A 144,179-nucleotide genomic window follows, 5' to 3' on the forward strand; every position below is an offset into this window, starting at 1 on the left:
TGTGGGATTTCCCATTTAGATCGTACTTCCAAAAACTGTCTAACTCCTGAGGAGGTCGCCAGCTGGCCTACCCTAAAGAGACCTTCAAGGGCCCAATCACGAAAGTGGGAGGGTGTTAAGCCGGGTAGAAAGTCAGGGTTGGCTAGAAAAGAGGTCAATGGGCCGAAATCGGAAGAGAGGAAGGGCCAGTGGCGCGCTTTTTTCCAGAAGGAGAGGGTCGCAGTGATAGTTGGGTGAGGGGAGGGAGGCTTGGGGAGGGAAGGGAGCCAAGGGAAGATCTCTGGGAATTGTTGCATATAAAGCCCCTCCAGAGCCACCCACTGCTTTGTGTCCTGACTCCTCGTCCAATCCAGAACCCTATTAAGCAAAATTGCCCAATAATAGCCTCTGATATCAGGTAACTGGAAACCACCACCTCGGGTGGAGCGAATCATAGTGGACCGGCTAATTCTAGGCCGCTTCCGAGACCAGATAAATTGTTGTATCAAGAGTTGGATGGACTTGAACCAGGAGTCTGGGATCCGTATGGGGAGAGCCTGTAGTTTGTAGAGTAGCTTAGGGAGAGTATTCATCTTCACAACATTCACCTTCCCCAGCCAAGAGAGTGGTTTGAGGTACCATCTGCTATAATCAGCCCTGAGTGTTCGGAGAAGGGACGCAAAATTCAATGTGAACAAACAGGACAGATCGCTTGGCAGTTGTATTCCCAAGTAGGATAGGTGGGAGGTATTCCAAGTAAAGGGGAAGGATTGTTTAAGTTTAGCCACTGTGTCGAGGGGAATGGAGATATTCATGGCGCAGGATTTGGACATGTTGATCTTAAAGTTGGAAAGTGACCCGAAGTGGGACAGCTCCTGCATGAGATGAGGGAGGGAGGAAACCGGGTGTGTTATTGTAGCTAATAAATCATCAGCAAACAGGGAAAGTTTGTGCTCTGTATCACCAACCTTCAGGCCAGTAATGCGATCATTGGCCCTAATAGCTCTCGCAAAAGCTTCGATACAGACGACAAAGAGTAAAGGGGATAGTGGGCAGCCCTGTCGTGTCCCGTTACTTATGGAAAAGGGGTCGGATAAGGATCCGTTGACTCGGACCCGAGCTGTGGGTGATCTATAAAGTCCCATAATTCTGCCAAGCGCTAGGGGGCCCAATCCGATGTGCCCCAGTACAGACCTCATAAAACCCCAACTGACTCTATCAAAAGCCTTTTTCGGCATCGGTGGATAGCAGCACAGTGGGAGAGCTACCCTGGGATGCTATATGAATTAGGCTCAGTACCTTAGTGGTATTGTCCTTAGACTCGCGGTTCGGGACAAAGCCCACCTGGTCGTTGTGGATTAGAGAAGGCAGGAATACATTCAGTCTGTTTGCCATTAGTTTTGCGAAAAGCTTGACATCGACATTTAGAAGAGATATGGGCCTATAACTGGAGCACATCGAGGGGTCTTTACCGGGTTTAGGTAGAACGGAAATGTGGGCCTCTAAGGACTGGTTTGAGAAATGGGTATCTGCGGAGATAGAATTAAAGGCCTGGAGACAGTGGCGGAACTAGCGAGCGGTGGGCCCAGGTGCGACAAAATGCTTTGGGCCCCCCCACACACACACATCCCATCCAAGTCCACCCCCTCACCCCTGGAGAGGATCTGGTGAGGGGGACCTGCTCAGGGCCAGAGAAATGGATACCTAGCAACAGTGCCGTAACTAGACATTTTAGCACTGTGTAGAGATGTGCAACGGAAATTTTTCGGGTTTTGTGTTTTGGTTTTGGGTTCGGTTCCGTGGCCGTGTTTTGGGTTCGAACGCGTTTTGGCAAAACCTCACCGAATTTTTTTTGTCGGATTCGGGTGTGTTTTGGATTCGGGTGTTTTTTTCAAAAACCCTAAAAAAACAGCTTAAATCATAGAATTTGGGGGTCATTTTGATCCCAAAGTATTATTAACCTCAATAACCATAATTTCCACTCATTTTCAGTCTATTCTGAACACCTCACACCTCACAATATTATTTTTAGTCCTAAAATTTGCACCGAGGTCGCTGGATGACTAAGCTCAGCGACCCAAGTGGCCGACACAAACACCTGGCCCATCTAGGAGTGGCACTGCAGTGTCACGCAGGATGGCCCTTCCAAAAAACACTCCCCAAACAGCACATGACGCAAAGAAAAAAAGAGGCGCAATGAGGTAGCTGTGTGACTAAGCTCAGCGACCCAAGTGGCCGACACAAACACCTGGCCCATCTAGGAGTGGCACTGCAGTGTCACGCAGGATGGCCCTTCCAAAAAACACTCCCCAAACAGCACATGACGCAAAGAAAAATGAAAGAAAAAAGAGGTGCAAGATGGAATTGTCCTTGGGCCCTCCCACCCACCCTTATGTTGTATAAACAGGACATGCACACTTTAACCAACCCATCATTTCAGTGACAGGGTCTGCCACACGACTGTGACTGAAATGACGGGTTGGTTTGGACCCCCACCAAAAAAGAAGCAATTAATCTCTCCTTGCACAAACTGGCTCTACAGAGGCAAGATGTCCACCTCATCATCATCCTCCGATTCATCACCGTGTACATCCCCCTCCTCACAGATTATCAATTCGTCCACACTGGAATCCACCATCACAGCTCCCTGTGTACTTTGTGGAGGCAATTGCTGCTGGTGAATGTCTCCATGGAGGAATTGATTATAATTCATTTTAATGAACATCATCTTCTCCACATTTTCTGGAAGTAACCTCGTACGCCGATTGCTGACAAGGTGAGCGGCGGCACTAAACACTCTTTCGGAGTACACACTTGTGGGAGGGCAACTTAGGTAGAATAAAGCCAGTTTGTGCAAGGGCCTCCAAATTGCCTCTTTTTCCTGCCAGTATACGTACGGACGGTCTGACGTGCCTACTTGGATGCGGTCACTCATATAATCCTCCACCATTCTTTCAATGGGGAGAGAATCATATGCAGTGACAGTAGACGACATGTCCGTAATCGTTGGCAGGTCCTTCAGTCCGGACCAGATGTCAGCATCAGCAGTCGCTCCAGACTGCCCTGCATCACCGCCAGCGGGTGGGCTCGGAATTCTGAGCCTTTTCCTCGCACCCCCAGTTGCGGGAGAATGTGAAGGAGGAGATGTTGACAGGTCGCGTTCCGCTTGACTTGACAATTTTCTCACCAGCAGTTCTTTGAACCCCTGCAGACTTGTGTCTGCCGGAAAGAGAGATCCAAGGTAGGTTTTAAATCTAGGATCGAGCACGGTGGACAAAATGTAGTGCTCTGATTTCAACAGATTGACCACCCGTGAATCCTTGTTAAGCGAATTAAGGGCTCCATCCACAAGTCCCACATGCCTAGCGGAATCGCTCTGTGTTAGCTCCTCCTTCAATGTCTCCAGCTTCTTCTGCAAAAGCCTGATGAGGGGAATGACCTGACTCAGGCTGGCAGTGTCTGAACTGACTTCACGTGTGGCAAGTTCAAAAGGTTGCAGAACCTTGCACAACGTTGAAATCATTCTCCACTGCGCTTGAGACAGGTGCATTCCACCTCCTATATCGTGCTCAGTTGTATAGGCTTGAATGGCCTTTTGCTGCTCCTCCAACCTCTGAAGCATATAGAGGGTTGAATTCCACCTCGTTACCACTTCTTGCTTCAGATGATGGCAGGGCAGGTTCAGGCGTTTTTGGTGTTGCTCCAGTCTTCTGTACGTGGTGCCTGTACGCCGAAAGTGTCCCGCAATTCTTCTGGCCACCGACAGCATCTCTTGCACGCCCCTCTCGTTTTTTAAATAATTCTGCACCACCAAATTCAAGGTATGTGCAAAACATGGGACGTGCTGGAATTTGCCCAGATTTAATGCACACACAATATTGCTGGCGTTGTCCGATGCCACAAATCCACAGAGAGTCCAATTGGGGTAAGCCATTCTGCGATGATCTTCCTCAGTTGCCGTAAGAGGTTTTTAGCTGTGTGCGTATTCTGGAAAGCGGTGATACAAAGCGTAGCCTGCCTAGGAAAGAGTTGGCGTTTGCGAGATGCTGCTACTGGTGCCGCCGCTGCTGTTCTTGCGGCGGGAGTCAATACATCTACCCAGTGGGCTGTCACAGTCATATAGTCCTGAGTCTGCCCTGCTCCACTTGTCCACATGTCCGTGGTTAAGTGGACATTGGGTACAACTGCATTTTTTAGGACACTGGTGAGTCTTTTTCTGAGGTCTGTGTACATTTTCGGTATCGCCTGCCTAGAGAAATGGAACCTAGATGGTATTTGGTACCGGGGACACAGTACCTCAATCAAGTCTATAGTTGGCTCTGCAGTAATGATGGATACCGGAACCACGTTTCTCACCGCCCAGGATGCCAAGGCCTCAGTTATCCGCTTTGCAGCAGGATGACTGCTGTGATATTTCATCTTCCTCGCAAAGGACTGTTGGACAGTCAATTGCTTGGTGGAAGTAGTAAACGTCGTCTTACGACTTCCCCTCTGGGATGACCATCGACTCCCAGCAGCGCCAGCAGCAGTAGGCGTTACACGCAAGGATGCATCGGAGGAATCCCAGGCAGGAGAGGACTCGTCAGAATTGCCAGTGACATGGCCTGCAGGACTATTGGCATTCCTGGGGAAGGAGGAAATTGACACTGAGGGAGTTGGTGGGGTGGTTTGCGTGAGCTTGGTTACAAGAGGAAGGGATTTACTGGTCAGTGGACTGCTTCCGCTGTCGCCCAAAGTTTTTGAACTTGTCACTGACTTATGATGAATGCGCTGCAGGTGACGTATAAGGGAGGATGTTCCGAGGTGGTTAACGTCCTTATCCCTACTTATTACAGCTTGACAAAGGCAACACACGGCTTGACAAATGTTGTCCGCATTTCTGTTGAAATACTTCCACACCGAAGAGCTGATTTTTTTGGTATTTTCACCAGGCATGTCAATGGCCATATTCCTCCCACGGACAACAGGTGTCTCCCCGGGTGCCTGACTTAAACAAACCACCTCACCATCAGAATCCTCCTTGTCAATTTCCTCCCCAGCGCCAGCAACACCCATATCCTCCTCATCCTGGTGTACTTCAACACTGACATCTTCAATCTGACTATCAGGAACTGGACTGCGGGTGCTCCTTCCAGCACTTGCAGGGGGCGTGCACATGATGGAAGGCGCATGCTCTTCACGTCCAGTGTTGGGAAGGTCAGGCATCGCAACCGACACAATTGGACTCTCCTTGTGGATTTGTGATTTCGAAGAACGCACAGTTCTTTGCTGTGCTTTTGCCAGCTTAAGTCTTTTCATTTTTCTAGCGAGAGGCTGAGTGCTTCCATCCTCATGTGAAGCTGAACCACTAGCCATGAACATAGGCCAGGGCCTCAGCCGTTCCTTGCCACTCCGTGTGGTAAATGGCATATTGGCAAGTTTACGCTTCTCCTCCGACGATTTGAATTTAGATTTTTGAGTCCTTTTTTTACTGATCTTTTGTGTTTTGGATTTTACATGCTCTGTACTATGACATTGGGCATCGGCCTTGGCAGACGACGTTGATGGAATTTCATCGTCTCGGCCATGACTAGTGGCAGCAGCTTCAGCACAAGGTGGAAGTGGATCTTGATCTTTCCCTATTTTTGGAACCTCAACATTTTTGTTCTCCATATTTTAATAGGCACAACTAAAAGGCACCTCAGGTAAACAATGGAGATGGATGGATACTAGTATACTTATGGATGACGAGTGACTGACGACACAGAGGTAGCTACAGCCGTGGACTACCGTACTGCGTCTGCTAGTATAGAGATGATAATGATATAAAAAATATATATATATCACTACTGCAGGTATATATATAATATAATGACGGACCTGCTGGACACTGTCAGCAGACTCCTAAACTACTAGTATGAAGAAGATAGAAAAAAAAACCCCACCACAGGTAGGTATACAATTATGGACGAGCACTGACGACACAGAGGTAGCTACAGCCGTGGACTACCGTACTGCGTCTGCTAGTATAGAGATGATAATGATATAAAAAATATATATATATCACTACTGCAGGTATATATAATATAATGACGGACCTGCTGGACACTGTCAGCAGACTCCTAAACTACTAGTATGAAGAAGATAGAAAAAAAAAACCTCACCACAGGTAGGTATACAATTATGGACGAGCACTGACGACACAGAGGTAGCTACAGCCGTGGACTACCGTACTGCGTCTGCTAGTATAGAGATGATAATGATATAAAAAATATATATATATCACTACTGCAGGTATATATAATATAATGACGGACCTGCTGGACACTGTCAGCAGACTCCTAAACTACTAGTATGAAGAAGATAGAAAAAAAAACCCCACCACAGGTAGGTATACAATTATGGACGAGCACTGACGACACAGAGGTAGCTACAGCCGTGGACTACCGTACTGCGTCTGCTAGTATAGAGATGATAATGATATAAAAAATATATATATATCACTACTGCAGGTATACATATAATATAATGACGGACCTGCTGGACACTGTCAGCAGACTCCTAAACTACTAGTATGAAGAAGATAGAAAAAAAAAACCCACCACAGGTAGGTATACAATTATGGACGAGCACTGACGACACAGAGGTAGCTACAGCCGTGGACTACCGTACTGCGTCTGCTAGTATAGAGATGATAATGATATAAAATATATATATATATCACTACTGCAGGTATATATATAATATAATGACGAACCTGCTGGACACTGTCAGCAGACTCCTAAACTACTAGTATGAAGAAGATAGAAAAAAAAAACCCACCACAGGTAGGTATACAATTATGGACGAGCACTGATGACACAGAGGTAGCCACAGCCGTGGACTACCGTACTGCGTCTGCTAATATAGAGATGATAAAGATGATAGAGATGAACAAAAAAAATATAACACTACTGCAGGTAAATATTTATATAATATAATGAATGACGGACCTGCTGGACACTGTCAGCAGAATGCGTTTATAGAATAAAAAAAAAAACACCACAGGAGTGTTTAACTTTTTCAGGCAGACAATATACTGGTGGTCACTGGTCAGTCACACTGGCAGCAAAAGTGTGCACTGTACTCCTGCTATAACTGCACCCCAGTCTCCCCCACAATTCAGCTGTGTGAGCAGTGAGCACTCAGCACAGTCAGATATACATAGATATATCATGCAGCACACTGAGGCTGAGCACAGATATGGTATGGAGGGTTTTTTTCAGGCAGAGAACGGATTTAAAAAAAACTAGCAAAACTCTGCACTGACTGTACTCCTCCTAACTAACAGCTCTCCCCAATCCTCCCCACAATAAGCTAAGCAGCAATCAGATCAACTAACTACTAACAGTAACTATAAATGGAGAGGATGCCAGCCACGTCCTCTCCCTATCAATCTCAATGCACGTGTGAAAATGGCGGCAACGCGCGGCTCCTTATATAGAATCCGAGTCTCGCGATAGAATACGAGCCTCGCGAGAATCCGACAGCGGGATGATGACGTTCGGGCGTGCTCGGGTTAGCCGAGCAAGGCGGGAATATCCGAGTCTGCCTCGGACCCGTGTAAAAAGGCTGAAGTTCGGGAGGGTTCGGATTCCGAGGAACCGAACCCGCTCATCTCTAGCACTGTGTGCAAGAAACGGCATCGGAGCCCTACCCCTGCATGCAAAACAGGGGCAGTGCACGCCGTAGGCGCGCGCAAAAATACATAGTGGCGTGGCTTCGTGGGGAAGGGATGTGGCCACAAAATAATACCAATTCAAAAAAGGGTACACAGTAGTCTCCATTATTCAAATTACGCCGCACAGTAGCACCACTACACCAGGTAGAGACCCTTTTACACCTTACAGCGGACAGATTCCTCTTTTTACACATTACAACAAACAGCGTGCCCTTTTTACACATAACGGCAGACAGCGTGCCCTTTTTACACATAACGGCAGACAGCGTGCACTTTTTACACATAATGGCAGACAGCGTGCCCTTTTTACACATAACGGCAGACCGCGTGCCCTTGTTACACATAGCGGCAGACAGCGTACACTTTTTACACATAATGGCAGACAGCGTGCCCTTGTTACACATTACGGCAGACAGCATTCCCTTTTTACACACAACGGCAGACAGCGTCCCCTTTTTACACATTACGGCAGACAGCGTGCCCTTGTTACACATTACGGCAGACAGCGTCCCCATTTTTACACATTACGGCAGGCAGATTCCCCATTTTTACACATTGCGGCAGGCAGATTACCCCTTTTTACACATAGCGGCAGACAGATTACCCCTTTTTACACATAGCAGCAGGCAGTCCCCCATTTTTACACATTGCGGCAGGCTGATTCCCCCTTTTTACACATTACGTCAGGCAGTCCCCCCTTTTTACACATTGCGGCAGGCTGATTCCCCCTTTTTACACATTATGTCAGGCAGTCCCCCCTTTTTACACATTGCGGCAGGCTGATTCCCCCTTTTTACACATTATGTCAGGCAGTCCCCCATTTTTACACATTGCGGCAGGCTGATTCCCCTTTTTACACATAGCGGCAGGCAGTCCCCCATTTTTCACATAGCGGCAGGCAGGCCCAAGAAAGAAAGAAAGAGAAAGAAAGAAAGAAAGAAAGAAAGAAAGAAAGAAAGAAAGAAAGAAAGAAAGAAAGAAAGAAAGAAAGAAAGAAAGAAAGAAAGAAAAAGAGAAAAAGAAAGAAAGAAGAATTATACTTACCCTCTCCGCCTGCTCAGGCTCCTCGGTGCAGCCGCGTCAGACGATTCCCGGGCAGTAGAGGAGGTGAAGGACGGAGGTGAAGAAGGGAGCCGCAGCAGCGCTTTGTTACTGGTGGAGGCGCTGCTGCTGCTGCCCCTCTGCTTCCCTATAGGCTGTTCTCGGAAGACAGCCTATAGTGAAGCAGAGGGGCAGCAGCGCCTCCACCAGCAACAAAGCGCTGCTGCGGCTCCCTCCTTCACCTCCCTCCTCCTCCTTCCCCCGTCCGTGCCGCTGCTCCGCTCCTCTCCTCTCCTCTACGGGCAGCTGTGCGCTGTGGGCAGCGGTTGCCTGCAGCGCACAGCGGCATGTAATGAGTCAGTTTGACTCATTACATGCTTGGGCCCCTGGACAGAGGCGGGCCCCAGTGCAACGCACTGCTTGCACTGCCGGTAGTTCTGCCTCTGCCTGGAGAAGATAGGAGGAGAGGAGATCTTTAAATTGTTTATAGTAGGTTAGCGTGAAGCCATCCGGCCCTGGACTCTTGCCAGAGGGTGTCGAGGTCAGAGCGTTTTCCAGTTCTTGCTGGGTAAAAGGTAGTTCCATTGCTTCCCTATCTAAAGGTGATAGGACGGGGTAGGACACCTTTTCTAAACATGCCTTCGCCTGTAGAAAGTCGTAAGGGGAGGCGGTGCTATCGGGTCGGTTCTCCAAGTTATATAAAAGGGAGTAATACTGTTTGAAGCATGCAGCAATTTCAGGGGTTTTGAATCGGAGAGCATCCCCAGGGTCCTTTACGTTATTAATATACAAAGAGGAGCGTTGGGCCTTGAGAGCCTGGGCCAGGAGGCGACCAGGTTTACTACCCCACTGGTAGTATTTGGAGTTGCATTTACGGACTGAAAGCTGGATACTATCAGTAAGGGTTTTCTTTAGTTGAGCCCGCGTGTCAAGTAGTTCTAGGTAGTCAGTCTCTGATAGAGACGTTTTGTGCGAGGACTCAAGATGGTGGAGTCGTTGCAATAGTTTGGTGATTAGTGCTGACCTCTGTTTCTTCATAAATGTTCCCAACTGTATAAGTTTACCCCTTATGGTGCATTTATGCGCTTCCCACAGGATAATCTTTGCGACATCGTCGGTATCATTCATGGAGAAGAATTCAGTCAAAGCCTTTTCTATTTCACCCCTGCAATATTGGTCCTGTAGCAATGACTCATTAAGACGCCAGGTCCATTGACCCGGGGTAGTCTGGGGGGTTGAAAGAGTCATATGTACTGGGGCATGGTCAGACCAGGTTATCGAGCCTATGGAGGAGTCCAATAGTAAAGGGAGATGTCTGTGACTCAGAAATAAATAATCGAGACGGGAGTAAGCTTTGTGTGGGGGTGAGTAAAAGGAGTAATCTCTTTCAGAGGGATGAAGAACCCTCCAGGAGTCAGCCAGCTGGAGGACATGGAACAGTCGTCTAACCTGTCGGTATTGACGTTGGGAGGTCCGGGGGGCGTTAGAAGATGAGTCTAAGGATGGATCCATTATCCAATTCAGGTCTCCCCCCAGACAACAACCCCTGAAAGGAGTGATTCCATTTGGGAAAGGGCGGAGCGGAAAAATGGGACCTGGTCCTTATTTGGGGCATAAAGTGCAACAAATGTGTATGGGCACATGCATATTTTACAACGCACTATCAGGAGACGACCCGGGATCGGCTTGTGAACTGATATGTCTGACAGTTGGAGGGTCCTAGAGAATAATATCGCTACACCTTTTGATTTAGAGTCTGGGTTATTATTATAAAAGGCCTGGGGGTAACGGTGGTTAGTCAAGGAGGGGTTCTTAGCTGAGATTTTAAAATGCGACTCCTGGACCAGCGCAACATCTACTCTATCAGCCCAAAGAGACCGTAAAAGGGATGCTCTTTTCTCCGGCACGTTAAGGCCCTTCGCGTTGATCGATGTTACTTTAACTCTACCAGGGGATGTCATAGGTCATGATGGAGGGCGGTGAGCCCAGGGTGGTCAACGAAAGGAAAGAGGAAGGAATAGGAGGGAAAAAGAAAGGGACAGAGCATGGAGAAAAAACAACAATAACAATCAAAAAACCTGCAGTGGGGTAGCCGATCCATCTGAGGATTGGGAACCCAAGAGGCAAAACAGCCAGGAGCGGGTGTGGGGCGGATGAGGGAGCCACCGCCAAAGGCATATTGAAAATGAGAAAAAATAGTGCAGTAATCATTATGCATGCATAGTTTTAACTAATTGTAAACTGTAAACTGTAAACCTCGTTAACATGGAGAAATCTTCGAGTGGTAGGATGCAAGAAATCTCATAGTCAGGAAACAGGAGTTAACAATCAACGGCCCAATACATAGTGGGGGGGGCATAGCCCCAGTGACAGCGAGATATCGGATGAAGGTTCATCAGTGGTGAGAAATGGTGTCACGCTGTAACCTAAAGAGATAAGTTAGGGAGAACAAGGACAAGCAAAAGATCTCAGGTTATCAATCCGGTAGCATTTGAGTCTTTGTCAGAGGGGGATTCGTTGGTGCCCTTCCTCCCGGCCCTCCGCACCTCCCGCCAGGGGGTTCCTGTACTCGGGAGATGGAGAGGTGGCAACGTTGGAGTAGGGAAGTCCCAGTCGTGTAGGTCAAGTTTCGGTATGCCAAGAACTTTACAGAACACAGGGAGGTCTGAGTAGAAGTTGAGGGTGTGGGTTTTCCCCAATGAGGAGACTTGGAGGTTGAAGGGAAAGCCCCAACGGTATTTCAATTGGCGTTTACGGAGTTCGTCCGTTAGGGGCTTGAGGGCCTTCCGTTGTTGGAGGGTGTGCCAGGACAAGTCTTGGTAAATATGAAGCAGTGAGCCGTTGAAATCGACTCCATCGAGTTGGCGTACCTTGCGCATGATGTCATCCTTCTGGGTGAAATAATGCAATCTGCAGATGACATCGCGTGGTCTGTCTGCGGAGAGACCTCTTGGTTTCAGGGCGCGATGGGCCCTGTCAAAGGTGATAGTATCGTTGGGGTCGTTACCTAATATTTCGTTGAAGATTTTCGTGAGAGCGTCAATCAGGCCTGTTTGAGGGACGTCTTCCGGCAATCCCCGCACACGGATGTTGTTTCTCCTCCCTCTGTTGTCCAAATCCGTTAACCGTGTTTGGAGGGAGCGGATCTCTGCCGACTGGGCTTCAATGACATTCGTCAATGACTTCAGAAATGTGTCGGAGGAGGCCTGGTAATCTTCCACGCTCGTCAGCCGGTCAGAGATGTGGGAGATGTCTTGTCTCATGGTGGCCAGTTCACGTCTCACCGTGTCCTGCAGATCCTGTTTAGTGGATAGGTTTTTCATGTAGATTAAGATGTCTTGTAGGTCCCTACCCCCTGGGGGGCAGGCTTGTGGAGCGTCCACGCTTGGAGAGGGTGGATGGGAGGTATGCGGGGAGAGGGGGGGGTTTGTAGCAGAAGGGTTTTCTGTTAAAGCGGACGAGGCGGATTGTAGAAATGATCTCATAGCGGACTGCGACATGTTCCCCCGCGGAGTTGATGTACCGGACTTCTGGGAAGATTTCTTGTTCCTGGGCATCACTCAATCAGCATCGAGGAGTTTAGATTCCTTAAGGTCAAGGTAACAAGGTGAAAGGAGGTTGCATAGCTCACAAGAGGATGCCTTCAGTGGTGTAGCTCCCTATGGGTTGGCATCAGCAAATCATTGCGGCATCAGTGGCAACGGTGGTCCGGCATGGCGCAAAGCTATAACACTTAGCCGCTGGGTTATCTCAGAGGGGTAGAAAGGCATTCCCATAAGATATGATATGATATGAGGGAGGACTGCAGGAAAGCCTGGGCGCCGCGGTCTGGAGCGCAGCGCACTCACAGCCCCTCAGCCCCAGGAAGTATGGCCAGTCCCCGTCCCGTCTCGTCAGTAAGTCGCTGCTGGAGATCAGACACTGGGTGTCGCGGCTGCAGGGGACAGGGTGTCAGCTTCGGGTGCTGCGGGCCGCTAGCAGGTGTTCCGGGCCACTCATCTGGGGCCTCAGGGAGAGCTGCGGCCAGATGGTAGCCGCCCTCCTCGCGGGACCTCGTTACTCGGGATTCCGGGGGCCAGCCTCCCGGGCCGCTGGGTGTGTATGTGTAAGGGGGCTGCTTGACGGTGGCGAGTGCTTCACCTACCCTGCGCAGAGATCCGGAGGCCTCTACAGGTGGATCTGGGTGCCGGCACGGCTCTAGGAGTCCAGGCCTGGCTCCGTTTTCACTTTAGGCCCCGGCTTCAGTCTGGGGAGAGGGCCGCAACCCGCGGGAGCGCTTAGAAGTACTCCCCGATTCCGCTGCACCTCCCCAGGGTATTTAAGCCAGTTGATCAGCAGTGGGGGTGATAAAAGGTGGTGGATGGGTGACCCCAAGTGTCCCGCAAGGGGCCGTTTGCAGAGTGCTGCCCGGGCGCGTTGTTGGTAAAGCAGCGTGGGGAGGGAAGATGGCCGCCAGCGTCTGCCACTCACCGTCAGTGGAGGACCGTAGTGCGGTGTCCGCCGCCTCCAGCCGCCAGGCAAGGTGATGGGCAGCGTGGAGGGACAGGGCGGCAGGCTCCAGCAGCTGCTCCGGCGGGAGCGAGGGGCGACGTCCGGCGCCTGTGTGCAGCTCCAACTCCGGTCCCGGAGCAGCTCCAAAATCGAGGTCCCGGCTTCACATGCGGGGGAGGGCCGCAATCCGCAGAGACAGCCGGAGCCGCCTCCCGACTCCGCAGCACGCTCCCCCCAGGTCAGGAATGCTAGGTGAGAGGCAGGGGTATGAAAGTGTGGGGAACAGGGCACGGATGTGAGATATATCGGGCTATCTGCAAGCTTGCAGGCTGGAGCCCATGTAAAATGCAGCTTCTCCCTCAGCCAGCCAAGCCACGCCCCCTACCAGCATTTTATTGAGGAACTCAAATAGAAAACAGCTGCGTAATTGGTTCCCACCGATTTTGCTTTTGCAATAACTTCATTATTTATTTATTAACTAACAGTTTCCTATATAGCGCAGCAGATTCCATTGCGCTTTACAACTGGAAACAACAGTGATAAAACAAAACTGGGTAATAACAGACAGACATGGAGGTTGGAAGGCCCTGCTCGCTGGTTTACAATCTACATGGAAAATAACCTGCTGAATTGCAAAAATAATCCTTAGCGAGACCCAATTCCCAGAAAGGTCATTTACCTAAACATATGCAGGCTTTCTGGAGGCTGGCTGCATCATACCCAGAACCAATACACCACTGCTCCTGAAGGCTGGCGGTACCAATAATAACTTGGTACACATCAGTGGACTTTGATTTTTTTATTTATTTCTTTTATTGGGTTTTATCAGTAATATAAAAGAAGGGGGTACAGACAGAGCCGACCATAGGCATAGGCAAACTAGGCAATTGCCTAGGGCATTTGATATGCCTAGGGGCATCAGCAGCTTCTGCTGATTAAAATGATATGCGGCATGCCTATATTCTGTGTGTAGCATTTCATATGCAGATACAGCCACAGTCTTACACAGTATATAGGCATGCTGCATATAATTTTAATCAGCAGAAGCTGCTTGTGCATCCTAGCCACATAGCAATGCAAATAAGATGCATTTTCATCAAAAAAAGGTGCCAGATGTTAGCATTGAGGCAAGATTTATAAGGAGTAGGACACATCTGTATCTGTATCCAAGCAGAGGCAGAGGTCACAATGTTAGAGGCAGTGTGAGTGCTGTGTGCGTGTGTGCGTGTGTGCGTGTGTGTGTGTGTGTGTGTGTGTGTGTGTGTGTGTGTGTGTGTGTGGGTTGGTTGTGCAGTAGTGTTCGGAATATGTGTAAGGAGCATCATGTGTGTCATGTAAAAATGCATTAATAATGTGCAACATATGTGTAAGGGGCACTATGTGTGTCATTATGTGTATAAGGGCATTACTAATGTGTAGCATTATGTGTATAAGGTGCTCTACTATGTGGCGTTGCGTATAGAAAGGGCACTACTGTGTCATCTAATGTGAATAAAGAGCAATGTGGTATGGTGTAATGTGAATAAGGAGCAATTCAGTGTGATGTAATGTGAATAAGGGGCTCTACTGTGAGGAGTAACGTTTATAAGGTAAAGTGATACTACTGTGGGATGTAATATGAATTATGGACACTATCGCATGATCAAATGTGAATAAAGTTGCACTACTGTGTGGCATAATTGGAATTGGGGGTACTATTGTGTGGCCATGCCCCTTCCCAGCAAAAACACACCCCTTTTTGGGCTGTGCGGCAAATGTGTGAACTGTTCCTATTTAAAATAAAGGGGGTACAAACACCAAAATGAGGACTGCTATGGGTGAGGGGTGATGGTGCTGGGAAAGAGGTGCAGGGTCAGAGGCGGAACCAGCGGTGGTGCTAGGGGGCACCAGCCAAAATCTTGCCTAGGGCATCATATTGGCTAGGGCCGGCTCTGGGTACAGAAAAGAGGATTAGCGTGGCTCCTTCTGTATCTGGGATGCTACACATTAATAGTGAGTAGGAGTGCTTGTCTGGGACTAGTGGTCTGGCACTGCCTCTGCTTTCCGTGGTCCTTCTGACTCCAGGGGGAGATGTATCAAACCTTCTAAAGAGGACAGGGGTATAAGTTGTCCATAGCAACCAGTATCACACACACACACACACACACACACACACACACACACACACACACACACACACACACACACACCGCTTCGGGCCTCCACATAAAAATAGGCCCATCATCATGGCAGCATGATGATCACTAGCCAGTAGCCACCAGCTGGCCACATGGTCGGACATATTTCATAACTATTAAGTTTACATTTCTATTTTTCTGACAAAATGATGTAATGTTTTATATTTTAACATATGTAGGGAGCCATTGGAGATGATAGAATAGGGGTTGCACACGCCTACACGCCTCTGGCCACACCCACACAGCACTGATCACACCTCCCCCGTATCTCACAATAGGCCCTTGAATATTTTCAGCCACAGGCGCATGTGGCCTTTAATCCGGCCCTGCATCAGTCCCTGCCCCAGTGGAGCTTACACTCTATGGGGCAGATGTATTAACCTGTAGAAGGCATAAGGAAGTGATAAACCAGTGATATGTGCAAGGTGATAAAGGCACCAGCCAATCAGATCCAATATGTAAATTAACAGTTAGGAGCTGATTGGCTGCTGCCTTTATCACCTTGCACATATCACTGGTTTATCACTTCCTTATGCCTTCCCCAGGTTAATACATCTGCCCCTATATTCCCTATCACATGTACACACACATAACACTTACACTCTGTGGTCATGATTCAGGAGCGGGTGTTCTTGCTGCTGCTGTTGCTATCTTTTGTTGTGCGCAGTTTGACTTTGTGCTAATATGCGCAGAAGCTAACATGAGCATAGGGGTGTCCACTACTATTGAATCATTCCCGTCCAACAGCATACAGTATAATTGCCGATACATCGGTACCATGGCTGCAAATCGAGCCATATAGCTGAGTGTGAGTGCCTCTGAAGACGCGCAGGCTGAGCTGCTTTCCTGGGAAGCAGAGAGCTCTCCAGTAGCAAGAAAGATCGCAACCGCTAATTTATGCACGCTCAGAAAACACCATCTGAACAGGCATGACATCACCCGGCCACTCCCCGTTTCCACACCCACACGCTGTCTTTCTGTCACTCACTCCGCAACTAATTTCTCAGTGTGACCGCAATCGCATTACACAGGCTGTTCGTGTGCACTGTGGCTCATGCGCAAGTTCAATAAGAAAGCATCGACCGATGTGGTACAATAGCCGTCTTGCAACAGCACTTGAATGAGCCTCTATATTCCCTACCACATCTACACGTACAACCATACACACTAGGTTTAGTTTTTGTTGGGAGCCAAATGACCTACCAGTATATTTTGGGATTATGGGTGGAAGCCGGAGCAAGCATGGGGAGAACATACAAACTCAACACAGTTAAGGTTATGCTGGGATTTGAACCCAAAACCTCAGTGCTGTGAGGCAGTCATGCTAACTATAACACCAACCATGCTGCCCATCTGCCCCTAACTTCTATTTCATATATCGGATGGCCTGCCGATGTCCAAGGTGTGTAACCTGTGCTGGCCGTATTTACAGCTCACAGAGGATCCTTTAATTCTACATAGGTATTGCAAAAAGGAAAATACCTTGGAGTCAAAGCATTACCGTCGGTGGAATTTATAGCATGTTTCGTTTTTGTGAAGTATTTGGATTGGCACCGGATTTACTGATATCTTCTCATCTTTAAGTACATAATGGTGAATTTTCTCTGGAAGTGATCAAGAAAACAAAAGCTGGGGGCTGTGCACTCAGTGGCTATTCAGGCTTAGCCAGCCTCCACCTCTGTGTATGAAGCCCAGGGCTGTAAAGGTGAACAGCCCAGTCACACATCAGAGCACAGAAGGAACATGAGTCGATACCCAGTGGAAGCTAAAGCTATTGGACTTGTCCAGCATGGGAGGCAAAAGGTAAGATTGTATGCCAGTACAGTTTCCATTACCCCCCCTCTCTTCTCTCCTCATGTTCCTCCTGCCAGCAGGTAAACTAACATTTTAAGCAAAGACACACTTTGCAGTTTCTACAGGGATGATTCTGAGATTGGAGCAAAGCAAATAAGAGCAACTAACTTTGTACCTGGACAAACCATGCTGCAATACAAGAGGGCAGATACATGTATTATTTTTGCATGCAGGGTAAATTCTAGTGATGTGCGCAGGGACAAATGTTGAATTTTGTGTTTTGTTTTTAGATCTGTATCTCCTTCGTGTTTTAGATTTTTATTGGTTTTGCCAAAACCGTCCTTGTGAGTTTTGGTTTTGAATAAAAAAAAAAAAATTAAATCAGAAAAACAGCTTAAATTGCAGAATTTTGCCCTGTTTTTCTTCCTACAGTATTATTAATCTCAAATAACATTTATTTCCACTCATTTCCAGTCAGTTTTGACCACCTCACAATATTGTTTTCATGCAGTGTTGGATGTTGCCGGTTTTGGATTCCATATAAGGGAGCCGCATCTGGCCAATTTCACTCCCTTTCTGCCAGTATGTCTGCAATAAAGTGGAAATATGTTCAATTAATACAAAAATTAGTTGTGTATATCGGTCAAAAACATACATTTATTTACATGATACATACCTCGAGTAAAGCTGGCTGAGGTAACCTGAGGCACTGTGGTACTGTGGACAAAATTGCCTGGAAATGCCTAAAAATGAATGTTATTGGGGTTAATAATACTCTAGGAACAAAAAAAGACCAAGGGCCTAATTCAGACCTGATCATAGATGTGCTAAATTTAGCACATCTACGATCAGCTTCCCTGCATTGCGGGGGACGCCCAGCACAGGGCTAGTCCGCCCCGCATGTCAATCCCTGCCCCGCCGCGCAAGTACAAAAGCATCGCACAGCGGCGATGCTTTTGTACTTGAAGAGTAGCTCCCCACCAGCGCAGCGCCTGTGCGCTGGCAGGGAGCTACTCGTCGCTGGGAGGGTCGCAGCGGCTGCATGTGATGTCACGCAGCCACCGCGGCCCCCCTCCACAACGGTCCAGACACGCCTTTGTTGGCCGGACCGCGCCCCCTAAATGGCTGCCTAACGCCGCTGGCCTGCCCCCTCCCGCACAACGACGCCTCTCCCTGTCAATCAGGCAGAGGCGATCGCAGGGCTAAGACAGCCGTTGGCTGTCTGGCATGCGCACAGAACCGATCAGGTCTGAATTAGCCCCCAAATCATGTCATTTTAGCATTTTTTGTAAATAAAGTAAAAATTAAACCAAAATCAGCAAAAATGGTCTGACATAGATCTTTACTAATAACTAGATCAGGGGCCCAAGGAAGGTAGAGTATGTATGTAGCAGAAGGAAGGACTGATTAGTAATGTAATTTCATTTGTTTGATTTTAAAAATGTAAATTTATCATTGGGGCATTGGTGATGGTCTTTATTGCATAGGGGGTGATTCAGAGCTGATCGTAGACACGATAAGAATCTCTGAAATGTTGGGGGAAGCCCCGCATGTCTAGCTTTACCCCACCTCCACAGAGGTGCGAAAGCATTGCGCGGTGGCAATGCTTTCGCACCCAGCGAGTGGCTCCCTGCCAACGCAGCCTAACTGTGGTTTTGGGTCGCAGCGGCTGCATGTAACGTCATGCAGCTCCCACGGCCCGCCCCAGCAAAGGTCCTCCTGCGTTGTCTGGACCGTGCTCCTCCCCCCAACGGCGTTGAAATGCCATTGGCAAGCCCCTTCCCGCCCCATTACCGTCTCTACCTGTCAATAAGGCCTAAAGATGCATACACACGGTGCAACGGGGTGTCGCGACCGATACTGACTATATTGTACGCGGAGGCATGTAGTCAGTATCGGCCCCGCCTGCACCCTCTATATTTTCTTGCGATGCCGATCCCGCGGGACTGCGCATCAGCATTGCAAGCTTATGCAGACGGTGCAGAATACACTATGTTTCCATATGATATGGACTATATAGTCCATATCACATGGGAAATTGCACCGTGTCTTGTTTCATCATGACTGGTGGCAGCACCTGCAGCACTAGTATGTACTTCCTGCTCTCCTCTCAATTGTTCATCCTCCATATCTATCAACAAACACGAACCAAGTGGGGTACAGCACACACCACAATTTGTACAAAAAAATGTACCACATACAATGCCACAATACGTGTATAAGCAGAGATAATAATCTTACACTACGGTTTACTTCACCTACAGTGTCAAACAATACGTGTATGAGTCAGAAATAGTAATCGAACACTGCAGTTTAATTTCACCAACAGTGTGGCACAATACATGTATGAGTATGAAATAAAATGTATTACTGTGGTACCACTTTCACCCACCATGTCACACAAATACATATATGAGGTAGACATAGTAATAGAACACTGCGGTTTAATTTCACCCAATAGTGTCGCACAATACTTGCATGCGATTACACACTGTAGTCTGACCGACAGTGTCACAGAAAAATAATAGTATAGTGCACTGGGGTTTGCACCAAAATAATTATATATATATATATATATATATATATATAGCTTTTCTTGTAACTTAACTGGCGCAAAGCACCCCTAGATTGGCAGAGAACCCCTTTACACACAAAAAAGTACAGACCACCTACAGTGTCACAATACGTGTATGATTATACACTGTGGTCTGATCGGCAGTGTCACAGACAAATAATAGCATAGTACACTAGGGTTTAGCACCAAAAATATATATATTTTTCTTTTGAATTGTATATTATTTAACTGGTGCAGAGCACCCTCAGATTGGCTGAGGACCCCTTTATGTACAACAAAGCAGGGACCACCTACAGTGTCACTCACAATATGTGTACACTGTGTGTCTGTACACTAATTATACAGAGACGACCCCTGAACACAGCTGCCCCAATCCCTTGATGGAACACAAACCCTGGAGGACACAGGTAACCCTTTAGCAGCCCCAGCCAAAACAGAGCACCCATGGACGGACACCGCAGTGACACATCCATTCACTTCAACCTCCACAGCCGCAGTGAAATGGCGCAGATCACCGGTGACCTTTATAGAATCCAATACCCTTGAGAATCTAACAGTGGGAGGATGACGTTTATCTTCGTTTTGGTATCTGAGTCCGGCAGGAAAACCCGAGCTGGACTTTGATCCCGGCTCAGATTGCTAAGTTCAAGTGGGTCTGGTTCCGGGAGAACTGGACTCTCTTATCTCTAGTAAATTCTGGATGCTTGTCAGGCTCAGTCTAGCAGGTCGCTCACTTCAGCGCTGGGTGAAGTGAGCAGCCCCTGACACACACACCCTCCCCCCTCGCTCAGCACACATCGCGCTGAGTGCTGAGCCGGGGGAGAGATGTGTGCTGAGTGGTCTGTGACAGATTGCTCAGCACACATCTCTAGATGTGTACCCCCTTAAGCCTTGGATGAAGATAAAGTGGATGGAGATAAAGTACCAACCAATCAGCTCCTTACTGTCATGTCTCAGGCTGGGTTTGAAAAATGTCAGTTAGGAGCTGGTTGGCTGTGACTTTATCTCCCTGCAAGGCTTAGTAAATAGACCCCATAATCTAAACTGAATGCTTCTGGTTATAAGTAAAAGCAGCGCTGAGAATCTATCTGGTTGGCTTTGCTGAGACAGAACTGAATGTCACATAATTAATAAGACACATACAGTTACTCCATACGCTAAATGATGACAAACTTATAGAAATTTCTTCTTCTTCTTTTTTTTTTTTTTTTGCCCAGTCTGCTTGTATTGCAATCATTAGAGGTCTGGAATCATACATAGCAATGACATTGCCTAGTAGTGTCGCAGAAATCCAGTGCAGAATCCCGGTTACATTAAATACAATAGAAAATCAATTACAAGGTAGCATCATAACTTTCCTTCAACATTGGAGACTAGTACACGGTTGAGTGACATTATTATGACCACCAGCTAATAGCCAGAGTAACTATTTCGGAGCCCCATACGCAGAAGGGTTCGCTGAACTGTTGTTTTAGAAACACGTCTGGTAGCCCCCAGGTTCATTTTGACAGTGAGCTGCCCCACTGTGGCGTGTCGGTCGTCCCTCATGTCGGAGATAAACCTCCTACTATCAATCTCCTTCAATTGTCTGTTCATTACCCTTTCTTTACCAATTGATTGGGAATCCCAGGAAGGAGACAACACACGTAGTTATGTCCACCAAAATGAGACTAGCTGTACTTTATTTAGCATGACATTATATAGAGAAAAAGGTACTTGCATGAACACTTGATAAACGTCACATTTCAAAAACAATAATGCATCTCTTCTCATAACTCCTCTCAGGCTGACAACATCCTACATGTCCTTCACCAGAAGTCTAAACACACAGCGACTGTCTAATAACACGTTTTCAAGACTTATAACTACAACCTTGCTTCGCACAGAACGTACTAACAGTGAAATGTCAGCATTATTATGATTTACTCAGCAAAGCATACTTCTACTTCATCTACATCATGGTTTCTACTTAACAAAATGGCTGACATGCTTAATATAAATACATCTATCTTCCTCCCTCACGCACCTTCTTAGCCAACATTCACCTCTCACATCACTGGCATGTGGTGCTCTGCAGTTTCCATGTTGGTTATTTGCAAGGGTCCCATTTGTCCAGTCAGGATACACCGTCACCACAGCAGCACGCCAGCAGTTCATAAACTGTGCTGTTTCAGAAAAATACTTCCACCCTTGCTCCAATATGAGGAGATAACTGGACAGTGTGTACGATGGATATCGGGATTGTTTCATCTCTCTGAAAACTATATTGGGGGTGATTCCGAGTTGTTCGCTCGCTAGCTGCTTTTAGCAGCATTGCACACGCTAAGCCGCCGCCCTCTGGGAGTGTATCTTAGCTTAGCAGAATTGCGAACGAAAGATTCGCAGAATAGCGAAAAGAAATTTCTTAGCAGTTTCTGAGTAGCTCCAGACCTACTCACAAATAGCAATCAGTTCAGTCAGTTTCGTTCCTGGTTTGACATCACATACACGCCCTGCGTCCGGCCAGCCACTACCCCGTTTCTCCAGACACTCCCGCGTTATTCCCTGGCACGCCTGCGTTTTTCCGCACACTCCCAGAAAATGGCCAGTTTCCGCCCAGAAACACCCACTTCCTGTCAATCACACTCCGATCACTTCAACGATGAAAAATCTTCGTTCGGGCGTGAGTAAATCTACTAAGTTTTGTGGTAAAATACTAACCGCATGCGCACTGCGAACCATGCTCATGCGCATTTTTGCCTTAATCGCTCCGTTGCGAAAATCGGCAACGAGCGAACAACTCGGAATGACCCCCATTGTGCATAGTTTCTCATATATGTCAGGCTCAGATTTTTGCAACTTAACCTTTATTGTTAATAAATGAAATCATATTATGTTTCCTGTATTTACAGCTGTACATGTTCTGCATTCTGTGGTCTGATCGCAATAATATCCGTATATACAGAACATATGACAATTTTAAGGATCTTTCCGTAAGTAACACAGTATAAACTCACTGATTGCTACTCAGACACCTAGGGGTGATGGGGGGATATTACAGTATTGAAAATACCGTTGAATTTGTGCTGGGAATTTAAATGTTAATTGCTTAATTTGGTTTGCAAAGATACTTTTCCAATATTTTTGTGCAACACCTTATAATTCTATAACAAGATAATATTTGTTACCAGTAATACTTTTATTTAACCAAATGTGCATAGGTGGTGAGGGGCACAAACTTCTAGGTCATACTAAGGCCATACTTACCATGTTTTCAGTTTTCCTGTCCGGAAGAAGCCCGGAAAGAAGCTGTAGTTCACAAGTTCGGGGGCGGAGCCAGGTTCTAGAGTCAATAGGCTCCACCCCTGTATCGGCAAAATGCCAAGATTTGTGGGTCAGTGTGAAGGGGATGGGATTTAATGACGCAATTTGTGTCATTTAGCTCCGCCCCCTCCATACACTCTCGCTAGTCACGGCATTAACTCCCTATCCTGCCCACTTAGCTGGGAAGGTGGATGGGTGGATTGTGGGAGATCCACCCACTCCTCCGGGAGTTGCGGTGGACTACCCGAAAATCAGTTGTCTCCTGCAGCTCCTGGGAGAGTAGGTATGACTAGGACACACAATATACTCTAATCTATTCTTTACAAAACTGCTTAGTATATCACAGACGTAGTTTTCTGACATATCATGGTGGAAAAAGGGGCCCAGGCTGTATCTTGTCATGTGGTCCTTTGGGGTCTTACTTGGGTGCTTGTACATTATAGTGTACAATCATATTGTACATAAAATAAGCTGCAATCAGCATAAGTGTACAGTACATTCTAAAAAGTGCAGCATTGGAAATTGTTTCATAAGTGGGTACCATAGGTGCTGGAACAGGGGGAAGAGGGGGTGGCTCACCCCCCCCCCCCCCCCCCCAAACATTTGAGAAGCACCAATTGGGTTGCAGTACGCCATTTAGGGTTTACCACAGGCAGTGTCAGGACGGAGATAATCCCCTTTCCAAATGCTTCGCCTCCTCCCTCCCCACAGTACTTCTTCACCCGCCTCTAGGGCCCTCCTCCGCCCCGCACCCAACTCCAGCAGTGTGTGACTAGTTACTGTGGGATGGCCCCACCTCTGGGACCAGCTGTGCACCTTTCACACCTCCCACTTCATATGTTCTTCCCCTCTTCCCCCTCACCTACTCCTTCATCTTGTAACCCCCCACCACCACCACCCTCCCCTTCCCTCTATAGACCCAAACTGTAAAGTTTCATTACCCTCCATGCACAGCCTCAGCCATGGTGTGAGCTACGAGTGTATCCTGTCTATAAGCGATCACTTATGCAATCGATATACTTTTGGTTTCAGAAATACGGGGGACCCCTATTTCTTTTGTCCCCCGTATTTTTGAAACCAGGACCGGTCCAAGAGCCCGGTGCTGGTTGTTTGAATGCATGGAACCCCCAATCAAAATTTTCCCTGTATTTTTGCAACCAGGGCCAGCTCAAAGAGCCCGAGGCTAGTTATGCTCTTGGTGGGGACCTGCACGTTTTTGTTTTTTTTCTCTTACGTCCTAGAGGATACTGGGAATACATTTAGTACCATGGGGTATAGATGGGTCCACTAGGAGCCATGGGCACTTTAAGAATTTGATAATTTGATAGTGTGCTGGCTCCTCCCTCTATGCCCCTCCTACCAGACTCAGTTTAGAAAATGTGCCCAGAGGAGACGGTCACGCATATGGAAGCTCCTGAAGAGTTTTCTGCATTTATTTTTCTGTTTTTTATTTTCAGACAGGACTGGTTGGCACCACCCTGCCTGCTTTGTGGGACTTAGGAGGGGAATGCCCAACCTCTTGAAGGGCTAATGGTCCCGTTCCCCGCTGACAGGACACTAGCTCCTGAGGGAACTATTCGCAAGCCCCACCACTGCAAGCGTACATTCCCGCAGCACGCCGCCACCCCTAACAGAGCAAGAAGAATGAAGAGTGGTGAGTACTATGCCGGCATCCCGGTTAGCGGGTCGCCAGCCATTATGGTGGCATGAGGGTACGGAGACGCATGACTTCTAAATAGGGTGGACTGCATCTCCAGACTCAGTACACAGTGCAGACGCACAGCTTCTGAGGGGGCAAACTGAGTCTCCCTTTCACTGTACACAGTACCCACACTGGCAAACACAGACTTAACATGGATCTGGCTTAATTTTAAGCGCTAAATTACCTCAGCCAGAATAAAAAAAAGCAGGAAGCCTGCGTGCCATGGAGAGGGCGGGGCTTCACTATGAGCAGATCCAGCAGCTCACCAGCGCCATTTTCCCTCTGCAGTGGACACAGACGCTGACTGACAGGGACGCGCAGGTCCTCCGGAGTGACTCCAGATTACCTCAGTGGTACCAGGGGGTCATAGCAGGGGGGAGCGATTATTAGTGTACTGAGTCCCCAGTCTGGGTACTCAGTCTGTGACCCGGCTAAGCTTGGCATTAGTGATAAGGGCGCTGTGTGCTGGCTCCATACTATCTCTGTGTCTCCCTGGAAGGGCTCTTTGTGGGTTAATTGTGCTTTTAACTTTTTCCTGTGTGTGTGTGCTATCCCATTTACAATATGTCAGGCAAATAGTGTGTTTCATGTATGGCAGAGTGTTCCTCTTTCCCCAGGGGGCTCACTACCATGTACTCAGTGTAGTGCACCTTCCCAGGCTAGCAGGGCTGAACCAGCATGGCTGGATTCCATTAAAGGAATTATTTCTAATATTTCTACTAATTGTCCCGCAATGAGAAAGAGACACAATACTAAAGACAGTGTGTGGATGAGTTTATGAACAGATACTCAGTCCCCAAAACAGCGTCTCAGACCCCTACCATTTGTCCGCAAAAACGTACTCTGGCCCATATCCTGCAGTCTGACTGTGATGATGAAGGGTTGGACATGGAGGAGTGGAAGGTGAACTCACAAGGGGCGATGCTGCTCTGCCACAGGGAGTAGAGGCTTTTATAGAAGCTATCAGAGACATTCTACAAATTCCTGATAAGGTGACAGAGGAGTGTGAGGAATCTTATTTTAATATAAAAAAGAAATCATCATTCACTTTTCCTGTGTCAAAGGAACTGAATACCCTGTTTGAAGAACCGTGGGTTAATCCTGATAAGAAATTTCAAATCCCTAAGAGGTTACTCTGATCCTTTCCTTTTTCTCCTGAGGATGGGAAAAAAGGGGAACATCCACCGACAGTGGATGCATCAGTATCCAGGCTGTCACGGAAAATAGTGTTGCCTGTCCCTGGTGCAGATCCCTGAAAGACACGGCTGATCGTAGAATTGAGACCACACTCAAATCTTTGTATACAGCTTCTGGGGTGGCCCAGAGACCCACTATAACATGTGCATGGATCACTAAAGCCATTGCTAAATGGTCAGGTAACCTAACTGAGGGGTTATATTCCTTGCCTAGGGGGAGATTATTGTACTCCTGCAACATATACAGGACTCTGCGAACTTTATGGTGGAAGCCAGAAAAGAACTAGGCTTGCTTAATGCATGCACCATGGCTATGGCAGGGTCAGCACACAGGGCCTATGGCTACGCCAGTGGACTGCTGATGCGGACTCCAGGAAAGGCGTGGAAGGCCTACCCTTCACAGGAGAGGCCTTATTTTGAGATGAACTGGATAAATGGATCTCCAAAACTACTGTGGCTAAGTCTACATATCTTCCTTCCGCAGCTCCCCCAGCCAGGAGGGCCTACTCAGCTTCCAATTTGCAGTCCTTTCGGACAGCCAAGTTTAAGGGCAAAACCAGAGGTTCTTCTACAGTCACTAGAGGCGCTAGAGGTAAACCAAGCAAACCAGCAACTGCCGGTTCTCAGGAACAGAGTTCAAGCTCTGCTTCCTCAAAGCCTTCAGCATGACAGTGGAACGCTATGCCTGGAGGACTAGCGGGTGGGAGCCCGGCTAAAATTCTTCAGTCACATCTTGACAAGTTCATGCCAGGATCCCTGGGTCATAAATCTGGTTTCCCAGGGCTACAGACTGGAGTTCCAGGAGCTTCCACTTCACAGCTTCTTCAAATCAGGCTTACCAGTTTCACAGGAGGCAAGTATAACTTTACAGGATGCCATTCAGAAACTGGTGCAGACTCAGGTCATTGTTCCAGTTCCACCTCATTTGCAAAACAAGGGGTATTATTCCAACTTGTTTGTAGTACCGAAACCGGATGGTTCGGTAAGACCAATTTTGAACCTCAAGTCGTTGAACCCATACTTAAGAGTGTTCAGATTCAAGATGGAGTCTCTGAAAGAGGTGATCTCGGGTCTGGAGGAGGGGGAATTCCTAGTGTCTCTGGATATCAAGGATGCGTATCTTCACATTCCGATCTGGCCGCCTCATGAGGCTTATCTAAGGTTTGCACTGCAGGACTGTCACTACCAGTTCCAGGCCCTGCCATTTGGTCTCTCCACTGCGTATTCACCAAGGTGATGGCAGAGATGATGTTTCTCCTCCACAAACAGGGAGTGAACATAATACCATACCTGGACGATCTTCTGATAAAGGCGTCGTCCAGGGAGAGGTTGTTGTACAGCATTGCCCTCTCAACCCAGCTACTATGGGATCACGGGTAGATTCTGAACCTTCCGAAATCTCACCTAGAGTCAACACGGAGGCTTCCATTCCTGAGGATGATACTGGACACAGAGTCTCAGAAGGTGTTTCTTCCTTTGGAAAAAGCATTGGTAATCCAGTCGATGGTTCGGGATGTCCTGAAGCCAACCCAGATATCGGTGCATCTATGCATTCGCCTTCTGGGGAAAATGGTAGCCTCTTATGAGGCACTTCAGTACGGAAGGTTTCACGCAAGACCTTTCCAGCTCGATCTGTTGGACAAATGGTCCGGATCACATCTTTACATGCACCAGAGGATCCGTCTGTCGCCAAGAGCCAGGATTTCTCTCTATGGTGGCTTCAGACTTCTCACCTAATCGAGGGTCGACGGTTTGGGCTTCAGAATTGGATTCTGCTAACCACAGATGCAAGCCTCAGAGATTGAGGAGCAGTCACCCAGGGGGTGCAGTTTCAGGGAAGATGGTCAAGTCAGGAAGTCGTCCTTCCAATCAACATTCTGGAACTTCTGGAATACAATACCCTTCTGCAGGCCTCATATTTCTTCAAGATCAGGCCATTCAGGTCCAGTCAGACTATGTGACGGCGGTAACGTACATAAACCGACAGGGCGGAACGAAAAGCAGAGCCGCAATGTCAGAGGTGACAAGAATTCTCCTCTGGGCAGAAAAACACACTGTGGCATTGTCAGCGGTCTTCATTCCGGGAGTAGACAACTGGGAAGCAGACTTCCTCAGCAGACATGACCTGCACCCGGGGGAGTGGGGCCTTCACCCGGAGGTGTTCAGGTGCTTGACACGTCGGTGGGGATATCCACAAATCGACATGATGGCCTCTTGTCTCAACAAGAAACTCAAGCGATATTGTTCCAGGTCAAGAGACCCACAGGCAGTAACAGTGGACGCTCTAACAACTCCATCGGTCTATCAGATGGTGTACGTGTTTCCTCCACTTCCTCTGATCCCAAGAATTCTCAAAAGAATAAAAAGGGAAAAAGTTCAAGCAATACTCATTACTCCAGACTGGCCAAGAAGGGCCTGTACGCGGACCTTCTGGAGATGCTACTCGAAGATCTGTGGCCTCTACCTCTTTGTGAGGATCTTCTACAACAGGGCCCGTTCGTCTATCAAGACTTACCGCGGCTATGTTTGACGGCATGGAAGTTGAACGGCTAATTCTAGCCTGGAAAAGGATCCCGGACAAGGTCATCCCGACAGGGCCATCTTAACAGCAATGTAGGCCCCTGGGCACAGCAATGCACTGGGCCCCCTACCCATCCTCCAGCGGTAGGGGTGGGGGTGCTATCAGTGGCTGCTTTGATGTCCCGTGGGCAGCAGGGGGTGTTTTATCTTCCACTCAGCATATAGGACCTGGAGCAGTAATTTATGCTAATTACTCCTTTACTGCACAGATGGGGCTAAACTGTAGAATGGGGCATCGGGCTGAATGTTGAAGCCCAGGTACATGACTTCCAGGGTGGTAGGGGGTGTTTAATACGTAGGGGAGGGGTGGATAGTAGAGTCGGCTTAATATTTATCATGTTCTGGTGGGAGGGCAGCTTGCTTGACTGCAGATATCTCATGTTTCTGAAAATATATTTCTGAACTTGGAATGGGATAAAAAACTAGAGAGTCCCACCTGTCAGGAGGTAGTGGGGACTTGGGGATCAGAGTTCAGGAGCCAGAGCAATTCACCAACGAAAATCTAAAACTGCATATTAGGCGTGTGGAGCTGGAGCAGGGACCAGCTGCATGAAGGCTGATATCTCTGGTTCTGGGCATAGTAGAGACAAGCTGCCAGTTTCCACCAAAAGTGGAGAGTCCCAGCTTTTGGATTATACCCTCAGAAAACTCTAAGTCAGACAGAACCCCAGATAGCTGGCTGGTAAGAGCAATTAACAGGCTTGGATGGGGACCATTGCTTTCAAGTCGGATATCTCTGGTTCCCCAGGGCCGATTATCAAAAATCTGGTACCCCTGGAAAGAGGGGACTCTCAGCTATCAGCCTAGGGCCCTTATACTCCTGGGGCCCTTGGGCAAGAGCCCATTGAGCCCATACGAAAAGACGGCCCTGCATCCCGACTATGATCCAAGCCAGAAAGGGGGTAACATCTAAACATTACCACCGTATTTGGAAGAAATACGTCTCTTGGTGTGAGAGCAGAAAATTTTCTGTGGGGGAATTTCATGTGGGACGTTTACTGCTTTTTCTGCAGTCAGGTGTGGAAGTGGACCTACGTCTGGGCTCCATAAAAGTCCAGATTTCGGCCTTATCCATTTTCTTTCATAAACAATTGGCTTCTCTCCCTGAGGTCCAGATGTTTTTGAAAGGTGTTCTGCACATCCAACCTCCCTTTGTGTCTCCCACGGCACCTTGGGATCTCAATTTGGTGCTGCAGTTCCTCCAATCAGACTGGTTTGAACCGTTACAGGAGGTAGACGTAGAATATCTTACGTGGAAGACCGTCACACTGTTGGCCTTGGCTTCAGCAAGATGTGTGTCAGAGCTAGGGGCGTTTTATCACAAGAGCCCCTATTTAATTTTCCATGAAGACAGAGCTGAACTCAGAACTCGTCAGCAATTTCTTCCTAAAGTGGTGTCTGCGTTTCACATCAACCAACCTATTGTGGTTCCGGTTGTTACCGACACCTCTGTTACTTCAAAGTCTTTGGATGTTGTGAGGGCTTTGAAGGTGTATGTGAAGCGCACAGCTCGTCACAGAAAATCCGACTCGCTGTTTGTTCTTTATGATCCCAATAAAATTGGGTGTCCTGCTTCGAAGCAGTCCATTGCACACTGGATCAGGTTCACTATCCAGCATGCTTTTTCCATGGCAGGATTGCCGGTTCCAAGATCTGTACAGCAGGACCGTAACTAGGTGTGTGTGGAGGTGGCACCGCACATAGGCCCTCATTCCGAGTTGTTCGCTCATTAGTGGTTTTCGCAACGGAGCGATTTGTCGCAAACTGCGCATGCGCAATGTTCGCAGTGCGTCTGCGCCAAGTAAATTTGCCAAAAAGTTAGGTATTTTACTCACGGCTTAACGAAGAAATTTCTTCGTTCTGGTGATCGGAGTGTGCTTGACAGGAAGTGGGTGTTTGTGACGTCAAACCAGGAACGAAACTGACTGAACTGATCGCAGTGGCAGAGTAAGTCCCGAGCTACTCAGAAACTGCAAAGAAATTTATTTTCGCAATTATGCGAATCTTTCGTTCGTAATTCTGCAAAGCTAAGATTCACTCCCAGTAGGCGGCGGCTTAGAGTGTGCAAAGCTGCTAAAAGCAGCTAGCGAGCGAACAACTCGGAATGAGGGCCATAGCGCTGCAAAGTAGGAGGCGCTGTTGGCAGCACTTGTCAATTACCTGTTTTAATTACTTTCACCTGTAGCTTCCCCCCTTTTTGAAACCCAGCATCTCCTGACCGTCCCTGTCTCCTACCCCCACCCCTTCTGTCGCTAATAACTATACAGCAGGGGTGTTAAACTTGCGCATGCGGCCCGACGGCATCCTTTTGCGGCCCCTGGCCAGGGGTCCTTATGTGGTCCATTGGCAGGAAATTGAGCCAGAACGCTGACCAGGTTAGAGGTGTGTGTCCAGCTCCGGCCCCCGCTCTGGGATGTAGCCCACCTCGTCTGAGCTCCATAGGATGACCAGGGGCTGGCTCAGCAGCCGCCGTTTCCCCCCCCCCCTTACCCCAGGGGCTGCAGCAGCAGCACCGCGGGCAGGAATGGTCTCCGGACATCAGCAGAGAGCAAGGATGGGAGTGGGCTGGAGCAGGGGCAGCAGAGTGAGGCTGAGGTGGAGGCTCCCCGCACAGGCCCGCAGCACGGCCCCCAGCACACATAGCACAGCCAGCGAGAGCAGCAAGCAGAGGAGTGACACCATCACCTCCCGCCCAGCATCTCACCTGCAGCACGATGCTGCTCTGCTCACCTGCCCGGCCTCTTATATCACCGGGCCCCGCTCCTGGCAACCCAGTGGTGTCACACAGCAGCACACTGTACACACACTCACACACCACACAGATGTAGGAGAAAATACAGTAGTGCCATTACCACAGTAGGGTGCCGGCCTTCTGTTGGGGCAGCCGTTGAGCGGGTGCAGGGTGTCTCTACACTATGAGCTCCTCTGTCTTGCTGACCTGACCATGCTGTCTGTGCTGGCTAGAGCTGGGGGCAGATCGCGCTGCTGGAAGGACAGAGCCGGTGGCCGCTCTCCTCATCTAGATCATAGCCAGATTAAGGGGGGAATGCAGGGCATACTGTACCCGGGTCCCACTTTGTCAGAGGCTCCCCGGCCAATCACACTGATATCACTAGCTTTTCCTCTTAATGTGACAGCCAGAATGAGAGCAGGACAGTATGCAGTGCAGGCAGAGACACAGGAATATCATGTTTCATGAGCTACTGACAGAGCTTTCTGACCAGAGGAGAGATAGAAGGGTGGAGACAGCTGTAAGTGACACAGGGATCCCAGCTTCTCCACCTCCCGCCCTGGGTGTCTTGAGTCCTGTGTAAACTTTTATGCAACTAAACCATTTGGGTCTAGATATAGAGACACACACAGAGAGTCCTCCTGAGTCCTGCACCAGTGTGTAAGTAGTACAGAGGATGCTGCTATTATTGAATATGTTACAATATAGGAACAAGGGTGCAGGTGCACCATACACCATTAAAATTATTACAACCATAATATAATATTCAAGGTTCTTGGCATATATTGGCCAGTATATGAGCCTGCCCACCTACTTCACGGTGACCTCATCAGACAGGTCCCTAACACTATAGGGGTTCACCTCTGGGGCGCAGAGCACCCTCAGACTACCCCTGCCACACCACCCCAGGGCACCACACAGAAAAACGATAGGAGTGAAAGATAAGTGATAAGCAAATGAAAGAGGCTGCTGAATGTTAAAGACGTTTAGCTCACCACTGGATCCTGCAAGTCTCAGTGCGGCCTGCGCTCTGTGGGCTGATCCGATGACTCAAGGTGTGAGCGGCGGTCGCTGTGATCGGAGTCATCGGATCAGCCCACAGAGCGCAGGCCGCGCTGAGACCTGCAAGATCAAGTGGTGAGCTAAATACAGGTGGTGGGGAGGTGGTAGCAAAGCGCCCTGCTCCGTGAGTCTGCCGGGCATACATCCAGCTGTGCATTGCACTCTCAGCACACTGTGCATAAGCATTGACTTACCTTTAACCCAGAAAACCACGCTTGGAGTTACATACAAATAGCACTTGAACTGTGCTTAAATATCCATTATTGGAACTCCAACATTTCTTAATCTACATATATGTGGACGGTATAAATATACTATGTGGTATTAAGGACAGACGTATTGCAGTGGTGATTGTCAGTGTGTTCCATTGTTCTTATATATTGTTGTTATTTTATTACATTTCATCCATTTTATCAACTAGTAATTTATGTGTTTAAATAAATTGTCTAAGACAAATGTAAAATTGATGCTATTTTGTACTTTTCTTTTTTTCTTGTGCCTTGGTGAGTACTGCAGAGTACTCATATGGGAGCTGTTTGAACACAAATTGTTACTATTAAGTGACCAACTAATTATTAATTGATTTTAGTGTGCCTGATTTTTTAACCATTATATTTGTATAATTGTTATCTATACAATACCTCACCCACTGGTGTGATCTCCACCTCCTGTGACAGGATCCTTCTGCTGGTTCTGTTACTGCCCACCAGTGCAATACCTCACCCACTGGTGTAATCTCCACCTCCTGTGACAGGATCCTTCTGCTGGTGCTGTGACTGCCCACCAGTGCAATACCTCACCCACTGGTGTGATCTCCACCTCCTGTGACAGGATCCTTCTGCTGGTGCTGTGACTGCCCACCAGTGCAATACCTCACCCACTGGTGTGATCTCCACCTCCTGTGACAGGATCCTTCTGCTGGTTCTGTTACTGCCCACCAGTGCAATACCTCACCCACTGGTGTAATCTCCACCTCCTGTGACAGGATCCTTCTGCTGGTTCTGTTACTGCCCACCAGTGCAATACCTCACCCACTGGTGTGATCTCCACCTCCTGTGACAGGATACTTCTGCTGGTGCTGTGACTGCCTACCAGTACAATACCTCACCCACTGGTGTGATCTCCACCTCCTGTGACAGGATCCTCCTGCTGGTGCTGTTACTGCCTACCAGTGCAATACCTCACCCACTGGTGTGATCTCCACCTCCTGTGACAGGATACTTCTGCTGGTGCTGTTACTGCCTACCAGTACAATACCTCACCCACTGGTGTGATCTCCACCTCCTGTGACAGGATCCTCCTGCTGGTGCTGTTACTGCCTACCAGTACAATACCTCACCCACTGGTGTGATCTCCTCCTCCTGTGACAGGATCCTTCTGCTGGTGCTGTTACTGCCTACCAGTGCAATACCTCACCTACTGGTGTGATCTCCACCTCCTGTGACAGGATCCTTCTGCTGGTTCTGTTACTGCCCACCAGTGCAATACCTCACCCACTGGTGTGATCTCCACCTCCTGTGACAGGAACCTTCTGCTGGTGCTGTTACTGCCTACCAGTGCAATACCTCACCCACTGGTGTGATCTCCACCTCCTGTGACAGGATCCTTCTGCTGGTGCTGTTACTGCCTACCAGTACAATACCTCACCCACTGGTGTGATCTCCTCCTCCTGTGACAGGATCCTTCTGCTGGTGCTGTGACTGCCCACCAGTGCAATACCTCACCCACTGGTGTAATCTCCACCTCCTGTGACAGGATCCTTCTGCTGGTGCTGTGACTGCCAGTGCCTACCAGTGTAATACCTCACCCACTGGTGTGATCTCCACCTACTGTGACAGGAACCTTCTGCTGGTGCTGTGACTGCCTACCAGTGCAATACCTCACCCACTGGTGTGATCTCCACCTCCTGTGACAGAATCCTCCTGCTGGTGCTGTTACTGCCTACCAGTGCAATACCTCACCCACTGGTGTGATCTCCACCTCCTGTGACAGGATCCTTCTGCTGGTGCTGTGACTGCCTACCAGTGCAATACCTCACCCACTGGTGTAATCTCCACCTCCTGTGACAGGATCCTCCTGTTGGTGCTGTTACTGCCCACCAGTGCAATACCTCACCCACTGGTGTAATCTCCACCTCCTGTGACAGGATCCTTCTGCTGGTTCTGTTACTGCCCACCAGTGCAATACCTCACCCACTGGTGTAATCTCCACCTCCTGTGACAGGATCCTTCTGCTGGTTCTGTTACTGCCCACCAGTGCAATACCTCACCCACTGGTGTAATCTCCACCTCCTGTGACAGGATACTTCTGCTGGTTCTGTTACTGCCCACCAGTGCAATACCTCACCCACTGGTGTAATCTCCACCTCCTGTGACAGGATCCTTCTGCTGGTTCTGTTACTGCCCACCAGTGCAATACCTCACCCACTGGTGTAATCTCCACCTCCTGTGACAGGATCCTTCTGCTGATGCTGTTACTGCCTACCATGCTGCATTAGCCTTGCTTACTACCATTGTGGCTAATGCTAACAATTTGCTAACCCCCAGTTTGTGTTGGGCACCGTTTATAGCTGACTTACTCCAACAGCAGAGCGCAAGGATGGGAGTGAGCTGGCCACTTATCATATATTTCCAGGGCCACTTTAAGTTCTCAATCCGCCCCTGACTGGAATGAAAAAAACGTGAATGATAAATCAAAGTAATGGTGCCCATACACTTATGAGATAATCGATGCTATCCTTCGATTTCGACCACATCTGTGAGAGAAATGGAAGGATTGTATGCACATTTTAGGTATCTTGAGACGCGATGCGCGAGCACGCCGGTCGAATATCGCGTCTCAAGATACTATGTGCTGCACTTAATATTCCTTGCATCGCAGTGCGATCGCATGTGGTTTTAAGCCCACATGAGATATATCGCACTGCGATGTGCGATGGGCACCCGCCGGGAGCGGCCAGAGGCTGCTCCCACTCGGCAGTAACGTGCCCATCACGTGATTGCCATGCGATCTATCGCATGATCGCATGCTAATTACTTTGGCAGTTCAGGTGCGATTTCATCGGGTGCAATGACCCGCGATGTTGTGTCGCGGGGCATCGCACAAGTGTATGGCCAGCATAAATGTACCAGGAGGGTATTGACAAGCCATTAGAAAGTTATCGGAAGATGGAAACCCTTTTTAACATTATCTTATACTGGGAATTTCTTACCCTGTTTCCAAGACAAAGACATTGTCAATTATTAATTGAACTTGTTAATTAAGTGAAAAGGAGACATGATATTTTCCGGGAGATGTATCAAGCCGCGGAGAGAGATAAAGTTGTGTATTTGCCTAAAGCAAATGATGCTTCTCACTACAGGTATATATTCATGTACTGTGCTAGATAAGTGACAGAAGATGATTGGGTGCTTTGGACTTTTCTACTTTATCTCTCTCCAGGCTTGATACATCTCCCCAAGAGTGCTGTATATAAAATATATGTCTTGCTGCTATACAGCAGGTCAGGAGCACCAGCAGGACAGTAGAGTAACAGTCATATTAGTAATAATTTGCGGACCCTGTGAAATTGGGATCCGGACTGAAAGTCGACAGTAACTAGGTCGACAATGTCTAGGTCGACCACTATTGGTCGACAGTAAATAGGTCGACAGGGTGTCTTGGTCGACAGAGTCTTTAGGTCGACATGTTCTAGGTCGACAGGTCAAAAGGTCGACATGAGTTTTTCACAATTTGTTTCTTTTTTTGAACCTTTTCATACTTAACGATCCACGTGGACTACGATTGGAACGGTAATCTGTGCCGAGCGAAGCGGTAGCGGAGCGAAGGCACCATGCCCAAAGCATGGTGAGCGAAGCGAGCCATGCGAGGGGACGCGGTGCACTAATTGGGGTTCCCGGTCACTCTACGAAGAAAACGACACCAAAATAACATTAAAAACTCATGTCGACCTTTTGACCTGTCGACCTAGAACATGTCGACCTAAAGACCCTGTCGACCTAGACACCCTGTCGAGCTAGTTACTGTCGACCAATAGTGGTCGACCTAGACATTGTCGACCTAGTTACTGTCGACTTTCAATACCACACCCGTGAAATTAGCATGCAATAAAGAACGGAGACTCAGTCAATGAATACATAAAACATTTTTTAGTTTATGCTAAAATATAAAAAGTTTATTATGAAGAATATTTAACAAATAATATTTGTGAGACATCTCCGAAAACAGTCAGTTTTGGAGACTGCCCACAAATATTAAACAGGCCCTGAATGTACAGATGTAGCCACCTTTATCTTGAGTGGCCGCGGCGGTTGTCCCGTTCGACCATACGCAGCGTACTGTGGCGTAGCGAGGCGCGCCTAGCCACAGAGAGGCTATCTAATCGCACGGAGACAGACATTTGGCGTTACCTTTACGTGTAATACCTGCGATCAGCCACCAGATGTCGCTTTTTACAATCACCACTGCGCATGCGTGTGGTCTCCCGTAAAATACAATACTGACATACATAATAAGGACTACTTTACTAAGGCGTCTCATTACGCTGCATACAGCAAATACTGTACTCATTACGCTGCATTATTTAATACAGTACTGTACAGTATATACAGTACGACACCGACGCAAATACAGTAGTACAGCATACAGTATATGATCCATCTACAATACTTTATGAATACTGTATGTGAGCGTGCAAGTCCCGCAGACAAAACACAGTACTGTAAAACCAGTAGTGTACACTGTCGCAAATGGATGTGTGTTACAAGTTCACTATTGCCTCTCAAGATTAGGAATTTTCTACAGTGTTATCGTCCTAATCCCGTAGCCATTACAGCATAATCAAAACCAACGGATTTATACATTTGTCTGCGGCGAAGTGGTGAAGTGTTTCGCTTCCTATACTCAGAGTCCAGGGTTCGATTCCTTAAGTACTGTACGAATGCATGTTACTGTAGTTTTTTTCAGACACTTTATTATTTTTTTTATTCACATACTGCAAACCAGGGCATACAGTAGCTGCATGAGCGGTTCTATGCGATCGAGTCCGGTGTACCATAATGTGCAGGTTCTATGCAGGTTAAGGTACTATGCTCCGTACACAGTACACATACAATTCTGTAGCTGGGCAGACTGAATAGAAATGGCTACCACCTATGACTCCTTGCCCCACAGAGGCCCTAGGCTACGGAGCAAGTAATAGTCCAGATTGTACAGACTATGGGGCAATGCTGAATGAGCGTCACAATCCCCTAGCTAAAATACACAGTATGCATATTATGGTACACCGGACTCGATGACATACTGTAGCACACTGGCAAAATGGCCGCCGCCCCTGAACCCTTGTGCAGGTTATGGGGCAATGCTGAAGGAGCGTCACAATCCCCTAGCCAAAATACACAGGGGAGGGATAAGCTACTGTAGGATTGCATACAGTATTACGGTACACCGGACTCAATCGCATAGCACACTGTCAAAACGACCACTACCCATGAACCCCCACCTCCTGAACCCCCACCTCGTGGCAGGCAGCAGTTGGGTATGGAATGAGAAATGGCATAAGCTGTGCAGGCTACGGGGCGATGCTGAAGGAGCGTCACAATCCCCTAGCCAAAATACACAGAGATACTGTAAGCGAGGTCTATGCACATTACAGTACTGTACGTTACACCGGGCTCGGTCGCATAGCAAACTGACAAAACACAAGTTTTACAGTACATACAGTAAAGCAGGCCAAAGCTGCAGGAGAGTTTCTACTGTAAAGGTTCTATGCACCGTACGGTAATGTACACATACCTGTACAATTCTATAGCAGGGCAGACTCAATTGAAATGGCTACCGCCTGTGACTCCTACAGTAGCTCCTAGGAGGCACTCAGCTATGGAGCAAATAACAGCACAGATTTTGCAGGCTACGGGGCAATGCTGAAGGAGCGTCACAATCCCCTAGCTACAATACACAGGGGTGATAGAGATAATCGAGTGGCTGGAGGGGGGTCCCCTTGATTTAAGGGGCCCCCACTCCTCCAGGGTACTCCGGCCAGGTGTGACTAGTTGGGTATTTAATTCCATGGCCGCAGGGACCTGTATAAAAGTCTCCCCCGGCTGTGCATTATCTGTCCAGCTAGTGGAGCCCAGTGCTGATTCAAAAAATATGGGGAACCCCTACGCTTTTTTTGTCCCCCTTATTTTTTGCACCAGGACCAGGCGCAGAGCCCGGTGCTGGTTCTAAAAAGATGGGGGATCCCGTGTCCATTTTTTCCGTATTCCTTCCGGAATTCGACTGCAATTGCATATACAGTACTGTACCCCTTAATGTCACTGCTTACAGTATACAGTATTTAGACATGAGCTTGTGTACAGTATCTGTCATGAGGTGCTTTTTTCACTGACACTATAACTTTTTTCTATTGTGATATACTGTACAGAGGCGGCAAACTAGCCAAACGGGAATAATCAGCTTCTGCAGAATAAAATGAGATGCTACAGTACATGCCTATATTCTGTGAGTGACTGCGGCTCTATGAAATTAAATCAGAAAATTTAAATATGAAATGCATTACTAATGTGTGGCATTACTGTACTGTATGTGTATAAGGTGTACTACAATATTTTCTGGTGTAACATAAGGAAAGGGCACTACTGCATGGTCTAATGCAGTGGTTCTCAAACTTGGTCCTCAGGACCCCACACAGTGCATGTTTTGCAGGTAAACCAGCAAGTGCACAGATGTATTCATTACTAACTGACACATTTTAGAAGGTCCATACAGTAGGTGGAGCTAATTTTTTCACTTGTGATTCTGTGAGACCTGCAAAACCTGCACTGTGTGGGGTCCTGAGGACTGAGTTTGAGAACCTGTGGTCTAATGTAAATAAAGATGAATGTGGTGGGGTGTAATGTGAATAAGGGGCATTACTGTTAGGAGTAATGTGGTACTATGATATGATGTCATGAGAATAAGAGACACCACTGCATGATATAATGTGAATAAAGTTGCAGTACTGTGTTGTGTCATTTCATCTTCGGGTATTATTGTGTTACCATGCCCCTTCCCAGCAAGAACATACTGTACACTGTTTTGGGCTGGCACTAAATGTGCACATTGTTCTTATTTAGATTATAGGGGGTAGGAGCGCCAAAATGGGTGATGGTGCTGGGAAAGGGGTGCAGGGTTAGAGGCGGAACTACGTAGCATCTGTGCAAGAGGGCATCAGCCAAAATCTAGCCTAGGGCATCATGTTGGTCAGGTTTGGCTCTGATAATACTGTATACTGTACTCTTACTGTACTTTGCATTCAATACAGATACTGTTTGCACACAGGTTTTACATGAATCATTGGCAATGCTGCAGGAGTGTCTCATTAGGCAATCTAAAATATACCACGACTATGGGTGGGGATACAGTAGGGAAGTTCTGTCACCATAAGCTGTCTGCTGTGTATAGCATATTTCCATCTGAGATGCATTTGTGTGTTTGTAATAAGAAAAAAACATTTTACTGTACATTTAGTGGATACAGTATTTCTCCCCCATAATGACGTATCATACTGTACAGGTACCCTCATGTACTGTACCGTACCATACTGTAAAATTGAATATTTATTGGAAAAACATCAATATTAATGTAAAAATAAAGTATTACAACATCCGATTCCATGTGATATCCCTGCTGGCCCTCCTATATGCCCTTACTTTCTCCTCGTTGCTGGCGAGAGTTCTGTCCCGCCAGCGAACGAGGAGACGCAGCTCACCCATAGCATAGGGACGGTCACGTACAGGTACTACAGGTACAGCAGCCATGCTTATGCTCAATGAGCGATCCAGACGTCGTGCGTCTCAGACGTCGTGCGTCTCAGGCGTCGTGCGTCTCAGGCGTCGTGCGTTCCAGGCATTCAACGTACAGTACTGTAGTTACTGTACTTTGTGACAGTTTCCCTTAGTTTTACATATGCCCTTTCTTTGACCACAGTATTTTCCACTGTCTTGCCCTACGCCCTTCCCTCCTGGGAGCCTTCACAGGTCTTATGCTATACACAAATACCGAAGATGCACAGTCCGTCAGAATACACTCATTTCATTCACGCTGTTTGGGTGCATTTAGCGTAAAGAATCGCTCCTGCAGATGTACTTTGATTTATGTGAAACCTGTGTGCATCCTTCCATTGACTGTCTTACAATGGAAATAAAATAATACAGTGCATTATTACAGAAAAAAAAAAAAAAAGAAAGAAAGCACATCATGTCTCGAACCCTGGACCCCCAGTGAGGGAGGTGGGAGCCTTCACCCCTAGCCCACGACGCCTCATGAGAGATTTCTAATTTCATGTGTGAAAGTACTGCAAACAGCGCCCGGCCCTCGCCCCATTGCTGTTGGTTTATGCCTTAGAGGACTCGGACGCTCGCATTTGTAAAGCACGGTGTTTTCCTCCGCCTCCTGCTAGCCTGTTGCCCTTCCCCCATGGGAGCCTGCACAGATCATGCAGTAGACAGGGAGGGAATGCAGGTCATGTGCAATACACAAACGCCCACTGTAGTACTATTTTGCTCACTTACAGTACCGTACTGTAGGTTGCATTTAGCGTAAAGAATCGCTCCTGCAGATGTACTTTGATTTATGTGAAACCTGTGTGCATCCTTCCATTGGATGTACTGTATTGGAGAGAAAAAAAAAATGTTAAAGTGAATGTCACGGGAACACATTAAAAATAAGGTTGGCACTTCCTTCCCATTGGTGTTGGTTTACAGTATGCCGTAGTGTACTCGGACGCTCATGTAATTGCATTTCAAAGGCACAGTATTTTCCATCGTCTCCCCCCTACCCCCATCGCCCTTCCCCCCTGGGGGCCTGCACAGGGAAGGAAATTCAGGTCCTGTGCAATGCACAAACGCTGAAGATCTACAGTACTGTTTTGCTTAGTTGGTAGCGCCAGAATACACTCATTTCATTCACGCTGTTTGGGTGCATTTAGCGTAAAGAATCGCTCCTGCAGATGTACTTTGATTTATGTGAAACCTGTGTGCATCCTTCCATTGACTGTCTTACAATGGAAATAAAATAATACAGTGCATTATTACAGAAAAAAAAAAAAGAAAGAAAGCACATCATGTCTCGAACCCTGGACCCCCAGTGAGGGAGGTGGGAGCCTTCACCCCTAGCCCACGACGCCTCATGAGAGATTTCTAATTTCATGTGTGAAAGTACTGCAAACAGCGCCCGGCCCTCGCCCCATTGCTGTTGGTTTATGCCTTAGAGGACTCGGACGCTCGCATTTGTAAAGCACGGTGTTTTCCTCCGCCTCCTGCTAGCCTGTTGCCCTTCCCCCATGGGAGCCTGCACAGATCATGCAGTAGACAGGGAGGGAATGCAGGTCATGTGCAATACACAAACGCCCACTGTAGTACTATTTTGCTCACTTACAGTACCGTACTGTAGGTTGCATTTAGCGTAAAGAATCGCTCCTGCAGATGTACTTTGATTTATGTGAAACCTGTGTGCATCCTTCCATTGGATGTACTGTATTGGAGAGAAAAAAAAAATGTTAAAGTGAATGTCACGGGAACACATTAAAAATAAGGTTGGCACTTCCTTCCCATTGGTGTTGGTTTACAGTATGCCGTAGTGTACTCGGACGCTCATGTAATTGCATTTCAAAGGCACAGTATTTTCCATCGTCTCCCCCCTACCCCCATCGCCCTTCCCCCCTGGGGGCCTGCACAGGGAAGGAAATTCAGGTCCTGTGCAATGCACAAACGCTGAAGATCTACAGTACTGTTTTGCTTAGTTGGTAGCGCCAGAATACACTCATTTCATTCACGCTGTTTGGGTGCATTTAGCGTAAAGAATCGCTCCTGCAGATGTACTTTGATTTATGTGAAACCTGTGTGCATCCTTCCATTGACTGTCTTACAATGGAAATAAAATAATACAGTGCATTATTACTGAAAAAAAAAAAAGAAAGAAAGCACATCATGTCTCGAACCCTGGACCCCCAGTGAGGGAGGTGGGAGCCTTCACCCCTAGCCCACGACGCCTCATGAGAGATTTCTAATTTCATGTGTGAAAGTACTGCAAACAGCGCCCGGCCCTCGCCCCATTGCTGTTGGTTTATGCCTTAGAGGACTCGGACGCTCGCATTTGTAAAGCACGGTGTTTTCCTCCGCCTCCTGCTAGCCTGTTGCCCTTCCCCCATGGGAGCCTGCACAGATCATGCAGTAGACAGGGAGGGAATGCAGGTCATGTGCAATACACAAACGCCCACTGTAGTACTATTTTGCTCACTTACAGTACCGTACTGTAGGTTGCATTTAGCGTAAAGAATCGCTCCTGCAGATGTACTTTGATTTATGTGAAACCTGTGTGCATCCTTCCATTGGATGTACTGTATTGGAGAGAAAAAAAAAAATGTTAAAGTGAATGTCACGGGAACACATTAAAAATAAGGTTGGCACTTCCTTCCCATTGGTGTTGGTTTACAGTATGCCGTAGTGTACTCGGACGCTCATGTAATTGCATTTCAAAGGCACAGTATTTTCCATCGTCTCCCCCCTACCCCCATCGCCCTTCCCCCCTGGGGGCCTGCACAGGGAAGGAAATTCAGGTCCTGTGCAATGCACAAACGCTGAAGATCTACAGTACTGTTTTGCTTAGTTGGTAGCGCCAGAATACACTCATTTCATTCACGCTGTTTGGGTGCATTTAGCGTAAAGAATCGCTCCTGCAGATGTACTTTGATTTATGTGAAACCTGTGTGCATCCTTCCATTGACTGTCTTACAATGGAAATAAAATAATACAGTGCATTATTACAGAAAAAAAAAAAAAAAGAAAGAAAGCACATCATGTCTCGAACCCTGGACCCCCAGTGAGGGAGGTGGGAGCCTTCACCCCTAGCCCACGACGCCTCATGAGAGATTTCTAATTTCATGTGTGAAAGTACTGCAAACAGCGCCCGGCCCTCGCCCCATTGCTGTTGGTTTATGCCTTAGAGGACTCGGACGCTCGCATTTGTAAAGCACGGTGTTTTCCTCCGCCTCCTGCTAGCCTGTTGCCCTTCCCCCATGGGAGCCTGCACAGATCATGCAGTAGACAGGGAGGGAATGCAGGTCATGTGCAATACACAAACGCCCACTGTAGTACTATTTTGCTCACTTACAGTACCGTACTGTAGGTTGCATTTAGCGTAAAGAATCGCTCCTGCAGATGTACTTTGATTTATGTGAAACCTGTGTGCATCCTTCCATTGGATGTACTGTATTGGAGAGAAAAAAAAAATGTTAAAGTGAATGTCACGGGAACACATTAAAAATAAGGTTGGCACTTCCTTCCCATTGGTGTTGGTTTACAGTATGCCGTAGTGTACTCGGACGCTCATGTAATTGCATTTCAAAGGCACAGTATTTTCCATCGTCTCCCCCCTACCCCCATCGCCCTTCCCCCCTGGGGGCCTGCACAGGGAAGGAAATTCAGGTCCTGTGCAATGCACAAACGCTGAAGATCTACAGTACTGTTTTGCTTAGTTGGTAGCGCCAGAATACACTCATTTCATTCACGCTGTTTGGGTGCATTTAGCGTAAAGAATCGCTCCTGCAGATGTACTTTGATTTATGTGAAACCTGTGTGCATCCTTCCATTGACTGTCTTACAATGGAAATAAAATAATACAGTGCATTATTACAGAAAAAAAAAAAAAAAAAAAAAAAGAAAGAAAGCACATCATGTCTCGAACCCTGGACCCCCAGTGAGGGAGGTGGGAGCCTTCACCCCTAGCCCACGACGCCTCATGAGAGATTTCTAATTTCATGTGTGAAAGTACTGCAAACAGCGCCCGGCCCTCGCCCCATTGCTGTTGGTTTATGCCTTAGAGGACTCGGACGCTCGCATTTGTAAAGCACGGTGTTTTCCTCCGCCTCCTGCTAGTCCTCCATTCCCATTATGCATTAGCGAACTCAGACGCTCATATATTTTATATTTTAAAAAGCACGGTGTTTATACATTGTACTGTACATTATTCCTTTTACACAATTACTGTAGTTGCGTCTCCATACACATACAGTACTGTACTCCATACTTTTTCCACCGCTTCCCGTTACGCCTACAGTATTGCCAGAGCTGTAGATCAATCCGCCGCTATACTGTACGATCGAAAGTACTGGATTAGTGGAGCATTAGCCACACAGTGGTGGAGATGTGTAATGCATGATGAGTATCTAGATCGTCTCAACGCGCCTGCCTGTGATTAAACTCAGCTATCGCCTTAGCGTGGCTAAACGCCCGTCTCGGCGGAGAAACAGTCAAGATAAAGTTGGCTACATCTGTATGTATTGGGGACTGCAATAGATATTGAAGATATCTGTTGCATTCCTCCCATTGTGATCACAAAAGCAGCCACCAAAAGTTTCTACGGCAGTTGGTAAACTGCGAAACTCACCAATCTCTGAGCTTGGCCCGGCAGCTAATGCCATTTCTAAATTACATTTCAGCCCGTGGGATACATTATGCAATTAATCCCTGGAGAGGGATCCTTGGGATCCCTCTGCATTACTGTCTGCTCTCACATATGCAGTCTGACAAATGCACATGTAAAGTAGCGCAGCCGGGGTCTACACCCAGAAGTAAAGTGATCACATTAGCGATTATCTTACTTCTTATACATTGCAGGGACGGCATGAGATTGATGATGGCATAAAAGCTACACCTCTGGACTCACGAAGAGTCATCCTTCAGCACTCAGGAGAGGAAAACCCCCTTGGGGGGAAACCTCTGGGGAACCATGGCCTCAGGATCGCCCTTCCCTCTGGGCATTAAGAGGTGTACTAATAGGAGGATCAGTAAGATATCCCAGCGCATGGGATCCCAGTGATCGTAATACTGACGCCGGAATCCCAGGGCAAAAATGACCGACAGGGGTGAGCAGGGGCGTCAGAACATTTATGGGTTGGGGGGGCAAGATAGATCCTCATTTGGCCCCCCCTGGGGGTGGAGCCACCGGGGAGGAGGAGGCCGTACTATGGGGACAAAATGGAGGCAGCACCATGGTGGGGAGGAGGTGGGAAGAGAGAGGGAGACTGCCAGGGAAAGAAAGAAAGAAAGAAAGAAAGAAAGAAAGAAAGAAAGAAAGAAAGAAAGAAAGAAAGAAAGAAAGAAAGAAAGAAAGAAAGAAAGAAAGAAAGAAAGAAAGAAAGAGGGAGAGAGAAAATAAGTATCAGGGAGAGTGAGGGATAGAAATAGACAGTGTCAGGTAGAGAGAGAAACAGTGTCAAGGAGAGAAAGGAGCAAGAGGAGAGAGAATGTTAGGGGGAGAGAGAGAGAGAGAGTGTTAGGGAGAAAGGAGAGTGTTAGGGAGACAGAGAGGAGATATAGTGTTAGGGAGAGAGAGGAGATATAGTGTTAGGGAGAGAGAGAGGAGCAAGAGTGTTAGGGAGAGAGAGAGTGTGTTAGGGGGAGAGAGAGGAGAGAGGGTGTTGGAGAGAGAGAGAGCGGAGAGAGAGTGTTAGGGAGAGAGAGATAGGGAAGAGAGAGTGTTAGGGAGATAGAGAAAGAGAGAAGACAGAGAGTGTTAGTAAGAGAGAGAGAGAGGAGAGTATTAGGGAGAGAGATGAAGTGAGAGAGACACTATTGTACCTGTCCTGATTACACAGCAGCACAGGAGGCGGGCACTCCTCTGCATTAAGCCACGCCCCCAAAACACCTGGGATTCGCTGCAGTTTGACACTGCTCTGCTGGGAGTTAGGGATGGGGGAGCACCGCTGCCTAGTCCCTGTGCTGCATGGAGGTTGTGATGTGCGGTTTTTAAACTGACCGCACATCGCTCCTCCTGTGTACATTGGCCGGCACCTTTCATAATTGGGGGGGTGCAAGCTGCCCACTTGCCCCACCCATTCTAACGCCTCTGTGGGTGAATAAAGAGGGTTTTTTTCCCCTCTCCCTACCCCCTTAACCCTCCCTGTCCACAGCCTTACACTAACCTCCCCCCCTTGTGCCTGACTCTAACCGCAGAGGTGCCTAATCCTAACCTCCATCCCCACTGCCTAAACCTAACCCTTCCTCCCCTGCAGCCTAACCACCCCTGTGGGTGCCTAACCCTAACCCACCCTACCTGTGGCCTAACCCTAACCTCTCCCCACCCGCAGTCTAAATCTAACCCCCCTGGGAGCTATAGGTAATGGGAGGGGTACTATAATTACCTATACCTGCCTATACTTGCCAAAGGTCAACAGCTGTGTAGACTAAGAGGAAAAGATTAAAAAAACATTGTTAGTGGATGAACAAGCAGAGAGACAAACTGCAAACAGTGGTGTGGTTGTGTAGAGAGAAAGATCTCTATGTAATATGTTACTGTAACTATTAAGGACATGGAAAATGCCTAAAATAAGGACAGTTACCCCAAAGGGCCTATTGTTTTTATGCAATACACATATTGGGGGGATAAGTTCTTTCTTATAGTAATAAGTGGGTACCTTCAGAAAAGAAATATAACCAGTAAATAATAAAAGCTATAAATTGCTAACATTTAGGGGTCAGTCCAATTAGGTACGAGTTGCCAGTGTTGCAATGTTTCAGCACTGGCACCGACACCCAAACTCGCACCCTATGTAGGTAGATAAGGGTACGGGCACTTTTGAGAGAGTTTGGGCTATTGTAAAGTGCGTCTGTTGTAAGACAAACTCGCACCTAATGAAATTGACCCCTCAGTTGTTAAATGCGATAATATAGTAAAATATAATGGTGTAATTGTGGGCCTGATTCAGTTGTGGTTGTTAATGCGATCTTTGCTGCAATCTTTTGCCATTCGCAATTGCATCGCAGTCCACCCTGAGTGAGTCTGAGCAGTCGTAGGCTGAGCCAGTCTCCTGGACACAGAGGGCTCTCCAGCAGATACACAGGTTGCAATGGGTAATTTATACATGTGCATGGAAAGGTGGTTGAACGGAACTGACACGCCTGTGTACAGTTAGCCACCCCCATTATCACCCCAAACACCGACTTCCTGTCAGTCACTTTGTGATGGGATCCTCTATGTGAGCTTGATCGCTTCTTGGGGGTCATTCCGAGTTGATCACACGTAGCAACTTTTTGCTGCTCGTGCGATCAACCTGACGCCGCCTATGTGGGAGTGTATTTTAGCATAGCAGGGATGCGATCACTTGTGCAGTCCTGCTATGCTAAAAAAGTTTCAAGCAGTACAAGACCAGCCCTATACCTACTTACCAGTGCGACGGATCCAGCAATGAAGTTCCCGGCTGTGACGTCAGACATCCGCCCTCCAAACGTCTGGACATGCCTGCGTTCGACTTACCACGCCCGGGAAACGGTGAGTAGATGCCCCGATCCTCCTTCCCGCTGTCAATCTTCTTGCGATTGCGCCTGTGATCGCTTTCATCGGTCCTGGCGTCGTTGCCGCTGGGCAACAACGTGCATGCGCAATGCAAGCGCCATGCAGCCGCAGTTCTGACCCATTCGCGCCGCAGCGAAGAACTGCTGCGTGCGAATGGGTCGGAATGAACCCCCTTGTGTGCAGTGCAGCTTACACGCATGCGCAGTGAAAAAGCATTGAGCCACTTGCATGCAACAGCAGCTTTGCATCCGCATCTGGATCATACCTGCCGACATTCTGGCTGCTCTCTGCGGGAGAGAGCAGCCAGGTCGGCTCAGCAAGGGGGCAGGGGAGGACTGTGACGTGGGGAGGAGGTGGACCGGAGGCGGGATGGGGGTGGAGCAGGGGCAGGGCGGGGGCAGAGTTTCGGCGGCACATCCTTTAAGCCACGCCCCCCACTCTGTAATGCCGCGATCCCCGGCATTACACTGCAGGGGGCGTGGCTATGATGACGCGATTCAGCAAGAATCGCGTCATCAACTGCCCGGACCGCCCACTTTACACACTAAGTGGGCGGACGGGCAGGGGGACCCCTGATTCCGGGAGACTTGCCTGCTCTTCCGGGGGGCCGGGAGGGTCACCCGATTTTCGGGAGCCTCCCGGCCATTCCGGGAGAGTAGGCAAGTATGATCTGGATCAGGCCCCATGTCACTTGTTTTACAGCTCTATTTTATATAATTGATACAATATTGTTCCATTTCATGATTTGGTTATTATATGTATTAAGCCCTGCAAAGTGATAAAGTGGAGAGAGATAAAGTAGCAGCCATTCAGCTCCTAACTGCCATGTTACAGGCTGTGTTTGGAAAAATGACACATAGTAACTTATTGGTTGAGTTATTCTTTTCTCCACTTTATCACTCTTCCAGGATTAGTATATCTGCCCCCAGTTCATTGATAAAAAGGTCATTCATTCCACTATCTCCACAGGAGCGGCTTATCCAGTTTTGGGGAAACGAACAGAGAAAAATAGGCTCCCCACTACTACTGTGGGCATTATATGTATAAGTGGCACTACTACTGTGCACATCATGTGTATAAGGGGCATTACTACTGTTGACATTACGCAGTTATGCATATAAGGGGCACTACTGTGGGCATAATATGTATAAGCAGCACTACTGCTGCGGGCATTGTTTGTAAGGGACATTGCTACCGTGGGCATTATGTGTATAATGGGCACTACTGTATAGTGTAACATGACTAGGGGGGCGCTACTGTGTGGCGTAATGTGAAAAAGGACACTACTATGTGGCGTACTATGAATCAGGGGCACTACATGTGGTGTAATGTGAATTAGATTGTGCTATTGTGTGGCGTAATTTGAATTGGGAGTACTATTGTGTGGCCACGCCCCTTCTTTGTGAGACCACACCCATTTTTGGGCAGCTCGCTGTCACTTTAGAGGGTATGGGAGGGCTCAAATTTATAGTTTGCAGGGGGGCGCTGAACACCCTAGCACCACCCCTGCCCCCACACCGTCTGTTTGTCCTATACTGAGCTGCCCCCTTCTGCATGTTTTGTATTGTCCACTCTAGGGAGGCCAATCCCAGGCCATTTTTCAGTTGGCTTTCTTCCTGTATGTGTGTGTCCGCCCACACCTGATAACGCTCAACGCTGATCCCGCAATCCCCGGGATTGGACCTTCCAATCCCGTGATTAAATCCCGGCCTATTTTTGGCCTAAATCCGGGATCCCGCCGATCCTGGGATTGGCCACACTAGTCCAATCTCCCCCACCATAGTCTCTGTTATGTACTGTGCTCTCAATACCCCCCACCACACTCACAATTGCACAAGTATGGTAACTTACCTCCTGCATGTTGTCCTCCAGTCCTTGCTGCCTCTGCGACCCCTCCCGTCGTCTTCAACTGACACTTTGCAGATCTCTTTGCCGGTCACCCGACACTCTGCAAATCTCTTTGCCAGAACTTTGCCAGACGATGAGAAAACACAAAAGACTATTTTTAAGCATAGTACTAGTTTAAGTTAGTGATGTGCACCGGACATTTTTCGGGTTTTGTGTTTTGGTTTTGGAATCGGTTCCGTGGCCGTGTTTTGGATTCGGACGCGTTTTGGCAAAACCTCCCTGAAATTTTTTTGCCGGATTCGGGTGTGTTTTGAATTCGGATGTTTTTTTACAAAAAAAACTCAAAAACAGCTTAAATCATAGAATTTGGGGGTCATTTTGATCCCATAGTATTATTAACCTCAATAACCATAATTTCCACTCATTTTCAGTCTATTCTGAACACCTCACACCTCACAATATTATTTTTAGTCCTAAAATTTGCACCGAGGTCGCTGGATGACTAAGCTAAGCGACCCAAGTGGCCGACACAAACACCTGGCCCATCTAGGAGTGGCACTGCAGTGTCAGACAGGATAGCACTTCAAAAAAATAGTCCCCAAACAGCACATGATGCAAAGAAAAAAAGAGGTGACCCAAGGTCGCTGGATGGCTAAGCTAAGCGACACAAGTGGCCGACACAAACACCTGGCCCATCTAGGAGTGGCACTGCAGTGTCAGGCAGGATGGCACTTCAAAAACATAGTCCCCAAACAGCACATGATGCAAAGAAAAATGAAAGAAAAAAGAGGTGCAAGATGGAATTGTCCTTGGGCCCTCCCACCCACCCTTTTGTTGTATAAACACAGAGCCGGCCATAGGTATAGGCAAACTAGGCAATTGCCTAGGGCATTTGATATGCCTAGGGGCATCAGCAGCTTCTGCTGATTAAAATGATATGCGGCATGCCTATATTCTGTGTGTAGCATTTCATATGCAGAAACAGCCACAGTCTCACACAGTATATAGGCATGCTGCATATCATTTTAATCAGCAGAAGCTGCTTGTGCATCCTAGCCACATAGCAATGCAAATAAGATGCATTTTCATTAAAAAAATGTGCCCGACGTTAGCATTGAGGCAAGATTTATGAGGACACATCTGTATCCAAGCAGAGGCAGAGGTCACAGTGTTAGTGGCAGTGTGAGTGCTGTGTGCATGTGAGTGGGTTGGTTGTGCAGTAGTGTTCAGAATATGTGTAAGGAGCATTATGTGTGTCATGTAAAAATGCATTAATAATGTGCAACATATGTGTAAGGGGCACTATGTGTGTCATTATGTGTATAAGGGTATTAATAATGTGCGGCATATGTGTAATAGGGTAGTACTGTGTGTGTGTCATTATGTGTATAGGTGCACTAATAATGTGCAGCAAATGTGTAGGGGGCACTATGTGTGTCATTATGTGTATAAGGGAATTAATAAGGTGCGGCATATGTGTAAGGGACATTATGTGTAAAAGGGCATTAATAAAGGTTGTCAATGTGTAAGGCGCATTATGTTTATAAGGACATTAATAATGTCTCATATGTGTAAGGGGCATTACTGTGTGGAATTGTGTATAAATGCATTACTAATGTGTGGCATTATGTGTATAAGGTGCTCTACTATGTGGCGTTGCATATAGAAAGGGCACTACTGTGTCGTCTAATGTGAATAAAGAGCAATAGGGTGTGGTGTAATGTGAATAAGGAGCAATTCAGTGTGATGTAATGTGAATAAGGGGCTCTACTGTGAGGAGTAACGTTTATAAGGTAAAGTGATACTACTGTGGGATGTAATATGAATTATGGACACTGTCGCATGATCAAATGTGAATAAAGTTGCAGTACTGTGTGGCGTAATTGGAATTGGGGTTACTATTGTGTGGCCATGCCCCTTCTCATCAAGAACACACCCCTTTTTGGGCTGCTATGGGTGAGGGGTGATGGTGCTGGGAAAGAGGTGCAAGGTCAGAGGCAGAACCAGCGGCGGTGCTAGGGGGCACCAGCCAAAATCTTGCCTAGGGCATCATATTGGTTAGGGCCGGCTCTGTATAAACAGGACATGCACACTTTAACAAACCCATCATTTCAGCCACAGGGTCTGCCACACGACTGTGACTGAAATGACTGGTTGGTTTGGGCCCCCAACAAAAAAGAAGCAATCTCTCCTTGCACAAACTGGCTCTACAGAGGCAAGATGTCCACCTCCTCCTCATCGTCCGATTCCTCACCCCGTTCACTGTGTACATCCCCCTCCTCACAGATTATTAATTCGTCCCCACTGGAATCCACCATCTCAGGTCCCTGTGTACTTTCTGGAGGCAATTGCTGGTGAATGTCTCCACGGAGGAATTGATTATAATTCATTTTGATGAACATCATCTTCTCCACATTTTCTGGAAATAACCTCGTACGCCGATTGCTGACAAGGTGAGCGGCTGCACTAAACACTCTTTCGGAGTACACACTGGAGGGGGGGCAACTTAGGTAAAATAAAGGCAGTTTCTGCAAGGGCCTCCAAATTGCCTCTTTTTCCTGCCAGTATACGTACGGACTGTCTGACGTGCCTACTTGGATGCGGTCACTCATATAATCCTCCACCATTCTTTCAATGGTGACAGAATCATATGCAGTGACAGTAGACAACATGTCAGTAATCGTTGGCAGGTCCTTCAGTCCGGACCAGATGTCAGCACTCGCTCCAGACTGCCCTGCATCACCGCCAGCGGGTGGGCTCAGAATTCTTAGCCTTTTCCTCGCACCCCCAGTTGCGGGAGGATGTGAAGGAGGAGCTGTTGACGGGTCACGTTCCGCTTGACTTGACAATTTTCTCACCAGCAGGTCTTTGAACCTCTGCAGACTTGTGTCTGCCGGAAAGAGAGATACAACGTAGGTTTTAAATCTAGGATCGAGCACGGTGGCCAAAATGTAGTGCTCTGATTTCAACAGATTGACCACCCGTGAATCCTGGTTAAGCGAATTAAGGGCTCCATCCACAAGTCCCACATGCCTAGCGAAATCACTCTGTTTTAGCTCCTCCTTCAATATCTCCAGCTTCTTCTGCAAAAGCCTGATGAGGGGAATGACCTGACTCAGGCTGGCAGTGTCTGAACTGACTTCACGTGTGGCAAGTTCAAATGGTTGCAGAACCTTGCACAACGTTGAAATCATTCTCCACTGCGCTTGAGTCAGGTGCATTCCCCCTCCTTTGCCTATATCGTAGGCAGATGTATAGGCTTGAATAGCCTTTTGCTGCTCCTCCATCCTTGAAGCATATAGAGGGTTGAATTCCACCTCGTTACCACCTCTTGCTTCAGATGATGGCAGGGCAGGTTCAGGACTGTTTGCTGGTGCTCCAGTCTTCGGCACGCGGTGGCTGAATGCCGAAAGTGGCCCGCAATTCTTCGGGCCACCGACAGCATCTCTTGCACGCCCCTGTCATTTTTAAAATAATTCTGCACCACCAAATTTAATGTATGTGCAAAACATGGGACGTGCTGGAATTTGCCCAGATGTAATGCACGCACAATATTGGTGGCGTTGTCCGATGTCACAAATCCCCAGGAGAGTCCAATTGGGGTAAGCCATTCTGCGATGATGTTCCTCAGTTTCCGTAAGAGGTTGTCAGCTGTGTGCCTCTTCTGGAAAGCGGTGATACAAAGCGTAGCCTGCCTAGGAACTAGTTGGCATTTGCGAGATGCTGCTACTGGTGCCGCCGCTGCTGTTCTTGCTGCGGGAGGCAATACATCTACCCAGTGGGCTGTCACAGTCATATAGTCCTGAGTCTGCCCTGCTCCACTTGTCCACATGTCCGTGGTTAAGTGGACATTGGGTACAACTGCATTTTTTAGGACACTGGTGACTCTTTTTCTGACGTCTGGGTACATTTTCGGTATCGCCTGCCTAGAGAAATGGAACCTAGATGGTATTTGGTACTGGGGACACAGTACCTCAATCAAGTCTCTAGTTGCCTGTGAATTAACGGTGGATACCGGAAACACGTTTCTCACCGCCCAGGCTGCCAAGGCCTGAGTTATCCGCTTTGCGGCAGGATGACTGCTGTGATATTTCATCTTCCTCGCAAAGGACTGTTGGACAGTCAATTGCTTACTGGAAGTAGTACAAGTGGTCTTCCGACTTCCCCTCTGGGATGACGATCGACTCCCAGCAGCAACAACAAGGATGCATCGGAGGAATCCCAGGCAGGAGAGGACTCGTCAGACTTGAGAGTGACATGGCCTGCAGGACTATTGGCTTTCCTGTCTAAGGAGGAAATTGACACTGAGGGAGTTGGTGGTGTGGTTTGCAGGAGCTTGGTTACAAGAGGAAGGGATTTAGTTGTCAGTGGACTGCTTCCGCTGTCACCTAAAGTTTTTGAACTTGTCAATGACTTCTGATGAATGCGCTCCAGGTGACGTATAAGGGAGGATGTTCCGAGGTGGTTAACGTCCTTACCCCTACTTATTACAGCTTGACAAAGGCGACACACGGCTTGACACCTGTTGTCCGCATTTGTGTTAAAATAATTCCACACCGAAGAGGTGATTTTTTTTTGTAATTTGACCAGGCATGTCAATGGCCATATTCGTCCCACGGACAACAGGTGTCTCCCCGGGTGCCTGACTTAAACAAACCACCTCACCATCAGAATCCTCCTTGTCAATTTCCTCCTCAGCGCCAGCAACACCCATATCCTCATCCTGGTGTACTTCAACAGTGACATCTTCAATTTGACTATCAGGAACTGGACTGCGGGTGCTCCTTCCAGCACTTGCAGGGGGCGTGCAAATGGTTGAAGGCGCCACCTCTTCCCGTCCAGTGTTGGGAAGGTCAGGCATCGCAGCCGACACAATTGGACTCTCCTTGGGGATTTGTGATTTAGAAGAACGCACAGTTCTTTGCTGTGCTTTTGCCAGCGTAAGTCTTTTCATTTTTCTAGCGAGAGGATGAGTGCTTCCACCCTCTTGTGAAGCAGAACCACTAGCCATGAACATAGGCCAGGGCCTCAGTCGTTCCTTGCCACTCCGTGTCGTAAATGGCATATTGGCAAGTTTACGCTTCTCCTCAGATGCTTTTAATTTTGATTCTTGGGTCATTTTACTGAACTTTAGTTTTTTGGATTTTACATGCTCTCTACTATGACATTGGGCATCGGCCTTGGCAGACAACGTTGATGGCATTTCATCGTCTCGGCCATGACTAGTGGCAGCAGCTTCAGCACGAGGTGGAAGTGGATCTTGATCTTTCCCTATTTTACCCTCCGCATTTTTGTTCTCCATTTTTTAATGTGTGGAATTATATGCCAGTATCAATAGCAATGGCCTACTACTATATATACTGCGCACAACTGAAATGCACCACAGGTATGGATGGATAGTATACTTGACGACACAGAGGTAGGTAGCGCAGTGGCCTTCTGTACCGTACTGCTATATATTATATACTGGTGGTCAGCAAACTGTGCAAAACTGAAATGCACCACAGGTATGGATGGATATAGTATACTTGACGACACAGAGGTAGGTAGAGCAGTGGCCTTCTGTACCGTACTGCTATATATTATATACTGGTGGTCAGCAAACTGTGCAAAACTGAAATGCACCACAGGTATGGCTGGATAGTATAATTGACGACACAGAGGTAGGTAGAGCAGTGGCCTACTGTACCGTACTGCTATATATTATATACTGGTGGTCTGCAAACTGTGCAAAACTGAAATGCACCACAGGTATGGATGGATATAGTATACTTGACGACACAGAGGTAGGTAGAGCAGTGGCCTTCTGTACCGTACTGCTATATATTATATACTGGTGGTCAGCAAAATTATGCACTGTACTCCTACTATATACTACAATGCAGCACAGATATGGAGCGTTTTTCAGGCAGAGAACGTATAATACTGGTGGTCACTGGTCACTGGTCAGCAAAACTCTGCACTGTACTCCTCCTATATAATACTGCTGGTCCCCAGTCCCCACAGTAAAGCAGTGTGAGCACAGATATATGCAGCACACTGAGCACAGATATGGAGCGTTTTTCAGGCAGAGAACGTATAATACTGGTGGTCACTGGTCAGCAAAACTCTGCACTGTACTCCTCCTATATAATACTGCTGGTCCCCAGTCCCCACAATAAAGCAGTGTGAGCACAGATATATGCAGCACACTGAGCACAGATATGGAGCGTTTTTCAGGCAGAGAACGTATAATACTGGTGGTCACTGGTCACTGGTCAGCAAAACTCTGCACTGTACTCCTCCTATATAATACTGCTGGTCCCCAGTCCCCACAGTAAAGCAGTGTGAGCACAGATATATGCAGCACACTGAGCACAGATATGGAGCGTTTTTCAGGCAGAGAACGTATAATACTGGTGGTCACTGGTCAGCAAAACTCTGCACTGTACTCCTCCTATATAATACTGCTGGTCCCCACAATAAAGCAATGCGAGCACAGATATATGCAGCACACTGAGCACAGATATGGAGCGTTTTTCAGGCAGAGAACGTATAATACTGGTGGTCACTGGTCAGCAAAACTCTGCACTGTACTCCTCCTATATAATACTGGTGGTCCCCAGTCCCCACAATAAAGCTGTGGGAGCACAGATATATGCAGCACACTGAGCACAGATATGGAGCGTTTTTCAGGCAGAGAACGTATAATACTGGTGGTCACTGGTCAGCAAAACTCTGCACTGTACTCCTCCTATATAATACTGCTGATCCCCAGTCCCCACAATAAAGCAGTGTGAGCACAGATATATGCAGCACACTGAGCACAGATATGGAGCGTTTTTCAGGCAGAGAACGTATAATACTGGTGGTCACTGGTCAGCAAAACTCTGCACTGTACTCCTCCTATATAATACTGCTGGTCCCCAGTCCCCACAATAAAGCAGTGTGAGCACAGATATATGCAGCACACTGAGCACAGATATGGAGCGTTTTTCAGGCAGAGAACGTATAATACTGGTGGTCACTGGTCAGCAAAACTCTGCACTGTACTCCTATATAATACTGCTGGTCCCCAGTCCCCACAATAAAGCAGTGTGAGCACAGATATATGCAGCACACTGAGCACAGATATGGAGCGTTTTTCAGGCAGAGAACGTATAATACTGGTGGTCACTGGTCAGCAAAACTCTGCACTGTACTCCTCATATATAATACTGCTGATCCCCAGTCCCCACAATAAAGCAGTGTGAGCACAGATATATGCAGCACACTGAGCACAGATATGGAGCGTTTTTCAGGCAGAGTACGTATAATACTGGTGGCACTGGTCAGCAAAACTCTGCACTGTACTCCTCCTATATAATACTGCTGGTCCCCAGTCCCCACAATAGCAGTGAGCAAAGATATTTGCAGCCCCCTAAACAAAACTGAGAGGACGCCAGCCACGTCCTCTCACTATCATTTCCAATGCACGAGTGAAAAATGGCGGTGACGCGCAACTCCTTATATAGAATCCGAATCTCGCGAGAATCCGACCGCGGGATGATGACGTTCGGGCGCGCTCAGGTTAACCGAGCAAGGCGGGAGGATCCAAGTCTGCCTCGGACCCGTGTAAAAAGGGTGAAGTTCGGGGGGGGGGGGGGGGGGTTCGGATTCCGAGAAACCGAACCCGCTCATCACTAGTTTAAGTACAATAAAATGTCCATGAGTCAACAGCTTTTCCAATTTTCCTTAAACCAAACGTATTTTCAAATTTATCGATTTGCCATTTATCTATTTTATTTACTTTTTCATCCCAAAGCAAGATCCTGCCTCATAGAGACTTATCTGCATCCCCTGTATGTGTGCTTATCCTCCATACTGCCCTCTTTATTTCTGTAACGCTACATTTTCATTCCTAAATATGTCATTCCTTCCTGAGCTTCTCCTAATTATGTCCTTGTACCTGTATTCCCTATTCTGTCTATCTTGTCTTGCCTTTCAGCTGACTATACTGCACTCTGGCTTCCTTACCCTCCTCCATCATACCCTGCTATGTAGGACTCACCTCCTCCTACCTGTCTTCCTGCATGGTGACTGGAAAATTCAGCAACTCTAGATAGAATGTTACAGGACCAAGCATTGTGATGTCACAGGCTAGTGATGTCACAGGCTAGGTGTGTGATGTCACAGTGACAGCAGCAAAGCTACTGAGTTACAGCTATCTTACATGTACATTTTATACATCAATTATAACTGGATTTACATGAATTTCTAGTTAAAAAAAATTAGACTAGTATAGAAAATGAAGTATAAGGCAATGTTGTACAGAGTGATGCAATATATAGGTAAAGGGAAAATATAAGTGAAAGGAATTTCTAGACTAAATCACCACTTATATTTATAAGGAAATAAAGCTCTTTATCTAACAGGCTGAATTAATCATTCTCCATTGCGGTGCAGCCCCGTTTTTTTGTGACTGTCCCACCCACGGGCCACAGTGTCCCGCTTGGGGGGGGGGGGGGCAGTTGGGAGGCTACTATCAATTGCTCCTCTGCTGTAGAGCTGTGTGCTCTGCCCACAGCGTATAGGCACTGGCCCTATTTTAGGTATGGATGGGGGGGTGGCGTACCAATTATCTTTCTGGCTCAGGGCACCAATATGTCTAGTTACGGCTCTGCTGTACAGGCCCACTCTACTAGGTCAGTGGGTTCTTCTTGGGCGGCTGCCCGGGGTGTCTCGGCTTTACAGCTCTGCCGAGCAGCTTCTTGGTCAGGTTCGAACACGTTTGCTAAGTTCTACAAGTTCGATACTTTAGCCTCTGAGGACCTTCAGTTTGGTCAATCAGTTCTGCAGGAACCTCAGCACTCTCCCACCCGGTTTGGGAGCCTTGGTACTTCCCCATGGTACTAAATGGATTCCCAGTATCCTCTAGGACGTAATAGAAAATAGGATTTTAATTACCTACCGGTAAATCCTTTTCTCATAGTCCATTGTAGAGGATACTGGGTGCCCGCCCGGTGCTTCGTATTTCCTGCACTGTTACTTGGTTAAGTATTGTTGTTTGGTTCAGCTGTTGCTGTTCCTGGTTTCAAGTTTGGTTAGCTTGGCTTTCCTCTTGTTTCATGTGTGCTGGTTCAGAATCTCACCACTATCCTTTTATAACCTTCTCTCAAAGTATGTCTGTCTCCTCGGGCACAGTTTCCTAGATCGAGTCTGGTGGGAGGGGCATAGAGGGAGGAGCCAGCACACACTATCAAATTCTTAAAGTGCCCATGGCTCCTACTGGACCCATCTATACCCCATGGTACTAAATAGATTCCCAGTATCCTCTACGGACTATGAGAAAAGGATTTACCGGTAGGTAATTAAAATCCACATTTTTTTTAACTATTTAAACACTTTTAAAGGCAGAGGCATACACAGATATCACTGATCTGTGCATGCTTAACCAAAAATAGCCAACGTAAACCTGGTCTATTATTCTGGTGATTTTTGGTAAGTTTTTCTGTTTAAGTGTCAAAATCGCATCCTATTACATTTGCAATTTTCAGTGTTTTCAATGGGAAAACATCTGGATGCGATTTTGACACTTGCAATTTTTGGAACAAGTAAAAAGATGTGATTTTGTCCAAAATGTGCGAATTTGCGGTAAAAATCACGTTTTCCGAAATCACACCCTATTACACCTAGCCTTTGGTCTGCACTGACAATACGAGTAAAATCTAGATTTAATACATATATTTAACTGATAGGTTCATAGCTCTGTTCCTTTTCCTTTGGTTATTGCATGCTCACATTGAGCTAGGAGATTGACAGCCTCCTTTATCCTGCTACTCATTAATTCTGGTAACGGCAGTAAAAGGTCCTTAGTCTGTCACACCTGGCCAGGGAACTGGGCCGGGACCACTCCAGCTAAAGGGTTGTTGCCAAAGTCCTCTATATGGTGTGGCCCAGTCCCTTCCAGCAGAGGTGACATCAGAAATTATAGGGCCCAGGATTGATAAAATAGGCAACCCCCCGCACCACCTGTATTACAGTAACAGCTGTATCTGCGCCACCTGTATTATAGTAACAGCTGTATCTGCGCCACCGCCGCCTCCTGTATTATAGTAGCAGCTGTATCTGCGCCACCTGTATTATAGTAATAGCTGTATCTGCGCCACCGCCGCCTCCTGTATTATAGTAACAGCTGTATCTGCGCCACCTGTATTATAGTAACAGCTGTATCTGCGCCACCACCGCCTCCTGTATTATAGTAACAGCTGTATCTGCGCCACCTGTATTATAGTAACAGTTGTATCTGTGCCACCGCCGCCTCCTGTATTATAGTAGCAGCTGTATCTGCGCCACCTGTATAATAGTAACAGCTGTATCTGCGCCACCGCCGCCTCCTGTATTATAGTAGCAGCTGTATCTGCGCCACCTGTATTATAGTAATAGCTGTATCTGTGCCACTGCCGCCTCCTATATTATAGTAACAGCTGTATCTGCGCCACCTGTATTATAGTAACAGCTGTATCTGTGCCACCGCCGCCTCCTGTATTATAGTAGCAGCTGTATCTGCGCCACCTGTATTATAGTAGCAGCTGTATCTGCGCCACCTGTATTATAGTAACAACTGAGTCTGCGCCAGCAGTGTGACAAGTGTCATCGAGGTATGAGGTAATATACTTGAGAGTACAGCATAGCCTCATGCCTCAGTAATGATGATAGTTCTTGATGAATTGACAGGCTGAATATTGGTGACTGTTCGTTGCTCATAAACTAAGGGTGCATACACACGGTGAGATTCGGACTTATCTGATTCTCACCGTGCGACAGGGGGCCGGGTCGGCACTTAGCCAGTATCGCAAGCACATAATGAGTGTGCTTGCGATGCTGGCTATGTGCGATTTTGGCTAAGTGTCAATCCTGACTATCTCTTCTATAGAGATAGTCAGGATTGACTTGCCTGCACAGCCTATTTTTTCGGCCGATGCCGACCGCGCGGGGCCGCGCATCGGCATCGGATCGGGATCGCAAGGTGACTGTCACCTTGCGATCTGCACTATCTTTTCTTCCGATTCTGACTATATAGTCAGAATCGGAAGAAAAAATCGACCCGTGTGTACACACCTTTAGACAGGCTTAGGGTCTACATTAATTACCCGTATAGTGATTTGTAGACTATGGGCCTAATTCAGAGTTGATCGCAGCAGCAAATTTGTTAGCAGTTGGGCAAAACCATGTGCACTGCAGGTGGGGCAGATGTAACATGTGCAGAGAGAGTTAGATTTGGGTGGGGTGTGTTCAAACTGAAATCTAAATTGCAGTGTAAAAATAAAGCAGCCAGTATTTACCCTGCACAGAAACAATATAACCCACCCAAATCTAATTCTCTAAGATACAGATACAAGGTCCCTTTTCCAAAGATCTCGGCGTTCATACATGAGAGGATTAATGTTTCCGCATGAGTCTTCTTGTAGTATAAGAGACAATTGTCTGGCCACAGATCCCCTTTTCATGGACAGCGACGAGGGTGTAATGTATCCCCCTAGTAATAATTATGGGGTGAGGACCTCTGTAATGCAGTCTCTGTTCTTCTTTGTTCATTTAGAAGCTGCTTACAAAAATTTTTCCACTGGAGGCCGGGCTGGTGAATAAATCTGACAGAGTTCTTCCCATTCTTAAAGGTAAGTGATGGATTTTCTCTGAAAACACAAAATACAGGTTGTACTATAGTGTGCGTGACGGCGTCACAGCCAGATGCATCTGAAAAATGCAGTCATGTCAGTGTAGCATATAATCCTTTAGCTTCTGATGCCCACACTTCATAATCCCACGTTATGCTTCTCATCACATAAACATAATAACAAGGACTGGAAATCTGCACCTAATGGTACGGGACAGTACGGATGGTGTAATGGTTAGCATTACTGCCTCACAGCACTGAGGTCATGGGTTCGATTCCCACCATGGCCCAACTGTGTGGAGTTTGTATATTCTCCCTGTACTTGCGTGGGTTTCCTCCCACAATCCAAAAATATACTGGTAGGTTAATTGGATCCCAACAAAAATTAACCCTAGCGTGAATGTGTGTGCGTGTACATGTGGTAAGGAAAATAGATTGTAAGCTCCACTGGGGCAGGGACTGATGTGAATAGCCAAATATTCTCTGGAAAGTGCTGCAGAATATGTGTGCGCTATATAAATAACTGGTAATAAATAATGGGAAATGTCTGACAAATACTGGCTGTTATGAATGTAAAATAGAAAATTGCTTAACGCAAAAACAAATAATGGGGGGAATTCAATTGTTATTTTCACTGGCAGATGGCACCCAACGGAGCTATTCAATTGTTCTGTTCGGACCAACGGAGCTATTTAATTGTAGCTCTGTTTTGGGCACGATCAGCTGCCGCCGCCAGCATCTCAGCTTGCACCCTCTGTGGCGGTGAGCTGAAATGCATGAAAAGTTACCCTTTTGAGCGCTCAAAACGGGACTTTTTGTGCCATACCCATTCACTTGGCTGGGTTTAAGCCGCTTTATGTGGTTAAACCCGACCTCTCTCGGCGTGAGCAGCACACAAAAAAAACCAACAACAATTGAATTGCACCCCCGCGATCTCCCGTCACTTTAGCCAGGAGATCGGGCATGAAAAATAATTTAATTCCCCCCACAATGTATATAGAGAAAGTGTTGGGCGCAATAAGTGGCATACTTTTCACGGATAAAACATGGAAAATTTATGGAAACCTTGATATTTAGCCAAAGTGATGTACAGTAAAGATTATTTATGAAAGAGCAAAACATGCATCTGCCCAGAGCTTTTCTGCATGTCCACACGCGTTTCACTATCCGTAACTCATAGATGGACACCTACATTTCACTTCTCCAAATGGCCAGTAGAAAATGGCTCTGCGCCCACATTTGCCAGTCCAAACATAAATGTGCGAGATGAATGGAAGCACACTAATGGGCAAAACCATGCTGCACTGCAGGTGGGGTAGATGTGACATGTGCAGAGAGATTTTTGTAATTCACATCAGTCCCAGTGGGGTCCTAAGTTACAGCAGACAGTGATTAGAAGAATGATGCAGCAGTAACAATGGCCATCAGTGGGTTCACCATCAATGGAATTATTGTTGGTGGTTAACATCGATGGTATAAAACCCCATCGACAGGAAAACCATTAATGGTTTAACCCACTGATGGCCATCCCTGTACTATTACTCACCATGCTGCTGGCCAATCAGAGGTGGGGTTGGTTCTTCACAGGTTGTGTCAGGGGCACAGCTAGGTTCTATCTCCCGCCACAGAAGTAGGAAAAAGCATTGGGGGGATATGTTCTATAGTTGGGTGAGAACCATTGGATCTCTGCCATCAATTGCAAAACTACCTAATAGTCAGAGGCGGAACTACCGCCAGTGTAACCAGTGCGTTGCACTGGGGCCCGCCTCTGTCCAGGGGCATAAAGCATGTAATGAGTCAAAACTGACTCATTACATGCCGCTGTGTGCTGCAGGCAACCGCTGCCCGCAGCACACAGCCGCCCGGAGAGGAGCGCACTGCAGCGGCCACGGGGGAAAAAGAGAAGGAGGGAGGTGGAGGAGGGAGCCGCAGCAGTGCTTTGTTACTGGTGGAGGCGCTGCTGCTGCTGCCCCTCTGCTTCACTATAGGCTGTCTTCCGAGAACAGCCTATAGTGAAGCAGAGGGGCAGCAGCAGCAGCGCCTCCACCAATAACACAGCGCTGCTGCGGCTCCCTCCTCCACCTCCCTCCTCCTCCTTCTCTCCTGCCCGGGAATCGTCAGAAGCTGCACTAAGGAGCCTGAGCCAGCGGAGAGGGTAAGTATAATTCTTCTTTCTTTCTTTCTTTCTTTCTTTCTTTCTTGGGACTGTCTGCCGTAATGTGTAAAAATGGGGTATCTGCCTGCCGCAATGTGTAAATATGGGGTATCTGCCTGCCGCAATGTGTAAAAATGGGGAATCTGTCTGCCGCAATGTGTAAAAATGGGGAATCTGTCTGCCGCAATGTGTAAAAAGGGGAAATCTGCCTGATGTAATGTGTAAAAAGGGGGTATCTGCCTGCCGCAATGTGTAAAAAGGGGAAATCTGCCTGATGTAATGTGTAAAAAGGGGGAATCTTTGCCGTAATGTGTAAAAAGGGGGAATCTTTGCCGCAATGTGTAAAAAGGGGGAATCTGCCGGACGTGATGTGTAAAAAGGGGGAATCTGCCTGCCGTAATGTGTAAAAAGGGGGACGCTGTCTGCCGTAATGTGTAACAAGGGCACGCTGTCTGCCGTAATGTGTAAAAAGGGGACGCTGTCTGCCGCTATGTTTAACAAGGGCATGCTGTCTGCCGTTATGTGTAAAAAGGGCACGCTGTCTGCCGCTATGTGTAACAAGGGCACCCTGTCTGCTGTTATGTGTAAAAAGGGCACGCTGTCTGCCGTTGTGTAAAAAGTGCACGCTGTCTGTCGTAATGTGTAAAAAGGGGGACGCAGTCTGCCGTAATGTGTAAAAAGGGGACGCTGTCTGCCGTAATGTGTAAAAAGAGGAATCTGTCCGCCGTAAGGTGTAAAAGGGTCTCTACCTGGTGTAGTGGTGCTACTGTGCGGCATAATTTGAATAATGGAGACTACTGTGCACCGTTTTATCAATTGGTATTATTTTGTGGCCACACCCCTTCCCCACGAAGCCACGCCACTATGTATTTTTGCACGCGCCTACGGCGCGCACTGCCCCTGTTTTGCATGCAGGGGTGGGGCTCCCATGCCGTTTCTTGCACACAGTGCTAAAATGACTAGTTACGGCACTGTTGCTAGGTATCCATTTCTCTGGCCCTGAGCAGGTCCCCCTCACCAGATCTTCTCCAGGGGTGAGGGGGTGGACTTGGATGGGATGGAAGGGGGTGGGGGGCAAAGCATTTTGTCGCACCTGTGCCCACTGCTCGCTAGTTCCGTCACTGCTAATAGTGGTGGAAATCCCTCAATGGGTTTTAACCATTGATGGACGATGGCCAACCCCCTACATAGCAGACATTCACACAGTACTAGTCAGTGGTGTCACATAGTTATGTAGTTCTCCATATGCAATAGACTATGCACATCATATAACGTTGCTCTGCATTCACAATAGCGATTTCCTGGTCTCCTGCAACTATGTCACTTCCCTTGGTACTCATAATGCTGCATCTGTACTGGCGGTTGTTGGACAAGCGGGTAGCATGCAACAATTTTCTGTACACACTCCACTTCCTATGCTGTGCAACTAGGGACACATAAATCCAATTAGAAAGGAATTTGTCTCTTACAGATTTGAGAGGGGCCTGATCTATGTTTGGGCTGGGGACCAGAATTAACCAGTTGGTGCCCACTGCTGTGTGGTAATGAATGGATAACTGTTATACTGGCTGTATTGAACCTGGGTCTTCTCAGTGCCACCTCTACAAGGGGTTTGCAGAAGTAGTCTTGTATGTGAATATGTTAATTCGTCCTATTTACTGCAATGGGGGGAAAGGGACCTCTACTGACCATTCCTTGCTGTCTCTCTGGGGTTCTGGATCTGCAAGCCGGCCACAGTCTGGAATGTGTGTCTGCTATATCTAGCCACATGCTGACTAGGAGCAGGCCCAGCGCTACCCGCTCAGCGAAGAGATGCAGTGCAGGGAGGCGCTAGGACGGAGAGGCGCTCCCCCTGCTCTGCATTCCTTCCCTGCTGCGCCGTCCTGTCCCCCCTGCTGCTGCTGTGCACTGGCAGCGGCGCTTGTAGCATTAGAATCTTCCTCCCTCCGCTCCCCACCCCTCACCTGTGTGACAGGACAGCGCTGTGTATGGGACAAAGGGGGCGGGGCTACACGGGACGGAAGGGGCGGGGCTAAACGTGGTCGAAGGGGCGGAGCTACACGGACCAGGCTGCTATAGTGTACAGACTCAGAGGGAGACTGGCTTAGGTAAGTGAAGGGTGAGAGGGAAGTGTGTGTGTGTGTGTGTGTGTGTGTGTGTGTGTGTGTGGTATGTCTGTGTGCGTTTATGTGTGCTTTAAGGACGCTACTACTACAGGGGGGGCATTACATGTAACGTCGCTACTAATGGGGGGGCCATTACGTGTAACAACGCTACTAATGGGGGGGCCATTACGTGTAACAACGCTACTAATGGGGGGGCCATTACGTGTAACAAAGCTACTAATGGGGGGGCCATTACGTGTAACAACGCTACTAATGGGGGGGCCATTACGTGTAACAACGCTACTAATGGGGGGCCATTACGTGTAACAAAGCTACTAATGGGGGGGCCATTACGTGTAACAACGCTACTAATGGGGGGGCCATTACGTGTAACAAAGCTACTAATGGGGGGGCCATTACGTGTAACAACGCTACTAATGGGGGGGCCATTACGTGTAACAACGCTACTAATGGGGGGGCCATTACGTGTAACAAAGCTACTAATGGGGGGGCCATTACGTGTAACAACGCTACTAATGGGGGGGCCATTACGTGTAACAACGCTACTAATGGGGGGCCATTACGTGTAACAAAGCTACTAATGGGGGGGCCATTACGTGTAACAACGCTACTAATGGGGGGGCCATTACGTGTAACAAAGCTACTAATGGGGGGGCCATTACGTGTAACAACGCTACTAATGGGGGGGCCATTACGTGTAACAACGCTACTAATGGGGGGGCCATTACGTGTAACAACGCTACTAATGGGGGGGGCATTACGTGTAACAATGCTACTACGAGGGGGGGTCATTACGTATAAGGACGATACTACTACTTGGGGGGGGGCATTATGTATAGGATGCTACTATTACTTGGGGGGCATTACATATAACAATAATACTACTACTTGGGGGGCCTTACGTATAAGGACGCTACTACTACTGGGGGTGCACTATGTATAAGGATGCTACTACTACTGGGGGGGCATCATGCATAGGGATGCTACTACTACTGGGGTGCATTACATATAAGGACGCTACTACTACGGGTGAGGCATTACGTATAAGATGAATAAGATTGTGCTACATTGTGGCGTAATTTTGAATGGGGGTACTATTGTGTGGCTATGCCCCTTATTTGTGAGACCACACCCCTTTTCCCGGTGCGCGCCAAAGGAATATGGGAGGGCGCAAATTTATAGTTTGCAGGGGGGCGCCGAACACCCTAGCACCGGCCCTGACTAGGAGTCCATAGTGTCAAAAGGTTACAAAGTTTTCATGTATTTCAATAGTTTGTTCACCTTTTATATACACTATTAGCGCCATTGTATCTTTTACTTTATCTGCACATTTTATTGGGGATGTGAAGGTAACACCCTTCCCCACTCCCTGCTCTCTATTTACTGTAGGTTTATTTTATTATTTATTTATACCTTTATTTGAACTTTTGGTCTTTAACTATATGTACGGAGTGTCAGCTTTACCAATAGGAAATCTTCTGCTGCAATAAAAATGTAACAGGGCTGGTGTTATGCAATGTGTGACTTTACACCGCGCGTCCCCGGAGGTCAGCCAGAGACCAAACTGTCAGGATTTTATCGACTTTACTCTTCTTTACACCTTAGTAATATATGTATTAACCTTACACTCACCTAGCTTGTGTGCTGATCTCACATTGCTGGGGTATGGGTCATTGGCTCGACTCAACTTAGGTCGACAGTCATTGGGTCGACCATGATAGGTCAACATGAGTTAGGTCGACAGGGTAACTAGGTCGACACGGTCGTTAGGTCGACTTGTACTAGGTCGACAGGTGAAAATGTTGACATGAGTTTTTGGATTTTCTTTGGTGTCGTTTTCTTCGTAAAGTGATGGGGAACCCCAATTAGAGCACCGTGTCCCCTCGCATGGCTCACTTTGCTTGCCATGCTTCGGGCAAGGTACCTCAATCCGCTACCGCTTCGCTCGGCACAGGTTACCGTTCCAATCATAGTCCACATGGATCGTCAAGTATGGAAAAATCCCAAAAAGTAAAAAAAATGTTTAAAAAACTCATGTTGACCTTTTGATCTGTCGACCTAGTACACGTCGACCTAATGACCATGTCGACCTAGTTACCCTGTCGACCTAACCCAATGATTGCCGACCTAAGTTGGGTCGACATAACGACCGTATCCCCATTGCTGCTTCTCAAGTTTCTACAGCGATCTGAAATGATGAATAAAATCTAAATTATTTATAATATTAAAACAAAGCCCTGTTAAAAGACTATTTTTATGACACAAAGGGGCTCTCCCTAACGTGGGCAGCTTGCACAATGGGAATAGTAACCTGTGGTGATCGCAGCAGTAGGGAAGCAAGCCACCTTGACCAAATCGTGGCAAACCTTTAGATCCTATTGACTGTCTATCTAGACATTGTAGATCTTTTATACAACACCCTATAGAAAGAGACTGTCCACATTATTGCAAACCAAGGCAGGCCCACACGGAGTTGCATATGTGCCTAGCCACTAGCGGGTGGCTGGGGCTTGGTGCACATACACATGGATGATGATGATGACAACGACGACGGAGCCAGCTCTAGCTAGAGGCTTCTGATTGGTTGCTTGCTTGTTCACCTCTTTGTTATGCACACCAGTGCCAGCAGGAAAGTACTGGTGTCAGAACTGTTATGCACTCCAGTGTCTGCAGGAATGTACTGGTGTTTGAACTGTTATGCAAAACAGATGGACTCACAGACAAACTGGGGGATATGACATAACGTACACAGAAGGTGATAGGGTAACAAAATACACACAAAGTGAACAGAGAAGCCCAGAGGCTAAGGAACTGGGTATCTCCCTTGTATTAGAACTGCTAAGATGGAAAAAGCAAGATGTTGTGTTTTAATACGTAGAGAACCCGAAATGCTGTTGCTAAGGGCAACAGCAAAACCCTAAAGGGTTACCAACGGGTGTGGCAGTAAACTCCTTGGTCAGAGATGGAATGATAGACACAAGGAGAATCTCCACAATCCTAATTCTCACTTGCAGTGCACAGGTTTTAGCTTACTGCCACTAAACTGACCCCTGACACCTAGCACAGTGAGACAGGATTAGACAGGCAAGTCTTAGAATACAGCCGCAAACTTGCTAAGTTCACAGAGTAGTAACAGAACCCCAGCAAGCTAAACGACTGACTCCAGTCTTACTGCTAGGTCTGGATTGGCAGAGTGTAATACCAAATTCCCAGGCCTATTTGCAGTAAGCAACAAACAAATACAAAGCTACACAGTACTGGCTAACTTTCATGAACTGACTAACCAACAAAGATTCAGCAGCATCTGCTTACCCTGAAAAGAGGCCTTATAAAGCAGGTGCTGTCCACGCCCCACTCAGACCTCACAGACTGTGAGCACAAAAACCAGCACCGGATCCCCTGCCGTGCACAGAGCCTATAACCACTGCACAGCAAAAGACCCGAACCGGAGTATCAGCTGCGCTCAGGTTACTCCACTAGCACTTGTCTCCCGGTTGCCATGACGACGTGGCAGCACAGGGCAGGAGACCCTAACAGTACCCCCCCTCTGACGAGGGGTCAAAGAACCCCTACCACCGGGTTTATCGGGGAACTGCGAGAAGAAAGAGCGTATCAGTCTGGGGGCATGAAGATCACAACTGCGCACCCACGACCGCTCCTCCGGGCCATACCCCTTCCAGTGCACCAAAAATGACAGCCGACCCCGAACCACCTTGGAGTCAAGAATCCTTTCAACAACAAACTCCCTCTGGCCACGTATCAGAAGAGGGGAAGGTCTTCCACTGGAAGAAGGATTACTAATCGCCCGTTTTAAAAGGGAACAATGAAATGTTTTATTGATACCCAAAGAACGGGGCAGATCTAACTGAAATGCCACCGGATTGATAACCCTGGTGATCTTATAAGGGCCGATGAACCGGGGCCCTAACTTATGAGATGGCTGTCTCAACTTCAAATTCTTGGTAGACAACCAGACGAAGTCTCCTAATTTGAAGCTGCAGGGTCTTTTCCGCTTATCAAAAACCCTTTTGGTCACTAATGACACAGACACAAGGGCTTTCTTCACTTTCCGCCAAATACCTCTAAGGACCGAAACCACAGAGGAACCACCAGGCGTGGAGTCCAGGGGGTCAAAAGAATTGGCCTTAGGATGATGCCCATACACACAAAGGAAGGGAGAGATCCCTGTAGCAGAGTGAGCCGCGTTGTTATAGGCAAACTCCGCCATGGACAGATGAGCAACCCAGTCAGTCTGACACTTGGAGACATAACACCTGAGGAACTGCTCCAAGGACTGGTTCACCCTTTCAGTCTGCCCATTAGACTGCGGATGGTAGCCTGACGACAAGCTGACAGAAATCTGGAGATCGGAACAAAATGCCCTCCAGAATTTGGCCACAAACTGGGATCCGCGGTCAGAGACCACATCAAGTGGCAACCCGTGGAGACGCACAACATGCAGCATAAATAATTCAGACAGGCGTCTGGCTGATGGCAGCCCAACCAGTGGAACGAAGTGCGCCATCTTCGAAAACCTGTCAACGACAACCCAGATGGCTGTCATCCCCGAGGATTTGGGCAAGTCCACCACAAAATCCATTGAAATGTGGGTCCATGGCTTAGATGGGATAGAGAGTGGATGTAATGGGCCAACAGGAACCCCTCTAGGAGTCTTATTTCGGGCACAGATGTCACATGCCCGAACCCACTGATCCACATCCTTAGCCACCGAGGGCCACCACACCGCCCTAGATAGCAACTCCCGAGTTCTGGCAATACCCGGGTGACCTGCCGACTTCTTGGCATGGAATTCCAGGAACACTCGCTGTCTTAACCTAGGAGGCACAAACAAAAGACCTACCGGAAGGTCTGGAGGAGCCTGCTCCTGTGCTCTAAGGGCTAATGATAAGAGGTCCTGGGTAATGCCCACTTTAATACATGATGGGGAAACAATGGGCAACGGCTCCTCGGTGGTCTCCTGGATTGGAGCAAAACTCCGCGAGAGCGCATCAGCCTTGATGTTTTTTGACCCAGGGCGATATGTTATCAAAAAATTAAAGCGAGCAAAAAACAAAGCCCATCGTGCCTGCCTGGCATTGAGACGCTTCGCTGACTCTAAATATGCCAGATTCTTATGGTCAGTGAGAATTGAGACCACAAACTTAGCCCCCTCAAGCCAGTGTCTCCACTCCTCGAGTGCATCCTTAATAGCCAACAATTCCCGGTTACCCACGTCATAATTCATCTCGGCAGGCGAAAATTTACGGGAAAAGTAAGCACAGGGATGAAGGCGATTATCAGACACTCCCATCTGAGAAAGCACTGCCCCAATACCCATCTCAGAGGCATCCACCTCCACCACAAAAGGACGCTCTGGATCTGGGTGTCGCAGCACCTTGGCCGAAACAAATGCCCTTTTGAGACGGGCAAAAGCCGCTTTAGCCTCACAAGACCAGTGAGCAACATCCGCCCCTTTCTTAGTGAGTGCCACCAAGGGCGCCACTATAGACGAAAATCCAGCGATAAATCGTCTATAAAAATTAGCAAAGCCCAGGAAACGCTGAAGCGCCTTCAAACTAGTGGGCTGCACCCAATCCAGGACTGCCTGTACCTTGGAACCCTCCATTTGGAAACCTTCTGGGGAGATAATATATCCTAGAAATGCGATTTGCTGAACTTCAAATTCGCACTTCTCCAGCTTCGCCCCAAGCCGGTGGTCTCTGAGTTTCTGGAGGACTAAGCGTACATGCTTCCGATGTTCCTCCAGGGAATGGGAGAAGATTAGGATGTCATCTAAGTATACAACTAAGAATCTATCCAAATATTCCCTGAGCACATCATTCATGAAATCCTGGAAGACTGCCGGGGCATTACAGAGCCCAAAAGGCATCACCAAATATTCATAATGCCCTGAGTGGGTATTAAAGGCAGTCTTCCATTCATCCCCCTCTCTTATTCGGATTAGATTGTACGCACCGCGTAGGTCAATCTTAGAAAAAATGGTGGCAGTACGAAGCTGGTCAAACAAGACCGAAATGAGAGGCAGTGGGTATGAGTTTTTAATCGTGATACGGTTCAATTCCCTGAAGTCGATGCAGGGTCGCAACGAACCGTCCTTTTTACCCACGAAGAAGAACCCCGACCCAACTGGAGACTGTGAAGGTCTGATAAATCCCTTAGCCAAGTTCTCCTGAATGTACTCTGCCATAGCCTGAGTCTCAGGACGTGACAGGGAGTACAACCTGCTCTTGGGAAGCTTAGCATTTGGCAACAAATCAATGGCACAGTCATAGGGGCGATGGGGAGGTAGTACCTCTGCAACTTTTTTGGAGAACACGTCCGCAAAATCTGCATAACACCCTGGCAATCCTGGCAAACTTAGCTGCGAGAGCCTGACTGGAAGGCTCAAGCAACTCCTGAAACAATCAGTACCCCAACTAAGAATCTCCCCAGAGACCCAGTCAAATTGAGGATTGTGGGCCCTTAACCAGGGTAACCCCAACACCAATGGGGCAAAAGTACAGACAGTCACATAAAAGGACAATTTTTCAGAGTGTGTGGCTCCAATAAACAAAGAAATCTGGCTAGTGCAAGAGGTAATTTTACCTTGGGATAATGGTTCCCCGTTTAACCCACAAATCTCAATTTCCGATGCCAAGGGTACTAAGGGAACAGAGTGTTTCAGGGCGAATTGGCGGTCCATAAAAACCCCGTCGGCCCCACTGTCCACAAAGGCCTCAGTCTTGACAGTTTGACCGAGGATCTTCAAGGTCACCGGAATGATAAAAGTCTTCTTGGGAAATTCTGACTTCTGGCCTGACAGGATATTTCCCATCACCCTCAGGCCTTGAAGTTTTCCGGCTTTTCTGGGCATGATACTACCACATGACCTTTATTCCCACAGTACAAACACAACCCCTGCTGTCTCCTCCGCGTCTTCTCACGCGAGGAGAGGCGGGTAGCCCCAATCTGCATAGGCTCCTCAGAAAATTCCTCAGAGTCTGAGGTTCCCTTGGGAAGGAAGGAAATCTCAGTCTCCCTTTCAAGCCTACGTTCTCTCAGCCGTCTATCCACCCGGATGGATAACTGCATGAGCTGATCCAAGCTATCAGGCAAGGGATATTGTACCAGTTGGTCCTTTATCTGGTTAGAAAGACCTCTTCGGTACTGGTGTCTCAGGGCTGGGTCATTCCACTGGGTATCATGGGCCAACCTCCGAAACTCCGTACAGTAAACCTCAACTGGCCTTCGCCCTTGCTTAAGGATCGAAATCTGAGCCTCGGCTGAGGCCGTCTTGTCAGGGTCATCATACAACATGCCCAGTGCCGTAAAAAAAGCATCAACACTTTTAAGCGACGGACAGTCAGGCTGCAACCCATATGCCCAGACCTGTGGGTCTCCTTGTAGCAAGGAAATCACTATGCCCACCCGCTGAATCTCCGACCCAGAAGACTGAGGCCTAAGCCGGAAGTATAGCTTGCAGCTCTCCTTGAAACAAAAGAACTGCGAGCGATCTCCAGAAAAACGATCCGGGAGATTTACTTTCGGCTCCTTAACCCCTGCAGGTGCTGCTGCTGCGGGAGCTCCGCCAGCAGCCTGGGAGGTGTGCATTTTAATGGACAAATCATTAAATTGTCGAGTCAGGACCTGCACCTTATCGACCACCTGTTGCAACGTATTTTGAGGGGTATGCTCCATATTCCCACAAAATTTCAACAGGAGTATTAGGCTGCTGAATATGTTATGCACACCAGTGCCAGCAGGAAAGTACTGGTGTCAGAACTGTTATGCACTCCAGTGTCTGCAGGAATGTACTGGTGTTTGAACTGTTATGCAAAACAGATGGACTCACAGACAAACTGGGGGATATGACATAACGTACACAGAAGGTGATAGGGTAACAAAATACACACAAAGTGAACAGAGAAGCCCAGAGGCTAAGGAACTGGGTATCTCCCTTGTATTAGAACTGCTAAGATGGAAAAAGCAAGATGTTGTGTTTTAATACGTAGAGAACCCGAAATGCTGTTGCTAAGGGCAACAGCAAAACCCTAAAGGGTTACCAACGGGTGTGGCAGTAAACTCCTTGGTCAGAGATGGAATGATAGACACAAGGAGAATCTCCACAATCCTAATTCTCACTTGCAGTGCACAGGTTTTAGCTTACTGCCACTAAACTGACCCCTGACACCTAGCACAGTGAGACAGGATTAGACAGGCAAGTCTTAGAATACAGCCGCAAACTTGCTAAGTTCACAGAGTAGTAACAGAACCCCAGCAAGCTAAACGACTGACTCCAGTCTTACTGCTAGGTCTGGATTGGCAGAGTGTAATACCAAATTCCCAGGCCTATTTGCAGTAAGCAACAAACAAATACAAAGCTACACAGTACTGGCTAACTTTCATGAACTGACTAACCAACAAAGATTCAGCAGCATCTGCTTACCCTGAAAAGAGGCCTTATAAAGCAGGTGCTGTCCACGCCCCACTCAGACCTCACAGACTGTGAGCACAAAAACCAGCACCGGATCCCCTGCCGTGCACAGAGCCTATAACCACTGCACAGCAAAAGACCCGAACCGGAGTATCAGCTGCGCTCAGGTTACTCCACTAGCACTTGTCTCCCGGTTGCCATGACGACGTGGCAGCACAGGGCAGGAGACCCTAACACTCTTAAGCTGATTCACCTCTTTCTTCATTGCTCGTGCCTATATTATATAATAGTGTCCATATTTTAGGATGTACTTTTTGCATCCATATTTGTATAACAAATGTCCAAGAACGTTTCTTGCTTATGACCTGGTTGGGTGTAAGGATACCAGGGAGTAAGTGCTGATGCATCATGCATATGGGCGGAAATACCCTATTATTATACATGCTCCTTTTTATTGGCTGGATATGTGTCCAATCAGCATCAGCCCCAGACGGCAGTTTAAGATCGGTATGAATACCGCCAAATGACTCAAGAGGAAACATCATACCTTCAAGTGGAGAAGTTGCCCAACCAATCAACTTCTTCTAACTGTCATGTTATAGAATGCGCTAGATAAATGATAGCTAGAACCTGATTGGTTGCTATGGGCAATTTCTCAATTTTATCTCTCGAAGGTTTGGTACATCTCCCCCTCACAGAGTAAACCTGCCTAACTAACAGAATAGATAAAACAAGCAACTAGTTTAATTTCTCTAATTATAAATTGAATACAATGAATAATAAGTTGGTAAAATAAACTGTTAACTGTTAATATTTAACTTAATACTATTCAGTGTCTTTGGGTTTCACAAGCAGGATACGTTATTGGGTATATTTGCAGAGAAAATTGTTAATTTAAAACTTAAATATAAACTCTGCCTATAATTAGAATATACAGTATATGCTCTTTCACGTACATAGCACTTATACCGTATATCAAAATATATCTGAGGAACCAATGCATCCTTATCCAGCTGATAGCAGAAGGAAACCCACACAACCGCCTTTGTTTTGTTTTTTTAAGATGTCCTGGTGCTGTTCCGGACCAGATTTTCTGCACGTTTCCTGGAAAGGCTTCGTCTTTTAGAGGTTTACTCCCAGGAGCTCCTTCAGACAGACTCCAAGATTTCCAAGTGTGAGGACGTGATCCAGTTTTTCTCTCCAAACAACCAGGATCTGACGCCCTCTTTCCCTGAAGACAGGTCTGTGTAACAGTATACTACACCTTGTAAGACATTATATTCAGAGCCGTAATTAGACATTTTGGTGCCCTGGGCCAGAAAAAGCATTGCCCCACCCCCAAATTTCTCTAAACGTCCTAGTGGATGCTGGGGACTCCGTCAGGACCATGGGGATTAGCGGCTCCGCAGGAGACAGGGCACAAAAATAAAGCTTTAGGATCAGGTGGTGTGCACTGGCTCCTCCCCCTATGACCCTCCTCCAAGCCTCAGTTAGGTTTTTGTGCCCGTCCGAGCAGGGTGCAATCTAGGTGGCTCTCTTAAGGAGCTGCTTAGAAAAAGTTTTAGGTTTTTTATTTTCAGTGAGTCCTGCTGGCAACAGGCTCACTGCATCGAGGGACTTAGGGGAGAGAAGTTCAACTCACCTGCGTGCAGGATGGATTGGCTTCTTAGGCTACTGGACACCATTAGCTCCAGAGGGAGTCGGAACACAGGTCTCACCCTGGGGTTCGTCCCGGAGCCGCGCCGCCGACCCCCCTTGCAGATGCTGAAGATTGAAGGTCCAGAAACCGGCGGCAGAAGACTTTTCAGTCTTCATGAAGGTAGCGCACAGCACTGCAGCTGTGCGCCATTGTTGTCACACACTTCACACCATTAGGTCACGGAGGGTGCAGGGCGCTGCTGGGGGCGCCCTGGGCAGCAATGTATAATACTTTTTATGGCTAAAAAATACATCACATATAGCCCTTGAGGCTATATGGATGTATTTAACCCCTGCCAGATATCTCAAACTCCGGGAGAAAAGCCCGCCGGAATAGGGGGCGGGGCTTATTCTCCTCAGCACACAGCGCCATTTTCCTGCTCAGCTCCGCTGTGAGGAAGGCTCCCAGGACTCTCCCCTGCACTGCACTACAGAAACAGGGTAAAACAGAGAGGGGGGGCACTTTTTTTGGCGATATTTTATATATTTAAGCTGCTATAAGGATACAACACTTATATAAGGTTGTTCCCATATATATTATAGCGCTTGGGTGTGTGCTGGCAAACTCTCCCTCTGTCTCCCCAAAGGGCTAGTGGGGTCCTGTCTTCAATAGAGCATTCCCTGTGTGTCTGCTGTGTGTCGGTACGTGTGTGTCGACATGTATGAGGACGATGTTGGTGTGGAGGCAGAGCAATTGCCGATAATGGTGATGTCACCCCCCAGGGAGTCGACACCGGAATGGATGGCTTTGTTTATGGAATTACGTGATAATGTCAGCACATTACAAAAATCAGTTGACGACATGAGACGGCCGGAAAACCAGTTGGTACCTGCCCAGGCGTCTCAGACACCGTCAGGGGCTGTAAAACGCCCTTTACCTCAGTCGGTCGACACAGACCCAGACACGGACACTGAATCTAGTGTCGACGGTGAAGAAACAAACGTATTTTCAAGTAGGGCCACACGTTATATGATCACGGCAATGAAGGAGGCTTTGCATATCTCTGATACTGCAAGTACCACAAAAAGGGGTATTATGTGGGGGGTGAAAAAACTACCTGTAGTTTTTCCTGAATCAGAGGAATTGAATGATGTATGTGATGAAGCGTGGGTTAACCCAGATAGAAAAGTGCTAATTTCAAAAAAGTTATTGGCATTATACCCTTTCCCGCCAGAGGTTAGGGCGCGCTGGGAAACACCCCCTAAGGTGGATAAGGCGCTCACACGCTTATCAAAACAAGTGGCGTTACCGTCTCCTGATACGGCCGCCCTCAAGGATCCAGCTGATAGGAGGCTGGAAACTACCCTAAAAAGTATATACACACATACTGGTGTTATACTGCGACCAGCCATCGCCTCAGCCTGGATGTGCAGTGCTGGGGTGATCTGGTCGGATTCCCTGACTGAAAATATTGATACCCTGGATAGGGACAGTATTTTACAGACTTTAGAGCAATGAAAGGATGCTTTTCTTTATATGCGAGATGCTCAGAGGGATATTTGCACTCTGGCATCGAGAGTAAGTGCGATGTCCATATCTGCCAGAAGAAGTTTATGGACACGACAGTGGTCAGGTGATGCGGATTCCAAACGGCATATGGAAGTATTGCCGTATAAAGGGGAGGAATTATTTGGCGTCGGTCTATCGGATCTGGTGGCCACGGCAACGGCCGGGAAATCCACCTTTTTACCTCAGACCCCCTCCCAACAGAAAAAGACACCGTCTTTTCAGCCGCAGTCCTTTCGGTCCTATAAGAACAAGCGGGCAAAAGGACAGTCATATCTGCCCCGAGGCAGAGGAAAGGGTAAGAGAGGGCAGCAAGCAGCTCCTTCCCAGGAACAGAAGCCCTCCGCGGGTTCTGCAAAGCCCTCAGCATGACGCTGGGGCTTTACAAGCGGACTCAGAAACGGTGGGGGGTCGACTCAAGAATTTCAGCGCGCAGTGGGCTTGCTCACAGGTGGACCCCTGGATCCTGCAGATAATATCTCAGGGTTACAGGTTGGAATTCGAGAAGTCTCCCCCTCGCCGGTTCCTAAAGTCTGCTCTGCCAACGTCTCCCTCAGACAGGGCGACGGTATTGGAAGCCATTCACAAGCTGTATTCTCAGCAGGTGATAGTCAAGGTACCCCTCCTACAACAGGGAAAGGGGTATTATTCCACACTATTTGTGGTACCGAAGCCGGACGGCTCGGTAAGACCTATTCTAAATCTGAAATCTTTGAACCTGTACATACAAAAATTCAAGTTCAAGATGGAGTCACTCAGAGCAGTGATAGCGAATCTGGAAGAAGGGAACTTTATGGTGTCCCTGGACATCAAGGATGCTTACCTGCATGTCCCAATTTGCCCTTCACATCAAGGGTACCTCAGGTTCGTGGTGCAAAACTGTCATTATCAGTTTCAGACGCTGCCGTTTGGATTGTCCACGGCACCTCAGGTCTTTACCAAGGTAATGGCCGAAATGATGTTTCTTCTACGAAGAAAAGGCGTATTAATTATCCCTTACTTGGACGATCTCCTGATAAGGGCAAGGTCCAGAGAACAGCTGGAGGACGGAGTAGCACTAACCCAAGTAGTGCTGCAACAACACGGGTGGATTCTGAATTTCCCAAAATCTCAGTTAACCCCGACAACACGTCTGCTGTTCCTGGGAATGATTCTGGACACGGTTCAGAAAAAGGTGTTTCTTCCGGAGGAGAAAGCCAGGGAGTTATCCGAACTTGTCAGGTACCTCCTAAAACCAGGAAAAGTGTCTGTGCATCAATGCACAAGAGTCCTGGGAAAGATGGTGGCTTCTTACGAAGCAATCCCATTCGGCAGATTCCACGCACGAACTTTTCAGTGGGATCTGCTGGACAAATGGTCCGGATCGCATCTGCAGATGCATCAGCGGATAACCTTATCGCCACGGACAAGGGTGTCTCTTCTGTGGTGGTTACAGAGTGCTCATATGTTACAAGGCCGCAGATTCGGCATACAGGACTGGGTCCTGGTGACCACGGATGCCAGTCTGAGAGGCTGGGGAGCGGTCACACAGGGAAGAAACTTCCAGGGAGTATGGTCAAGCCTGGAGATGTCTCTTCACATAAATATACTGGAGCTAAGAGCGATTTACAATGCTCTAAGCCTGGCAAAACCCCTGCTTCAGGGTCGGCCGGTGTTGATCCAGTCGGACAACATCACGGCAGTCGCCCACGTAAACAGACAGGGCGGCACAAGAAGCAGGAGAGCAATGGCAGAAGCTGCAAGGATTCTTCGCTGGGCGGAAGATCATGTGATAGCACTAAAAACAATGTTTTTACACCTATAGGAAAATGCGCATATGAGCAGCAGAAGGATAGAAATCTGAGAAGGGTGTTACCTTCACCCACATAAACACTCTAGACTGTCACAAAAAATTTTTTACTCAGATATCCCTTCCTCTGCGCTCCCTATTAATGAGTAATATAGATAAGAGAACTCTACTTATCTTAAAGCATAGAGATTTCTTCGTATCCCGCTATCTCCCGGGTATATTGTGCACCTCAATTGCAAACACATGTATTTCCAGTGACGTTACATGCAAAAAAAAATTAAAACACAATCTAGTGTAATACGTTCATAGCACATTAATTTAAAATTCCGCAACAGAGATTTTCACTTCATGCATAACAAATCTCAGTCCCACGGATAGATAAAAAGTCTCTCTTTTAATGTTTAAAACAGCAATCCAACATTTGTAATCTTCATCATAAGAAGAATATATTCATTTCACAATCCAAACTTATGAGGGTGGCCTCCTACCAGATTTCGGGATTTGAAAGTGCACGTAAGAAGCTGCATAGATGTTCTTTGCCCCCGGCTAAACAGGAGATTGGTGGCAAACCTGACCAGACGAGGAGAGGACGAAGTACCCACGATTGAAGCCGGCTTCCTTGGGGACAAAGAACATCTATGCAGCTTCTTACGTGCACTTTCAAATCCCGAAATCTGGTAGGAGGCCACCCTCATAAGTTTGGATTGTGAAATGAATATATTCTTCTTATGATGAAGATTACAAATGTTGGATTGCTGTTTTAAACATTAAAAGAGAGACTTTTTATCTATCCGTGGGACTGAGATTTGTTATGCATGAAGTGAAAATCTCTGTTGCGGAATTTTAAATTAATGTGCTATGAACGTATTACACTAGATTGTGTTTTAATTTTTTTTTTTGCATGTAACGTCACTGGAAATACATGTGTTTGCAATTGAGGTGCACAATATACCCGGGAGATAGCGGGATACGAAGAAATCTCTATGCTTTAAGATAAGTAGAGTTCTCTTATCTATATTACTCATTAATAGGGAGCGCAGAGGAAGGGATATCGGAGTAAAAAATTTTTTCATGTGATAGCACTGTCAGCAGTGTTCATTCCGGGAGTGGACAACTGGGAAGCAGACTTCCTCAGCAGACACGATCTACACCCGGGAGAGTGGGGACTTCATCCAGAAGTCTTCCACATGATTGTGAACCGTTGGGAAAAACCAAAGGTGGATATGATGGCGTCTCGCCTCAACAAAAAACTGGACAGGTATTGCGCCAGGTCAAGAGACCCTCAGGCAATAGCTGTGGACGCTCTGGTAACACCGTGGGTGTTCCAGTCAGTGTATGTGTTTCCTCCTCTGCCTCTCATACCCAAAGTACTGAGAATTATACGGCAAAGGGGAGTAAGAACGATACTCGTGGCTCCGGATTGGCCAAGAAGAACTTGGTACCCGGAACTTCAGGAGATGCTCACGGAAAATCCGTGGCCTCTACCTCTAAGACGGGACCTGATTCAGCAGGGACCGTGTCTATTCCAAGACTTACCGCGGCTGCGTTTGACGGCGTGGCGGTTGAACGCCGAATTCTAAGGGAAAAAGGCATTCCGGAAGAGGTCATCCCTACACTGGTTAAAGCCAGGAAGGAGGTGACTGCACAACATTATCACCGCATTTGGAGAAAATATGTTGCGTGGTGCGAGGCCAGGAAGGCCCCCACGGAGGAATTTCAATTGGGTCGATTCCTACATTTCCTGCAAACAGGATTGTCTATGGGCCTCAAGTTGGGGTCCATTAAGGTTCAAATTTCGGCCCTGTCGATTTTCTTCCAGAAAGAATTGGCTTCAGTTCCTGAAGTCCAGACTTTTGTAAAAGGAGTACTACATATACAGCCCCCGATTGTGCCCCCAGTGGCTCCGTGGGACCTTAATGTAGTTTTGGATTTTCTCAAATCCCATTGGTTTGAGCCACTCAAATCGGCGGATTTGAAATATCTTACATGGAAAGTAACCATGCTACTGGCCCTGGCTTCAGCCAGGAGAGTGTCAGAATTGGCGGCTTTATCGTATAAAAGCCCATATCTGATTTTCCATTCGGACAGGGCAGAACTGCGGACGCGTCCTCATTTTCTGCCTAAGGTGGTGTCAGCGTTTCACCTGAACCAGCCGATTGTGGTGCCTGCGGCTACTAGCGATTTGGAGGATTCCAAGTTGCTGGACGTTGTCAGGGCATTGAAAATATATATTTCAAGGACGGCTGGAGTCAGAAAATCTGACTCGCTGTTTATACTGTATGCACCCAACAAGCTGGGTGCTCCTGCTTCTAAGCAGACGATTGCTCGTTGGATTTGTAGCACAATTCAACTTGCACATTCTGTGGCAGGCCTGCCACAGCCTAAATCTGTCAAGGCCCATTCCACAAGGAAGGTGGGCTCATCCTGGGCGGCTGCCCGAAGGGTCTCGGCATTACAACTCTGCTGAGCAGCTACGTGGTCGGGGGAGAACACGTTTGTAAAATTCTACAAATTTGATACCCTGGCTAAAGAGGACCTGGAGTTCTCTCATTCGGTGCTGCAGAGTCAGCCGCACTCTCCCGCCCGTTTGGGAGCTTTGGTATAATCCCCATGGTCCCCAGCATCCACTAGGACGTTTAGAGAAAATAAGATTTTACTTACCGATAAATCTATTTCTCGTAGTCCGTAGTGGATGCTAGGCGCCCATCCCAAGTGCGGATTGTCTGCAATACTTGTACATAGTTATTGTTACAAAAAAATCGGGTTGTTCTTGTTGTGAGCCGTCTGTTCAGAGGCTCCTACGTTGTCATACTGTTAACTGGGTTCAGATCACAAGTTGTACGGTGTGATTGGTGTGGCTGGTATGAGTCTTACCCGGGATTCAAAATCCTTCCTTATTGTGTACGCTCGTCCGGGCACAGTATCCTAACTGAGGCTTGGAGGAGGGTCATAGGGGGAGGAGCCAGTGCACACCACCTGATCCTAAAGCTTTATTTTTGTGCCCTGTCTCCTGCGGAGCCGCTAATCCCCATGGTCCTGACGGAGTCCCCAGCATCCACTACGGACTACGAGAAATAGATTTATCGGTAAGTAAAATCTTATTTTTTCAAACATGATATACATATACATACAGTTATAGATCACCTACACTTACAGAACAGTCCCAAGAAATGTGATTTGGACACCAATACTCTTATACCATGATTTACAGTATGCACTTAATTTGAGAGCTCTTTGTCATTTAGTTACATTATCCTTTATCGTAAATCAGACATTCCTTAGCAGTCATACCCAAGACCTTCAGTCACGTCTTCCCTTATTTAAAGCCTAAATTTCAAAATAGTCATATTGTCAGGATTCAAACCCATGATTTTCCATGTTGCAGTCAGACACCTTACTCATAGAGCTATTTGCTCCTGTATGGGAAGTATGAGACAACATTGTTGAAATGTGTGCCTTAAATAAAGGGGAAGATGGGGGTGGCCAGGTGATGCCGGGGATTAAAGAGGAGGATGTTGCAAGTGAGACTGAGTAATACAGAAAATTGGCAGGTCCTGGGGAACAGTACCCCCTGCCTTGTGGTGCCCTGTGCAGCGGCACAGGTTGCACCACCCTAGTTACGGCCCTGCATTACATACAGAGGAACAACTGAATCAATATATTAGCCCAGTGGATTCCAAACTTTTTTGAATCACGGCGCCCTAGAATATCAGAATTTTTTTCGCGGCACCCCTAGGCCAAAAAATTTTTATTGAGAAATTTAGAAAGAGATATTACATTAAGTAGATTGCGTTTATATGTCATCCTTAGGGTCAGTTGTGTGGTGAGGGACAAGATTTGCTTCTGTTTGGCCACATATTTTATGACTGGCAGCCACCAGCACTGGTTTTGCCTATTATATTGACCATGAATAATTTGAATTGGTCCAGGACCACCAACCCAGGGCACCCCTGCAAGTGTCCCGAGGCACCCCAGGGAGCCACGGCACACAGTTTGGGAACCTCTGTATTAGCCTATTGCAGTGGTTACCAAACTGGGTGCTGTGGCACCCTGGGGTGCCTTGGGGCATTTGTAGGGGTACCCTGGGTTGATGGTAAGAAACAATTCAAATTATTTATGGTCAATGTAATAGGCAAAACCAGTGCTTGTGACTTCCAATCATAAAATATGTGGACAAGCAGAAGTGAATACTGTCTCTCATTACATATATATTTACATATGCGATTAGCATTGCGAAGGACAGCTCTCCCGATAAGAGCTGTCCTTCGCGATCCCTGAAGGCTCCCCTCTGCGGTGCTGACCTGGCGGCCGGGGCTTTGTACATTAGCAAAATGCGGTAAACGGGGGTTTACCGCATTTTCCACTTAGCACATTCCGCCCAATTTACTTAATTTAATATTATTCTCTGAATTTCTCAATAAGAAACTTTTGGCCTAGGGGTGCCGTGAAAAAAATTCTGATGTTCTAGGGCGCCAGCCAATGAAGGGAGCAGTGGCGTATCTATAATGGGAGCTTAACATTTGTATGTCCCCCCCTCAAAAAAAAAACAACCAACCAGTTTCCTGCAAATTATTATTATTATTATTATTATTATCCTTTATTTATATAGCGCCACAAGGGTTCCGCAGCGCCCAATTACAGAGTACATAAACAAATAATCAAACAGGAAAACAGCAACTTACAGTTGACGACAATATAGGACAAGTACAGGGTAAATAAACATAGCTACATCAGCAGATGACACTGGAATAAGTATCAGGTGGCAGAAGACTGCTGGATTTGGTGCAGCTGAAGATTATTAAAGTAAGAAAAGGGTAAGCACATGAGGGAAGAGGGCCCTGCTCGTGAGAGCTTACATTCTAAAGGGGAGGGGTAGACAGACAGGAGTGAGACAGATGGGGTACATAGAGAGCGTGGAACAGAGGTTTAGGATGAGATTTGGCTGGGTTTGGTGAAGAAGTGGGTCTTGAGAGCCCGTTTGAAGTTTTGTAGAGAGGTGGAGAGTCTGAGGGGGAGAGTTAGGGAATTCCAAAGAAGTGGTGCAGCACGTGAAAAATCTTGGAGGTAGGAGTGGGAGGAAGTAATCCGTAGGCAGGATAGTCGGCGAGCATTAGCAGAGCGAAGAGGACGGGTGGGAGTGTAAAGCGAGATAAGATCAGAGATGTAGATGGGAGAGGAGTGGGTGAGGGCTTTGTAAGTAAGTGTGAGAAGCTTAAAATGGATTCTGAAAGGGAAGGGGAGCCAGTGAAGGTCTAGTAAGAGAGGAGAGGTGGACGTAGTGCGTTTGGTGAGGAAAATGAGCCGGGCAGCAGCATTGAGGATAGATTGGAGTGGAGAGAGGTATTTGTCAGGAATGCCAGTCAGGAGGAGATTACAGTAGTCCAGTCTGGAGATGACCAGTGAGTGGATAAGAGTCTTAGTAGTATCCTGGGTCAGAAAGGGTCTGATCCTGAAAATATTTTTTAGATGAAAACGGCAGGTTTGTGAGAGGTGCTGAATGTGTGGTTTGAAGGAGAAGGAGAAGTCAAGGATTACTCCAAGACAGCGCACTTGGGGGGTAGAGGAGATAGTAGTGTCATCAATAGATAATGAGATTGTAGGAGGTGAGGTTTTGCGGGAGGGAGGGAAGATGATCAGCTCGGTCTTAGACATGTTAAGTTTAAGAAAGTGCTGGGACATCCAGGAAGAGACAGCAGAGAGACAGTTGGAGATACGAGTGAGGAGAGTAGGGGAGAGGTCTGGAGAGGAAAGATAGATTGGAGCGTCATCAGCATAGAGATGATATTGGAAACCAAAAGAACTAATGAGCTTACCTAGTGAGGACGTATAGAGAGAGAAGAGAAGAGGACCAAGGATAGAACCTTGGGGTACCCCTACAGTTAGTGGAAGTGAGGGGGAGGTGGAGTCATGAGAGGAGACAGAGAATGAACGGTCAGAAAGGTAGGACGACAACCAAGAGAGGGCAGTGTCACGCAGACCAATGGAGTGAAGGATTTGCAGTAGGAGAGGATGGTCCACAGTGTCAAAAGCAGCAGAGAGATCAAGTAGAATAAGTAGAGAGTAGTGTCCCTTAGATTTAGCAGCATGGAGGTCATTGCATACTTTTGTAAGGGCAGTTTCAGTGGAGTGGAGAGGACGGAAGCCAGATTGGAATGGGTCAAGCAGTGAGTGTGAGGAAAGAAAGGAAGTAAGGCGGTTGTAGACAATACGCTCAAGGAGTTTGGAGGCAAAAGGGAGGAGAGAGATGGATCGGTGGTTGGAGAGAGTGTTTGGATCAAGGGTAGGTTTTTTAAGAATAGGAGAGATGAGTGCGTGCTTGAATGCAGAGTGGACAGTGCCTGATGAGAGGGAGAGATTGAGAAGGTGGGAAAGATGGGAACAAGCAAAAGAAGAGAGGTAGCGGAGGAGGCGGGAGGGGATAGGGTCAAGTGGGGAGATGGTGAGGGGACAGGAACGAATGAGGGCCATGACTTCCTCTCCAGATGCATGGGAGAAAGATGACAGAGTTGGTGCGAGGGATGGGGAGGGTTGGTAAGGGATGGGAGAAGGCTGGTTACTGATGGTCTGGTGTGATGTGATGTCCTGACGTATGGAGTCAATTTTGGATGTGAAGTAAGTGGCAAAGTCAAGAGCAGAGAGTGAGGAAGGGAGACGAGGTGGAGGTGGGCAGAGGAGTGAGTTGAGAGTGGCAAAGAGGCGCCGGGGGTTGGAAGACTGGGAGGAGATGAGGTTCTTGAAGTATGACTGTTTAGCAAGAGAAAGGGCAGCACTGAAGGATGAGAGCATAAGTTTGAAATGGAGGAAGTCTGCCTTAGAGCGTGATTTCCTCCAGTGTCGCTCAGCAGTACGTGAGCATTTTTGCAGATATCTAGTGCATTTGGTGTGCCAGGGTTGAGGTGTTAATTTGCGAGGGTGAATAGGGGTTGGTGGAGCAACAGAGTCAAGAGCAGAAGTAAGGGAAGCATTGTATGTGGAAGTGGCTTGTTCAGGGCATGAGAGAGAGAGAATAGGAGAGAGAAGTGAGTCAAACAGGGAGGAAAGGAATGTGGTGTCAATAGCTTCAATGTTACGCTTAGTGATGGTAGCCTTAGGAGGTAGAGATGGGGAAGTCGAGAGAGATAGGTTAAAGGAGAGCAGGTGGTGGTCAGAGAGGGGAAATGGGGAGTTGGAAAAATCAGAAATATCACAGCGGTGAGTGAAGACCAGATCCAGTGAGCTCCCATTCACATGGGAGGGTGAGGAGGTCCACCGGGAGAGACCAAGTGAAGAGGTGAGGTTAAGGAGTTTAGAGGCAGGGGATTGTGTGGGGATGTCAATAGGGATGTTGAAATCGCCTAGGATAATGGTGGGAATGTCAGAAGAGAGGAAGTGAGGAAGCCAGGTAGCAAAGTTGGCGATGAATTTGGAAGCAGTGCCAGGGGGACGGTAAATGACAGCTACTCTAAGATGGACTGCTTGGAAGAGGCGTATGGCGTGGACCTCAAATGTAGAGAATATAAGGGATGGTTCTGGTGGTATGAGTTGGTAGGAGTAACTAGAAGGTAAAAGGACCCCAACACCACCCCCATGGCGACCCCCAGGTCGGGGGGGGGGGGGTGAATGTGAGGCCCCCAGAAGAGAGAGCAGCAGCAGAAGTAGTGTCAGAGGGCGTAATCCAAGTTTCAGTAATGGCTAGTAGGTGTAGGGAGTTGGAAATGAAAAGGTCATGAGTGGGGACCAGTTTGTTACAAACAGATCTGGCATTCCAGAGGGCACAGGATAGGGGGTATGAGTTTGTGGGAGAGATGTGAATGAGATTTTCAGGGTTGCTGTAGCGATGAGGAGGGCAGGGATGATGAGAGAGTAGTGATGATACGGGTGCCTGAGCTAGGAGGGGAAACTGCAGGAGGTGGGCAGGGAGGGAGGTCAGTGTGATGTGGATGGGGGTGTGGGGAGGTGACAGGGAAGGGAGAGAGGGAGCAGGGCTGAGTTGTGTGGTAGCAGGACCATGGGGCAGAGGTGAATGAAAGTGGGGTAACAGGAAAGGTGGGGGAAGGAAACAGAGGGATGGAGGGGAGACAGAGGAGGGGAGAGAGGAGGAGGTGTAGCAGACTAGGGGGGAAGGATAAAGATACATTATTAGGTAGACACTGAGTGATGTGGGGAGTATAAGAAAGCCTTGACATAGTGTTAAGTAGGTAAATAGGTTGAGGGAAAGTGGAAGTAGGAGAGGAGACTGTAAGGGAATCCGAGCAGAAGAATTGCAGAAATGCAGGTGAGAAAAGCAGTGTAGGCTCAAGGGGTGTAGATTTAGTATGAAATGAGTCAAAAGCGTAGATAAAGTGGGTGCAGAAATGTATTTGGACTGTAAGAAATGAAAGGATTGTGAGAGGTTTAAGAAGCAATGGTAATTATGTTAGATTTTTTTAAGTATTTGCAGGTAAAATTGCATTGGTGCAGCTGTGCTTAAAAAACAAAATTACAATAATACAGATGCAAGCATTTGTAGGTGAAATGGACGGTTTTTGAAATGTCCAAGTAAGGTTGTTCCGTGCTAATTAATCAGATGCAACAATCAGGAGGTGAGTGATCTGAGGAGTAAGTGACTCACATTTGTTATTAGTTCTTCAGTTTTTTTTGTTTTGTTTGATTGGTGTGCTTCTGTTTTCCTTCTTTTTCACTTCGATTGAACGCTGATTGAACGCTGCTGTTATATGTCAATTTTATCACGCTTTGATAAAAATGCACGCTTAGATCAGTAAATGCACAGCCAAACGGCTTTGCACAGCCTACACCATAGGACTTAAGTAGAAGACTATTACAAGTGAAACCAATTATTGAAATCTGTAACCACACCCCACCCCCTCAAATGCCAGGCAATAAATTACCTTAAAAACAACAACCAGGCATTCCACAAAGATTAAACTGGGTCTATATCATTCAAAACTTAAAAAAGTACTTCAAAATCACATACTATGCAATAATGTTTCAATTTGCATTACCCAGCAGAGTTAGCTTTGCATATATAGATATAGTGCAGCAGAATATGTTGGTAGTTGTAGTCAATTGTAATTACCCAGCAGAGTTAGCTTTGCATATATAGATATAGTGCAGCAGAATATGTGAACACACAAATGTGTGTTGATAACTCTGCCTCCCTAGCATTAAAGTGGCTGTTTATAAATTTCCTCTGCAAGGCTATACAACTGTGGGCTCGTAATGCTTAAATGCTTTTTTTTTTTTGTATGGTCCCTACCTATATTAATAGGATTTAAAAAAAAAAAAAGATCATGTAGTTATAATATACACCTCACTGCATACTTGCCTGCCCTCCTGGAACAGCCAGGAGACTCCTGGCCATCTGGGAAAGTGGTCAAGTCTCCCGATGCTGGGATGCAACTGCCCGCATAGGGAGGTAAAAATGGGCGGGGCGATGATGCAATTCGTACTGAATTGTGTCATCATAGTCTCATCCCCACTTTACAATGTCAGTAATGTGGCCATTGTATAGTGGGGGAAGGGCCACGGAGACGCATTTGTCTCCCCATGTCCCCAGACTGACCCTTATGTCGGTACCCCTGTCATCATTGCACTAAGTGTCATTTACGTGCTGAAATCTGTGAGTGATTTGCTTGTGCAATTGTGCAAAAAAAAAATTGCTGTGTACTTTATAGGTTCATACGTTAATGCCCACTGCATGTTGAATGGTGCAATATCAACTGATGGTGACATACTATTATTTAAAAATAACTAACGTCACATGTTGGAAATTCTGTGCGTGTTGCAAAATGTGCAAAAGATCATTACGGAATCTGAAACCAGTCAATCCGCAAGTCCGCACCTATAAGGGCTCCCTGATCTAGAAAGTGAGTCCAGCCTATATTTACTGATGTGTCTTACAGCATAGTTGTACTATGTAGACAGATCAGTGTAACGCCACATTCCGAATCGGCAGCTTTCACACCTGCGTCCTCTCTACAATGCATATCCTCTTCTCCTCTGGTGTCAGAATTACAAATGTTTACAATGCATACCATAGATGTTATCCGTCAGCTTATATAGTTACTGTTCTGTCGCCAGACTCAATGGAAAAAACAAAACAAAGCAGGTTTGTGAAACTGGGAAGAGACACAGAACAGCACAGACCTGGTCGCACGCAGGCTTTTTTTGCACTGCTGCGACCAGGTAATGCACTGCACGACCAGGTTTTTTGCACTGCTGCGACCAGGTAATGCACTGCACGACCAGGTTTTTTTGCACTGCTGCGACCAGGTAATCGCCGCCTACAGGGGAGGGGGTAAACGCTGTGCAGGGGTGCGACTGGCTGTGCAGAGAGCTGCACAAACAAAAGTTTGTGCAATTCCTGCGCAGCCCAGGACTTACTCACCCACTGCGACGATCCGGACTGTTGCTGACGTCAGAAATCCGCCTCCCGAACGGCTGGGCACGCCTGCGTTTTCCCAGACACTCCCTGGAAACGGTGAGTTGCCGCCCACGTACGCCTTCTTCCTGTCAATCTTCTTGTGATCGCCGCTGCGATCGCTTTCTTCGCGCAATCCGTTGCTGTCCGGCGACCCTTGTCGCCAATTTAATGATGAGATGGCTTTAAACTTTCTAAGCCATATATAAAGTAAGATCTGCGAATATATTTAATGGATTGTTACTGTGATAATTCAGTATCTAGCAAGCAAATGCCCATCCCTCCGTGGGTTCAAATGCAATCACCAATTTGGGTCGCTAAACTGGTGCAATGACGGTCAATAAAATTATCTAATAATGAGAAATGCATGTGGCTAAACAGGCACAACAACACACATCCCATACATAAAAGCTACACTCACTGCCCTTTTCCACACGTTACCTACTACCATACCACACTGGGTATGCCCAACTCCGTTTTGATCTTGGAGGCAATACAGTGTTGGGCCTGGTTAGTACTTTAGTGGGAGACCACTTAGGAATACCAGGTGTTGTAGGTCTACAGTGGCATTTAATTGTTGATTGCATTTGAACCCACGGAGGGATGGGCATTTGCTTGCTAGATACTGAATTATCACAGTAACAATCCATCAAATCTATTCGCAGATCTTACTTTATATATGGCTTAGAAAGTTTAAAGCCATCTCATCATTAAATTGGGTATCTTGTGTTTTTTTATTTATTATTATTTTTTCTTAGTAATTTTAATTAGTGTACCTAGCCTTTTATTACATATAAACTATTAAAAGTTATGTATTAATTACTTCATTATCACATTTTCATCCACACAGACATCATATCTGCAAGTAACTCTCCGGGAATGAGTGCTCCCAACCAAGGTCATTTTTTCTTCTCTTTTTAATTTCAAATATGGTTGGACCTTTGGGAGCACCGCTGACAATCACCATTTTTTCTGCCCATAGATATTTATTCTGATGGTAGAAGGTGATTTATCTTAGACTATCGTCTAATTTGTCAGTTTTCCTCGGAGCGAATATTTCATTTATTGTTTTCTTCATAATCTCTCTTTTTGATCCTGTGCGGCATTCCCAAACCCAAACCCCCCCCCCCTTTTCTGACCCTTGTCGCCAGCCAGCGACGCGCCTGTGCATTGCGGATCACACGCATGCGCTGTTCAGACCTGATCGCACGGCTGCAAAAAAATGCCGCGTACGACTGGGTCTGAATGACCCCCCATATCGTTCACAGAGGCTTAAGGGCGGGTGTAAATACACGCTGATTAGGAAGAGGATAGTTGCCGGCACCAGCCAGGCACTTATTTAATAACAGTTATTTATATAGTGCACGCATATTCCGCAGCGCTTTACAGAGGATATTTGACCATTCAGTCCCTGCCCCAGTGGAGCTTACAATCTATATTTCTTACCACATACATACACACACACACACTTTGGGATTAATTAACCTACCAGTATATTTTTGGATTATAAAAGGAAGTTGGAGCACCCATAATGTTTGCTTGAATTTAGTTCTCTGCTCTCAGGAATAGTGGGTGACTTTGATGAACTACCCTCTCACGTTTGCAGCCTGGTGATATTGCCACCAGAAAATGACCAAGGGCAGAAGAAGATGACCTGCCCTCCGAAGGTATCCCAGCCCACAACACAGCCCATCATATCTGAGACGTACCTTTGCATCGACACCTTTGAAACCAAAGACACCAAGAACAGGCCATTCAAGGTCAAGAAGAACGAAAGCCTTGATGTCCTCATCAAAGATTCGACTGGTAGGCGCGATATTTGCATACTAACATGGAGATAAAATGCATGAATTAATGCACATCAACGTATGTGTCTGTTGCTTTCTTGTAGGCTGGTGGCTGGTGGAGAATGAAGAGAAATGTTTGGCATGGTTTCCGGCTCCATACCTGATAAAGTCAGAGCCTTTAAATAGTGACGCGAGGAGGACGTCATGCAGCCGTGGTGAGACTCGCGGCACTCAGCACTATAGCAGCTGCAGTGGGCCCACCTAGTGAACGTGCAACACACAATATAAGCACACGAGGTGCACATCAATGCCACCTGCAAACTGGGCCGTCAAATTGTGATCACCCTTAAATCATAGGAAACACCAAGGTTGCTGCACAGACACCTGTGGAAGTTTTTAGACATGTCCTCAGTTTGGTTCTTCTCTCAGTGGGCTGTGGAGTACACAGTAGAACCATCATCCCACAATGACATTTAACCATACAGCACCCTCTTACACAAAAAACGTGTAGATACTGAAGCATAATTGTTTGCCCAGACCCACTAGACTACAGAGCAAGTCATGCTACTACTTTGCAAAAGTCTTGATTGTATTTACAAAGGCCCCAGTCAGATCTTATTAATACTAGCCAGGTACATGGAATATTGGTAGATAGTTATAACTGGATGCCACCGGATTCAAGGTCTATGGCAGGTATTCCCAACCTCGGTCCTCAAGGCACACTAACTATGCAGGTTTAAAAGTTAGCCAGGCTTCAGCACAGATGGTTAAATGAAAATAACAGGTACTATTTAAGTTACCTGTGCTCAAACATGGATATCACCAAAACCCAGGGAGCAGGAGAGCGACTCCATCACCTCCCGCCCAGCATCTCACCTGCGGTGCGGCTCTGCTCATCTGCCCAGCCCCGCTCATGGCAACCCAGTGGTGTCCCTGGCAACTTCGGCGTTGATACATGACCCTGATTACTGATAGCAGGTGGCAGGTGAATGGGTGAGGGGGAAGGTAAATGGGTGATGGTGGCAGAGGCACTATTCTGGGGGCATTACTTGTATCTGGCATTATAGATTATAGGAGGGGCAAAAAATATTAAATATTCCGAAATAAAGAATAATCCATTATCCAAAATGCTTCTGGTCCCAAGCATTTTGGATAAGGGATAGTCAACCTGATATACATACTGCATTCATGGACTTGACTTGAGAGCTCTTTGTTGTTCAGTCACACTGTCCTTTATACCATTTTGGAATGCTGATGTGCCCGGGATCCGAACCCATTGCATATGGCATTGCAGTTTTACACTATTTATTCAGCTATCTGCCCTTGCATAGAAAGCTAGAGAATTCCAAGATGGAGAGTTGTAAATATTTGAAGCTTACCTTGTACTTTATGTAGGGGGGATCAGCGTTACAGCTGGGCAGATCTATGTAGTGTGTGGCTGCAAGGGATTGGATGTGCGGCCAGTGTCGGACTGGGGCATGAAGGGCTCACCGGGGGGATGCAGTGATAGGGGCCCATACTTAAGGGTGTGGCCAGCCTACAAAGGGGGTGTGGCCAGCCTCCACAGAGGCTTAAAATATACAATAGTCTAGTGCAGTGTAATGCAACATATCTACCATGTATAATACAAGTGCACAGTCTGGAACTTGATCCCTAGAGGAAGGAGTGGGCACTCAGGCATTGGGGCCTACCGGTGGTTTCCCTGGTACCCCTGTGGGCCAGTCCGACCCTGTGTGTGGTTGCACTGTACATAGATCTGCTCAATAATGGTGCTTGTTTTTTTTTTAACGGGGAACAGGTAGCGTCATATAGTTAGAAATCTTATAGTTTTTAAGTGGGATCAAGTGGCTCTGTGGGTGGGGTGCTTGGCTGGAATACAGCAGGTTGTGGGTTGGAGTCCCGGGTGTGACAGTATATTGGAATGTATTATTTAATGAGGGGTATTGTGGCTGAATGGCAGCGAGCTCTTGGGTTAAGTGCATGAATGCGGTATAAAGAGGATTTGTGTCCAAATCCATTTTCTTGCAGTGTTCTATAAATGTGTGTGTATATATATATATATATATATATATATATATACCATAGTGTACTGCCCGGCACTCCTGGTCCTGTATGTTCAATGGCCTGGGTGCCCTCCGTCCTGGTATGGTTATAGCGAACAAATACAGCGTCACTCCAGGGCTTGTACAGTGCAAAATAACAAAGTGTATTAAGCAAATCACAATTCCAACGTTTCGGGGCCTGCAGCCCCTTTGTCAAGGTGTGAATATTTGTATGTGAAAAAACCATTACCTTTAAAGCTGGTGGCCACCACGTGCAAGGAGGAGCTTTCCCCGCGCTGTCCGTCGCTCCTGGAGCCGGGGGTTTCCAGCGCTGTGCGTATAACGCGGCACCCGCGCCGTATGACCACTTCCGGTCTCCCGTTGCCATGGCATCACGATTGGTCCCCGGCCTGGTCGCCCTGGCAACCTAGCCGCTTTCCAATGAACTTGCGCGCCGGGGTCTGCAAAGAAACATAGTGACCAAGTGTACCGCGGGAGATGGCATCTGGTAATCTGGTCTTGAAAAAGGCTCTGTCTTGAGCCGAAACATTGACCATGACCTTGTGAGTATGTGCTGTTGGCATTAAAGGCTCGCTTTGTACATTTTGAAGAAGTCTGGTGAGTGCATCCTTATTTTTGAAGAGATATATATATATATATATATATATATACGCAGTGCGGTGCCTGCTCATGCGCAGAACATTAAACATCGGAGATTTATGTAAATCTTAGAATCAGACTCTATATATATATTTAACCAATATCTCCCCCTATTATCTAATAACACTGTTCTGTAACATTTCTTTTATCTTTGGCCTAATCTAAGCCGGACAGGGCCACGTCAGTTCAGGAGTTTATCCCCAATAACAGCCCCGTTTTCACCCGAAAACGGGGCTATTTCACCCGTTAACACACAGGTTTCACTAAACCTGTGTGTTTACGGGTGTAAAAGCACGTTTTACCGGCCAAGCTAATCAAATAGCCCGACCGCAACACCCGAAGAAACATCAGGGAATTTTACTCCCGATATCTCTTTGGGGCAAATTGAATATCCCAGTTAGTATCAGAGAGAGTGAGGAAGAGAAAGGGACAGTTTCAGGTAGAGAGAGAAACAGTGTCAAGGAGAGAGATGAGCAAGAGGAGAGAGAATGTTAGGGAGAGAGAAGCTAGAGTGTTAGAGAGGAGTGAGAGTGTTAGGGAGAGAGAGAGTGTTAGGGAGAGAGAGAGAAAGAGAGAGAAGCAAGAGTGTTAGGGAGAGAGAGAGAGAGAGAGAGAGAGAGGAGAGAGTATGTTAGAGAGAGGGGAGAGAGTGTTAGGGAGAGAGAGAGAGAGAGAGAGAGAGGGGGGTTAGTGTTAGGGATAGAGAGAGGAGCGAGAGTGTTCGGGAGAGAGAGAGAAAGGGGAGAGGGAGTGTTAGGGAGAGAGATGAGAGAGAGTGTTAGGGAGAGAGGAGAGAGAGTGTTAGAGAGAGAGACAGAGAGAGAGTGTGTTATGGAGAAAGAGTGGAACAGGGAGAGAGATGGAGTGAGAGAGACACTATTGTACCTGTCTTGATTACACAGCAGCACAGGAGGCGGGCACTCCTCTGTATTAAGCCACGCCCCTAAAACACCCAGGATTTGCGGCAGTTTGACACTGCTTTGCTGGGAGTTAGGGGTGGGGGAGCGCGGCTGCCTAATCCTTGTGCTGCATGGAGGTTATGATGTGCGTTTTTTAAACTGACTGCACATCGCTCCTCCTCCACCGGCGCCTCTCATGTTTGGCGGGGGCAAGCTGTCCCCTTGCCCCACCCATTCTGATGCCTCTAGGGGTGAGTAATGGAAGGGGTACTACACTTACCTATACCTGCCTATACTTGCCAAAGGTCAACTGCTGTGTAGACTAAGAGGAAAAGATTTAAAAAAAACATTGTTAGTGGATGAACAAGCAGAGAGACAAACTGCAAACAGTGGTGTGGTTGTGTAGAGAGAAAGATCTCCATGTAATATGTTACTCTAACTATTAAGGTCATGAAAAATGCCTAAATTAAGGACAGTAATCCCAAAGGGCCTATTGTTTTTATACAATACACACATTGGGGGGGGGGGGATAAGTTCTTTCTTATAGTAATAAGTGGGTACCTTCAGAAAAGAAATTTGACCAGTAAATAATAAAAGCTATAAATTGCTTACATTTAGGGGTCAATCCAATTAGGTATGAGTTGCAATTGCTGCGACGTTTCAACACTGGCAACGGCACCCAAACTCGCACCCTTTGTGGGTAGATAGGGCTGCGGGCACTTTTGAGAGAGTTTGGGCTATCGTAAAGTGCGTCTGTTGTAAGACAAACTCGCACCCTATGTGGCCAGATAGGGCTACGGGCACTTTTGAGAGAGTTTGGGCTATTGGAAAGTGCGTCTGTTGTAAGACAAACTCGCACCTAATGAAATTGACCCCTCAGTTGTTAAATGCGATAATATAGTAAAATATAATGGTGTAATTGTGGGCCTGATTCAGTTGTGGTTGTTACAGCGATCGTTTCTGCAATCTTTTGCCGTTCGCAATTGCATCGCAGTCCACCCTGAGTGAGTCTGAGCAGTTGTAGGCTGAGCCAGTCTCCTAGAAACACAGGTCACAATGGGTAATTTATGCACGCGCACGGAAAGGTGTTTGAACAGAACTGACACGCCTGTGTACAGATAGCAACCCCCCGTTACCACCCCAAACACTGACTTCCTGTCAGTCACTTTGCGATGGGATCCTCTATGTGAGCTTGATCGCATCTTGGGGGTCATTCCGACCCGTTCACACGCATCGGTTCTTCGCTGCGGTGCGAGCTGGTCAGAAAAACGCGCATGCGCGGCGGGGCCTGGGCAACGACGCCTCCAACGACAAATGTGATCGCAGCAGCGATCGCAAGAAGATGGACAGGCAGAAGGCGTTCCGGGGCGGATACTCACCATTTCCAGCTGTTTCGGGGAGTGGTAAGAGAAATGCAGGCGTGTCCAGGAGGACAGAGGGCGGATGTCGGACGTCACAGCCGGGACCTTCATCGCTGGATCCGTCGCACTGGGTAAGCAGCTGCAGGGCTGGTCTTGTTTTGAGTGAAGCTTTTTTAGCATAGCAGGGCTGCACAAGCGAACGCAGCCCTGCTATGCTAAAATACACTCCCCCATAGGCGGAGATCAGTTGATCGCACCAGCAGTAAAAGTTGCTACGTGCGATCAACTCGGAATGACCCACCCTTGTGCGCAGTGCAGCTTACACACATGCGCAGTGAAAAAGCATTGAGCTACTTGCGTGCAACAGCAGCTTTGGGTTCGCATCTGAATAGGGGCAACCTATGTGGGAAGGAAAAGGACTCTAGGAAAAAGGGTCATGGGGGCCATTCCGAGTTGATCGCTCGCTGCAGATTTTTGCAGCGCATCGATCAGGAAAAAGGAATGGCAAAACTGTGCATTCTGCGCAATGTGCACGCGCGTCGTACGGGTACAAAGAGGATCGTTGCTGTGCACTGGATCTAAGAGATTAACAGAAAGAAGGCGTTTATGGGTGTCAATAGCCCGACCGCAACACCCGAAGAAACATCAGGGAATTTTACTCCCGATGTCTCTTTGGGGCAAATTGAATATCCCAGTAAGTATCAGAGAGAGTGAGGAAGAGAAAGGGACAGTTTCAGGTAGAGAGAGAAACAGTGTCAAGGAGAGAGATGAGCAAGAGGAGAGAGAATGTTAGGGAGAGAGAAGCTAGAGTGTTAGAGAGGAGCGAGAGTGTTAGGGAGAGAGAGAGTGTTAGGGAGAGAGAGAGAAAGAGAGAGAAGCAAGAGTGTTAGAGAGAGAGAGAGAGAGAGAGAGAGGGGAGAGAGAGTATGTTAGAGAGAGGGGAGAGAGTGTTAGGGAGAGAGAGAGAGAGAGAGAGAGAGGGGGGGGTCGTGTTAGGGATAGAGAGAGCAGCGAGAGTGTTCGGGAGAGAGAGAGAGAAAGGGGAGAGGCAGTGTTAGGGAGAGAGAGGAGAGAGAGGAGAGAGAGTGTTAGGGAGAGAGGAGAGAGAGTGTTAGAGAGAGAGACAGAGAGAGAGTGTGTTATGGAGAAAGAGTGGAACAGGGAGAGAGATGGAGTGAGAGAGACACTATTGTACCTGTCTTGATTACACAGCAGCACAGGAGACGGGCACTCCTCTGTATTAAGCCACGCCCCTAAAACACCCAGGATTTGCGGCAGTTTGACACTGCTCTGCTGGGAGTTAGGGGTGGGGAAGCGCGGCTGCCTAATCCTTGTGCTGCATGGAGGTTATGATGTGCGTTTTTTAAACTGACTGCACATCGCTCCTCCTCCACCGGCGCCTCTCATGTTTGGCGGTGGCAAGCTGTCCCCTTGCCCCACCCATTCTGATGCCTCTAGGGGTGAGTAATGGAAGGGGTACTATACTTACCTATACCTGCCTATACTTGCCAAAGGTCAACTGCTGTGTAGACTAAGAGGAAAAGATTTAAAAAAAACATTGTTAGTGGATGAACAAGCAGAGAGACAAACTGCAAACAGTGGTGTGGTTGTGTAGAGAGAAAATCTCTATGTAATATGTTACTCTAACTATTAAGGTCATGAAAAATGCCTAAATTAAGGACAGTAATCCCAAAGGGCCTATTGTTTTTATACAATATACACATTGGGGGGGGGGGGGGGGGGATAAGTTCTTTCTTATAGTAATAAGTGGGTACCTTCAGAAAAGAAATTTGACCAGTAAATAATAAAAGCTATAAATTGCTTACATTTAGGGGTCAATCCAATTAGGTATGAGTTGCAATTGCTGCGACGTTTCAACACTGGCAACGGCACCCAAACTCGCACCCTTTGTGGGTAGATAGGGCTGCGGGCACTTTTGAGAGAGTTTGGGCTATCGTAAAGTGCGTCTGTTGTAAGACAAACTCGCACCCTATGTGGCCAGATAGGGCTACGGGCACTTTTGAGAGAGTTTGGGCTATTGGAAAGTGCGTCTGTTGTAAGACAAACTCGCACCTAATGAAATTGACCCCTCAGTTGTTAAATGCGATAATATAGTAAAATATAATGGTGTAATTGTGGGCCTGATTCAGTTGTGGTTGTTACAGCGATCGTTTCTGCAATCTTTTGCCGTTCGCAATTGCATCGCAGTCCACCCTGAGTGAGTCTGAGCAGTTGTAGGCTGAGCCAGTCTCCTAGAAACACAGGTCACAATGGGTAATTTATGCACGCGCACGGAAAGGTGTTTGAACAGAACTGACACGCCTGTGTACAGATAGCAATAGCAACCCCCCGTTACCACCCCAAACACTGACTTCCTGTCAGTCACTTTGCGATGGGATCCTCTATGTGAGCTTGATCGCATCTTGGGGGTCATTCCGACCCGTTCACACGCATCGGTTCTTCGCTGCGGTGCGAGCTGGTCAGAAAAACGCGCATGCGCGGCGGGGCCTGGGCAACGACGCCTCCAACGACAAATGTGATCGCAGCAGCGATCGCAAGAAGATGGACAGGCAGAAGGCGTTCCGGGGCGGATACTCACCATTTCCAGCTGTTTCGGGGAGTGGTAAGAGAAATGCAGGCGTGTCCAGGAGGACAGAGGGCGGATGTCGGACGTCACAGCCGGGACCTTCATCGCTGGATCCGTCGCACTGGGTAAGCAGCTGCAGGGCTGGTCTTGTTTTGAGTGAAGCTTTTTTAGCATAGCAGGGCTGCACAAGCGAACGCAGCCCTGCTATGCTAAAATACACTCCCCCATAGGCGGAGATCAGTTGATCGCACCAGCAGTAAAAGTTGCTACGTGCGATCAACTCGGAATGACCCACCCTTGTGCGCAGTGCAGCTTACACACATGCGCAGTGAAAAAGCATTTAGCTACTTGCGTGCAACAGCAGCTTTGGGTTCGCATCTGAATAGGGGCAACCTATGTGGGAAGGAAAAGGACTCTAGGAAAAAGGGTCATGGGGGCCATTCCGAGTTGATCGCTCGCTGCAGATTTTTGCAGCGCATCGATCAGGAAAAAGGAATGGCAAAACTGTGCATTCTGCGCAATGTGCACGCGCGTCGTACGGGTACAAAGAGGATCGTTGCTGTGCACTGGATCTAAGAGATTAACAGAAAGAAGGCGTTTATGGGTGTCAATAGCCCGACCGCAACACCCGAAGAAACATCAGGGAATTTTACTCCCGATGTCTCTTTGGGGCAAATTGAATATCCCAGTAAGTATCAGAGAGAGTGAGGAAGAGAAAGGGACAGTTTCAGGTAGAGAGAGAAACAGTGTCAAGGAGAGAGATGAGCAAGAGGAGAGAGAATGTTAGGGAGAGAGAAGCTAGAGTGTTAGAGAGGAGCGAGAGTGTTAGGGAGAGAGAGAGTGTTAGGGAGAGAGAGAGAGAAAGAGAGAGAAGCAAGAGTGTTAGAGAGAGAGAGAGAGAGAGAGGAGAGAGAGTATGTTAGAGAGAGGGGAGAGAGTGTTAGGGAGAGAGAGAGAGAGAGAGAGAGGGGGGGGTCGTGTTAGGGATAGAGAGAGCAGCGAGAGTGTTCGGGAGAGAGAGAGAAAGGGGAGAGGCAGTGTTAGGGAGAGAGAGGAGAGAGAGTGTTAGGGAGAGAGGAGAGAGAGTGTTAGAGAGAGAGACAGAGAGAGAGTGTGTTATGGAGAAAGAGTGGAACAGGGAGAGAGATGGAGTGAGAGAGACACTATTGTACCTGTCTTGATTACACAGCAGCACAGGAGACGGGCACTCCTCTGTATTAAGCCACGCCCCTAAAACACCCAGGATTTGCGGCAGTTTGACACTGCTCTGCTGGGAGTTAGGGGTGGGGAAGCGCGGCTGCCTAATCCTTGTGCTGCATGGAGGTTATGATGTGCGTTTTTTAAACTGACTGCACATCGCTCCTCCTCCACCGGCGCCTCTCATGTTTGGCGGGGGCAAGCTGTCCCCTTGCCCCACCCATTCTGATGCCTCTAGGGGTGAGTAATGGAAGGGGTACTATACTTACCTATACCTGCCTATACTTGCCAAAGGTCAACTGCTGTGTAGACTAAGAGGAAAAGATTTAAAAAAAACATTGTTAGTGGATGAACAAGCAGAGAGACAAACTGCAAACAGTGGTGTGGTTGTGTAGAGAGAAAATCTCTATGTAATATGTTACTCTAACTATTAAGGTCATGAAAAATGCCTAAATTAAGGACAGTAATCCCAAAGGGCCTATTGTTTTTATACAATATACACATTGGGGGGGGGGGGGATAAGTTCTTTCTTATAGTAATAAGTGGGTACCTTCAGAAAAGAAATTTGACCAGTAAATAATAAAAGCTATAAATTGCTTACATTTAGGGGTCAATCCAATTAGGTATGAGTTGCAATTGCTGCGACGTTTCAACACTGGCAACGGCACCCAAACTCGCACCCTTTGTGGGTAGATAGGGCTGCGGGCACTTTTGAGAGAGTTTGGGCTATCGTAAAGTGCGTCTGTTGTAAGACAAACTCGCACCCTATGTGGCCAGATAGGGCTACGGGCACTTTTGAGAGAGTTTGGGCTATTGGAAAGTGCGTCTGTTGTAAGACAAACTCGCACCTAATGAAATTGACCCCTCAGTTGTTAAATGCGATAATATAGTAAAATATAATGGTGTAATTGTGGGCCTGATTCAGTTGTGGTTGTTACAGCGATCGTTTCTGCAATCTTTTGCCGTTCGCAATTGCATCGCAGTCCACCCTGAGTGAGTCTGAGCAGTTGTAGGCTGAGCCAGTCTCCTAGAAACACAGGTCACAATGGGTAATTTATGCACGCGCACGGAAAGGTGTTTGAACAGAACTGACACGCCTGTGTACAGATAGCAACCCCCCGTTACCACCCCAAACACTGACTTCCTGTCAGTCACTTTGCGATGGGATCCTCTATGTGAGCTTGATCGCATCTTGGGGGTCATTCCGACCCGTTCACACGCATCGGTTCTTCGCTGCGGTGCGAGCTGGTCAGAAAAACGCGCATGCGCGGCGGGGCCTGGGCAACGACGCCTCCAACGACAAATGTGATCGCAGCAGCGATCGCAAGAAGATGGACAGGCAGAAGGCGTTCCGGGGCGGATACTCACCATTTCCAGCTGTTTCGGGGAGTGGTAAGAGAAATGCAGGCGTGTCCAGGAGGACAGAGGGCGGATGTCGGACGTCACAGCCGGGACCTTCATCGCTGGATCCGTCGCACTGGGTAAGCAGCTGCAGGGCTGGTCTTGTTTTGAGTGAAGCTTTTTTAGCATAGCAGGGCTGCACAAGCGAACGCAGCCCTGCTATGCTAAAATACACTCCCCCATAGGCGGAGATCAGTTGATCGCACCAGCAGTAAAAGTTGCTACGTGCGATCAACTCGGAATGACCCACCCTTGTGCGCAGTGCAGCTTACACACATGCGCAGTGAAAAAGCATTGAGCTACTTGCGTGCAACAGCAGCTTTGGGTTCGCATCTGAATAGGGGCAACCTATGTGGGAAGGAAAAGGACTCTAGGAAAAAGGGTCATGGGGGCCATTCCGAGTTGATCGCTCGCTGCAGATTTTTGCAGCGCATCGATCAGGAAAAAGGAATGGCAAAACTGTGCATTCTGCGCAATGTGCACGCGCGTCGTACGGGTACAAAGAGGATCGTTGCTGTGCACTGGATCTAAGAGATTAACAGAAAGAAGGCGTTTATGGGTGTCAATAGCCCGACCGCAACACCCGAAGAAACATCAGGGAATTTTACTCCCGATGTCTCTTTGGGGCAAATTGAATATCCCAGTAAGTATCAGAGAGAGTGAGGAAGAGAAAGGGACAGTTTCAGGTAGAGAGAGAAACAGTGTCAAGGAGAGAGATGAGCAAGAGGAGAGAGAATGTTAGGGAGAGAGAAGCTAGAGTGTTAGAGAGGAGCGAGAGTGTTAGGGAGAGAGAGAGTGTTAGGGAGAGAGAGAGAGAAAGAGAGAGAAGCAAGAGTGTTAGAGAGAGAGAGAGAGAGAGAGAGAGAGAGAGAGAGAGAGAGAGAGAGGAGAGAGAGTATGTTAGAGAGAGGGGAGAGAGTGTTAGGGAGAGAGAGAGAGAGAGAGAGAGGGGGGGGGGTCGTGTTAGGGATAGAGAGAGCAGCGAGAGTGTTCGGGAGAGAGAGAGAGAGAGAAAGGGGAGAGGCAGTGTTAGGGAGAGAGAGGAGAGAGAGGAGAGAGAGTGTTAGGGAGAGAGGAGAGAGAGTGTTAGAGAGAGAGACAGAGAGAGAGTGTGTTATGGAGAAAGAGTGGAACAGGGAGAGAGATGGAGTGAGAGAGACACTATTGTACCTGTCTTGATTACACAGCAGCACAGGAGACGGGCACTCCTCTGTATTAAGCCACGCCCCTAAAACACCCAGGATTTGCGGCAGTTTGACACTGCTCTGCTGGGAGTTAGGGGTGGGGAAGCGCGGCTGCCTAATCCTTGTGCTGCATGGAGGTTATGATGTGCGTTTTTTAAACTGACTGCACATCGCTCCTCCTCCACCGGCGCCTCTCATGTTTGGCGGTGGCAAGCTGTCCCCTTGCCCCACCCATTCTGATGCCTCTAGGGGTGAGTAATGGAAGGGGTACTATACTTACCTATACCTGCCTATACTTGCCAAAGGTCAACTGCTGTGTAGACTAAGAGGAAAAGATTTAAAAAAAACATTGTTAGTGGATGAACAAGCAGAGAGACAAACTGCAAACAGTGGTGTGGTTGTGTAGAGAGAAAATCTCTATGTAATATGTTACTCTAACTATTAAGGTCATGAAAAATGCCTAAATTAAGGACAGTAATCCCAAAGGGCCTATTGTTTTTATACAATATACACATTGGGGGGGGGGGGGGGATAAGTTCTTTCTTATAGTAATAAGTGGGTACCTTCAGAAAAGAAATTTGACCAGTAAATAATAAAAGCTATAAATTGCTTACATTTAGGGGTCAATCCAATTAGGTATGAGTTGCAATTGCTGCAACGTTTCAACACTGGCAACGGCACCCAAACTCGCACCCTTTGTGGGTAGATAGGGCTGCGGGCACTTTTGAGAGAGTTTGGGCTATCGTAAAGTGCGTCTGTTGTAAGATAAACTCGCACCCTATGTGGCCAGATAGGGCTACGGGCACTTTTGAGAGAGTTTGGGCTATTGGAAAGTGCGTCTGTTGTAAGACAAACTCGCACCTAATGAAATTGACCCCTCAGTTGTTAAATGCGATAATATAGTAAAATATAATGGTGTAATTGTGGGCCTGATTCAGTTGTGGTTGTTACAGCGATCGTTTCTGCAATCTTTTGCCGTTCGCAATTGCATCGCAGTCCACCCTGAGTGAGTCTGAGCAGTTGTAGGCTGAGCCAGTCTCCTAGAAACACAGGTCACAATGGGTAATTTATGCACGCGCACGGAAAGGTGTTTGAACAGAACTGACACGCCTGTGTACAGATAGCAACCCCCCGTTACCACCCCAAACACTGACTTCCTGTCAGTCACTTTGCGATGGGATCCTCTATGTGAGCTTGATCGCATCTTGGGGGTCATTCCGACCCGTTCACACGCATCGGTTCTTCGCTGCGGTGCGAGCTGGTCAGAAAAATGCGCATGCGCGGCGGGGCCTGGGCAACGACGCCTCCAACGACAAATGTGATCGCAGCAGCGATCGCAAGAAGATGGACAGGCAGAAGGCGTTCCGGGGCGGATACTCACCATTTCCAGCTGTTTCGGGGAGTGGTAAGAGAAATGCAGGCGTGTCCAGGAGGACAGAGGGCGGATGTCGGACGTCACAGCCGGGACCTTCATCGCTGGATCCGTCGCACTGGGTAAGCAGCTGCAGGGCTGGTCTTGTTTTGAGTGAAGCTTTTTTAGCATAGCAGGGCTGCACAAGCGAACGCAGCCCTGCTATGCTAAAATACACTCCCCCATAGGCGGAGATCAGTTGATCGCACCAGCAGTAAAAGTTGCTACGTGCGATCAACTCGGAATGACCCACCCTTGTGCGCAGTGCAGCTTACACACATGCGCAGTGAAAAAGCATTGAGCTACTTGCGTGCAACAGCAGCTTTGGGTTCGCATCTGAATAGGGGCAACCTATGTGGGAAGGAAAAGGACTCTAGGAAAAAGGGTCATGGGGGCCATTCCGAGTTGATCGCTCGCTGCAGATTTTTGCAGCGCATCGATCAGGAAAAAGGAATGGCAAAACTGTGCATTCTGCGCAATGTGCACGCGCGTCGTACGGGTACAAAGAGGATCGTTGCTGTGCACTGGATCTAAGAGATTAACAGAAAGAAGGCGTTTATGGGTGTCAATAGCCCGACCGCAACACCCGAAGAAACATCAGGGAATTTTACTCCCGATGTCTCTTTGGGGCAAATTGAATATCCCAGTAAGTATCAGAGAGAGTGAGGAAGAGAGAGGGACAGTTTCAGGTAGAGAGAGAGAAACAGTGTCAAGGAGAGAGATGAGCAAGAGGAGAGAGAATGTTAGGGAGAGAGAAGCTAGAGTGTTAGAGAGGAGCGAGAGTGTTAGGGAGAGAGAGAGTGTTAGGGAGAGAGAGAGAGAAAGAGAGAGAAGCAAGAGTGTTAGAGAGAGAGAGAGAGAGAGAGAGAGAGAGAGGAGAGAGAGTATGTTAGAGAGAGGGGAGAGAGTGTTAGGGAGAGAGAGAGAGAGAGAGAGAGAGAGAGAGAGAGAGAGGGGGGGGGGTCGTGTTAGGGATAGAGAGAGCAGCGAGAGTGTTCGGGAGAGAGAGAGAGAAAGGGGAGAGGCAGTGTTAGGGAGAGAGAGGAGAGAGAGGAGAGAGAGTGTTAGGGAGAGAGGAGAGAGAGTGTTAGAGAGAGAGACAGAGAGAGAGTGTGTTATGGAGAAAGAGTGGAACAGGGAGAGAGATGGAGTGAGAGAGACACTATTGTACCTGTCTTGATTACACAGCAGCACAGGAGACGGGCACTCCTCTGTATTAAGCCACGCCCCTAAAACACCCAGGATTTGCGGCAGTTTGACACTGCTCTGCTGGGAGTTAGGGGTGGGGAAGCGCGGCTGCCTAATCCTTGTGCTGCATGGAGGTTATGATGTGCGTTTTTTAAACTGACTGCACATCGCTCCTCCTCCACCGGCGCCTCTCATGTTTGGCGGGGGCAAGCTGTCCCCTTGCCCCACCCATTCTGATGCCTCTAGGGGTGAGTAATGGAAGGGGTACTATACTTACCTATACCTGCCTATACTTGCCAAAGGTCAACTGCTGTGTAGACTAAGAGGAAAAGATTTAAAAAAAACATTGTTAGTGGATGAACAAGCAGAGAGACAAACTGCAAACAGTGGTGTGGTTGTGTAGAGAGAAAATCTCTATGTAATATGTTACTCTAACTATTAAGGTCATGAAAAATGCCTAAATTAAGGACAGTAATCCCAAAGGGCCTATTGTTTTTATACAATATACACATTGGGGGGGGGGGGATAAGTTCTTTCTTATAGTAATAAGTGGGTACCTTCAGAAAAGAAATTTGACCAGTAAATAATAAAAGCTATAAATTGCTTACATTTAGGGGTCAATCCAATTAGGTATGAGTTGCAATTGCTGCGACGTTTCAACACTGGCAACGGCACCCAAACTCGCACCCTTTGTGGGTAGATAGGGCTGCGGGCACTTTTGAGAGAGTTTGGGCTATCGTAAAGTGCGTCTGTTGTAAGACAAACTCGCACCCTATGTGGCCAGATAGGGCTACGGGCACTTTTGAGAGAGTTTGGGCTATTGGAAAGTGCGTCTGTTGTAAGACAAACTCGCACCTAATGAAATTGACCCCTCAGTTGTTAAATGCGATAATATAGTAAAATATAATGGTGTAATTGTGGGCCTGATTCAGTTGTGGTTGTTACAGCGATCGTTTCTGCAATCTTTTGCCGTTCGCAATTGCATCGCAGTCCACCCTGAGTGAGTCTGAGCAGTTGTAGGCTGAGCCAGTCTCCTAGAAACACAGGTCACAATGGGTAATTTATGCACGCGCACGGAAAGGTGTTTGAACAGAACTGACACGCCTGTGTACAGATAGCAACCCCCCGTTACCACCCCAAACACTGACTTCCTGTCAGTCACTTTGCGATGGGATCCTCTATGTGAGCTTGATCGCATCTTGGGGGTCATTCCGACCCGTTCACACGCAGCGGTTCTTCGCTGCGGTGCGAGCTGGTCAGAAAAACGCGCATGCGTGGCGGGGCCTGGGCAACGACGCCTCCAACGACAAATGTGATCGCAGCAGCGATCGCAAGAAGATGGACAGGCAGAAGGCGTTCCGGGGCGGATACTCACCATTTCCAGCTGTTTTCGGGGAGTGGTAAGAGAAATGCAGTCGTGTCCAGGAGGACAGAGGGCGGATGTCGGACGTCACAGCCGGGACCTTCATCGCTGGATCCGTCGCACTGGGTAAGCAGCTGCAGGGCTGGTCTTGTTTTGAGTGAAGCTTTTTTAGCATAGCAGGGCTGCACAAGCGAACGCAGCCCTGCTATGCTAAAATACACTCCCCCATAGGCGAAGATCAGTTGATTGCACCAGCAGTAAAAGCTGCTACGTGCGATCAACTCGGAATGACCCACCCTTGTGCGCAGTGCAGCTTACACACATGCGCAGTGAAAAAGCATTGAGCTACTTGCGTGCAACAGCAGCTTTGGGTTCGCATCTGAATAGGGGCAACCTATGTGGGAAGGAAAAGGACTCTAGGAAAAAGGGTCATGGGGGCCATTCCAAGTTGATCGCTCGCTGCAGATTTTCACAGCGCATCGATCAGGTAAAAGAAATGGCAAAACTGCGCATTCTGCGCAATGTGCACGCGCGTCGTACGGGTACAAAGAGGATCGTTGCTGTGCAATGGATCTAAGAGATTAACAGAAAGAAGGCGTTTATGGGTGTCAACTGACCATTTTCTGGGAGTGGTAGGGAAAACGCAGGCATGTCCGGGCATTTGCAGGGCGGGTGTCTGACGTAATTTCCAGCACCAAAAAGACTGAAGTGATCGCAAGCGCTGAGTAAGTCCAGAGCTACTCAGAAACTGCGCAAAATGTTTTTGCTGAGCTCAGCTGCACAGGCGTTCGCACTCTTGCAAAGCGAAAATACACTCCCCCGTGGGCAGCGACTATGCGTTTGCACGGCTGCTGAAAGTAGCTAGCGAGCGATCAACTCGGAATGACCCCCATGTCACCTTTATTATATGCAAAGATAGGGAAACAGTCATTCCATTTCATCATTTGGTTATTCTATGGGGGAGATGTATTAAGCTGTTCAGAGTGGTAAAGTGGAGAGAGATAAAGTAGCAGACAATCAGCTCCTAACTGCCATGTTACAGGCTGTGTTTGAAAAATGACAGATAGTAACTGATTGGTTGTTAGTTATTCTTTCTCCACTTTATCACTCTTCAAGGCTTAATATACCTGCCCCCAGTTCATTGATAAGAAGGTAAGCCATTCCACTATCTCCATAGTAGTGGCTTATCTAGTTTTGACATTAGGCTTCCCACTACTACTGTGGGCATTATGTGTCTAAGTGGCACTACTGCCGCGGGCATTATTTGTAAGGGGCATTACTACTGTGGGCATTATGTGTATAATGGGCACTACTGTATAGCGCAACATGACTAAGGGGTGCTACTGTGTGACGTAATGTGAAAAAGGGACACTACTATGTTGTGTACTATGAATCAGGGGCACTATGTGTGGTGTAATGTGAATAAGATTGTTCTATTGTGTGGTGTAATTTGAACTGAAAGTACTATTGTGTGGCCATTACCCTTCTTTGTGAGACCACACCCCTTTTAGCAGGCAGCTCGCTATCACTTTACAAAGTATGGGAGGGCTCAAATTTAAAGTTTGCGGGGGGGCGCCGATCACCCTAGCACCGCCCCTGCCCCCACACCATCTGTATGTCCTATACTGAGCTACCCCCTTCTGCATGTTTTGGATTGTCCTCTCTCCCCCACCATAGTCTCTGTTTTGTACTGTGCTCTCAATACCCCCCACCACACAGTCAATTACACAAGTATGGTAACTTACCTCCTGCATGTTATCCTCCAGTCCTTGCTGCCTCTGCGACCCCTCCCGTCATCTTCAACTGACACTTTGCAGATCTCTTTGCCAGTCACCCAACACACTGCAAATCTCTTTGCCAGAACTTTGCCAGATGATGATCTAAACAACCAGAATTTCTTGGTCAGACATACTATGTGTATAATTGTACTGCTACATTTTGTTGTGCACTTTCAATTTTATTCATTTGCAATTTATCTATTTTATTGACTTTTTTCATTTAAACCCAAGATCCTGTCTCATAGAGACCCAAGTTATCTGCTCCAGATTATATCTTCGCTAGTGTTAGGACCATGTTAGTATCATACAATACCCACAGTGTGCAGGTTACAGTCATAATGTTAGAGCTACTGTAACTATCCTTTATATTACAAATGACATTATGTGTATAAGTGGCACTACTACTGTAGACATTCTGTGTATAAGGGGCACTACTGCTGTTCGCATTATGTTTAAGGGGCACTACTACTGCGGGCATTATGTGTATAATGGGTACTACTACTGTGGGCATTATGTGTAAGGTACACTACTACTGTGGGCATTATGTGTAAAGGGCACTACTACTGTGAGCATTATGTGTATAAGGGGCACTACTGTGGACATTATGTATAAGGGGCACTACCATGGGCATTGTGTTTAAAGCATTATGTATAAAGGGCACTACTGTCTGCCATTAGGTGTACAAGGGCCACTGTTACTGTGGACATTATGTGTATATGGGGCACCATGACTATGGGCATTATGTATATAAGGGGCACTACTAATGTGTGCATTATTTGTATGGGGCATTACTACTGTGGGCATTATGTGTGTAATGGGCACTACTGTGAAGCATAATATGACTAGGGGGCGCTACTGTGTGATGTAATATGAATAAGGGACACTATGTGGCATACTATGAATCAGGGGCACTATGCAGTGTAATGTGACTAAGATTGTGCTTTTGTGTGTCGTAATTTAAACTTGGAGTACTATTTTGTGGCCACGCCCCTTCTTTGTGAGACCACACCCCTTTTTCAGGCAGCTCGCTGTCATTTTACAAAGTATGGGAGGGCTCAAATGTATAGTTTGCAAGGGGGCGTCAATCACCCTAGCACTGCTCCTGCCCGTCTCACACCATCTGTGTGTCCTATACTGAGCTGCCCCCTTGTTTTGTATTGTCCGCTCTACCCCACTATACTGTAGTCTCTATTTTGTACTGTGCTCTTAATTCCCCCCACCACACACACAATTACACAAGTATGGTAACTTACCTCCTGCATGTTGTCCTCCAGTCCTTGCTGCCTCTGCCCCTCCCATCGTCTACAACTGACACTTTGCAGATCTCTTTACCGGTCACCCGACACTCTGCAAATCTCTTTGCCAGAACTTTGCCAGATGATGAAAAAACAGAAAAGACTATTTTTAAGCATAGTACTAGTTTAAGTACAATAAAATATCCATGAGTCAACAGCTTTTCCAATTTTCCTTAAACCAAACGTACTTTCAAATTTATCAATTTGCCATTTATCTGTTTTATTTACTTTTTCATCCCAAAGCAAGATCCTGCCTCATAGAGACTTATCTGCATCCTCTGTATGTGTGCTTATCCTCCATACTGCCCTCTTTATTTCTGTAACGCTACATTTTCATTCCTAAATATGTCATTCCTTCCTGAGCTTCTCCTAATTATGTGTCCCTGTACCTGTATTCCCTGTTCTGTCTATCTTGTATTGCCTTTCAGCTGACTATACTGCACTCTGTCTTCCTTACCCTCCTCCATCATACCCTGCTATGTAGGACTCACCTCCTCCTACCTGTCTTCCTGCATGGTGACTGGAAAATTCAGCAACTGTAGATAGAATGTTACAGGATCAAGCATTGTGATGTCAAAGGCTAGTGATGTCACAGGCTAGGTGTGTGATGTCACAGTAACAGCAGCAAAGCTACCAAGTTACAGCTATCTTACATATACATTTTAAACATCAATTATAACTGGATTTACATGAATTTCTAGTTTAAAAAAATGAGACTAGTATAGAAAATGAAGTATAAGGCAATGTTGTACAGAGTGCCTCAATATACAGGTAAAGAGAAAATATAAGTAAAAATAAATCCTAGACTAAATCACCACTTATATTTTACAAGGATATAAAGCTCTTTATCCAAAAGGCTGAATTAATCGTGTGTGTGTGTGTGTGTGTGTGTGTGTGTGTGTGTGTGTGTGTGTGTGTGTGTGTGTGTGTGTGTGTGTGTGTGTGTGTGTGTGTGTGTGTGTGTGTGTGTGTGTGTGTGTGTGTGTGTGTGTGTGTGTGTGTGTGTGTATATATATATATATATATATATATAGACAGGGAGGCTTCTCAATTGCTGCTCTGCTGTACAGCTGGCATAGGCACTGGCCCTAATTTATATATGGATGGGGGTTTTTTAAAGTGTGGATGAAGGGGGGGGGGGGGCAGGGGCGCACCAATTATCTTTCTGGCACAGGGCACCAAAGTTTCTAGTTACTGCTCTGCTATAACCTAGAGATGTGTGGTTCGGTTCTGTGGAAAGTCAGATCCAAGACACTTGAGGGTGGTTTTGTCAAAAATAGGAGACGATGATAAATTATAACCAAAACCAAAACCTGGGGTCCACACACGTCTCTACTTTTAAACAAAATGTAACTTTATTTCCAATAGACTTTATTCACAAAACATAGATTCCCTTCGAAAATGCCTTTCCAACAGGAATGAGAGTAGAGCTCAACATGAAGCTTCCTCTTAGGCAGGCCAGGTTTTGGAGTCACACTTCCCCATACCTCCTAACATGACTCTCTCCAGCAGGGACAAAATGTTCTATTCCTGGACGTCACTGTTACTTTAACATTGGCATCAACTGTGTTGAAACACCTTTGTTATCAATCATCCTGCTCAAAACAGGTGACAGCAATCCAAAATTAAGAGGAAAGTCCAGGAACAGAGCATTTTGTCCCTCCTGGAGAGGGGTCATGTTGGGAGGTATATGCTAGATCACAGGTTCTCAAACTCGGTCCTCAGGACCCCACACGGTGCATGTTTTGCAGGTCTCCTCACAGAATCACAAGTAAAATAATTAGCTCCACCTGTGGACCTTTTAAAATGTGTCTGTGAGTAATTAATACACCTGTGCATTTACTGGGTTACCTGCAAAACATGCACTGTGTGGGGTCCTGAGGACCGAGTTTGAGAACCCCTGTGCTAGATAGACAGTGTCTAGTTAGACAGTCAATAGATAGACACCATATGTTAGACAGACATTAGGTTGACAGGGTCCAAAGCTCGACACGGTCAAAAGGTCGAAATGAAAAAAGGTAGACAGTACATGAATAAGGTCAACATAAAAAAGGTAGACACAGGTTTTTTTTATTTTACATGTTTTTGGACTTTTTCATATCTTCTCTGTCCATGTTGGCATAGAGTTGGTTATAAACCTTGGTGTCTAACTTTTTTGTGTCGAACATTTTCATGTCGACCTTTTGACCCTATTGACCTTTCTCTAACGTCCTAGTGGATGCTGGGGACTCCGTAAGGACCATGGGGAATAGACGGGCTCCGCAGGTGACAGGGCACTTTAAGAAAGAATTTGGATACTGGTGTGCTCTGTCTCCTCCCTCTATGTCCCTCCTCCAGACCTCAGTTTGAATCTGTGCCCGGACGAGCTGGGTGCTACTTAGTGGGCTCTCCTGAGCTTACTATAAGAAAGTATTTTGTTAGGTTTTTTTATTTTCAGAGAGATCTGCTGGCAACAGACTCTCTGCAGCGTGGGACTGAGGGGAGAGAAGCAGCCCTACTCACTGAAGATAGGTCCTGCTTCTTAGGCTACTGGACACCATTAGCTCCAGAGGGATCGTACACAGGATCTCACCCTTTGTCATCCGATCCCGGAGCCACGCCGCCGTCCCCCTCGCAGAGCCAGAAGACAGAAGCAAGAAGACTTCAAAAGCGGCGGCAGAAGACTCCAGTCTTCAATCTGAGGTAGCGCACAGCACTGCAGCTGTGCGCCATTGCTCCCACATTAAACCCACACACTCCGGTCACTGTAGGGTGCAGGGCGCAGGGGGGGGGCGCCCTGGGCAGCAATTAGGAACCTCTTGGCAAAAGCAGCATATATACAGTTGGGCACTGTATATATGCATGAGCCCCCGCCATTTTTTATACACAAACACGGGACAGAAGCCCGCCACTGAGGGGGCGGGGCTTCTCCCTCAGCACTCACCAGCGCCATTTTCTCTCCACAGCTCCGCTGAGAGGAAGCTCCCTAGGCTCTCCCCTGCAGAAACACGGTAGAAGAGGGTAAAAAGAGAGGGGGGGGGGGGCACATAAATTAGGCGCAAAAAGCTTTATATACAGCAGCTACTGGGTTAACACTAAGTTACTGTGTGATTCCTGGGACATATAGCGCTGGGGTGTGTGCTGGCATACTCTCTCTCTGTCTCTCCAAAGGGCCTTGTGGGGGAACTGTCTTCAAAAAAGAGCATCCCCTGTGTGTGTGGTGTGTCGGTACGCTTGTGTCGACATGTTTGACGAGGAAGGCTATGTGGAAGCAGAGCAGGAGCAAATGAATGTGGGGTCGCCGCCGACGGCGCCGACACCTGAGTGGATGGATATGTGGAAGGTTTTAAATGATAATGTTAATTCCTTGCATAAAAGGTTGGATAAAGTTGAAACCTTAGGACAGTCGGGGTCTCAGCCCATGCCTGATCCTATGTCGCAGAGGCCGTCAGGGTCTCAGAAGCGCCCACTATCCCAAATTTGTTGACACAGATACCGACATGGATTCTGACTCCAGTGACTATTGCAATGATGCAAAGTTACAGCCTAAATTGGCAAAAGCCATCCGTTATATGATTATAGCAATGAAGGATGTGTTGCACATCACAGAGGAAACCCCAGTCCCTGACAAGAGGGTTCATATGTATGGGGAAAAAAGGCAGGAGGTGACCTTTCCCCCTTCACATGAGCTAAATGAGTTATGTGAAAAGGCTTGGGAATCTCCAGATAAAAAACTGCAGATTTCCAAACGGATGCTTATGGCGTATCCTTTCCCGCCAACGGACAGGTTACGCTGGGAATCCTCCCCTAGGGTGGACAAAGCTCTAACACGCTTATCCAAGAGGGTAGCCCTGCTGTCACAGGATACGGCCACCCTAAAAGATGCTGCGGATAGAAAGCAAGAGGGTACCCTGAAGTCCATTTACACACATTCAGGTACCTTACTAAGGCCGGCAATTGCGTCGGCCTGGGTATGTAGTGCTGTAGCAGCTTGGACGGATTCCTTATCTGAGGATCTGGATACCTTAGACAAGGATACTATATTAATGACCCTGGGGCATATAAAAGACGCTGTCCTGTATATGAGAGATGCTCAAAGAGACATTAGCCTACTGGGCTCTAGAATAAATGCAATGTCAATTTCTGCCAGAAGGGTCCTGTGGACTCGGCAATGGACAGGCGATGCCGACTCAAAGAGGCACATGGAGGTTTTACCTTACATACGTTCCCTCACAACCTAAGAAAGCACCGTATTACCAAATGCAGTCCTTTCGTTCACAAAGAGGCAAGAAAGTCCGAGGTGCGTCCTTTCTTGCCAGAGGCAAGGGTAGAGGAAAGAAGCTGCACAACACAGCTAGTTCCCAGGAACAGAAGTCCTCCCCGGCTTCCACTAAATCCACCGCATGACGCTGGGGCTCCACAGGCGGAGCTAGGCCCGGTGGGGGCGCGTCTCCGAAATTTCAGCCACAAGTGGGTTCACTCCCAGGTGGATCCCTGGGCAATAGAGATTGTGTCTCAGGGATACAAGCTGGAATTCGAGGAGATGCCCCCTCACCGATACCTCAAATCGGCCCTGCCAGCTTCCCCCTTGGAGAGGGAAATAGTGTTAGCTGTAATTCACAAATTGTATCTTCAGCAGGTGGTGGTCAAGGTTCCCCTCCTTCAACATGGAAAGGGTTATAATTCGGCCATGTTTGTGGTACCGAAACCGGACGGTTCGGTCAGACCCATATTGAATTTAAAATCCCTGAACATATACCTGAAAAGGTTCAAGTTCAAGATGGAATCGCTCAGAGCAGTCATCGCAAGCCTGGAAGGGGGGGATTTTATGGTGTCTCTGGACATAAAGGATGCATACCTTCATGTCCCCATTTATCCACCTCATCAGGCGTACCTCAGATTTGTGGTACAGAATTGTCATTACCAATTCCAGACGTTGCTGTTTGGTCTCTCCACGGCACCAAGAATATTTACCAAGGTAATGGTGGAAATGATGGTGCTCCTGCGAAAGCAGGGGGTCACAATTATCCCATACTTGGATGATCTCCTCATAAAGGCGAGGTCCAGAGAGCAGTTGCTGATCAGCGTAGCACACTCTTGGGAGGTGTTACAACAGCACAGCTGGATTCTAAATATTCCAAAGTCGCAGCTGATTCCTACGACGCGTCTGCCCTTCCTGGGCATGATTCTGGACACAGACCAGAAGAAGGTTTTTATCCCGACGGAGAAGGCGCAGGAACTCATGACACTGGTCAGAGACCTCTTAAAACCAAAACAGGTGTCGGTGCATCACTGCACGCGAGTCCTGGGAAAGATGGTGGCATCGTACGAGGCCATTCCCTTCGGCAGGTTCCATGCGAGGACCTTTCAATGGGATCTGTTGGACAAGTGGTCCGGATCACATCTACATATGCATCGGATGATCACCCTATCCCCCAGGGCCAGGGTGTCTCTTCTGTGGTGGCTGCAGAGTGCTCACCTTCTCGAGGGCCGTAGATTCGGCATTCAGGACTGGGTCCTGGTGAACACGGATGCAAGCCTCCGAGGGTGGGGGGCAGTCACACAGGGAAGAAATTTCCAAGGTCTTTGGTCAAGTCAGGAGACTTGCCTTCACATCAATATCCTGGAACTAAGGGCCATATACAACGCCCTAAGTCAAGCGGAGACCCTGCTTCGCGACCATTCGGTACTGATTCAGTCAGACAACATCACCGCAGTGGCTCATGTAAACCGCCAAGGCGGTACAAGGAGCAGGGTGGCGATGGCGGAAGCCACCAGAATTCTTCGCTGGGCGGAGAATCACGTAAGAGCACTGTCAGCAGTGTTCATTCCGGGAGTGGACAACTGGGAAGCAGACTTCCTCAGCAGGCACGACCTCCACCCGGGAGAGTGGGGACTTCATCAAGAAGTCTTTGCGCAGATTGCAAGTCGGTGGGAACTGCCACAGGTGGACATGATGGCATCCCGCCTCAACAAAAAGCTACAGAGGTATTGCGCCAGGTCAAGAGACCCTCAGGCGATAGCTGTAGACGCACTAGTGACACCGTGGGTGTTCCAGTCGGTTTATGTATTTCCTCCTCTTCCTCTCATACCCAAGGTGCTGAGAATCATAAGAAAAAGAGGAGTGAGAACAAGAACTCATTGTTCTGGATTGGCCAAGAAGGACTTGGTATCCAGAGTTGCAAGAAATGCTCACAGAGGACCCGTGGCCTCTGCCTCTAAGACAGGACCTGTTGCAACAGGGACCCTGTCTGTTCCAAGACTTACCGCGGCTGCGTTTGACGGCATGGCGGTTGAACGCCGGATCCTAGCAGAAAAAGGCATTCCGGATGAGGTTATTCCTACGCTGATAAAGGCTAGGAAAGATGTGACGGCTAAACATTATCACCGTATATGGTGAAAATATGTTGCTTGGTGTGAGGCCAGGAATGCCCCTACGGAGGAATTCCAGCTGGGCCGTTTCCTTCACTTCCTACAGTCGGGAGTGACTTTGGGCCTAAAATTGGGTTCCATTAAGGTCCAGATTTCGGCCCTATCCATTTTCTTTCAAAAAGAACTGGCTTCTCTTCCTGAAGTCCAGACGTTTGTAAAGGGAGTGCTGCATATTCAGCCTCCTTTTGTGCCTCCAGTGGCACCCTTGGGATCTTAACGTGGTGTTGAGTTTCCTGAAGTCACACTGGTTTGAGCCTCTCAAAACCGTGGAGTTAAAATTTCTCACCTGGAAGGTGGTCATGCTGTTAGCCTTGGCTTCAGCTAGGCGTGTGTCAGAATTAGCGGCTTTGTCACATAAAAGCTCCTATCTGGTTTTCCATATGGACAGGGCAGAATTGCGGACCCGTCCACAATTTCTGCCAAAAGTGGTGTCATCTTTTCATATGAACCAACCTATTGTGGTGCCTGTGGCTACTCGTGACTTGGAGGATTCCGAGTTACTAGATGTGGTCAGGGCTTTGAAGGTTTATGTAGCCAGAACGGCTAGAGTCAGGAAGACTGCGTCGTTGTTTATCCTGTATGCACCCAACAAGCTGGGTGCTCCTGCTTCAAAGCAAACTATTGCTCGCTGGATCTGTAACACGATTCAGCAGGCTCATTCTACGGCTGGATTGCCGTTTCCAAAATCAGTAAAAGCCCACTCCACCAGGAAGGTGGGATCTTCTTGGGCGGCTGCCCGAGGGGTCTCGGCATTACAGCTTTGCCGAGCGGCTACTTGGTCAGGTTCAAACACTTTTGCAAAGTTCTACAAGTTTGAAACCCTGGCTGAGGAGGACCTTGTGTTTGCTCATTCGGTGCTGCAGAGTCATCCGCACTCTCCCGCCCGTTTGGGAGCTTTGGTATAATCCCCATGGTCCTTACGGAGTCCCCAGCATCCACTAGGACGTTAGAGAAAATAAGATTTTACTTACCGGTAAATCTATTTCTCGTAGTCCGTAGTGGATGCTGGTCGCCCGTCCCTAGTGCTTCTTCTGCAATACTTTGGTTGCATCAGGGTTGATCTGATGCTTCGTTGTTGTTCATACTGTTAACTGGGTAAGTTTATCACAAGTTATACGGTGTGATTGGTGTGACTGGTATGAGTCTTGCCCTGGATTCCAAAATCCTTTCCTTGTACTGTCAGCTCTTCCGGGCACAGTTTCTCTAACTGAGGTCTGGAGGAGGGACATAGAGGGAGGAGCCAGAGCACACCAGTTTCCAAATTCTTTTTTAAAGTGCCCTGTCTCCTGCGGAGCCCGTCTATTCCCCATGGTCCTTACGGAGTCCCCAGCATCCACTACAGACTACGAGAAATAGATTTACCGGTTAGTAAAATCTTATTTTTGTACGGTCTACCTTTTTCATGTCGACCTTATGACCCCGTCGACCTTATGTCTGTCTAACATGTGGTGTCTATCTATTGACTGTCCAAATAGACACTATCTTTCATCCAACACTCGTATATGCTATATGAAGGACCATGTTGAACAGGTCAATTTTTGGGGGCTCCAGCCCCCAGGACCAGTGGCCTCTTTTCTCTTTTGTCACTATAATAACGCAGTATGTAATGTATAATTTCTCTAGGTACATTTTACTATGCGGAGAAGGCTTTCGAGGCCCAGAACTCAGATGAGATCTCTCTTTCAGTTGGGGTTGTTGTGGAAGTGATTGAGGAGTCTGACATTGGGTGGTGGCTTATCTGGTAAGTGCTCCTCCGTGATCTCATAACCTCTGATCCCTATCCATTTATGGGGGAAGTGTGTTTTATCCCTAGGAGTTCCAGGTTATTATTATTTATTTAATACTTATTAACCAATATTTATATAGCGCCAGCATATTCCAGTGCGCTTTACAAGTAGGAACAAAACAGTAATAAAACTAAACTGGGTTAATAACTAGGCTTGTCATAATATCCCTTTCATCAGGTTCTGTGGCTGGCTCAAAAATGGATGTCACCTGATTTTAATCAACCACAGAATCTGTATAAATCATAGGTGTCCCGAATTAAAGGGATATTATGGCAAGCCTAGTAATAACAGACAGACAAAAGATAAGAGGGCCCTGCTTGAAAGCTTACAATATATACAGTAGGACATATCATTATTACTTAATGGGCCTGATTCAGAGATTTACGGAAACTCAATATTTACATGAATCAACGTTAAGTTCCAAATTATTTTTATGGCTAATTGTATCTGTCCACTTGTAGATCTGAGTTCTATGATAAGTGAGCTGCTGACAAAGTGATATTTTTTGTCCCCTCTAGTTACAACGGAAGATTTGGCTACGTTCCGGCAATGTTCCTCAAGCCGTACAAAAATCCTCACCAGAACTTGCAGGTTACCTTCAACCAGGATAGATTTGGCTCCAGTTCGAATCTGTTCAAGGCTGTAAGCAATCTAGATATCAGTAATGGTCTCGCCCTGGACCAAAATGGGACCAGGGAGGCCGACAACCGTAGGGCCCGACTCCGCAGAATGAAGTCTAGATCTTTGACTGGTCTTGAAGACTTATCTGATTTATCTGCTCAGAATTTCAGCAAGTCCAGAAGAGAAGACAAGGTTTATGTGGAGAGGAGCAAGGAAGACACTGGGGATTTGAGACCTCCTTCAGCAGCAGAAAAGCCTGTGGGCCTGCACACACAGTACGTACTGCATGATTGCCACGGCTTGTGTACAGAAGATGGGATAGGGAGCCGAGCTGATCTCATGGATGGAAAAAAGAGGGCAGATTCCGGATTCGATTCAATACATTCATCGCCACGAATTTCAGTTTCTTCAGATAATGGCGGCTCTTCGCCACCCCCTGTGCCCCAGAGGCCTTCGCTGCAGGAGATACACTCTCGATGCACCACCATAACCAGGAAGGCTGTGATACAGCAAAATGTCTAAACCTTTGCTAAGGAATGAAACCAGGAACCCTACTTTCCATCTCTCACAGCTTTAGAACAGTCCCCCTCCTTCCATCTATGGAGATAAATGGTGTAATAGAACTGTTTTGCCTTAGTTTGGATCTAATAGGAAGGGTAGAGGCCTCAAATAAGTTCAAGTGACAACCACTTTCCCGGCTCAAATTTGTAGTATTTGTAGGATGAGCCATATATTTAGGTGTGTTCCGCCTTAATCCTGTGTAACAATATGGGGTAATTAGCTGGGTAGAGGGTTGTTTTGGTGCAGTGTTTAGGAGCTAAGTCATACTCCACGCACAACGTAAATAAATGAAACAGTGCTTTACTGTCAGCATAAATTCAGGAACAAAAATAATAAACAACTAGCCCATACAGGGCAACTAACTCACTTCTTGACCCCTCTCTATAGATGAGCATCTAATCTGCAAACCTAACACAAAGTCTCTCACAAAAGTCTCACACTCCGCTTCCTGCAGAGTAAGACAGGTATAGTTAGCCTAGCCTGGCCTGGCTTGACTGCCACATTTGCTCATACGTATTCAGTCCCGGCTTCCTTGCAGGTGATATAGGCTCCGGCCTACTCACAATCAGGCTCACTGTCTGCTAATGTACTGTACATCATCTTCAGTTGAGTTTGAATGGGTAGGACATGTGCAGACTCTCCTGTAAGCTGTCCTACTTAGTAAATACTGTATGTATTCATAATTAAAAAATAAATGAAATGTAATAGCTCATGTCTTATTTTAGTATTATTATAAACTTCCAAATCGTCAAAATGAGTGCTTATAATCAAACAATTAAAATAATAACATTGGATTGCAGGGATAGCCAATGCTGTTGTGCCCTGGGACCCCCTAGCTGAACCACACAGACATCACTAGCTCTCCCTCTTGTGCAGCAGTAGAACCAGGCTGCCAGAATGTGAGTAGGCAGAGACACAGGAGTATCAGGTTTCATGAGATATGGATGGAGCTTCCCAGAGGGATAGGAAGGGGGAGCTGTAAGTGACCCAGGAATCCCAGTTTCTCCTCTTTCCCATCTGGGTGTCAGGGTCCTGTATAACCTGTTATCTAATGTGAGCATTCTAGTCTAGAAACAGACACACAGTCCTCCTGTGTCCAGTGCCAGTGTGTAAGTAGTATAGAGGCTGCTGCTATTGCCTTTTTGCAAGTTAAAGTATAGATTTTATTTTTGTATGTGTATTTTAAGGTTATTTAAGATGTCTTTGTTCCACTACAAGAAAATGCTATGAAATACAGTGCCCATGCATTATTAAACTATTAGTTTAATCTAATATACACCATTGGTCTATATTTAATATACACAATCCATACCTCCCTCCATGACCCATTCCAGGAGGGACAAAATGCTCTCTACCTGGACTTCCTTCTTAATTTCTAATTGCAATCATCTCTGTTAAAATACTTTTCTTATCAGTTATATAGTTCAACACAGGTGGCGTTAATCATATATTAAGAAGGAAGTCTAGATAAAGAAAATATTGCCCCTCCTGGAATGGGTCATGTTGGTAGGTATGCACAATCTAATATACTCCACGCTTTTCCTGGGCTCCCCCAATTCTTGATCTGGCCCTGACTAGGGCCACACTGACCCATAAATTCATCCCTTGACACTTACTCTCTTCAGGGGCACTGAGATGGTAAGGGGTGGGTACTAATTATCTGGGACCCGGGATTGTTAGATGGGCCTAGCCCAGGTCATCTGCTATGTGGGACATGGTCCCCTTGTGTGGCTGCCTGTGCACCCTGTGCGGTTGCCTGTGCACCCTGTACAGTTGTGAGGAGGAGGGGACATTAGGGCGAGGGGCAGTGGCGGATTTAAATGGGGGCGGAAAGGGCGATCACCCCCCCTACACCTGCCCCGCAGATTTGAGAAGCCAGACGCCAGGTAGGGACGGCCGGGTGCACTCCTGTACATTACTTCCGCCTGTCACAGTTGAGACGATGGTGATCACCTGCAGCAGCACTGACTGACAGTAGTGTCAGACTCAGACTGTCAATGCGAGACCATCACTGCCTGCAGCCGCTGAGAGACTGAGAGCAAGGTGCCGCTGCGCAGAGGCAGTGCACTGCCTCGGTGCAGCGGCGCATTGCTCTCAGCACAGGATGTGCCAATGCTGTTCGCCCCATTGTTCTCCCTCTGGACGCGGCAGTAGGCTGAACGGCAATACTGAATGCACTATTGAAGATTTGCTGGCCGCGACTACTGGGTATGACCGACGCGGCGCGAAATACCGCAAGACTTCCGCAACAGTATTTCAGCTTCAGAGACTGCTGAGGTGATCTCCATTGTGGTGTACTAAATGCTGTCTCGAATTTCCTCAGGGCACAATTGTGAATAGTTTTTTTGCCACTGACAGCTGTCTTTTGTGATCTTTAACAGGACACTCTTGTGTTTTGTTTTGCTTTGTTTTGTTTTGTTTTCTTGAAGGTAACATACATTTCCCTATACCAATTGTTTTTATTACATTTTAATGAAAAATTAAAGATTTATTTGACATTTTTTTCATGTGTTTTTCTAAATATATGGGCAATGTTGTGTCTTATATATATATATATACACACACACATACATACACAAGTTCTATTAATTTATTCTGATATATATTTTTACGTCTACACATGTGTGTGTGTGTGTGTGTGTGTGTGTGTGTGTGTGTGTGTGTGTGTGTGTGTATCTATCTATACATCTATCTGTATGTATATATATATATATATATATATATATATACAGCACCATGGTCGGCCCTCCTGAGCTTACTCAATAGATGCCTGGGTGCCCTCCCGGATGTATCTACACCACAACATACTTTCCATAGTGAAGGCGGCACTCACAGGTCTTGCAATGAAATTAACTACTACCCACAGGTCTGATCTGATCAGACCTGTGGGTAGTAGTTAATTTCCTTGCAAGACCTGTGAGTGCCGCCTTCACTATGGAGAGTATATATATATATATATATATATATATATATAGCGGTGAATGAGGGCGGCAATCCGAGGCTATCTTACCAAAGCAATTGATGCTTTATTGTGCTCTCAGTGTTTCGGGGCATGCCCTCATTCACCGCTATTGCTATTATTGGAGGGACCCCCCACAGGAAGGCACACAATCAAGTACCTAATTTGTCCATGAGATGACTGCAGCAGTGTGGGTGTGCCGGATTATTTGGAGATATATACATATATATATTTAAATATAAAAGTATACATAGTATATATGGATACATGGGGACTGCGTGGCAGTGATACTGTATATGGTGAATTGGTACTTACTGTAGCTTAGTGACCACAAATAAATGACACATGGGATATTTATTGTAATTGCTTATTCTGGGCATTTATAGCGTGTATAGGTAGCCTGTGGTAAAATACGTATATATAGTTTTTTATATATATATTTTTTTTTTATTCTTCAATATTGAAAACATGAGGGGCATAACTAAGTGGGAGGAGCTTTGATTAGAGAGGAGGAGTCATAATTATTAAAAAAAAAAAACCCCTAAAGGTAAAGTCTAGATCCGCCCCTGGTGGGGGGAGGAGAGTGCACTCAAGAGTCTCTCCCCATAGGTGCCAGCTGCTGTGGGAAGGGCCCTCTCTCCTGCAGATCTCATTCATCCTCCACATTCACTTCCACCACCCCAGCAGCATCCAGACAGGGAATTGGAGGACCGCAGCAAATGCCCTCAGGGCTCTCTGTTTATTCCTGCTCTGGGGTACATAAAGCAGATCTTGGAGCAATTGAGGAGGTCAGTGTGCCCCCTTCAGGGCTGGAGCCCGGAGGCGACTGCCTTCCATTGTTTCCTGTAGTTACGCCCCTGTGTTCATTCACAGGCTCAACAGATGTCAATTTTAGAAACCTCACCCAGCTGCCAAGTCGGCTCCTTCAGGAGTATTATCTCTTTCAAGGGTGAAAGGGCTGAAATACTACATTCAGAGGGTGTGTCACCTTTATTTGTATAATACTATTTATCCTGTGAACCTCTCTCCTTAGGTACACACCAGATGGTGCATTCTTTGTAGGGGGAATCACATTTTTATTAAAATTCAAATTAAAATTATGTTTTAAATCTAGTAATCTATACATTGAACAAAACTTTTTTCTTTCTAATGAATGCGCCAGAAAAGGGTCTCTTCTTTCTTGGTTTTTTTATGGACTTACCAGTAGGATTCTACTGAAACCCATGGTGCACCGCCAACACTCTAAAATTTGACAATACAATCAGCATAAAATACTGGAACGTTGGTTACAATTATCTTTCTGAAAATCATCTCCAGTGCTGAAGCACACCCATATTACTATGAATGAGATTTGATGGCTGCCACAAGGTGATTATACAACTGTTACCTGGGAGATATATTTATACTTTTTACCAGAATCCGAAATCAGTTAATTCAAGCACATAATTCCGGTGTTCTATGCTTAACACTATATTGAGCCAATGGTAATTCAGTCTGAAGGTTAGTTGTAAATACAGTCTCCATTAGTAAATTAGGATATTCCTGCGCGATCCTCTCAGACCATGCTCGTTTCCTACAAGATCACCCACCATATCATGCTAGGCAGTACCCCATTGGCTGCTGGAATTCAGGGCTACTGAGGAGTATATGCAGCTAATGGGTGAAATGCGTCTCCTTCTGATGTCATCATACCCCCTAGGGAGAGAAGAACCATCTGACAAAACAACCTGTGCACCAAGTTACACATATACGGCAACATATACAGTAATGCAATGACAATCTCGGATGCCCGCTGCCAACGGAATGCTAATGCAACTATACGCCCGTGTTCAGAGTTCTACCCATCTATGCGATGGCACCGCCCCATTTTTACACCCGCACCGCTATCATCAGCATCTACAGCTCCCCCGTGCTATGTGCAGGAGATATGTCTGAGTTTGGCGTTTGCCATAGGTACGCACCATTCAGAATAGGACGAAACTCTGGCTACACGCCCACAGAACGTTTCTCTTCCATGCGATTGCTTGTTGAAGTCAAGTTGACACCCAGTAACGCCCAGAGAAAAGTCCAAGATGCATATGGGTCAATATCGCTTGTAAATACTGAGATTCAACATGTGTATTTCATACAGGGTCGCCAAGAGCCGAACAGGGCCCAGGTCCTGGGGGCGTGGCCACATCAGAAAGGCATGGCCTTGCCACGTCTAACAACAACAAAAAATACCAATGTGCTGCATGCTCCAAAGCAGCATTGAAAGGGAACATTTGTTCCCCTCAGCAGCTGACCCGGGCCCCCACCGGACCCCTCCAACAAGCCTGGGCAATCAGTAACGCACGCACCCTCTCGGCGGGTGTGGTATAACTTGCCGGTGGCTGGGTTCCCGTTGCCCAGCATACCGGCGCTGGGATCCCGACCGTCGGAATGCCGGCAGCGAGGCGATCGCAAATGAGCCCCTTGTGGGCTTGCTGCGCTCGCCACGCTGCGGGCAGGGGGATCGTGGACCCCCAAGAGGAAGAATAGGTGTCGGTATGCCAGGTTGTCAGGATTCCGGCATCAGTATACTGTGCGCCGGGATCCCAACAGCCGGCATACTGAATACCACCCCTCTCGGTGGCCCTGATTTCATATGCCTGGACTCATATGGCCATACTTGCCTACCTGACCCTCTCCATGAGGGAGAAAATGCTCTGTTCCTGGACTTTCCTGGTAATGTATGATTGCCATCACCTGTGGTGAAACACCTTTCTTATCAATTAACTAGCTCACCACAGGTGATGGCAATCATACATTACCAGGAAAGTCCAGGAACAGAGCATTTTCTCCCTCATGGAAATGGTCAGGTAGGCAAGTATGCATATGGCCCATGTGACAACCTGACCCTGAGAGATACAATCATTATTTTCCTTAGCAGCCACACATGGTAATAGGGTCTGACCCTGACCCATACAGGAAGGCATTTGCCAAAATACCAAATATCTATAATTATTATTTTTCTGTCACCAGCTGGAAGTGACAAACACCAGGGAAGATACCTACCCTTCCCATAATCTTGACCAGTATCTGTTGGAAACCACCTAGAAGCTTTAAGTTTAATTTATCTGTTTGTCAGTGTTAGGACATTATGTAACATTTCATTAATTTAATTTAATTTTTTTCTTAATTCAATGTAAAAGGTAATTATTCCAAAACATTACTTGTGAGACACACAGTAACAGTGCTGGTTAGGGGAATTATACATGCAGAGTCTGCAAAGCTTTCCTGTTAGGTAATTATTGTGTGGCAGTTATTACTGCGATTGCTGGTTACCACGGTCCTTAAAAATGTGCCCATTTGGGGATTTATCAAGCAGTGATTTATTTGCCATGTATTTGGGCGGCCCCCTTCCTCTTCCTCTAGGGATTGTGATGTTAGTGTATTAGAATGCTTAATATTTGTAGATACTCCCTTACTAATCTGTGTAAGCCTGAATCTTCAGTGATGGTCCCTAGGACCAGGGGGATGCTGGGAAGTGGGTGGTCCAGTGTGCAGTGTGCCTGGAGTTGGTGATGGAATAAACAGCACAGCAGTGAACTCACATGTCTCTGTGTCCTTATGACTGGATTTACAAACATATGAACAAAGCATGGTGTCAGAAGAAATTTAACTTGGACTGCTAGTGCTCTCAGAGTGTGAAAGAATCCTGCAGCAGTCTGTGGCTGTGATACTCAGTGTCTGCAAAGCCTGCCGTGTGCTCCTATCTTCAAACCGTGAGTAACCATGGATAAACTAGCTCCTCCAACCGGCATGCTGATGTCTGGTAACTTGTTTGAAAAAAAGATTTAAGCAAAGGTTTAATATATATCTTGCTGCATGTGGAGCTGATACAGAGGCTGACAAAACGAAGGCATCCATTTTCCTCCATGTGATAGGAGAGGATGTGCTGGACATTTATAATAGTTTTCAGTCTGCTGAGGGGCAGAATATGGTGCTATCTTCTATAATGCAAAAGTTTGAAGATTACTTTGTGCCAAGGAAAAATGTGACATATGAAAGATATAAGTTTTTCACATGTGATCAGAAGTGTGTAGATGGATTTGATCAGTATGTTACAGAGCTGCAATCACTCAGTAAAACCTGTGAGTTTGGTGATTTAAAGGATTCACTGATTAGAGATCGTATAGTCTGTGGAATACCTGATAATGGACTCAGAGAGAGACTGCTAAGAGAGCAAGACCTAACACTAGACAAGGCAGTGACTATGTGTAGATCTGCAGAAATAACTAGATTTCAAGCCAAAACGTTACACCAGAAAGTTGTCGCAGATTTGTTTGATTGTAATGGGAAAACGTACATTGTCGTGACTGATTATTACTCTAACTACCCTGAGGTGAAGACACTACATACAACTACTAGTAAAGCCGTAATCAATTGCATGAAGTCAATCTTTGCAAGGCATGGTGTTCCTATGGAAGTGTTCACTGACAATGGTCCTCAGTTTTCCAGTGCTGAATTTAGACAATTTGCTGATGAGTGGGAATTTGTCCATACTACGTCAAGTCCCCACTATCCACGCTCAAATGGGTTGGTGGAAAGTTCAGTAAAAACTGTAAAGAGTCTCATGAAAAAAGCTAAAGAAGGTAAAGAAGATTTCTACAAAAGTATTTTAATCTACCGCAGTACACCTTTACAGAATGGACTTTCTCCTGCACAAATGCTGATGGGAAGGAGGATTAGAGCAAATCTCCCGATACATGATGAACTGCTTAATACACATAACTCAGCGTTGGTCAGACTGAGTAAGGAACATCAACAGGTGAAACAGAAACTGTTCCATGACAGGCGAGCAAAAAGCTTATCTGATCTAAAATTGGGTGACCAAGTCCGTCTCAGAGATCACGAGAAAGGTATTTGGGTGCAAAAAGGTATTGTGCAAGCACAAGTAGCACCAAGATCTTATACTATACGTACAGAGCATGGAACAGAAGTAAGAAGAAATCGAGTGGATTTAAGATCTCAACCTAACCATAATGAAGACAACATGACTGAAGAATACCCTTCATCTGACATGTATGATGATCCTGATAATGGTGAACAAACCACGATTCTAGAAAGGTCCAACATGGTCGATGAAACGCAGACTGTGTATGAAAGACCCAAATGGGAAATACGCAGACCTGACTCATTGAAACGTGTTAGATGATGTTCTTAATATGATGTTGTTAATTGTTGCATTGAAGCGTACAGGGCTTATCTTTAAAGAAAAGAGGATGTGATGTTAGTGTATTAGAATGCTTAATATTTGTAAACACTCCCTTACTAATATGTGTAAGCCTGAATATTCAGTGATGGTCCCTGGGACCAGGGGGATGCTGGGAAGTGGGTGGTCCAGTGTGCAGTGTGCCTGGAGTTGGTGATGGAATAAACAGCACAGCAGTGAACTCACATGTCTCTGTGTCCTGATGACTGGATTTACAAACATATGAACAAAACAGGGATCAGGTTCCAGACTGTGTACTTATATACATATACATATTTTGCCTTATACTGCACAGGACTATGGTCTATTTTCTACAGTACATTGCTGTTACTAATCTGGTACAATGTCATGTATGCACTAGCAGTATTTACTATATGTATTTATGAAGGGGCCCAGACCATGCACTCTCTAATAGTTGGGCAAACTAATGGCTGGCCACACCCCTTCTGGATACTGGCCACACCCCTAAACATGCACCCGTACTACTGCATTCGCCTGGTGGGCCCCTCATGCCCCAGCCTGACACTGGCTTCATACGTGCACGCAGGGGGGGTTCCGAGTACCTGGAAACCCCCCCTGCCCGACAATCCATCAGCGCAGCGGACTATTTTTTTTAATTTTATTTTTTTATTGAGTAGAGTGCAGGCAGTTCTGACCGTGGCATGGCAGAGCTGCCATGACAATCCGCTTACTGAATGTAAGGGTAGCTGCAGCGCGCAGCTCCTCTCATTCATTTCCACTTCCCCTGGAGCTGGGCAGGCCGGGTGAGAGGCAGCGACTGTCTCCCTTGACTCTGGTGACGGTGAGTGTCTGGCCATGTGTAGGGGAGTGCCGGCGGTAGCGGGAGAGGGGGGGCAGCAGGCATCTATAATATATGAAGCTGGCTTGCTCAGCACTTTCTGATGCCCTGGCAGCTTGCGGGGGATGGGGGATGGAATGGGGGGGGGGGGGGGGGGGAGATGTCTATAATAAATGATGGTGGCAGTGTTTTATTTTCATGTGAATGTGTATATAAGCGTGTTATGTGTACTGTATATGTGTGTTTTTATGCTGTGTGTGTATGCATCCTATATGTGGGTTTATGCTGTGTGTATGTATGCTGTGTGTGTAGGGTGTGTATGCATCCTATATGTGTGCATGTTCTGTGTGTTTGTAAGCATGCTGGGTGTAGGTATGTTATGTTCATGTGTCACACACACACATACAAGGTAAAAAAAAAAAAAAAAAACACGGGTGTATATATGTATGTGGATGTGTGTGTAAAAATAAAAATAAAAATAAAAATATATATATATACTAGCTGGAGTACCCGGCGTTGCCCCGGATTTTAAGAATGTTTGTTTACAAAAATGAATGTAAATATTAAACACGCAGTATAAATAACATATTATAAAAAAGCATGGAAAATGTTATACACATCAATACACTGAAAACCCAATGTGCTGCTGGGGGACCGTGCTACTTCCACTATATAACTCTCATGTCACAGCCCCTGTCCCATGCAGCCCTGTCATCCTGACATATCATGCATGTCCTGATATACTCTGTGCTGCTAGGGGTGCTAGGGGGCGTGTTACCCCCACAGTGTTTGTTCCCAAAGTTTAAGTCATATGTGTAGCAAGTTTGGTGTAAATTGCTGCAAGCATTCCAGAGTTATGCTGTCTGCTAAAAAAAAAAAAACACTCTATGCTGCTGCCTCAACCCTAGAGGTGCTAGTGGTGTGTTACCCCCACAGTGCTTGTTCCCAGAGTGTAAGTAATATGTGTAGCAAGTTTGGTGTAAATTGCTCCAGGCATTCCAGAGTTATGCTGTCTGCTGAAAACCTCTGTGCTGCTGCCTCAACCCTAGGGATGTCTTACCCTCGCAGTGTTTGTTCCCAGCTTGTAGGTCATATGTGTAGAAAGTTTGTTGTAAATTGGTCTATGCCAGTGGTTTCCAAACTTATTGGAATCACGGCGCCCTAGAGTATCAGAATTTTTTTCACGGCACCCCTAGGCCAAAAATTTCTTATTGAGAAATTTAGAAAGAAATATTAAATTAAGTAAATTGTGTTTATATGTCATCCTTAGGCTCAATTGTGTGGTGAGGGACAAGATTTGCTTCTGTTTGTCCCCATATTTTATGACTGACAGCTACTGGCACTAGTTTTGCCTATTATATTGACCATAAATAATTTGAATTGGTCCTGGAACACCAACCCAGGGCACCCCTGCAAGTGTCCCGACGCACCCCAGAGAGCCACGGCACACAGTTTGGGAACCACTGGTGAAGTTATGCTGTCTCCTGAAATTCTCTGTGCTGCTGTCCCACCCCTAGAGGTGGTAGGGGTGTATAACCCCCACCGAGTTTGTTCCCAGATTGTAAGTAGTGATGTGCACCGGAAATTTTTCGGGTTTTGTGTTTTGGTTTTGGATTCGGTTCCGCGGCCGTGTTTTGGATTCGGACGCGTTTTGGTTAAACCTCCCTGAAATTTTTTTCTCAGATTCGGGTGTGTTTTAGATTCAGGTGTTTTTTTACAAACACCCCTCAAAAACAGCTTAAATCATAGAATTTGGGGGTCATTTTGATCCCATAGTATTATTAACCTCAATAACCATAATTTCCACTCATTTCCAGTCTATTCTAAACACCTCACAATATTATTTTTAGTCCTAAAATTTGCACCGAGGTCGCTGGATGACTAAGCTAAGCGACCCAAGTGGCGACACAAACACCTGGCCCATCTAGGAGTGGCACTGCAGTGTCAGACAGGATGGCAGATTTAAAAAATAAATAGTCTCCAAACAGCACATGATGCAAAGAAAAAAAGAGGTACACCAAGGTCGCTGGATGGCTAAGCTAAGCGACCCAAGTGGCCGACACAAACACCTGGCCCATCTAGGAGTGGCACTGCAGTGTCAGACAGGATGGCACTTAAAAAAATAGTCCCCAAACAGCACATGATGCAAAGATAAATTAAAGAAAAAAGAGGTGCAAGATGGAATTGTCCTTGGCCCCTTCCACCCACCCTTATGTTGTATAAACAGGACATGCACACTTTAACAAACCCATCATTTCAGCGACAGGGTCTGCCACACGACTGTGACTGAAATGACTGGTTGGTTTGGGCCCCCACCAAAAAAGAAACAATCAATCTCTCCTTGCACAAACTGGCTCTACAGAGGCAAGATGTCCACCTCCTCCTCATCGTCCGATTCCTCACCCCTTTCACTGTGTACATCCCCCTCCTCACAGAGTATTAATTCGTCCCCACTGGAATCCACCATCTCAGGTCCCTGTGTACTTTCTGGAGGCAATTGCTGGTGAATGTCTCCACGGAGGAATTGATTATAATTCATTTTGATGAACATCATCTTCTCCACATTTTCTGGAAGTAACCTCGTACGCCGATTGCTGACAAGGTGAGCGGCTGCACTAAACACTCTTTCGGAGTACACACTGGAGGGGGGGCTACTTAGGTAAAATAAAGCCAGTTTGTGCAAGGGCCTCCAAATTGCCTCTTTTTCCTGCTAGTATATGTACGGACTGTCTGACGTGCCTACTTGGATGCGGTCACTCATATAATCCTCCACCATTCTTTCAATGGTGACAGAATCATATGCAGTGACAGTAGACGACATGTCAGTAATCGTTGGCAGGTCCTTCAGTCCGGACCAGATGTCAGCACTCGCTCCAGACTGCCCTGCATCACTGCCAGCGGGTGGGCTCGGAATTCTTAGCCTTTTCCTCGCAGCCCCAGTTGCGGGAAAATGTGAAGGAGGAGCTGTTGACGGGTCACGTTCCGCTTGACTTGACAAGTGTCTCACCAGCAGGTCTTTGCACCTCTGCAGACTTGTGTCTGCCGGAAAGAGAGATACAACGTAGGCTTTAAACCTAGGATCGAGCACGGTGGCCAAAATGTAGTGCTCTGATTTCAGCAGATTGACCACCCGTGAATCCTGGTAAAGCGAATGAAGGGTTCCATCCACAAGTCCCACATACCTAGCGGAATCGCTCCGTTTTAGCTCCTCCTTCAATCTCTCCAGCTTCTTCTCCAAAAGCCTGATGAGGGGAATGACCTGACTCAGGCTGGCAGTGTCTGAACTGACTTCACGTGTGCAAGTTCAAAGGGTTGCAGAACCTTGCACAACGTTGAAATCATTCTCCACTGCGCATGAGTCAGGTGCATTCCCCCTCCTTTGCCTATATCGTAGGCAGATGTATAGACTTGAATGGCCTTTTGCTGCTCCTCCATCCTCTGAAGCATATAGAGGGTTGAATTCCACCTTGTTACCACCTCTTGCTTCAGATGATGGCGGTGCAGGTTCAGGAGTGTTTGCTGATGCTCCAGTCTTCGGCACGCGGTGGTTGAATGCCGAAAGTGGCCCGCAATTCTTCGGGCCCCCGACAGCATCTCTTACATGCCCATTTCGTTTTTTAAATAATTCTGCACCACCAAATTCAATGTATGTGCAAAACATGGGATGTGCTGGAATTTGCCCACATGTAATGCACGCACATTATTGGTGGCGTTGTCCGATGTCACAAATCCCCAGGAGAGTCCAATTGGGGTAAGCCATTCTGCGATGATGTTCCTCAGTTTCCGTAAGAGGTTGTCAGCTGTGTGCCTCTTATGGAAAGCAGTGATACAAAGCGTAGCCTGCCTAGGAACGGCGTTTGCGAGATGCTGCTACTGGTGCCGCCGCCGCTGTTCTTGTTGCGGGAGGCAATACATCTACCCAGTGGGCTGTCACAGTCATATAGTCCTGAGTCTGCCCTGCTCCACTTGTCCACATGTCCGTGGTTAAGTGGACATTGGGTACAACTGCATTTTTTAGGACACTGGTGACTCTTTTTCTGAGGTCTGTGTACATTCTCGGTATCGCCTGCCTAGAGAAGTGGAACCTAGATGGTATTTGGTACCGGGGACACACTAACTCAATAAATTCTCTAATTCCCTGTGAATTAACGGTGGATACCGGACACACATTTAACACCACCCAGGCTGCCAAGGCCTGAGTTATCTGCTTTGCAGCAGGATGACTGCTGTGATATTTCATCTTCATCGCAAAGGACTGTTGGACAGTCAATTGTTTACTGGAAGTAGTACAAGTGGTCTTCCGACTTCCCCTCTGGGATGACGATCGACTCCCAACAGCAACAACAGCAGCGCCAGCAGCAGTAGGCGTTACACTCAAGCATGCATCGGAGGAAGCCCAGGCAGGAGAGGACTTGTCAGACTTGCCAGTGACATGGCCTGCAGGACTATTGGCTTTCCTGTCTAAGGAGGAAATTGACACTGAGGGAGTTGGTGGTGTGGTTTGCAGGAGCTTGGTTACAAGAGGAAGGGATTTAGTTGTCAGTGGACTGCTTCCGCTGTCACTCAAAGTTTTTAAACTTGTCAATGACTTCTGATGAATGCGCTCCAGGTGACGTATAAGGGAGGATGTTCCTAGGTGGTTAACGTCCTTACCCCTACTTATTACAGCTTGACAAAGGCAACACACAGCTCAGCTTGACACCTGCTGTCCGCATTCTGTTAAAATAATTCCACACCGTAGAGGTGATTTTTTTTTAGTAATTTGACCAGGCATGTCAATGGCCATATTCGTCCCACGGACAACAGGTGTCTCCCCGGGTGCCTGACTTAAACAAACCACCTCACCATCAGAATCCTCCTTGTCAATTTCCTCCTCAGCGCCAGCAACACCCATATCCTCATCCTGGTGTACTTCAACAGTGACATCTTCAATTTGACCATCAGGAACTGGACTGCGGGTGCTCCTTCCAGCACTTGCAGGGGACGTGCAAATGGTGGAAGGCGACACCTCTTCCCGTCCAGTGTTGGGAAGGTCAGGCATCGCAACCGACACAATTGGACTCTCCTTGGGGATTTGTGATTTAGAAGAACGTACAGTTCTTTGCTGTGCTTTTGCCAGCTTAAGTCTTTTCATTTTTCTAGCGGAAGGATGAGTGCTTCCATCCTCAGTTGACGCTGAACCACTAGCCATGAACATAGGACAGGGCCTCAGCCGTTCCTTGCCACTCTGTGTCGTAAATGGCATATTGGCAAGTTTACACTTCTCCTCAGACGCTTTTAATTTTGATTTTTGGGTCATTTTACTGAACTTTTGTTTTTTTAATTTTACATGCTCTCTACTATGACATTGGGAATCGGCCTTGGCAGACAACGTTGATGGCATTTCATCGTCTCGGCCATGACTAGTGGCAGCAGCTTCAGCATGAGATGGAAGTGGATCTTGATCTTTCCCTATTTTACCCTCCACATTTTTGTTCTCCATTTTTTAATGTGTGGAATTATATGCCAGTAATATATATCAATAGCAATGGCCTACTGTACCGTACTGCTATATATATATTGGTGGTCAGCAAAATTCTGCACTGTCCTCCTACTATATACTGCGCACAACTAAAATGCAGCACAGGTATGGATGGATAGTATACTTGACGACACAGAGGTAGAGCAGTGGACTACTGTACCGTACTGCTATATATATACTGGTGGTCAGCAAAATTCTGCACTGTCCTGCTACTATATACTAACTGCGCACAACTAAAATGCAGCACAGGTATGGATGGATAGTATACTTGACGACACAGAGGTAGAGCAATGGACTACTGTACCGTACTGCTATATATATATATATATATATATATATATATATATATTAGAGATGAGCGCCTGAAATTTTTCGGGTTTTGTGTTTTGGATTTGGGTTCGGTTCCGCGGCCGTGTTTTGGGTTCGAACGCGTTTTGGCAAAACCTCACCGAATTTTTTTTGTCGGATTCGGGTGTGTTTTGGATTCGGGTGTTTTTTTCAAAAAACACTAAAAAACAGCTTAAATCATAGAATTTGGGGGTCATTTTGATCCCAAAGTATTATTAACCTCAAAAACCATAATTTACACTCATTTTCAGTCTATTCTGAATACCTCACACCTCACAATATTATTTTTAGTCCTAAAATTTGCACCGAGGTCGCTGTGTGAGTAAGATAAGCGACCCTAGTGGCCGACACAAACACCGGGCCCATCTAGGAGTGGCACTGCAGTGTCACGCAGGATGTCCCTTCCAAAAAACCCTCCCCAAACAGCACATGACGCAAAGAAAAAAAGAGGCGCAATGAGGTAGCTGTGTGAGTAAGATTAGCGACCCTAGTGGCCGACACAAACACCGGGCCCATCTAGGAGTGGCACTGCAGTGTCACGCAGGATGTCCCTTCCAAAAAACCCTCCCCAAACAGCACATGACGCAAAGAAAAAAAGAGGCGCAATGAGGTAGCTGACTGTGTGAGTAAGATTAGCGACCCTAGTGGCCGACACAAACACCGGGCCCATCTAGGAGTGGCACTGCAGTGTCACGCAGGATGTCCCTTCCAAAAAACCCTCCCCAATCAGCACATGATGCAAAGAAAAAGAAAAGAAAAAAGAGGTGCAAGATGGAATTGTCCTTGGGCCCTCCCACCCACCCTTATGTTGTATAAACAAAACAGGACATGCACACTTTAACCAACCCATCATTTCAGTGACAGGGTCTGCCACACGACTGTGACTGATATGACGGGTTGGTTTGGACCCCCCCCAAAAAAAGAAGCAATTAATCTCTCCTTGCACAAACTGGCTCTACAGAGGCAAGATGTCCACCTCATCTTCACCCTCCGATATATCACCGTGTACATCCCCCTCCTCACAGATTATCAATTCGTCCCCACTGGAATCCACCATCTCAGCTCCCTGTGTACTTTGTGGAGGCAATTGCTGCTGGTCAATGTCTCCGCGGAGGAATTGATTATAATTCATTTTAATGAACATCATCTTCTCCACATTTTCTGGATGTAACCTCGTACGCCGATTGCTGACAAGGTGAGCGGCGGCACTAAACACTCTTTCGGAGTACACACTTGTGGGAGGGCAACTTAGGTAGAATAAAGCCAGTTTGTGCAAGGGCCTCCAAATTGCCTCTTTTTCCTGCCAGTATAAGTACGGACTGTGTGACGTGCCTACTTGGATGCGGTCACTCATATAATCCTCCACCATTCTATCAATGTTGAGAGAATCATATGCAGTGACAGTAGACGACATGTCCGTAATCGTTGTCAGGTCCTTCAGTCCGGACCAGATGTCAGCATCAGCAGTCGCTCCAGACTGCCCTGCATCACCGCCAGCGGGTGGGCTCGGAATTCTGAGCCTTTTCCTCGCACCCCCAGTTGCGGGAGAATGTGAAGGAGGAGATGTTGACAGGTCGCGTTCCGCTTGACTTGACAATTTTGTCACCAGCAGGTCTTTCAACCCCAGCAGACCTGTGTCTGCCGGAAAGAGAGATCCAAGGTAGGCTTTAAATCTAGGATCGAGCACGGTGGCCAAAATGTAGTGCTCTGATTTCAACAGATTGACCACCCGTGAATCCTTGTTAAGCGAATTAAGGGCTGCATCCACAAGTCCCACATGCCTAGCGGAATCGCTCCCTTTTAGCTCCTTCTTCAATGCCTCCAGCTTCTTCTGCAAAAGCCTGATGAGGGGAATGACCTGACTCAGGCTGGCAGTGTCTGAACTGACTTCACGTGTGGCAAGTTCAAAGGGCATCAGAACCTTGCACAACGTTGAAATCATTCTCCACTGCACTTGAGACAGGTGCATTCCACCTACTATATCGTGCTCAATTGTATAGGCTTGAATGGCCTTTTGCTGCTCCTCCAACCTCTGAAGCATATAGAGGGTTGAATTCCACCTCGTTACCACTTCTTGCTTCAGATGATGGCAGGGCAGGTTCAGTAGTTTTTGGTGGTGCTCCAGTCTTCTGTACGTGGTGCCTGTACGCCGAAAGTGTCCCGCAATTTTTCTGGCCACCGACAGCATCTCTTGCACGCCCCTGTCGTTTTTTTAAAAATTCTGCACCACCAAATTCAAGGTATGTGCAAAACATGGGACGTGCTGGAATTTGCCCATATTTAATGCACACACAATATTGCTGGCGTTGTCCGATGCCACAAATCCACAGGAGAGTCCAATTGGGGTAAGCCATTCCGCGATGATCTTCCTCAGTTGCCGTAAGAGGTTTTCAGCTGTGTGCGTATTCTGGAAAGCGGTGATACAAAGCGTAGCCTGCCTAGGAAAGAGTTGGCGTTTGCGAGATGCTGCTACTGGTGCCGCCGCTGCTGTTCTTGCGGCGGGAGTCCATACATCTACCCAGTGGGCTGTCACAGTCATATAGTCCTGACCCTGCCCTGCTCCACTTGTCCACATGTCCGTGGTTAAGTGGACATTGGGTACAGCTGCATTTTTTAGGACACTGGTGACTCTTTTTCTGAGGTCTGTGTACATTTTCGGTATCGCCTGCCTAGAGAAATGGAACCTAGATGGTATTTGGTACCGGGGACACAGTACCTCCAACAAGTCTCTAGTTGGCTCTGCAGTAATGATGGATACCGGAACCACGTTTCTCACCACCCAGGATGCCAAGGCCTCAGTTATCCGCTTTGCAGTAGGATGACTGCTGTGATATTTCATCTTCCTCGCAAAGGACTGTTGAACAGTCAATTGCTTACTGGAAGTAGTACAAGTGGGCTTACGACTTCCCCTCTGGGATGACCATCGACTCCCAGCGGCAACAACAGCAGCGCCAGCAGCAGTAGGCGTTACACGCAAGGATGCATCGGAGGAATCCCAGGCAGGAGAGGACTCGTCAGAATTGCCAGTGACATGGCCTGCAGGACTATTGGCATTCCTGGGGAAGGAGGAAATTGACACTGAGGGAGTTGGTGGGGTGGTTTGCGTGAGCTTGGTTACAAGAGGAAGGGATTTACTGGTCAGTGGACTGCTTCCGCTGTCACCCAAAGTTTTTGAACTTGTCACTGACTTATTATGAATGCGCTGCAGGTGACGTATAAGGGAGGATGTTCCGAGGTGGTTAACGTCCTTACCCCTACTTATTACAGCTTGACAAAGGGAACACACGGCTTGACACCTGTTGTCCGCATTTCTGGTGAAATACCTCCACACCGAAGAGCTGATTTTTTTGGTATTTTCACCTGGCATGTCAACGGCCATATTCCTCCCACGGACAACAGGTGTCTCCCCGGGTGCCTGACTTAAACAAACCACCTCACCATCAGAATCCTCCTGGTCAATTTCCTCCCCAGCGCCAGCAACACCCATATCCTCCTCATCCTGGTGTACTTCAACACTGACATCTTCAATCTGACTATCAGGAACTGGACTGCGGGTGCTCCTTCCAGCACTTGCAGGGGGCGTGCAAATGGTGGAAGGCGCATGCTCTTCACGTCCAGTGTTGGGAAGGTCAGGCATCGCAACCGACACAATTGGACTCTCCTTGTGGATTTGGGATTTCGAAGAATGCACAGTTCTTTGCTGTGCTGCTTTTGCCAGCTTGAGTCTTTTCATTTTTCTAGCGAGAGGCTGAGTGCTTCCATCCTCATGTGAAGCTGAACCACTAGCCATGAACATAGGCCAGGGCCTCCGCCGTTCCTTGCCACTCCGTGTGGTAAATGGCATATTGGCAAGTTTACGCTTCTCCTCCGACAATTTTATTTTAGGTTTTGGAGTCCTTTTTTTACTGATATTTGGTGTTTTGGTTTTGACATGCTCTGTACTATGACATTGGGCATCGGCCTTGGCAGACGACGTTGCTGGCATTTCATCCTCTCGGCCATGACTAGTGGCAGCAGCTTCAGCACGAGGTGGAAGTGGATCTTGATCTTTCCCTAATTTTGGAACCTCAACATTTTTGTTCTCCATATTTTAATAGGCACAACTAAAAGGCACCTCAGGTAAACAATGGAGATGGATGGATTGGATACTAGTATACAATTATGGACGGGCTGCCGAGTGCCGACACAGAGGTAGCCACAGCCGTGAACTACCGCACTGTACTGTGTCTGCTGCTAATATATAGACTGGTTGATAAAGAGATAGTATACTCGTAACTAGTATGTATGTATAAAGAAAGAAAAAAAAACCACGGTTAGGTGGTATATACAATTATGGATGGGCTGCCGAGTGCCGACACAGAGGTAGCCACAGCCGTGAACTACCGCACTGTACTGTGTCTGCTGCTAATATATAGACTGGTTGATAAAGAGATAGTATACTCGTAACTAGTATGTATGTATAAAGAAAGAAAAAAAAACCACGGTTAGGTGGTATATACAATTATGGACGGGCTGCCGAGTGCCGACACAGAGGTAGCCACAGCCGTGAACTACCGCACTGTACTGTGTCTGCTGCTAATATATAGACTGGTTGATAAAGAGATAGTATACTCGTAACTAGTATGTATGTATAAAGAAAGAAAAAAAAACCACGGTTAGGTGGTATATACAATTATGGACGGGCTGCCGAGTGCCGACACAGAGGTAGCCACAGCCGTGAACTACCGCACTGTACTGTGTCTGCTGCTAATATATAGACTGGTTGATAAAGAGATAGTATACTCGTAACTAGTATGTATGTATAAAGAAAGAAAAAAAAACCACGGTTAGGTGGTATATACAATTATGGACGGGCTGCCGAGTGCCGACACAGAGGTAGCCACAGCCGTGAACTACCGCACTGTACTGTGTCTGCTGCTAATATATAGACTGGTTGATAAAGAGATAGTATACTCGTAACTAGTATGTATGTATAAAGAAAGAAAAAAAAACCACGGTTAGGTGGTATATACAATTATGGACGGGCTGCCGAGTGCCGACACAGAGGTAGCCACAGCCGTGAACTACCGCACTGTACTGTGTCTGCTGCTAATATATAGACTGGTTGATAAAGAGATAGTATACTCGTAACTAGTATGTATGTATAAAGAAAGAAAAAAAAACCACGGTTAGGTGGTATATACAATTATGGACGGGCTGCCGAGTGCCGACACAGAGGTAGCCACAGCCGTGAACTACCGCACTGTACTGTGTCTGCTGCTAATATAGACTGGTTGATAAAGAGATAGTATACTACTAATATTATATATACTGGTGGTCAGGTCACTGGTCACTAGTCACACTGGCAGTGGCACTCCTGCAGCAAAAGTGTGCACTGTTTAATTTTAATATAATATTATGTACTCCTGGCTCCTGCTATAACCTATAACTGGCACTGCAGTAGTGCTCCCCAGTCTCCCCCACAATTATAAGCTGTGTGAGCTGAGCAGTCAGACAGATATATAATATATATAGATGATGCAGCACACTGGCCTGAGCCTGAGCAGTGCACACAGATATGGTATGTGACTGACTGAGTCACTGTGTGTATCGCTTTTTTCAGGCAGAGAACGGATATATTAAATAAACTGCACTGTGTGTCTGGTGGTCACTCACTATATAATATATTATGTACTCCTGGCTCCTGCTATAACCTATAACTGGCACTGCAGTAGTGCTCCCCAGTCTCCCCCACAATTATAAGCTGTGTGAGCTGAGCAGTCAGACAGATATATATAATATTATATATAGATAATAGATGATGCAGCACACTGGCCTGAGCCTGAGCAGTGCACACAGATATGGTATGTGACTGAGTCACTGTGTGCTGTGTATCGCTTTTTTCAGGCAGAGAACGGATTATAAATAAAACTGGTGGTCACTATCAGCAAAACTCTGCACTGTACTGAGTACTCCTAATGCTCCCCAAAATTAGTAAATCAAGTGTCTCTCTAATCTATTCTAAACGGAGAGGACGCCAGCCACGTCCTCTCCCTATCAATCTCAATGCACGTGTGAAAATGGCGGCGACGCGCGGCTCCTTATATAGAATCCGAGTCTCGCGATAGAATCCGAGCCTCGCGAGAATCCGACAGCGTCATGATGACGTTCGGGCGCGCTCGGGTTAACCGAGCAAGGCGGGAAGATCCGAGTCGCTCGGACCCGTGAAAAAAAACATGAAGTTCTGGCGGGTTCGGATTCAGAGAAACCGAACCCGCTCATCTCTAATATATATATATATATATATATATATATATACACACTGGTGGTCACAGCAAAATTCTGCACTGTCCTCCTACTATATACTACAATGCAGCACAGATATGGAGCGTTTTTCAGGCAGAGAACGTAGATATTTTCAGCACACTGAGCGCAGATATTTGCAAGCACGCTGAGCACAGATATTTGCAGCACACTGAACACAGAAACTGAGAGAACGCAGCCACGTCCTCTCGCTATCATCTCCAAAGCACGAGTGAAAATGGCAGCGACGCGCGGCTCCTTATATAGAATACGAATCTCGCGAGAATCCGACAGCGGGATGATGACGTTCGGGCGCACTCGGGTTAACCGAGAAAGGCGGGAAGATCCGAGTCTGCCTCGGAAACGTGTAAAATTGGTGAAGTTCGGGGGGGTTCGGATCCCGAGGAACCAAACCCGCTCATCACTAATTGTAAGTCAGATTTGTACCAAGTTTGGTGTAAATTGCTGCAGGCCTTCTACAGTAATGCTGTCTGCTGATGTACTCTGTGCTGCTGTCCCACCCCTAGGGGTGCTAGGGGTGTCTGACCCCCACATTGTTTGTTTCCCAATTGTAAGTCATATGTGTACCCAGTTTGTTGTAAATTGGTCTAGCCATTCGGGAGTTATGCTGTCTCCTTAAATACTCTGTGCCGCTGTCCCACCCCTAGGGTTGGTAGGAGTGTTTTCGAGATTGTAAGTCAAATGTGTACCAAGTTTGTTGTAAATTGCTCCAGGTCTACCACAGTTATGCTGTCTGCTGACATACTCTGTGCTGCTGTCCCACCCCTAAGGGTGCTAGTGGTGTTTGACCCCCACATTGTTTTTTTCCCTAGTGTATGTCATATGTGTACCCAGTTTATTGTAAATTGGTCTAGCCATTTGGGATTTATGCTGTATCCTGAAATACTCTGTGCCGCTGTGCCACCCCTAGGTGTGCTAGGGTTGTCTAACCCCCACAGAGTTTGTTCCCAGATTGTGAGATGTGTACCAAGTTTGGTATAAATTGCTACAGGCCTTACATTGTTTTTCTGTATCCTGAAATACTCTGTGCTACTGTCCCACCCCTAGGGGTGATAGGAGTGTTTAACCCCCACAGAGTTTGTTCCAAGATTTTATGTCAGATGTGTACCAAGTTTGGTGTAAATTGCTCCAGGCCTTCCACAGTTTTGCTGGCTGCTGACATACTCTGTGCTGCTGTCCCACCCCTAGGAGTGCTTGGGGTGTCTGACCCCCATAGTGTTTGTTTCCAGAGTGTAAGTCATATGTGTACCAAGTTTGTTGTAAATTGCTACAGGCATTCCAGAGTTATGCTGTCTGCTGAAATACTCAGTGCTGCTGCCTCAACCCTAAGGGTGCTGGGGTGTCTTCCTCCCACAGTGTTTGTTGGCAGATTGGAAGGCAGATGTGTACCAATTTTTGAGTACATGGGTCCAGCAATTCCAGAGTTATGCTGTCTCCTGATATACTCTGTGCTGCTGTCTGCCCCCCTAGGGGTGCTAGGGATTTCAAATTGTTTTAGTTGCGTCCACCATGTTTTAATACGCTTGTATGTGAAATTTCACGATCTTCGCTTGTAAACTGTGGATTTGTATAGAAAAACAGACAGAAGGACAGAATGACAGATTTTCATTTTTATATAGTAGATATACTTATATACACACACACACACACACACACACACACAGAACCCCCAACTGAAAATCCTGCGTTTGCCCCTGGGCTTGATGAAAAGTCCGGAGAGACCTGGAACTTTGCTATTGCCTAATAAACGCATTGTGTTTAAGCAACTACGCTGCAGTGCTGATACTTCTATTATTCAACCATTCATATGTCATTCCTCTGTGGACTGCCGCCCTTGAACAGGTATTGCAGTGTGAGCCGTGAGAACAAATCACACCACTTAGTAAATTTACCCCAAGGCCTCTCTCTCTGCCAAACAATTTAAGTAACATGGCTGTGGCAAGTCAGATGCTATCTGTGTATGCTTCATGTGCTTTTTGCTTAGAATTGTAGAGGAGTCCCAAGCTGGAATGCCTCTGTCCTCACAGCTTGGACTCCCCTTCTCTTTAGCCCTCACTTCATTGCCACTCAGTGCCCCCCTTAGCACTAGGTGTGAAACAGAAGGGCTTATATGCCTATCCCTCCTTCCTTTCCACCACTGGCCCATGGGCCAGCCAGCCAGAGCCGGCCCTAGGCATAGGCAAACTAGTCAAATGTCTAGGCAGGGCCGGTGCTAGGGTGTTCGGCGCCCTCCTGCAAACTATAAATTTGCGCGCACCGGGAAAAGGGGTGTGGTCTCACAAGGGGCATAGCCACACAATAGTACCGCCATTCAAAATTTCGCCACAATGTAGCACAATCTTATTCATCTTATACATAATGCCCCACAGTAGTAGTAGCGTCCTTATATGTAATGCACCCCAGTAGTAGTAGCATCCCTATGCATAATGCCCCCCCAGTAGTAGTAGCATCCTTATACATAGTGCACCCCCAGTAGTAGTAGCATCCTTATACATAGTGCACCCCCAGTAGTAGTAGCATCCTTATACATAATGCTCCCCAGTAGTAGTAGAGTCCTATACATAATGCCCCCCCAGTAGTAGTAGCATCCTTATACATAGTGCACCCCCAGTAGTAGTAGCATCCTTATACATAGTGCACCCCCAGTAGTAGTAGCATCCTTATATGTAATGCACCCCAGTAGTAGTAGCATCCCTATGCATAATGCCCCCCCAGTAGTAGTAGCATCCTTATACATAATGCCCCCCAGTAGTAGTAGAGTCCTTATACATAATGCCCCCCAGTAGTAGTAGCATCCTTATACATAGTGCACCCCCCAGTAGTAGTAGCATCCTTATACATAATGCCCCCCAGTAGTAGTAGCATCCCTATGCATAATGCCCCCCCAGTAGTAGTAGCGTCCTTATACATAGTGCACCCCCCAGTAGTAGTAGCATCCTTATACATAATGCCCTACAGTAGTAGTAGCGTCCTTATATGTAATGCACCCCAGTAGTAGTAGCATCCCTATGCATAATGCCCCCCCAGTAGTAGTAGCATCCTTATACATAGTGCACCCCCAGTAGTAGTAGCATCCTTATACATAGTGCACCCCCAGTAGTAGTAGCATCCTTATACATAATGCCCCGCAGTAGTAGTAGTAGAGTCCTATACATAATGCCCCCCCAGTAGTAGTAGCATCCTTATACATAGTGCACCCCCAGTAGTAGTAGCATCCTTATACATAGTGCACCCCCAGTAGTAGTAGCATCCTTATACATAGTGCACCCCCAGTAGTAGTAGCGTCCTTATATGTAATGCACCCCAGTAGTAGTAGCATCCCTATGCATAATGCCCCCCCAGTAGTAGTAGCATCCTTATACATAATGCCCCCCAGTAGTAGTAGAGTCATTATACATAATGCCCCCCCAGTAGTAGCATCCTTATACATAGTGCACCCCCCAGTAGTAGTAGCATCCTTATACATAATGCCCCCCAGTAGTAGTAGCATCCTTATACATAGTGCACCCCCCAGTAGTAGTAGCATCCTTATACATAATGCCCCCCAGTAGTAGTAGCATCCTTATACATAGTGCACCCCCAGTAGTAGTAGCATCCTTATACATAATGCACCCCCAGTAGTAGTAGCATCCTTATATATAATGCACCCCCAGTAGTAGTAGCATCCTTATACATAGTGCACCCCCAGTAGTAGTAGCATCCTTATACATAGTGCACCCCCAGTAGTTGTAGCGTCCTTATATGTAATGCACCCCAGTAGTAGTAGCATCCTTATACATAATGCCCCCCCAGTAGTAGTAGCATCCTTATACATAATGCACCCCCAGTAGTAGTAGCGTCCTTATATGTAATGCACCCCCAGTAGTAGTAACGTCCTTATACGTAATGACCCCCCAGTAGTAGTATTGTTATATGTAATGCCCCCCAAGTAATAGTAGCATCCTATACATAATGCCCCCCCCCCCCCAAGTAGTAGTATCGTCCTTATACGTAATGACCCCCCTAGTAGTAGCATTGTTACACGTAATGGCCCCCCCATTAGTAGCATTGTTACACGTAATGGCCCCCCATTAGTAGCATTGTTACACGTAATGGCCCCCCCATTAGTAGCATTGTTACACGTAATGGCCCCCCCATTAGTAGCATTGTTACACGTAATGGCCCCCCCATTAGTAGCATTGTTACACGTAATGGCCCCCCCATTAGTAGCATTGTTACACGTAATG

General features: G+C 47.1%; 1 protein-coding gene and 1 pseudogene across 1 annotated transcript; both read left to right on the forward strand.

The window, feature by feature from the left end:
- The first annotated feature begins 17,015 nt into the window (after positions 1 to 17,015).
- On the forward strand, positions 17,016 to 120,248 carry LOC134945559 (NADPH oxidase organizer 1-like). The gene is made up of 8 exons (XM_063934922.1): positions 17,016 to 17,190; positions 22,648 to 22,728; positions 61,072 to 61,147; positions 74,925 to 75,102; positions 90,861 to 91,060; positions 91,146 to 91,256; positions 117,442 to 117,559; positions 118,124 to 120,248. Exons 1-8 carry the CDS (start codon positions 17,131 to 17,133, stop codon positions 118,746 to 118,748), a joined length of 1,449 nt encoding a protein of 482 aa, XP_063790992.1. The 5' UTR covers positions 17,016 to 17,130; the 3' UTR covers positions 118,749 to 120,248.
- Positions 89,694 to 89,813, forward strand: LOC134945988 (5S ribosomal RNA; annotated as a pseudogene).
- Positions 120,249 to 144,179: the final 23,931 nt, after the last annotated feature.

This window comes from Pseudophryne corroboree, chromosome 7, assembly GCF_028390025.1.
Source record: "Pseudophryne corroboree isolate aPseCor3 chromosome 7, aPseCor3.hap2, whole genome shotgun sequence".
NCBI classification, from domain to species: Eukaryota; Metazoa; Chordata; class Amphibia; order Anura; family Myobatrachidae; genus Pseudophryne; species Pseudophryne corroboree.

Coding starts and splice junctions, on each gene's coding strand:
- LOC134945559 (XM_063934922.1), top strand. CDS start 17,131: ATGAGTCGATACCCAGTGGAAGCTAAAGCTATTGGACTTGTCCAGCAT. Junction 75,103..90,860: donor CCCTCTTTCCCTGAAGACAG/GTCTGTGTAACA, acceptor TCACGTTTGCAG/CCTGGTGATATTGCCACCAG. Junction 91,257..117,441: donor GAGGACGTCATGCAGCCGTG/GTGAGACTCGCG, acceptor TAATTTCTCTAG/GTACATTTTACTATGCGGAG.